The following is a 144179-nucleotide window of genomic DNA, read 5'->3' on the forward strand; positions in this document are numbered from 1 at the left end:
GTAGTAAGACCTGGATTTCCCGTAATTGGGTTGACCGGCCAATTCAGGTCTCATATTGGATAAGAGGACCCGGATTGGATTCTCGAAATTGGATCCAATTGGCTCTTCGAACCCGTCGTGTGAATTGGTCCTTCTCTTCCTGCTGACTCCCGTTATTGGAATCGAATGGAGCATTTCAGTATGCCCCGGCTGACTGTAACGGAGTGACTGAACTTGACCACTCAGTATTTGTACTGGAGTTGGTCGATGCTCTCAATATTCGAGGTAACTGGATATTAATAAAATTCTTCTTTCTTTTTATTTTCATTGTATACTTGTGTTACAACACGACATCACGAAGGACTAATTTGATCCAATTACGGGAACATCTGGGTCTTACTACTGGACTCTCAGCTGATATGAGACCTGAATTGGTCGGGCGAGTCAATGTGGTCCCGATTACGGGACTCTAATTCCGTTTCAGGTTGTTCCGTCCTTTGTGCCGTTCCGGGAACGTCCTTTCGGTAAAAAGATCTCTTAAAGGTAAAAACGGAGGAGAAAGCTCTGATGGCGAGAGCCAATTTTGGATCCAAGCTCTGACAACGGGAGCCAATTTCGGATCCAAGATAGAAGATTGAAGAAATTCAGAATTAAGTTTAAGAAATGAGAGGGGGGGAGGAGAGTTTTTTTTTGAGGGTTTGAGAAGGATCAGAGAGCTAGCTTCATGCTTCGGGAAAGGAAAAAAAGACAGAGAATTGGGTATTTTTTCTTCATAGGGTTTTAGAAAGACTGAAGCAATCGTTGCTGAAGTCAGTATTGTAATGATGAATCGGAATTTTTAATGAAGAGGGTGTGATTACTCTTGGCTGTTTTATAAAATTGAATTTACTTCTGTGATTGGAGAATTAAAAGGGTGCCTAAGAGTACTAGCCCTGATTACATTGCTTAAATTCGAAGTCACCAATATAAATCCTAAATTTGAATGATAATTTTAAAGTCAAATCAAATCCTACAAAAATAAAAAAAAATAAACTAAAAGGCTTTTATAAAAGCTATGTTTAAGTATCTTGAATTATTATTGAATAAAGATTATAGATATTAATTAGAAATTTATTTTTGATTATATTTTTTTTATATAGTAGTATTATAACATGACACTACTTAAATTGTGCTGACTCATAATCTATACTATAGCAATTAAACTAGTATCTGTACTAAGTATTACTTTTTTATTACATTTATGATCAATTTTTTAAAAAATTAAAGATATCAATAATAATATCTTTAGTTTTTGTATTGCTTCAATATGCTTTTTTTTCCATTTAAATTGATAATCTTTATGTTATAATTTATACAATAAATTTACTTTATAAGTATGATGAGGAATCCATATACAATAAAATATAAAAGCCTCTAAAAACCTATGTAATTTTGATAAAGAGTCAAATATATCTTTTATCCTTTCCATTCCATTAACTTGGCTTGGATCAATTTTCTTCTATAAAATCTATACAAATGTCCAACAATGATAACTTCTTGTATTTCAAATGTAGTTTTGCTTTAAAAAATATAAGATGAATTTCTTTAAGTTAAATTATAATATTTTCACAATCTTATATGTGATCAATAACATACTTATGATACCCCTTTTATCTAAAGTTTCATCTTTTTTTTCTTCTTTACATCCTTTGATAGAAACATCATTTTATAAAATATATATATTTTTTTTAGGAATGAAGTCTCTCAATACCTTGTTCATTCTATTGATCATGTATGTAATTGAATTAGTAGCACCTTATAAAAGAGTATATATTTTAAATAGTTCAAGTGGCATTCCCATTGTTATTAAATCTCTACTTCTATATGCAAGTTAAATTTGATTAGAGCTTAAATATAAATCATCTATTGAATAAATTATCTTGCATACAAATGCTTTTGCAAACTCATCTATTAAAGGTCTTATATCTGCATTTTTAATAGTTACTACATTCATTAGCTGCATATCTTGAATAAAATGTAATGATCAATTTATTTTAGGCACTATAAACCAACGACTATAATATAGAGCAAAAAAAGGCTCTAAAATCTTTATCCGTATTTTTTTTAATAACACTTCTAATTTAGATAAGTGTTCTTTTTACACAAAAATTAGTCTTAAGTTCCAAAGTACATGTGGTATTCTATAGATAACCATAGGAGCAACAATATTAGGATCTACACACCATATTTTATGAGGTTCAAAAGAAAAAGATTAACCTTGCTTTGCAAGCATTTCTCTAAAATATTTAATTTCTATTAGTAACAAAGAACCATGACATGCAACCTTCAATTCTTCAAAAGTCTCTTTTATAAATTAATGTCTAATATTCTTAGAATTCCTTAAATTCTCTTCTTTTGATGCTTCTTCTATATACTCTATAGAATCTTTTAGTAAAGGTCTCACAATTTGTGTTATGTAATAATATGATTATATAATAAAAAATAAAAATATGGATGTTATTATTGAAGAGCCTACTAGATATATGTAATAAAAAAATAAAGATAAATGATAGAAAGGTAGTAAAAGATTCAGTCTTTATGCTACTTTTTGTATAAAGAACTTCTATTTACTTTGTAGAAGCATATATAAGCCAAATCAAAACAAATGAAGTAAGAAATTAATATAAGCATGTTTAAGAGAGAGTTAAAAATAGAATAAAATAAAACTTATCTCAAATTACTTATAATTGATATCTAAAGAGGATTAGTTATCAATCTAAGTTGAAAAGAGATCCTAAGGCATAAAATCACGTCCATATGGCAAATTTAGTATTTTTTGGTAGACTGAAGAATAGAATTTGAAAAAAAAACTTAAGGAGATATTTTTGCACATTGGTTTTATGTCAATTGAATCAATATTGAATTTTTGAGAGATTTTCAAAGTTTATAATGTTCTTAGTTGGTTTGTATTTTGAAAATATATATATATATATACAAATTTGAGGATTTTTTGAGTTTTTTGGTGTATATACTAGTAAATTTTGGGTAATGTATTGATGTGCTAGTTGTAAATGTATGTGCAAATTGTGAAATCAATCAAATGGTTAAATCAAAGTATAAAGATTTTTAAGGATTAAAATCTTAGAAAATTAAATTTAAAGGTTAGTGAGTGTTTTTAAGTTCTTTGTTAATCTATTAATTAGATTGAAGTGAAAAATCTTTGTGTAGATACAAGATTCAATTTTTAGTATTTATGTGAAATTTGTAAGCAATTCAACAATTGAAGAAAGAGATGTTTATGCTAAAAGTTTAGCATTCAAGTTGGACTAGGAGGCTATCCAACACCTAATTGGATTATCTTACATTTCTCTTAATTGGTAAGTGCAATAAATTTCATCTTTCTTGTACTTGTTTCTAACGAAGATATTAAGAAGTTTGCAAATTTTGAGTTGATATCAATGGTTTGATCATAAGTTGTTGAGATTCTATTTTGCTATAGGATATGATTTAGGATTTGTTTATAATTTGGTTAGGACTTAAGATTTGATTTAAGATTTGATTAGGATTAGGATTTGCTTGAGATTCGGTTGAAAACTTGACTAAAATTTGATTAGGATTATTTTAGGATTTATTTAGGATTTAGGATTTTATTAAGATTTCATTGGGATTTGAGCGAGTCTTTGGTTAAGATTCAATTAGGATTTCAAATAGGATTTGATCTAAGATTTGGTTAAGATTTATTTAAATTTTTTATTTTTGGTATTTTTTAAATATTTTTTATTATATATTTAAATTTTTATTTAGCATTTTTTAAGATTATTATTATTTTTTAAATATTTAATTTTTATATTTCTTTAAAAATTCTTATTATTTTTCTTTAAGATTAGATTAAGATTTTTTTGTGTTTATTTTATAATTTATTTTAAATTTATTTTGGATTGATCAAAGTTTGATTAGGATTATTAAGGTCTACTTAAAGTTATTTAAGATTCTATTAGATTTGGTAGGATTGTTCTTGCATTTCTACTTATCTTCTATAGTTAGGTACTCGATGCATTTTCAAGTAAGATCACACGTAATATAACACTAATTTTACCTTCTTATCTACAATTTCAAATTTTTTTCTCTATAATAACTTTAGGTACTTGAAAAAATTCAAATATAGAAAAAACTTACATTGAATGAATTTTGACAATCTTATCATCATCTTCTTATCTAATAAATACAATTAAATCCAAAAATCTTCTAATCTATTTTTTTCATAAATATCTAAAGTACTCTCATCATCTTCTAATATCCTATATAATTTTTTTTTAATATATATATATTTTTTTCTTTTTAAATCTTCAACTTTCTTATATATGATACTTTCATATTAAAAAATGCCAATAAAACTTGCATCAAAGGTACCTATATCTTATAAAAGTACATTCTCTTTTGTACTTCTATAATCTTGCTTTATAGTAGCACTTCTCTAAAATCCTTAAATCCTTCAATAATTCTTAGCAACGGCTCTTCCCTCAATATATCTCAATTTTATTCATAATTAGAACATATAGTTAGAAATTATATTGCTTTGCTTCTATCTTCACTATATATCTTTGCATAAGCTGAACCATCATCAAACACTATTGTTTTCATCCTTATTGATATAATATATGATTTTTCTAAAATCATTAGATAAGATGTTGTATCTTTAATAAAAAAAATATTATTCTATTGTAACATCTCTAATCTAGATTTTAACATCTAACCAAGCTTCAAATATTTCACTTCATGTATTATTAATTGCTTATATTTTCTATCCATTCTCCATATCAATTTGTCACCTCTTCTTCTCATAAATATCTTCAGATATAAGATTTATCTCAAAATTGTACAAAATTAAAGCAATAATTAATTCTTTTATATCTTATACCTTCACCAATACTTCTATAGTTGCCATTGCCTAATTCTTTTGAGTATAATGGCTTGAAGCTTCTATTTCCTTGTTACTATAATCCTCAAAATGCACTCGTTGATTATAACTATTCTTTTCACTTGATGATTGCTTATAATAATTATTAGCCTCTTCTTCATCCTTGTATATTCTTGCATTAATAGTATGATTCATTCCAACTTCATTCATTAATTATTTCTTCTTTTAAATTTTTTTAATAATAATATCATGAAATTCTTTTTTTGCAATTCCTAAAATCTCTTTCAACATAAACTCTATCTTAGCATTTAGTATACATTCTTTTAACACCCCTTTTAAATTTTTTGTTGCTTCAATATAAGAGAGTAGTTTATAAAATATTGATTTATCTTTATCTTTTGTCTCCTTTGTTTTTTTTTTAATATTTTTGAAATATCTTTTATAAGCAATTTCTTTTATAGGTAATTCTTATGAGCTTTATTTTCTTGAATGTCTTTTGAAAGAATTTCCTTCTCTTATATTGTCAAAATTTCCTCTTCTCTTCTCTTTTCTTCTATCAACACTTCATGTTGGCTCTTAGCAATATATGGATGAACTAAAAGAGCCTCTATATGATCTTTCTAACTTGTTGCACCTTGTATTGTAGCTATAGTTTTCTATAATGCTTGCATATGCATCTCTTTTTTTGTATGGTAGAAATGGCCAAAGTCCAAAATCTAAGATTAGGTTGAGAATAAAGTTGGGCTAAAAAATCCTTAGGATAAATTAGATTGATATTCAAGGTTTGACCATTTGTAAAACATGGTTGAAATCAGATCTACAACCACTAAAACGATCACCTACGACAAAATAGAGTTTCATTTGAAGATCAGAGATTAAGATTTGAGAGGTAGGTTGGAGCTTGTTTCAAAGACATATATTAAGTGTATATAAAATTTTGTGATAATCCAACAGTGAAATTAGAAAATATTTGGATTTTGGTATAAGAACGTACCAAAAGTTGGCAGTTTGAGATTGAATAGGATTTCTCTGATATCTAAAGATCTACTAGTCAAATCAAGGTGAAATTTGGCATGGTTTTGGAAGACTTAAAGATCAAGCTATACACCAATTTTGAATTGAAGTTAACAGTTGGAGAAGGAAAAATCGTTGTTGGAACATTTGCATCAACTTTTAACTTGGCGGCCAAGTAATATTAATGTGGTTTTCGGATATTTTTTCAGAATCTATAAGTTGGATTGAAGTGTATTCTTATTAAGCACATAGAAGACTTATAATGGCATTTAAGTATAAAATTTTTCTCTAAGTGATCAGTTAGATCACTAGCTACAGTTTGCTAAAGCTTGTTGATTAAAATTAAAGTTGCAAAGAAAGTTTGAAATTTCCTAATTATTGAAGTAATAAGACAATTGAAAATTATATATGGTTGAGATTACTAAAAAGAGTATTTTTAATTATTTTGTATTGAATTTAAGTACTTTTAAATTAAAATACAAATTACATTCTTCTTATAAGAATGAAACATATTAAGATTTTTGGATATTTGTAAAATACAATGTGGCTTTCTATAGCCAAATACCTGGTGCATTTCCAAATAGGACAATACATAATACGACTCTATATCTTCATTATGATGGCAACTCAAAATAGCTTAATCATCTTCTTTTCAAAAACATGATTTGATTCTATTTCCTCTACATAACATCTTAGATACTATAAGATGTCTCTTCCATTAAATTCATCAACTTTATTAATTATTACTTACAATGTTTTGATTGCCAAAGCTTCCTTGCAAGTAATACTTTATTGTTGTTGCATAGATAATGTAAAAGATTGAAACATGCTTCTAATAGTTGAATCCATATATATTTCTTATTCTTTAATACAAACTCTAGTAGTAGCTTTGCTTAAAGCTCATCTGATAGCACCTTCAAAATTGTTATTGTTATTATCTATTAAATAAAAATAATAAAATAAATAAACTTCAATACCTCTCACTTCAAGCTTTTACATTGGATTCACTACTAATATTGTATTACATGTATTCTTACTTAAAAATGTACCAGATACCTTATTATGGAAGGTAAATAGAAATACAGCAACAATCATATCAATTCTAATAGAATCTCAAATAAAATTTAAGTAAAATTAATTAATCTTAATTAAACTTTGAAAAATTCAAAATAGATTTAAAAGAAGTTATAAAAAAACAATAAGAAGTCCTAAACTAATTGCAAAGAAAAATAACAAAAAAATCTTTAAAAAAATATAAAAATAAATCTTAAAAGAAATAATAATAATCTTTTTTAAATACTATAAATAGAAAATTTAAAATAAATAATAAAAAATTCTAAAGAAATAATAAAAATAATTTTTTTAATAAATCTTAAATAAATTTTAATTTAATTGTGATTAAAATCCTAATAAATTTTAACCAAATCCTAGGTAAAATCGTAATTAAAATTCTAATTAAATCTTAATCAAATCTTAGATCAATTACTAATAAAACCTTAATGAATTCTAAATCTTAGACAAATCTTAAATCAAATCTTCAGCAAATCCTAATCAAACCCTAAATCTTAAACAAACTCTTAACAAATCTTATAGTAAATTGAAACATCAATAGCTGATAATTGAAACATGGATATCAATTAAAAATTTTCACACTTTTTAACATCTTAGTTAGAAATATGCATAAAAAAGATTAAATCAATTTTACATATCAATTGAAAGAAATACAAGATAATCCAATTGGATATTTGGTAGCTTCATACTCCAACCTAAATGCTAAACTTCTAGTGCCAATATCTCCTTCTTGAACCATTGAATTGCTCTTCTATTGCATTCAAGTATTAGAAATTGAATCTAATATCTATAAAAAAAATCACTTTAATATAATTGACAAATTGCTAAAGATCTTAGAAACATTCATTGACCTTCAAACTCCAAATTTTGAAACCTCAATCCACAAAAAACCCTCATATACTTTAATTTAATCATTAGATTGACTTCAAAATTTACATGCATATTAACAATTAATACATCAATATATTTTCTAAATTTTACTTACATATACACCAAAAAACTCAAGAAATATTTAAATTTATAAACATATTTTTATTTCTCAAATCTTCATTCTATCAAGAATATCACTAATTTTAAAAATCCTTCAAATTTTCAATATTTATTTAAATGATATAAAACCAACACTTAAAAAAATTTCTTCTAATTTTCTGTCAAATTATATTCTTAAATATACAAAAGAACTTTATAGTTGCCATATGAATGTAGTTTTCTACCTTGGGATTTGATTTTGGCCTTGGTTGATAATTGGTCCTTTTTAGGTATTAATTTTTGATAATTTGAGGTAATTTTTGCTTTATTCTACTTTTAATTCTATCTTAAATGTGCTTGTATTAATTTCTTATTTTATTTACTTTGATTTGCCTCATTTATATCTCTACAAAGTAAATAGAAGTTTCTTCTTTAAAAAGTAACATTAAGATAAAAACTTTTACTATCTTTCTATTATTTATTTTTATTTTTTTATATTTTTTTATTAGGCTCTTTTATAATAATATTCATATTTTTATTTTTATTATATAATCATATTATCATATGATAATATTGAAGCATGTCCTTATCAAGATTCAAATTCAAGATCACTTATCAACTAAAAAAATAATAAGGTTAATTAGATGCACTCTCTAGATGATCTTATCTTACACCAAAAGGAGGAGATGTCACTTTTAATTAAAAATTTATAATTCTCTTAAAGCCAAAGCATATACATTTTTAAGCAATAAAATCAATATTAATAGTTGATTTAACTTTCATTAAGCAAATTTAGTCAAGTATGTCTTTCAATCTTTTTATTAATGATATTAAGGAAAATCCTTCAAAGTCTCATGATACTTCTAAGTTTGAATTCAAGAATAATCTACTATATTTTGAAGGGTGCTTAAATGTTTAGAAGATAAAGCTTGATTATATATTTTTCAAGCTCATCATGACTTCTAGTAGTAGGATATTTTAAATAAAATAAGACTTTGAAACTAATATCTAGAGATATTTTATGATTTCAAATGTGAAAGACAGTCAAAGATTTTGTACAATCTTGTGATGTTTGCTGAAGATCAAAAACTCCTTGCCATCAATCTTATAGACTTCTTCAGCTATTATCCATTTTAAAACAATCATGGTCTTTTATTTCTATAGATTTTATCATAAATCTTCTAATCTCAAGTTTTTATGAATCTATATTTATAATAGTAGATTATTTCTTTAAGATGGCATATTTTGTATCATATACAAAATCTATCATAAGTGAAGAAATAGCCAAGAATTTCCTTCACAACATCTATTTCTATTATGGATTGCTTAAAGATATCATATTAGATAAAAAAATTAAATTTATATCAAAATTTTGGAGAATTCTTTTTGAGTTTCTAAAAGCAAATATAAAACTATCTTTTTTGCTTTCTATTCTCAAAATAATAGAAAAATAGAGTATATAAATTAAGTTTTGAAGTAGTATTTGATGTGTACCATCAACTACTAACAAGATGATTGGACAATTCTTTTGTTATTAGCAAAAATTTCTTATAATAATATTTTATATTCTTCTATGTAATAAATATCTTTCTTTACTAATTATGGTTATCATCAATAATTTGATGCTATTGACTTTTTAAAATTTGATAATTTTATAGTGGAAGATTTGGCAAATCATTTATTTAAGCTATATACAACAATAAAGGTATAATTAAAAAAAATCCAAGAATAACAAAAGAATAATGTAGATACCTATTATAAGGAATAACCTCATTTCTTTGTTGGTGATAAGATATGGTTACTTTATTGTAATATTAAAATTATTTGTCTTTATAATATATTGGATTATCATAGACTTAGACCATTTCCTATTTGTAAACAAGACAATCTAATTGCTTAATGATTACATCTATTGGAGTCTATAAACATCCATCTTATATTTTACATGTATCTTTTGGAGCCATATAAGACAATGAATATCTATGGAAAAAGAAAAATATTACTGTCTCTTATGGAAGTAGATAATAATGAAGAATTCAAAGTAGAAGAAGTCTTAGATTTGAGGCAACACCGACCTAGATTGTAATATCTTATTTATTGGCATGGATATGATATTAGTAAATGTACATGGGAGCCAATTAAAAAATCTTATGAATATAATAGAGAAGATCAAAGTTTTTCATTAATGACATTGATCAAAATCAAAATAAAAGATAGCAAATCTTTGCTATAAAAGAAACATAATTAAAAAAAAGATTATATTTTATCTTCTATTTTTTTTTGTAATTTTTGTGTAATTGTGGCAATAAAGAAATGGAGAATCAATAGCTAGTAGATTCAACTTAAAAGCCATTATTTGCTGACTTATTAAAGAAGACATTATAATTATCATAATTTTTAAGATGACATAATAGAAATGAAGTCCTTCAAAAATAACATGTTCTTTCTCAAATCGATGGCAAGATATAATACATTTGATATCACAACTTGAGAAGGGAGTCTTAATATTTGGTGATTTTATTGGAGGTAGGAATGACTCTTGATGGCATAACAAATGTTTTATTTGAAAGAAGTTACGAAGGTCTCAATAGTGATCAAATAACATAGTAGTCTTTTTGCCTTGGAATGGGATAATATTAATGGTTGAAAGGACCTATTAACTATCTTCAAAAGAAACAAAGATTAGAATACGTGCCAAATATAATTTGTCACATCTTAGACTTTCTCAAAATATGATCATTCTTCCTCATAAAACTCGTCTTTAAAAGGGAAGTAATTTTATAGACCTGTATTTATTATAATTGTTATCTAAATAATATGAATACGTAGAAGTAGGTAAAAATAGATTAGTTTCATAATATTGTTTTAGACAATATTCATAGATTGAAATATGCATTGTTTTTCACTTTCTTCAAGAAAAGAAGAAGCAACAAATTTACAATTGAAAGACGATGATTTCAACCAAAACTTTGCAACTATAATTGAATATATATACTTTTCAAAGGAATTGTAAAAAGTGTTCTGATTGGAACTTGTTAATATACATGAGGTACCTCACAATTCAACAAAAAGAAAAAAGTCATAAGGGCACCTTTGTTCGTGCATACTAATACAAATCACCCTGAAGTCGATGAAAGTCTTTTGCAGCATAATGCGATAGTATTGCTGGAGAAAAACTTTGACTGGTAGTTTTCACAAGTGCATGGCATGCAGTGATCACCCATATTTCCCGCATACAGAATGGTAGGTTCTTCTGGAAAACATAAATTACTTCTTCCAAAAGGATTAGAATCAGCAATGGTATGAGTAAGATCTTGTCTGTTCCTGAAGGCAGAGTCGATAGGGCAAAAGACAAAAAGCGGATCACAAAGGAGCACAAAAAGGATCTGAGCATGCTTAGCAAAGCTCTGTAGCATATACCTCATGTTGTGAAAGAATTTTAGTGAAGAAGATAATGAATGAGTGCCCTCGGCCAGAGTCCTCCCCTGTACCCTGACGATTGAAGAGGAGCTGCATGATCAATATAACAAGTGGTAAGCACTAAATGATAATGTTGTGATAGAACGAAGCAACAATTAAACTCAAATGACCTTCTAATGAGTATAATGAAGGAATCTAGAATGTCTTCCAATAGAAGGAAATTCTGAGGATGACACGTACAGAATGGAATACAGAAATTTGCTTGCAATCATGAAATCGTACATAAAGACATGATTAATACAAAAGGGACCTCAGCATGCAAATTAAATACCATACCAAGCGATACGAGAATCCAAGACAAACATGAACCCGCTGCAGTAAAGAGTTCGCAAGGGATAGGAAGAGCAGTCCAAATTTCGGAACTCTGATTTTTTTTGTGTTGGTCAATAATTAAGTTTGATATTATCATGCTTACGCAGATTATTTTAATAATGACCAGCCCTTACCTAAAAGCCCTAAAAAAAGGAGGTTCATGAAAGTCCAAATTTGAAATTTGCTATACAACAAATACACTGACTCGACCAGCTTTGAAAAACTGAAGTACCACATGATTTGGCTCCAAATATCTGTAATGCAAACTAAGAAATGGACCAACACGTTCAAAAAACCATCAGACAAAAGATCATACCGTTGCTTGACGGGAAAACATATATTGGCGAAAGTCGAATTCGCAGACTCTGCCATCTGCTGCAAATTGATTCACAGGCTTACGAGTGCAGTCTGGCAGAGTTGCGCAGTCGTCACGAGTATCTAATGCTCCAAAATCTAATACACTGGCATGTGGTGCAATCACTGCAGCAAGTAGATTCAAAACTTTCAGAACCACTACAGCGTGTAATTTCTCTTTAATGAAATTAGATAGTATGGGAACAGTTAAGTGGCAGGAATATAAATAAATAATCAAACAAACAAACAAACAAAAAGAGAAAGAAAAGACCTGAATAATTGTGCGATGGTACAGGGTACAGAACAAAGGGGATAATGAAAGCGCATCCATAATAGAAATAGCTATATACTGAATGAAACCAACTATTCAAAAAAAAGTTTAATGTTCAAACTCGATAACATTTAAACGAAGTGCTGAGCTGTCACTAATGTGGACCGCCTATGTAAAAGAAAATTTAAGTTGACCACTGGACGTTCATAGAGGAAGCCCTACCAGTCTCGGTGTAAATTTGCTATAACTCATCATACTCAAGAAGTGCATCTTCTCGTAAGTTTGCCATTTCAAACATGAAGGCCAAGCTTTCCTGCAAGAAAGACATGCCACAAGGACAAAGAAACGTTCTTAACTGCAAAGTGAAAGTCTAGTCAAATTCATCGACTAAATCATTCTACACTAATGTTAAAACCCTAGACATTAGAGTAGCAAGTTGAAAATCAGGAAGAAAATAAAGCAGAGCTTAAATCGACATGGTTACAAACACGCAGCAATCGAGAGAAACATTGCTAACTGGAGCATATACACCCCAAAATACATTGCAGTGAGCAATTCTCACCTTAGCTGCAAAGAAGTCACAAAAACTCCAAGTTGGCATTGATCGATTTTCATTCAGCTTGCGGATGTCCTCCACATAATACTGTATCCGGCGGTCCATGCTATTCCGAATACACTCCACTATCTTCATTTCGACCTCCTCCCATACAGATGTGCTCGCTCCATGTAGGTCAACCCTGCAACATCTGCTCCACAAGATCAAAAAATCGATCACTTTCGGAGGACCACTAGAAATCAATCAAGTGACCATACATAAGGTAACTAAGACGAAAGATAGTTCAGTTGAGGGCTACTGTGTCTGTTGAACTAAAGAACAAAAGGGTTACGGTAGCAAATGCCCAGTTCAGCAAGCCCGATGTTAAGTACCTCTCCCTCTTCTTGGAGCTGAAGTCGCTTTCAATCCTGCTATACACCTTCTTGCTAAGTTTGAAAGCATTTTCAGTGGTAGCTTTAGAGTTGAACACAAGAAACCATTCATGATCTTCAGCCTGCACAATGGTTTTGAGGAGTGGTTTCAACAAGTTTTTGTAATCATCAAGGTCCTGCAAAATGATCGTCTAGATATTAATGTTCTCTTGACAACAAAGTTTACATCTCTTCATATACAATTGACCAACATTTCTTTATGAAGTCCATCACAAAGTCGTATCGAAGATGAATTTCCTCATTGTGATAGTACAACCATTGGAGTAGATTTACCTCACATGTCACTAGAATGACCCATACGTAGAGTCGGTGGAATTCCAAAGGCAATGGAATGTCCTCCCCGAGCAAACCTCTGTGCAGACGCAGATCAGTGCTTTGGATAAATTCCACGGATAACTTGTCAATCAGTACAAGATTTCGGGCTTTATTATTCAAGCTTGCTTTCTTGAATGGTACACGGGTCTCAAGATTTCCTTTGACAGTCTCCCATAAGTCACTAACATCCTCAACTGCACATAGAAATAACACTCGTCCACTTTAAAGAACAATTCATCTCAAAAACTTCACTCTGGTTGATTTAAAGTAATCGCTGATCTCACTAGTTACACAACAATTGAAACATGCAAAATCATGACTTGTAATCATAATAGCAAGAAATATACCATGATATAAAAAGACACTAAATAGAAGAGCTAAAGATTCAGTAACTATCACTAGTAGTACAAAAAAAAGATATTTCTTGCAACTATGGACATTAAAACTTTTCCTCATCATTAACATTAATTTATTCTTAAAACCAAGATGGAGGAAACGAAAAAATAGTATACATCAAGCAAAAAATTACATATTATTGATCTACTTGGCTACATTGAAAGATATTTAAGTAGCAAATGAAGTTGAATCCCATATGAGAGCAACAATGAAGATATAAAAATCCAATGCATCTATAGAATTACCAATTTTAACTCCAAAAATATGTCCCTCTTATGCAACAACTTATTTTATAAATATTTATTATGACTTTGTTCATTAAGGTGAAGAACAATACAATGATTGTTAAAATAAATAAATAAAAGTTAAAATAGATTAAATTACATTGTAGAAGATATTATCTTCAGTAAGTTGCTAATGGTCAAAGGATTAGCTCTTAGTATGTAAGAAGGCTAAGAAACAAGATAGATGAACAAGCAATCTTAAAGATATAGGAGATATATTAAAGGTATATTCTCACAGTAGATAAGATATATATATGGATAGTTTCAATAGAATGTTAGTTGGACATATTCATCAAAAGATGGAAGTTGTCCATTAGGGCTGCAACCACCATCTATAAGTAATGGATAATAGAAATAAGGGTTACCTTACTTTATACTCTCTTTGTGTGTAATCTTACTAATATTATATATTGTAACTTCAAAGCTTTTTTTTTCAATAGGTTATGGACCCACTCATCTTTAGTTGTAAGTTTTGAAGTTCTTTGAAGTCTTTCTTATTGTGAAGAGTAGATCTTATGGTTATTACTAATATTAAGATTTGATATCTTCTAAATCTTTTTTTGCATCTAGTTATTGATATAATTTTGCTCTTACTTATTAATAAGTACATTCATAGTCTTGGAAGTTATAAGACATCTCAGAATGATGTTTTAGAATATTAGTGTTGTGTTTCTTTATTAATTTATATTATTACTACACTAATATTATGCTTTTATGTACTAAATTTTTTAAGTGATTTTTTTATAGGAATAAGAGGTGTTTTGTGAAATTAAAAGTGTTTTGTGAGAGTTGAGCATGATTAAAGAGTGAAATTTTTAGTTTATTCATAAAAAAGTCAGTTTAGGTTTTTAAAGCAGTAATTTCTTTATCTTAATAAAATGACGAGTACAATTGCCAAAAAAGACAATATGTTAAAAAACAAATTTCTCTAGCTACAATAAGGACCATGTGGTTGGAATCATGTACAATACCTAATAAAGATCTTATTCTTTCCTCAAGTCTCTCACTTTGTTTTATAATAGATGTATATTTAGAACCTAAAAATCATAAAGTCTTTGCTTTATTAGATTTATAAGCCTTAACTTCTTTTATAGACAATGACTTTGTCAAAAAATAAGAGATATCATTAATCAAGAAAACTAAATTTGTACATCCAAACTCTTACTAGTAGATACAAGAGCTTTCATGCATGTAACAAAAGAAAGGTCATCTTTTGCTATATATACCACATCTATTTTTGATAGAAGAAAGACATCAAGTGATTTTTTTTAGCTAATATCAAGATTTCTAAGATGATTCTAAAAAAAACTATAAATATTCTTCTAAAGCATTGACCTTATGATTATTCAATTGATTTGGAAGAAGAGCTCAACTACCATTTGAAACAATCTACAACTTATCACAAAATAAATTGGCTATACTAAAAGAATACATTGACAAGAACTTGGCTAAGAACTTCATACGCCATTTAAAACCTCCAATAGGAGCTCCTATCTTATTTGTGAAGAAAAAAGATAGATCTGAAGAAGATCCAAACTATCATAGATTAGAAGATTTCAAGAATAATAATAAATATATGATGTTTTTGGACTTTGCCAATTACTATTAGATCCTCATTAAAAAAAATAAAAAAATAAAAAAATAAAAAAATCAAGTTGCAATTCCACTTATATGTTTGAGTTGTAAAGACAAACTTGAGTGGAATAAAGAAGCTAAAATATCATTTGATCTTTTGAAGAAGAAATTTACTTTTGCACCAATCTTCTATTGCATCAACTTTTTTAAGATCTTTTTTTATAGAAATATATGTATTATACTCTGTCTTGAGTGCAATATTGTTACAAATAGAAGCAAATAATAAACTCCATCTAGTAGCTTTCTAATCCAAGATAAGTAGCAGAGATCAACTACAAAATCTATGATAAAGAATTTCTTACAATTATGGATTCTTTTTAGAAATGGCATCATTATCTAAAACAAAATTCTAATTTAATCATTGTATATACAAATCACAAGAACCTCAAGTACTTCATATTAGCATGGCTATTGAATTATTTCCAAGCTTATTGAAGCATGTTCTTATCAAGATTTCATCTTTAACTAATATAAATCAACATTTATTGTTGATTCAATCTTTATCAATCAAATTCAATCAAGTATGTCCTGTGATCCTCTTCTCATAATATCAAGAATACTTTTTCTAAGTTTCATGATACTTTCAAGTTCAAATTCAAATTCAAAAACAACCTACTCTATTTTGAAGGTTGCTTATATAGTTTAAAAAGAGAAGCATATTTACGTATTCTTCAAGCATGTGATGACTTTTCAGTGATGGAACATTTTGGATACAATAAGACTTTCAAGCTCATATCTAAAGATTTTTAGTGGCCACAAATATAAAAGGCCATAAAAGACTTTGTATAATCATGTGATATTTTTACAAAATCAAGAATCCCTTCTTATTGATCCTATAGACTTTTCTAACTATTACCTATACATGAACAATTATAGTCTTCTATTTCTATGGATTTTATTATAGATCTTTTAAGTTCAAATTTATATAACTTTATATATATGATCATAGATTGCTTCATCAAAATAACATATTTTATACTATATACAAAATTTATTTCAAGTAAAGAAACAGCCAAGCTTTTTTTTGATAATATCTATCGCTATTATAAATTGCTAATAGATATTATATCAAATAGAGGGACACAATTTGTATCAAGATTTTGGAGAACCTTTTTTAAGATATTAAAGAAGGATATATAATTATATTAGGCTTTTCATCTTCAAACTAATAAGCAAATGAAACGGATGAATTAAGTTTTGAAGCAATATTTGAGTTATACCATCAACTATCATTAAGGTGATTGAACAAATCTTTTGCTATTGGTAGAATTTGTATACAATAATTTAGTACATTCTTCCACTCAATTAATACCTTTCTCTTTCAATGATCTATTATCTTTATTCTTCAGAAATCGCCCATAAATTCATCCATCCATCCCCTCCGTCCATCCGTCCGTCCGTTTGTCGGTCTATCAGTCGGTCGTCTCACTAATCTTATTATCGAGAGTGGATTTGCCAACGTGGCTATCCAATGCACGATACCACGTCATCTAACATTGTCCACGTCACCGGACGCAGTCCACGTCATAGGGCTGGCCGTGAAGTTGTCATGCCACACACACGCTCACGCTAGCTCCCCTTGTGCCGGACTACGGGGAGGTGATGAATGCTTGGATCTTGACACCAGATGATTGCTACATCTACGAATCCACCCTCGCTCCGATCATCCAATCTCTCACCCCACAGCCCCCCCTCTCTACATAATCAACGTGTCAAAATTCGTCCGAAATCAGTGTTGTGTGCAGCTCCAGGGCAACCCTCCATCTTGGATTGCGTGAGACCTGATCAACGGAGGCTAAGTCTCGGGGGGCGAGGCAGTGAGTTTCCGTTGTTTAGTTGGGTGGGTTTTTGGGTTTTGGTTTTATATTTTGGGGAGGTTGTAATTTGGAGGGTTGCTTGGTATCGTCTTTCATGAGATGGGTCGAGGGCAGCAGTATGTTACGAAACTGCGCCACTAGTGCTGAAGCAATACCTGTGCGCTAAGTGAGAGTGTTCCTCATGGGTGGTGAGAAGGCAGGGAGTCGCTAGTCGTTGCATCTTTGGCGTTTTAGAACGAGAGTTGGTGGTACGCACCAGTTTCGTCTCTTGGCTGCCAGGAGCTTTCTGCAACCATGACGACTTGTGTAAGCAATATGTTGTCCCTAGTTTCCTCCAGCTACCAATGTCGCAGGGCGAGAGCTGAGGCAGAGGAGAGGGTTTTAGTGCGTGCGGGTGGGCGTAGCAGCCGCAGCATTCTGTTCTTTGAGGGTAGGTTGAATCTTCGACCAACTTCTTTCGAAGTAGCTGCATTAAGGGGCAGTGTAGGGTTACCAATTCTCTCTATTCGAAGGAAGAGGACGGGCCCGAGGGTGTCGGCAGCTTTTGTTTGCAGTGCCGGCGCGAGTGGTGGGCCTCCGGATTCTCAATCCTCAGAGGATGCGCCGAAGCCTAAGCAAGGTGTCAATCTGTTGCCTAAGCTGGTACTATTCTACTTCTCCTGTGCTTTCTCCTGTACTTCTGAATCTGGGGTTTTCTTGAGAACATGCTATGTGGAACACATAATTGTGGACAATCGTAAAGGGCATCGCATAATCTCTGTTTATGTATAAAGGTATTAGGGGTTTGTGATTGGCAATGCTGGTGTGACAAAGTTCGTTTTAAAGAGGCTTTTGAATGAAATTATGATCATTCCAGACTTCCACTATATTGGCCTTGAGTTTCTATTTTCTGGTATTGGGTTCTAAAGAGAAAATATGTGCACGAATTTTAGTTAAGAGATATACTTCCCATCCACAAACCTTGCTTCAAAGATTATGGATCATTCGGTCCTTTATACAGAGCCTTATCTATTACCTGGAAGGCAATATTTGTTTGGTTGTTGATTGCTTGATTCTTTATCTTTACATTCTCGCATTCTTTTTACCTTCCTCCAAGAAAAATGTCAAATCTACGCTTTCAATCTGCAAGATGTATGATGCATGTTTCCAGATTTGAGATTATTGTTACCCTCTCATCCTTGTGACGCATCAATCGTTGAAGTGCGGATCTGCTGTTAAGATCCTCTATACCCTGATGCTGGTGCTAGTCAAGGCAGAACTGAACGTAGTCACCGCATCAAAAAGTCAGTGAGCCGCTTGGTACTCAATGAAAGTTGTGGCGGTTTGCTTCTGGTAAATCATGAATTCTTAATTGGCAGCCCTAAACGCTCACACTTGTGTTGAAGAGAGATAGGTAATATTCGTTGACAAAGTACTTGTGAGCAGCATTCTGGATGATGAGTACTTAAAATGTCTATGGAAGTGATGTGACTGAAATGGAATTAATGTTCTGTTTTGTCTTGCCTACACAGCTTCGGAGACTTCTTCCAGCTGTAGTGATCGGAGTTGCATCCTGGTTAATAAGGCATCCAAGCATCGCTGTTGCGAGTGTCGAGGCTCCAACTTTCGCGGTTGGAGGGGAGGCTGCTCATGGAGGGGCTTTATCCAGGGATATCGCCAAAGCCGGAGGAGGGTTAGTAGCAAGTGCCTGGACTGGACTGGTGGCAGGTACTCTACACACGTTAACAGGGCCTGACCATTTAGCCGCTCTTGCACCCCTTTGCATTGGTCGATCTAGACTGCAGAGTTTTTCGGTGGGTGCTCTATGGGGCTGCGGTCACGATGCAGGTCAAGTCATTTTCGGCATCATCTTCCTTCTACTAAAAGACAGGTACGTCTTTGTTAGATTGATTTAAGCTGGTGTACTCACCCTTGCATATTTTTACATGTACACATACACACATGAAAACAGTTGTAGTTTTCTGACGTAATCACCTTCCCTCTCTACCGTCTGCACATTCACCTTTATTGCATCTGTATTTATATTGCAGGTTGCACCTTGATATTATTCAAACATGGGCTGCCCGTGTAGTGGGTCTCATGCTGATTACTGTAGGAGCAACGGGTCTTAAAGAGGCATATGAGATTGACGCAGCCGCTCCAGTTTTGGCTGAAGGAGAAATGCCTGCCGTATCTGTAAAGAAGTCAGTCGGTCCAGCTACTTTCATCACTGGTATCGTACACGGATTACAACCTGATGCACTCCTGATGATATTGCCTGCGCTATCTCTCCCATCACGAGCTGCGGGGGCGGCATTTTTAGGTATGTTTTTGTTGGGTACAGTTTTGGCTATGGGCAGTTATACCGCTTTTGTTAGCTCATTGAGCAAAGCGCTGCAAAAGCGTGTACCGAAGATCAATCATCAGCTCTCTCTAGGCTCTTCCTTAGTTGCCATAGCACTCGGTATTGCAGTTTTGCTCGGAGAGATATTCGGTTTCAATATTTTTTGAGTTCGCTTACTTCTATTATAATGTAGAGATCTGTATTAGCTCAACTTTTTTTGCGAGGCGAACCAGCACCAGCCCGCTTATTGAAATCTACCGGAAGCAGACATGAAGGTCCCTCTCACGAGGCTGTTCCACGAATTTCAGTCTAATGATATTCTTTCACCTTACAAAATTCGGCGTATCCAATAATTGACAAAATACATCCCGACTTAGACCATTTGTTTGTGTCTATACATAATAGTTGTCCGAGATTATGATTTTTGAAGGTCTTTAGTTTGTATCTACTTCGATCACAATAAGATATTTGTGGTCCAGTTGCCATGATAGTTGGCAGTTTCCTCTCTCAACTATTATTAAATGTAACAAACGTTAATTTGTGTCAGTAATGTCAAATTGCGAATGTGGTGTAACGCTGTCCACAAACCTGCTTTTGATTCAACACCTAGTGAAAGTTACTGATAGGAAAGTTTTCATCGTGTAAATGTTTAGAATGATACTGTTTGAATGGTAAGTCACAACTTGCGTTGCGTAGATCGTAGGGATTCCACTGATTACGTCAGTTATCTAAGTAACTGTTTCAAGTGTAATTACAAGTAACAAAGCCTTGCCATGCACTCGCAGTAATTGAAACTACCAACTGTGAATTGTCACAACATGGCCAAATCAATCGATCAGTGCATCGGTTTACAATATCGATCTCTGATTTCTCTTGTCTTGACGCTGTTTCAAACTAGACTTCCAACTATACGACTAGACCTCCATCTCTCTTGGTAAGAAAGTGGATCAATTTTGAACCTACTAACCACTCCGAATCCACAGCCGTGGGTAAGGAACCTATTTCAGAAAATATTTCATTCAAACTCAAGTATGCACTTGAAAACGTTTGAACAATTCCAGAAAAACGCATGTAATTTCAAGATGAATGAATGCTTTTGAATGCACATCGGTCAAATGGAACTCGTCCTCTTCGACCTGTGGGTTATTCCACTTTTCATCTCAAGAGCTGGCGACCATAGGCTTCTCGAGAGCGTGGATCCCTTCCATTGGATTTCTGATTCGCCACCTTATCCAATCAATGGCTATGGCTACTTGTGATCTTAGACGTCGTTACATAAGATTGGCGTTTGCTCAAGAAGCTGTCAGCCGGCACTTCCTCTCATAGTTTTCTCTTACGCCTCTCCGTTCACGTTGTATATCCCTCTGTTATTGAGAAATCCGTAGCAGTTATGGCCGCCGCCACCGCGATGCACTCCACCGCCCTGGCTGGGCAGAGTCTGTTTCAGCCCGTCAATGAGCTCTCCCGCAAGGTCGGCAATGTCGACAGCCGCGTCACCATGCGTCGAACCGTCAACAAGTCGGCTGGCAGCGACAGCATCTGGTGCACTGAAAATCCATATGATATTTCCCATTCATTGTTTGGTAATATTGATAGTAATTGTGTACATTCTGCACCGTTCCGTCTATCAGAGCTATGTAACTTCAAGTTTCTTTTTCACTGTTAGAAATTCGCGTATTATATGTTCAGAGATCTATTACCGGACGTACGTAAATAACGAATTACTTTGGCACCTGTTGTGTTGTCGTCCAAACCCCATTAATTGTACAAATTCTCTTCCCAGTAGTCCAATCTGGGACTGTGTCGTCTTTCCATCGCTACAACTGTGATTCTCTCAGTACTCATCATCGATTGGAGAGTGTAGAGAATGCAGCGCATTGTTGAGAGTAGTTTCGATGTTGTCACAGGTATGGAGCTGACCGACCCAAGTTCCTGGGCCCCTTTTCCGGCGAGACCCCGTCGTACCTGAACGGCGAGTTCGCTGGAGACTACGGGTGGGACACCGCTGGACTGTCGTCCGACCCCGAGACGTTCGCCCGCAACAGGGAGCTGGAGGTGATCCACGCCCGGTGGGCCATGTTGGGGGCTTTGGGGTGCCTGACCCCGGAGCTGCTGGCCAAGAGCGGCGTGAAGTTCGGCGAGGCGGTGTGGTTCAAGGCCGGAGCTCAGATCTTCAGCGAGGGCGGGCTGGACTACCTGGGCAACCCCAGCCTGGTGCACGCTCAGAGCATTTTGGCGATCTGGGCATGCCAGGTGGTGCTGATGGGAGCCGTGGAGGGGTACCGTGTTGCGGGAGGACCTCTGGGCGAAGTGACGGACCCCATCTATCCCGGAGGGTCGTTCGACCCCTTGGGTTTGGCTGACGACCCCGACACCTTCGCGGAGTTGAAGGTGAAGGAGATCAAGAACGGGCGATTGGCGATGTTCTCGATGTTCGGATTCTTCGTGCAGGCGATTGTGACCGGAAAGGGGCCACTGGAGAACTTGAACGACCACTTGGCGGACCCCGTGGCCAACAACGCATGGGCCTACGCCACCAACTTCACCCCCGGGAACTAGATTTGTGAATGAAAACAAGATGAATGGCACCGTGCGAGTCAGAGCTTCTAGATTGTATATAGTGACAAGTTTTTTTCATGTCTCTTGTTCTTGAATGACGATCGGCCATCGATTTACAGCCGGATTGCGGTTCCTCTTACGTGTTGTCTGTGCCATGAGTTGTTTGAACGTTCCAGTTTTGTATGATGTGGTGTTTGAATTGGTCTTGTTAGCGAACACTCTATCATTGTCTACCCCGACATGGTCATAATTGGTTACATTTTCCGTGCTCCTTAGCACCATTTTCTGTGGGCGTTGTACAGTTATCATCTCAGTAGGGAACTTGGGTCGGTCAGCTCCATACCTGTAACAACATCGGAACTCCCAACTATGTGCTGCATGCGCTACAGTTTCCAATTGACGACGAATACTGAGAGAATTACAGACCTAGCGATAGAAGGACAACACAGTTCCAGTTTCAAATGCTGGGAGCAGAGTTTGTAGAATGAATGCGGATATTGAACACTGACACAACAAGTGCCAAACATTCGTTACAGTACGTGCATTCGGTTATGGAGCACTCGACAAGTAATAGTCAACAGTAGAGGAGAGTTTTGAAATGAAATAACTCTGATAGACGGAATGGGGCATCTACCAGAATAATAATAATAAGAATGCAACCTCATCCAGAATTATCTCTTTTAGAAGAATGTATCTTTCCCAGAAGAATCTGCCATTCTGTATGCGGGAAATCTGGGTGAGAACTACGTGTCATGCACAAGTGAAAACTACCAGTCAACGTTTTTCTCCAGCAATAGTATCGCAAAGTGCTTCAAAAGACTTTTATCGACTTCAGGGTGATTTGTATTCGTATGCACAAACAAAGGTGCCCTTATGACTTTTTCTTTTTGTTGAATTGTGAGGATACCTCCTGTGTATTAGCACGTTCCAATCGGAACACTTTTTACAAGCCAGGGTTGATGAATTCAAATAACCTTCGGCGTGACGGTACTGAAAGAAAAACCACTTCATCACTACTTTTCTGGCATGTGGTTCCACATGCGAATAGTTTGGGGTCGGTCGCAAATACAAAAGTGCAGTAGTTACTTTAAAAAGTATTGAGGCCCCGTCTATTTGACAGATGCCATTCGCATGAACTTTTGAATTGTTGCTGCAGCTCATGCGGCTGGCAGACTTGATTGGATTTGATCACAACATTGAGACAAGCCCTTGCAATAGGTACACAGTTCATTCACTTGAATCTGGGATGAATTTTGCATCTTACTGGCGGATCCGTTTTGGAGTGTCTGGTCGGATTATCTCATCTTATTTTGGAGATCACGATTCTTTATTCATTATAGAAATCCGCTTAAATGATTACAAATCATAAAAGTGCCAAGCACCGATTTTTGCAAATTTCTGTCATTGTAACCATGTTTTGTCACTAATCGTGGATTAAGAAGATTATGTTGTTTGTAGCTATGCTTCAATGCTCACACTTGGAACATGATCACTTGAGAAGTGCAGCGTTGAGCATGTTGTCATGGTCTAGGCTCGTATGGCGTCTCCACGTAAAACGCCAGATCTTGGCAGGCTTAGAAAACAACTCTCTTTCACCCAGGTGTCCTACTCCCTGAAGCTAAACTTTGTAGGACATCTCTTTCAGTTGGTAATCTAGCTGAGATGCTTGATTTGCGCCGACTTTCTCTCAAGGAAAGTTAAGAAGCATGGCCACAAAAATGCCCGTCCAACAAATCACGACACCCATTTTTTATGGATTAATTTTATTTTTATGGGAGATTTAATTTTATGGTGTCTTCAAGACTCATAAAATTGCATGAAAAAATTGCTATCTGAAAGAATCAGTTAGTATTGTTGTATTAGTACTATTACAGCAAATATTAGAATACATGGACAATTCATAAGGTACAAAAGATCAAGACCCTAATTGCCAAACAAAAGCCACAGCTAATATTTGCCTTGTTTTGCCACTATTTATCGCCTTTCACTCAATTTGAATTGATATTGCCATGACTATATATCCAGAGACACATTTGCATAATTGGCGGCACCTCATTCTATAATTCAAGTTGAGTGTGTTCAAATCTATTTGCTGACATTTCTAGCCTTAACATTGCTATAGTTGTTGCCTACATTATGTCTTTCTAATTGTATACCAAAAAATTCTTTCACAAGCATTCTAAATTGTTGTCATAACTTAAACCTTGCAAAATTGATACATATTTGTCCGAGCTCTTTTTTGTTTCTCTACCATATTATTAATTTGTTTTATTTTTTCACTACTCAATCCATTAATGACAAATTTGGTTCTAAGTCTTCCAGTTCTTTTTCTTCCATTGTTTGTTTTGTGGCAAGTAATTTGGCAAAGATGGCACAACTAACCACCAAGACATAGCCACCGTTCTATGTCTATAAGGCATTGATCCAATGAAAGTCAGTCTTTGGCACTACTTGGATAGAGACAATAAATCTAATAAAGTATTACAATCACCTCTAAAACAATGTGTACATCAATTAGTGTAATGAAATCATCTAAATATTCATCTTTGATGCAAAATATCCCACTAGTATTATCAAAAGAATCAAAGTAGAATATTTACCTCAATACTTATATTTTCTTATTTGGCTAGAAATTTGAAGGTGTAGCTACATGGAACAAGATTATTTGTAAGCATCTTTGCCTAGACATTGAACACTTTGTAGAAAGAGTGCATTAGGACAACTACAAGTACATCTTCTAGCTTGAACAACAATATTTGAAGCCCATATTTACATGACTTTGAAGCATATTGAATAAAAAAAATTTTGCGACAAAAATAATCACATTTAGGAAGATTACTTATAGGTATACTTAATGGTATATAATGGTAAAAATATTAACTATGGCATAATTGTTAAAAAACATCTTTGTATTAAATTTTTCCACTTCAATTATAATCCACACTAGTAACCCTATTGGTCCATTTTTAACCTTATATATCTATTGCAATCTAGTACATAATTGTAAACACAGTATACCACCTTGATTATGGCCTATAGTTGACATACATAAAAAATTATGCGAGAATTGTGATCAATGTAAGCGAGGTATAGAGACATTGGATCAATGCAAAGAATTGTGCTAGACATGCAAACTATTCAAGCAAGAGGCAAAAACATTAGATCAATGTGATGTAAAAAAATCTAAAGATAATCTAATTATTTGCAATCTACAATAAACCATTATTTAAAATATTTTATTCTTTTTAAGAACTAATGAAAAAATACGTAATAAAGCTATTTCAAACATTGATCAACTTGATATATTTTACTAAGGATAATGAAGATTATGCAATGTAGCTAGCAACTGTCAATGAAGGGCATGAAACAGTATATATTGGATATGATAGATTGTACTTTAAATTTTTTCACATTATATGGTTGGATCAAAAGACAACAATACACCATAAATTAATACAAATATACTATTTGTGACCTTTAATAATCTTTAGCACTTACCAAAGACAAGCTCAAAATGGCCTAAGGGACAATTTTTGCTCACAAAGCTATTCTCTATATTACATACCAATAAATTATGACATTGGAAATAACTAACAAAAAAATTAGACAATATTAAGTCAAACTTCTTGCCACAAATGCATAGTTGTGATAAAAGATATATGAGGCTAAAGAATAAAGAGGGATGAATGTTAAGGAATTAAAACAAAAGTCTCAATAAATGGAACAAAAATGCCTTCATACAAAGGTCGCTCAATAAAATTTTGAAGCCAATTGCATTGGTTGGATTTAAGAGGTAGTACTTATTATTGCTTTCAATGCAATTTGATTAATAAAACAAAGTCTTAATATTTAGCAAGACAAAGAAAAAACATTCATATAACTATATATGATAGATATGATGAATAGGTTGGAATTAGTATACAAAGATAAAAGATGGAAACCAAATAATATGATAATGGAGGAAAAAATTTGTAAATACACCAAGGGATTGATTGACATATCCATGCAATAAACCTTAAAATTCCTAAGACATAGTCTATAGTCTATGGTTCTATCATTCTTGATCATAATTTCAAATATCAAAAACTTATATGGATATGATTGATACAAAAATAGATGTTTTTTTTATAGTCTTACTTCTTAATTTTAGGATATGTGAGGTCAGCTACGATAAAAAGAAGTTGTTGATATTGAGAAAAAAAAAATTAAGATAACAATGATGATAAGAAAAGTAATACTACTAATTAAGAAGCAACGGTGTCGTGTTGTAACATGAGTATACTGTGAAAATATAAAGAAAGAGGACTTTTATTAATGTTGAGTTACCTCGAATATTGGGAGCAATGATCAATTCCAGTGCAAATACTGAGAGGCTAGGTTTAGTCACCTCATTACAGTCAGTTGGGGCTTACTAAAATGCTTCATTCGATTCCAATAATGGGAGTCAGCAGAAAGGAAAAGGACCAATTCAACGACGGGTGAGCCTGATTCGAAGAGCCAATTGGATCCAATTTCAAGACATCCAATCCGAGTCCTCTTACCCAATATGAGACCTGAATTGGTCGGGCAGCCCAATGCGGTCCAATTGCGGGAACATCCAGGTCTTACTATAGGCCTCTTATCCAATATGAGACCTGAATTGGTCGGGCGACTCAATATTGTCCCGATTACGGGGCTCCGATTTTGTTTCAGGCTGTTCTGTCCTTTGTGCTGTTCCGGGGACGTCCTTTCGGTAAAAGGATCTCTTAAAGGTAAAAATGGAGGAGAAAGCTCTGACGATGGAGCCAATTCTAGATCCAAGACGGAAGGAGCCAATTTCGGATCCAAGACGGAAGGAGCCAATTCCGGATCCAAGACGGAAGATTGAAGAAATTCAGAGGCTAGGGTTTGAAAGAGGGGAGAATTAGGATTAAAGGGGAGGAAGGTTAAGAAATGGAGGGGGGGGGGTTTTTTTCAGATCGGGTTTTTTCGATCGAAGAGCTAGCTTCAAGCTCTTTTCAAGGTCACTAGTTTGGTTTCATTAGGATTTGTGAGGGGAGAGTAATCGCTGCTCAAAGTCAGTGTTTATTTTGGTGTTTCGGATTTTATATAAAACATTGATGGTTTGCATTCTCAATCGGTTTGTGCAAGTCGTGTAGCATCTATGGATCAAAATTTGGTATTTTTTGGATAGTTGGGTGTGCTAAGTGTATACAAAAATTTGTGTTAATTTAACAATGCAATCAAGAGATATCTAGGTTTTAGTACAAAGGGTTGTCGGAAGTTGGCAGTCTAGGGTTGGATAGGATTTCTGTGATATCTGAAGATCTACTAGTTGGATCGATGTAATTTTTGGCTTGGTAATAGAAGATTTGGAGATCAAGCGGCTATTCAATTTTGAGCTGGAGTTAACGGTTGACAAAGGAGAAATCACTTGTGGAGTTTCTACATCAAATTTCAAGGTTGCGGCCGAGTGTCATCAGTGCGGTTTTTGGACGTTTTCTTGCAATCTGTAAGTTGGGTTGGCCTGAAATTTTTTGAGCATATAGAAGGCTTATACTGGTATTTGGATGCAAAATTTCACACTAAGTGGACGGTTGGATCAAAAGTTACAGCTTGTCAAAGCTCATTGGCTAGGATTAGGGCTTGTTAAGAAAAACAAAAACAACTTAATTATAAAAGAAATAAAGCAATTGGAATATTGTATGGTTAAAATGACTATGAGGAGTGTTTTTAAATACTTGGAAATTGATATTTCAATTATATTCTTCATACATGGATAAAATCTATTAGGATTTCTTTGTTATTTACAAAAACAACTATACCTTCCACAGCCAGATACCCAGTGTATTTCCAAACAAGACAACACGTAATACGACAACGGTGTTGTGTTACAAAATGGCCAATAGGTGAAAGGATGAAGAAAATATCATATCTTTGAAGAACTTATTTCAAATATATTATAAAAAAATATCTTCAAAAAATAAATAATAATCAAGAGATAAAAAAATTAAAGATGCTAATGATGCCATTTTACAAAATAGGCTTCTATTCACTTTGTAGGACCACAAATAGAGCAAAATAAGGTAGATTAGAAAAATAAACAATATAGTTACTTTTGGAAAGAAGTTAAGAGTAGTTTGTGATAAAAATTACCTTAGAAATCTAAGAGTTGTTATCCAAAGAAGACTAGTGTCGTATTACATGTTGTCTTGTTTAGGAATGCACCAAGTATCTACCTATGGAAGGTGAGGTTGTGTTTTACAAGTATCCAAGAAACCCTAATAAATTTCATCCATATGAAAAGAATATAATCTGAATTTCAATTCAAAAGTGCTAAAAAATACTCTTCTTAGTAGCCTTAACCATACATAAATTCCAATTACCTTCTTACTTTCATATTTAAGCAATTTAGATTTTTCTTATAAGCCCCAATCCTAATCAGTGAACTTTAATAAGCTATAACATCCAATCTGACCATCCACTTGATGTAAAATTTTGCATGCAATTGTCAATGTAAGTCTTCTATATGCTCAAGAATTTTTAGCCCAATCCAAAATGAAAATTGTGAGAAAACCTCCAAAAATTGCACTGATGTCACTCAACCAACAACTTGAAAAGTGAAGCAAAAACTCCAATGGTAATTCTCTTTTTCCAACAGTTAACTTTAATTCAAAATTAGTTTGCATCTTGATCTTTAAGTCCTACAACACCATGCCAAATTTCACCTTGATCCAACTACTAGATCTCTAGATATCATAGAAACCCTACCCAACCCCAAACTGCCAACTTCTGAAATCCTCTTGTATTAAAAACTAGATATCACTAAACCACGCCGTTAGATTATCAGAGAAAAATTTATACACTTAGAAAACTTAATAATCTAAATAGTATCAAATTTTGAACCGTAGATGCTATACCAATTGCACGAACTAGCCAAAATTTCTAGCCCTAATTATATTATATAAAACCCAAATCATCAATATAAACCCTGACTTTGAACAACAATTACTAAGTCCTCAAAAATCCTCTAAAAACAATCCTTACGCCTCTGAAAAGAACTTCAAGCTAGCTCTCAAATCTTATGCTTCGATCTTCAAATAAATTCCTATTTTGCCCTAGGCCATTGTTTTAGTGGTCAAAGGTCTGATTTCAACCCTGTCTCACAAATAGTCGACCCCTGGGTTTCAATCTAACCTAACCTAAGGATTTTTTAGCCCAACCCTACTCTCAACCTAACCCTAGTACAAACAATACTAATTATTTACCTCTTCTAACCTGATTTTATCAATTTATGGTCTTTCTAAGGTAGTAGAAGAGTCTCTACAACCTAAAAGGTAAAATTATTAACTAACCTTCAACCTACTAACTATTAAAATAAGAAAATAACCTAAGAGGCTTTTATAAAAGCCATGTTTAGATACCACAAATTATAATTGAACTAAGATAATTAGATATTAATTAGAACTTGAATTTTGATTATAATTTCACTATATAGTTGCATTACATCACAACACCAATTACCAACCAGGGTCAAATCAGATCCCAAGGCACAAAACTAAGCCTTGACAATGATTCTAGAGTATTTTTAGAGATAGAAGAATAGGATTTGGAAGGTGACTTGATGGAATTTCTTTGAGTATTCATTTGAAGTGATTTGATTGTATATTGACTTTGTAAGAACTTTACAAAATTAGGGTTTGTTTTGGGTGACTCTAGATTTGTGAAATAAAATAAGTGATACTTTTTGGAGAATTTCATAAGTTTGGAAATAGATCTAAATGTGAATTTTTTTGGATTTGTGGGTATACTAATGCTTGATAAGTGCTGTGAATTTGGATTTGATCAAATAGTCAGATTGAAAGGCATAAAGATTTTTGTGAGTTATGGTGTCAGAATTTAGAATTTTGAGGACAAGTAAGGTTTTCTTAAATATCTATTAATCCACTAGTTAAATTGAAGCAAATTTTTTCATAAGGATAGTTAACTTGATTTCTAACAAGTATATAAAGTTTGAAAGTGAAGTAAAGTTTCAATCAGGATAATTTGCTCTGAGAGATTGGCATCTAGGTCAAAGAAGAAGGTTAGCTAATATTTGAGTACATTTTTGAGGTTATCATCTATTTGATAATTTTGATCCTTTTCAAAAAAAAATTGTATTTGTTGTCAACTTAATTATAAAGGGTGTGAAAAATTTAAGTTAAAATCAACAGTTGTCACGGACAAAGAAATATAGACTCGAGATCTAACAAGAAGATCAAGAAGAACTACCAAGAACTAGATTAATCAGATGAATACAAGAACAATACCAGAGACGTGAGCTAGAACTTCAAGAGATGTATTGTCGAGACTGAAGAACTCTTCAGCCTCGATTCTAATATATACTCCTATTTAAGAAGCTTCTCCAACAACTTCTACCAACTAAGAAGCTTCTAGAAGGTTCTAGAAACTTGTCTCTAGACGGTTCTAAGGACTATGTCCCTAACATCTTCTACTAATTAAAGAGCTTCCAGAAGGTTCCAGAGACTTACTTCTAAAAGGTTCTAGAAACTTGTCTCTAGAAGGTTCTAAGGACTATGTCCCTAACATCACCCCCTCCTTTAGCTTCAAGGTCTCCGAGAAGCAATGTTGTTGTTAATCAGTACCAACGCAAGAAAATGAAGATCTGTTGCATAACGTCTGCTATGAACTTCAACTGTTGTTCACGAGGCAAGTGGTTTATTGGCCCTTGAAGCCAACGGTAGTGGCCCACTCCTTCAACTTCTGATCAAGCATGAACTTTCGTGTCCTCATTGTGAAATTGTCCTGCAAACACGCCTTCTGGCTGACCATCGTAAGCAGGCTCGGACTCAAATACAATCACCAGTGATCGGTTACTCGGTATCCTCTGTCGTCGTCATGATATAGGCGGTTCTTCATCTCAGGGTCGCCTTCGTGAGCTAGTCGGTTGAGATAATCTGATTAGCATAGTATCTATCTCTTGGCTATCCATATCAGAAGACCAAATTATGGATACTAAAAAAATTCTATTTTATCTTGGAGAAAATAACTACATCAACTATGAATTTTGGTGGTGCTCTCCCCCTTTCTTATACTCTTGGGTGAGCAAGCTTCAGAAGGAAGCTATCATTGAACCAGCTTAGGTTTATGAGGATGTTGTTGATGAAACTCCTGTACCTTTTGAGGCGCATTGGCGAGATTTTCAGATGGCTCCCACGTTCGCTCATTAATGTCGTAGCCGCACCAATGAACAAGATACTCCAACTTGTCCCACCTTCTCCGTAAATCCAACATCTTTTCAACCTCGTATTCCTCATGGTTCTTGATCTCAATACTAGGTGGCGGATATTGCACTCTTCTAGAAAAAGACGACTCTCGATAAGGCTCCAACAGAGAAACATGAAAGACTGGATGTACCTTCATAGAAGCCGATAATTCCAGACGATACACCATTGGATTGATTTTCTTCTGGATGATAAATGGTTCCAATCTTCGATAGTCCAACTTATCACATGCTTGCTTGGTCTTGATATTTCGTCGAAGAAACCATGCTTTATCTCTAATTTTGAAAATAGGTGCTTGATTCCGAAATCTATCTACAGACGCCTTGTAGGATTCTTGAGCGGATTGTAATTCAAGCTTCAACGTATTTTGAAGCTGTGATAGTTGTTTTGTAAATCCTTCAGCTGCTGGATTGTTATTTGTTGATGGACTCAATAAATCAAGCTTTGGATGATACCCATAGTTGGAAAAGAATGGTGTGTATTGAGTCGACGCATGGAGGGTGTTGTTATATGCAAACTCGGCTAGCGGTAGATATGTGGTCCAATTCTCTTGCTGATAGTTGATGCTGCATCGTAAATATTGTTCCAAGACTTGGTTCACCCGTTCCGTTTGGCCGTCAGTTTGAAGATGAAAAGCCGAAGAAAGCTTGATATCCACCTTTAGTATCTCAAAGAGAGATCTCCAAAACTTTGATACAAACTGGGTTCCTCGATCTGATACGATATCATCTGGTAGTCCATGATATCAATACATATTATCGAGAAAGAGCCTTGCTGTGACTTATTTAGACGATGTCATCTTGCAAGGGATAAAGTGCGCCATCTTTGTAAGCCGATCTATCACGACAAAGATGCTGTCAAATGAGTTCGATGATAGCAGGTCCGTGATGAAGTCCATAGAAACTGAAGACCATGGTCGACGTAGAATCGACAATGGCTGTAGGAGTCAATAAGGGCGATGTCGAGGATTCTTGGATCTTGAACAGATGTCGCAGGAGAGGAAAAAATCTTTCAAATCCTTCCACATTTGGAGCCACCAAAAATCTCGAGAAATAAGCTCCAAGGTCTTGTTGAATCCAAAATATCTTGCAGCTGGAAAATCGTGGCGAGATTGAAGAACTCGGAGTCATGTTGGTTCTTTTGGGATATATAACCACTTCTCAAAGTATAAAAGATCTCCCTCCCCCTTGAACTTGTCGTCATTGGCACGCTGCTTAATATCAATGGCTACTGAATCTTCAATGGTCACGGCATGTACCTGATTCAAGAAGTCAACATCAATTGGCACAATAGTAGCACAAAGCCGAAATTGCTCTGGCTTCAATAATGTCGTACATTGTTGATCAAACGCTGCTTCTCTAGCCTTTGATATAAGATACGATCTCCTCGATAAGGCATCAGATAGTCCTTGCTACTTTCCAGGTCAATAAGTGATAATAAAATCGAACCTAGATAGCAACATACTCCACCGAGCTTGATGTCGATTTAGAACTCGAGTTGACATGAAATACTCCAAATTCTTGTGATCTGTGTAGACAGTCATTGGGTCTCAGCTCCTTCAAGAAAGTGATGCCATTCTTGGAAAGAATCCACTATAGCAAGAAGTTCCTTATCGTAGATGTCATAATTGATTTCAGCAATAGAGAACTTTCGAGAATGGAATGCAACCAGATGGAGCTTCTTGTCTTCTCCCATTTATGAAATTACAGCTCCGAAGGCAAAATTCGAAGCATCAGTTTTTAAATAAAAGGCCTTTGTAAAGTCTGGATGTACCAAGATTGGAGCTATAGTAAACGCGGTCTTCAGGTCTTGAAACGCCTTCTCCGTTAGAGATCCCCATTCCAGCTTATCCTTACATGTCAATCGAGTGAGAGGACCAGCAACTTGAAAGTAATTCTTGATAAAGATCCGATAGAAGTTAGCAAAACCAAGACAGCATTGTACGTCTCTAACTGTCTTCAGAACCTCTTAGGACATGATTGCTTTCACCTTCTTGGGATCCATCTTCAAGCCTTCCGTAGTTGCAACGAACTCCAAAAACTCCATCTCTATTTGGTGAAATAAACACTTCTCCAACTTGGCATATAGTCCTCGCTTGTGTAGTTTCTCCATGACCAAACGAATGTGCTTTTCATACTCTTCCTCGTTTTTGGAGAATATCAGAATATCATCCAAATAGATGACAACAAAATCGTCAAGGTGCTCTCAAAAAATATCATTCATCATATATTGAAAGACCGCTGGAGCATTGGTAAGACCAAAGGGCATGACATTATACTCAAAATGGCCATACCTTGTACGAAACGCTGTCTTCCACTCATCTCCTTCCTTGATTCGTACGAGGTCGTAAGCTCCTCTTAGATCAATTTTTGTAAAGATCCTTGCACGTCCAAGTTGTTCTAAGAGACCAAAAATCAAGGGTAATGGATAATGATTCTTCTTTGTTACCTTGTTGAGGCCTCGATAGTCCATGCACATCCGCAACGAGCCATCTTTCTTCTTCACAAATAAGATGGGTGCTCCAGTTGACGATTTTGAACGACGGATGAAGTTCTTGGTTAGATTCTCGTCGATGTACTTTCGCAACTCCGCCAACTCCATCTGCGATAGATTGTAGATTGGGCCAAAAGACAGTTGTGCTCCTTCCTGCAAATCTATGGCACAATCATATGGTCGGTGTTCTAATAGCATGTCGGCATTCTTCTTTTGAAACACGTCTTTAAAATCCTTATATTGCTTAGGTATACTTGATGTTGAGATCTTCTCCCTGGTAATTGGAGCCACATAAATGATAAATGGTGTGCCTTCCTTGGACGATCTTATAAACGCTCTTGCTCCAATGAATAAGAATTTTTCTATTCACGATTTTTTACGAGGCTTGCTCTTGGGTGGTTTTGTGGGAAAGGTCATCTTCTGCAACTTCCAATCTATAGTTGGGTTATGCTTTTCCAACCAGGAAAGACCAAGAATAATAGGATTTGATGGAGTTCTAATAATATTGAAAATAATATGACTATTATGGCCCTTAAACGTCACTTCTATAGGTTCTGATTCATGGGTGACACTACCAGACAATAAATGTCATCCATCTATGACCTCAAGGTGAACATGTTTGGATTTTTATACTAAAGGGATCTTATGATGCTTTATAAATTCTTTATCTAAGAAACAAGCAGATGCTCCTGAATCTAATAATGCTAAGGTTCTCAGTTTTTGAGGGCCAATAAGCAAAGGGATTGTAAAACAAAGGGCAGGTTGAGCGAAAAGAAAGGAACCTGTTTGTTGTTGTGATATTTCACTGTCCAGCCACTGTCGTATTACGTGCTTTCCTGCTCAAGAATGCGTCGGGCGTCTGGCTGTAGAAGGTAGTATGGAGATTCGCCGATAGTCAAGCAGTCTATCAGTTTTTGACTGCTGGAATATAAACGACTACAACAATGTACCGTAAATCTATACGGATGCTCTTCGACTGCTTGTCGAAGTCTTTTTTTTTTCCCAGCCGGTAGGTCTCTTGACGTTACAGAGAACCCCGAACAACCCAAACTGTTAATCTTCAATACCCCTTTGTACTTACGATCTTGTATCCACTGACTGTCCTGTTAGATTAATCCAATAAATTTCATTCACTCCGCATATTCAATCCTATAGACACCCTTTTAATCCTTCAATCACAGACGTAACTCGATTTTACAAAACAGTCAAGAGTATTCAAACCCACTTCATTTAAAAATCTCGATTCACCATTACAACACTGACTTCAGCAGCGATTGCCTCGGTCTTCCCAAAACTCTACGAAGAAGAAAAATCCAAATTCTATGTCTTTCCTTCCCCGACCCGAAGCATGAAGCTCCTCTCTCTAATTCCCTTGATCTTTAAAAACCTCCAATGAAACCGAACTAATAACCTTACAAAAGCTTGAAAACTAGCTCCCCCCCCCCGATTCCCAGAGAAAAAAAAACCCCCCTCCCTAAAACTATATTCTCCCTTAACCTTATCCTCTGAATTTCTTCAATCTTCCATCTTAGATCCGGAATTGGCTCCCGCCGTCAGAGCTTAGATCCGAAATTGGCTCACATCATCAAGGCCTTCTCCTCCGTTTTTACCTTTAAGAGATCCATTTACCATAAACAACGTTCCCTGAAACGACACAGAGAACAAGACAGCCTAAAACAGAATCGAAACCCCGTAATCGGGACCACATTGAGTCGCCCGACCAATTCAGGTCCCATATTGGGTAAGATGCCCGTAGTAACCTGGATGCTCGCATAATTGGGTCAAATTGGTCTTCGCGTCAGACTGGCTGAGGCCCGTAGTAAGACCTGGATTTTCCCGTAACTAGACTGCATTAGGTTGCCCCACCAATACAGGTCTCATATTGGATAAGAGGACCCGGATTGGATTCTCGAAATTGGATCCAATTGGCTCTTCAAACCCATCGTGTGAATTGGTCCTTCTCATCCTGCTAACTCCCGTTATTAGAATCGAATGGAGCATTTCAGTATGCCCCGGCTGTTTGTAACGGAGTGACTGAACCTGACCACTCAGTATTTGCGCTGGAGTTGGTCGATGCTCCCAATATTCGAGGTAACTACATATTAATAAAATTCTCCTTCTTTTTTTTGTTTTCACTGTATACTCGTGTTACAACACGACATCCACCCCCTCTGAACCTGTGCATCCTCCGGTATGCACCAATTTACCCAATTGCTGTTTGATTCAGAATATATCCCCTACGTCTTTGTCCAGTTCGTCTTCGTCACCTTCATTATCCAAATCACTTTCATCTTCTTGCTGCGGAATCTCTGTACCTTCATTAAGGTCTTCCATATTCATCTCTGCATGTCTTCGTTTAAATATTTTTACTCGCTTCCCTGCAATTGGTATTTTCAATTTTGTACCATCTAACTCCCGTAATGAGTAAGTTGCAATATCATGAACAGTTGTTACAATATATGGTCCAAACCAACGTTTTGAAAATTTCCGCAAAGTACTATGTTGATTATCCAGACTATTGTCATAAACAAGTACCCAGTCACCTTCCTCGATTGCTTTTGGTCTCAATCGATGTAGCTTATCGAATCGCGCCTTGTTTTGTAACCTTGCTCTTTTTAACCTTTCCAATGCTATCTGGACATCTTCCGTTCTTTGCTCCAATTGTCGAATCCTAATAGCCAGAAGTTCTTCTCTTGTCAATCCATCTTCCCATGGTAGCATACTCCAAGTAAGTACCTTTTCTTCAATCGGCATAATTGGTTTTTGACCTGTCATAAGTTCTACTCGCATATATCCTGTCACCAAACTATGTGTTGTTCGATCAACCCATAATGCAAATGACAAAAGCCGTGGCCACTCTTTAACTTTCCCATTACAAGCTTTAACCAATGCTTTCACAATCGACGGGTGACCGCGTTCGCTTTTTGCATTCCCTTCCGGATTATAAGCAGTAGTCAGTGATAGTTTAACTCCACATTTTTCAAAGAACTTACGAGCTTCTTGTGCATTTAATTCTCCACGATCTGCAGTGATTTTTCCTACGCACCCGTAACGGCAAATGACATCTTCAAGCAAAAACCTACAAATCCCCTCTGTAGATTTTGTCCTCAATGCTCTTCCTTCTACTTGATTTGATAAATCTTCACGAGCTAAAACCAAATATCTCATCTGCCATAACCCAACCGGCATAATAACCAAATCAACAACCCATTTAAAATGAATAGCCAGAGGATACGTAGGATGAAGACCATCTCGATGTCGGATATTAGAATACGATTGACAGATTTCACATGACTCTACAAATGAGAGCACATCTCGATACATATTTTTCCACCAATATCGTTCCTTGAATTTAGCAAAAGTAGCCCAGATTCCTCTATGTCCTGCCCATAAACTATCATGAAACTCCTTTAATAATTTTAGTTTTTCTTCCCTTTTGCCTATCACTCGTTGTGGCATCCCAATTCCTTTCTTTGGTCTCTTCCATAAGAATCCATCTCGAAGTAAAAATCCATATGCTTTTTTTCTTATTTGTTTGAATTTTTCTGTAGACCAATTCCCTTGCTTAGACAAGGTATTCAAATAATGACCAATATCCAATAATTCTCCTTCATAAGATTCTTCAAGAAATAGCTTGTCTTCTCTGTTGAGATTTGATATTGAATAGAATTTCAATCCGACATCATCAATGTCTTCAACCATTTCGTCCTCCCTCTCGTATCTTGTTCGAGATAGCATGTCTGCTACTAAATTGTCCTTTCCAGTGATATGCTTAAATTCTGGATTTAGTGACTTAATATAAGCAATCCATCTGAACATTGCAATATCTGGCGTTGAACAGTTAATAATCATTCCAAGCAATGGCAAGCAATCTATTTCAATTACTACTACTGCCTCAATCAAATAGTCCTTTTCAGCTTTCATAGCCGAAACGACTCCCCAAAGTTCTCTTTTGACTTGCGAATATGCACGCTGACGAATACTTAAAACTTTAGCCCCAAATCGAACTGCAAATCTACTCCTATTCGAATCATCTTGACCCACAGCCCATCCAACGGCAATTGGACTAACATCTACAGTAAGAATCACTGGTCTATTGCACTTATAATCAACCTTCCTCAATATTGGAGGTGACATCAATAATTTCTTCAATCTTTGCATTGCCTGAAAATGCCTTTCTTCCCATTCAAATCGGTTACCCTTGCGTAACAGTTCATATAATGGATCTGCTATGTGAGCAAAATGAGGGATCCAGATTCGATAAAATACACATGCACCCAAAAACCTGCGAACCTCTGTTAAAGAACCACAATCCTCTTTCATCCTTCCAATTGCATCAACTTTAGTCGGATCTGGTTTTCTTCCATAAAATCCACATAAATATCCAACAATCACAACCTCTCGTACTCCAAATATGGACTTCATACCTGATAATGTAAGATGAACTTCTCCAAGCCGAGTTAAAATCTTTTCACAATCTTGTATATGATCAACAACATATCTGCGACACCCCCTCGTATCTAAAGTTTCATCCTTTTCTCCTTCTCTGCATCCTTTTATAGGAACATCATCCAGAAAAGGCATAGTCTTTTCTGGAATAAAATCTCTCAATACCTTATTCATCCCATTCATCATATGCGCAACTGAGTTGGTCGGGCGTTGAGGAAGAGTGCACATTCTAACCAATCCAAGCAGTGTCCTCATCGTTGTCATATCTCTACTTCCTTCGGCAAGTTGAAATTGATCATAACCTGAATAGAAATCACCCATTGAATAGATCGCCCTTCCAGCAGACGCCTCAGCAAATTCATCCACAATAGGTCCAATTCCTGCATTCCTGACAGTTACAACATTCACCGGCTGCATATCTCGAATAAACCGCAGGGACCCATTCTTCTTAGGTACCGTAAACCATCGACTAGAATATGGCGCAAATGAAGGTTCTAATATTTTCATCTTTATCTTTTCTTTCAATAGTTCCACCAATTTAGGTAAATGTGCCCTCGGTACTGGAATCGGTCTTAGATTCCAAGGTACATGCGGTTCAGTGAAGATAACCATAGGTGTTATAATATTTCGATCCACACACCCAATTTCATGAGATTCGAAGGCAAATGATCTACCTTGTTTAGCCAACATCTTTTTGAAGCAAGTAATTTCCTCCGACAATAAAGAACCATTAGAACCAATCTTCAATTCTTCAAAAGTCTCTTCAGTAAACTGATGTCCAATACTCATTGGATCTCTTGAACTTGCTTCTTTTGATGCTTCTCCCATTTGTTCTTAAGAATCTTCTGGTAATGGTCCGGCAACAGGCTTTACCTTCTTATCTGCCGTTTTATATCTCGTCTCTACTGTGACTTCTGGTGCTTGAAAAGATTCAAGCATGGTATAAACCTCTCTCGAATGAATCTCAACAATCTTATCATTATCCCCTAACTCAATAGATGTAATCAATTCCAATGAATCTTCCAGTCCATTTTCTTCATAAACACCCAAAATCCTCTCATCATCTTGCAATGTACCTATCTTGCGTAACTGTCCTTCAATATCATATAATCTTTTTCTTTCTTTTCTTCTAAAATCATCAACTTTCTTATACATAATATTTCCATTCTCCAATATATCAATAAAACTTGCATCAAAGGCACCTTCATCTCGCGAGAGTACCTCCTCTTTTGTACCTCCATAATCTCGCTTTACAGTGGTACCTCCCCAAAATCCTTAAATCCTTCAACAATCTTTGGCAATGGTTTCTCCCTCAACCTATCTCGATTCCGTTCATAGTTAGGAGGTACTGTTAGAAATTGTACAGCTTTCCTCCCATCTTCGCTCCGTACCCTTCCATAAGCAGAACCATCGTCAAGTACCTTTGTTTCCATCCGTATTGCCGTGATATAAGGTTGTCCTAAAATCAATGGATAAGACGTTGTATCTTGAACGAAGAAATGTTGCTCCGTCGCAACATCCCCAATCCGAATTTTGACATCTGGACAAGCTCCATATAATTCGCCTCGTGTGTTATTAGCTGCTCGTATTACCCATCCATGTTCCATATCAATTGGCCATTTTTACTTCTTATAAAGATCTTTAGACATGAGATTTATTTCAGAACCATGGTCCACCAAAGCAACTATTGGTTCTTCTATATCTCCTACCTTCACCAATACCTCAGTAGTTGCCCTTGCCCAATGCTTTCGAGTATAATGGCTCAAAGTTTCCATTTCCTTGTCACTAGAATCTTCGAAACGTACTCGTTGATTATACCCATTCTTTTCATTTGTTGGTTGCTTGTAACCAATATCAACTTCTTCTTCATCTCTACATATTCTTGCATCAATAACATGACTCATTCCAGTTTCGCTCATTAATTGCCTCTTTCGCTTAATGCTGTCAATGATAATATCATGAAACTCCTTCTTTGCAATTTCCAAGAGTTCTTTCAATGTGAATTCCACCTTAGCATTTAATATACGTTCTTCCAACACCCCTTTCAAATTTGTTGCCGCTTCAATGTCAGAAAGTAGCTTATAAGCAATTGATTTGCCCTTATCTTTTGTCTCCTTTGTTTTTTCTCCCAATGATGCTGAGGTATCCTTTACAGGCAATTCTTGTGAAGCTGCCTCTCGAGCCTTGTCTCTTTGAGTTTGCCTCTTAGATGAATTTCCTTCTCTAGTATCATCAAAATTTCCTCGTCTTTTTTCTTCCATCAAAGCTTCATGTTGACTCTTGGCAATATATGCATGAACTGAAAGAGACTCAACAGGATCCTTCCAACCTGTTCTACCTCATATTGTAGCTGCAGTTCTCAATAACGCTTCTCGAGGTAATTTCCGTTCTTGCATTGTACAAACGGTAGAAGCCCAAAACTCACTAGTTTCCGTACTTCCACCAAGGTCATCATCTACTCTAGCACCATAACTTGCACTTTCTCGTGCTGCTGTTTCATGCTCTTTTAAGTAATCTTGAACCAATGCTCTCATTCTTCCCTTGCCAAAATTGGTTCGAAGAAGATCCTCTCTATTTATCAATGCTATCTTTCCATCTTTCCAGCAAATAATTCCCTGCCGTATCATATTATTAAATTCATTGCAATCTTTTCTAGTGTGTGAAGCATCATCACACCAAATGCATCTTTGTACATATCCTTGTTTTGAAACATTCTTCGAATTGTTTATAGAAGTATTCTCTTCAAGTCTTGCCAATTTGATTTGAAGATCTCGCATTCCTCGTATAATTTCTTCCATACCCATATCTGCTTTCTTTGACAAGGATGTCGAAGGTTGAACTGTAGGCATTGTCGGTGGTGTTGTACGTACTAGAGCTTTGGGTGCTTGTACTGTTTTCGGAATATTGCTCCTATCCTTTCTCCTTTCTTTTTTTGTAAGCAACCCCACCGTATCTTCAACGTTCTTCCACTTCGTTGTCAATCCTTCATCTTCTTCTTTGTCTTCAAGAAGGGGTTCTAATTTCTCTTGCAATTCTCCATCAGCAGCTTGAAGAAATAGATCAACTTTGTTCGGCTCCAATGTGAATTTTTCTACCTTCGATAATTGAGAGTACTGCCTCTCAAATTCCTTTAGTAGCTCTGTTGCTTGCAAATTCTTATTGGGCCGTTCAATCCATCCCAGAAACAGCTTCTTAGTAACGCGATCAGCATCTTCCAAGAAATATTCGTCTTTCAATGCATGTGAAAAATCCTCTCATGAATTCCCACAACAATCCGTAATCGATGTAATGTGGTCCCTTATCTCTGGTATCGTGGCAAGTCCAAATAGTGCAACCATTTTCTTCTCAGAAACACGATTTAATTCCATTTCACGAACATAGCATCTTAAATACCTTGAAATATTCGTTCCATCAAATTGATCAATTTTATTGACCACTGCTTGCAATGCTTTGGTTGCCAAAGCTTCCTTTCGATCATTGCTTTGCTGTTGCTGCATTGACAATGAGAAGGCTTGAAACAAACTAGTATAGATGGATCCATGTGCATACCTTGTCCTTTAGAAGACTCCCCACCAGAAACTTCTGCCAAAAATCCTTCAAAATTTTTATTTTCGTTTTCCATAAAAATAAAGATAAAATCAACCGAAATCCAATACCTTCCACCTCAAGCTTTCACGTCGGGTTCACCACTTATGTCGTATTACGTGCTTTCCTGCTCGAGAACGCGTCGGGCGTCTGGCTGTAGAAGGTAGTATGGAGATTTGCCGATAGTCAAGTAGTCTATCAGTTTTTGACTGCTGGAATATAAACGACTACAACAATGTACCGTAAATCTATACGGATGCTCTTCGACTGCTTGTCGAAGTTTTTTTTTTTTCCCAGCCGGTAGGTCTCTTGACGTTACAGAGAACCCCGAACAATCCAAACTGTTAATCTTCAATACCCCTTTGTACTTACGATCTTGTATCTACTGACTGTCCTGTTAGATTAATCCAATAAATTTCATTCACTCCGCATACTCAATCCTATAGACACCCTTTTAATCCTTCAATCACAGACGTAACTCGATTTTACAAAACAGTCAAGAGTATTCAAACCCACTTCATTTAAAAATCTCGATTCACCATTATAATACTGACTTCAGCACCGATTGCATCAGTCTTCCCAAAACTCTACAAAGAAGAAAAATCCAAATTCTATGTCTTTCCTTCCCCGATCCGAAGCATGAAGCTCCTCTCTCTAATTCCCTTGATCTTTAAAAACCTCCAATGAAACCGAACTAATAACCTTACAAAAGCTTGAAAACTAGCTCCCCCCCCCCCGATTCCCAGAGAAAAAAAAACCCCCCTCCCTAAAACTATATTCTCCCTTAACCTTATCCTCTGAATTTCTTCAATCTTCCATCTTAGATCCGGAATTGGCTCCCGCCGTCAGAGCTTAGATCCGAAATTGGCTCACGTCATCAAGGCCTTCTCCTCCGTTTTTACCTTTAAGAGATCCATTTGCCATAAACAACGTTCCCTGAAACGGCACAGAGAACAGGACAGCCCGAAACAGAATCGAAACCCCGTAATCGGGACCACATTGAGTCGCCCGACCAATTCAGGTCCCATATTGGGTAAGATGCCCGTAGTATCCTGGATGCTCGCGTAATTGGATCAAATTGGTCTTCGCGTCAGACTGGCTGAGGCCCGTAGTAAGACCTGGATTTTCTCGTAATTAGACTGCATTGGGTTGCCCCACCAATACAAGTCTCATATTGGGTAAGAGGACCCGGATTGGATTCTCGAAATTGGATCCAATTGGCTCTTCAAACCCGTCGTGTGAATTGATCCTTTTCATCTTGTTAACTCCCGTTATTAGAATCGAACGGAGCATTTCAGTATGCTCCGGCTGACTGTAACGGAGTGACTGAACGTGACCACTCAGTATTTGCGCTAGAGTTGGTCGATGCTCCCAATATTCGAGGTAACTGAATATTAATAAAATTCCCCTTCTTTTTTTTGTTTTCACTGTATACTCGTGTTACAACACGACACCGCACGGTTCTTATTGTGGCTGGGTATCCTCGTTTTCTTGAACAAATGTACCCCTACTTCTGAAAATACGTCGATTTTGCTTCTTAAGGCAGTTTCTAACTTTATAGCCTTCTTCACCACAATACAAGCATAGACCTTCCTCCATACATCGCTTTTTTCCTTTTAGAATAAGGGATTTGACACATACCGCATCAATTTGCATGTCTTCTACCTCTGAATGTGAATTCACGCTGCTTGCCAACATAGTTGGGGCGTGGCGAACCGTATGTTGTCTTGAACGTTGGTCTTGGCGATGTTGGAATAGGTGGTTATCGCACTTCATAGCTTAGCTAATAGCTTCGTTGAGCGTTTGCGGATCAGTAAGAGTTAATAGTAAATCCTTCACATCGTCCCTTAAATCTCAATAGAATTGATTCATCAATTGACCCAATTGATGTTACATGCTAATTGCGTGAAGTCTGATGCATAGACTGATGTAGAGTGCATCCCTTGTCGTAGTAACCGGATCTTTGTTGTAGCCCATCGAACCTTGTCGTGTTTACCAAATGCTTTCGCAAACGCCTCCAAACAGGTTTCAAAGTTGTTTAGTATGGATGATCATTTCTCAAACAAAGGAGCAAACCATGATAGAGCTTGTCTTGTAAGTAAGGTTCTAGCAAGTCCAACACGTGACTCCTCCGTTGGATAGCGTTCGGGCTGTAAAACTGTTATCAACCTGATTTGATTGATGAATCCTCGAAACTTGGAACGCGTACCATCAAACTTGTCCGGAAGGCTAACTTGGGGCTCCTTATGTTGTAGAACCAATGGTGCTTGTCGAACCTGAGGCGAAATTGCTTCTCCAAGTGTAGAAGTTTGAGGCTGGTACAACCTAAATTGTGCCATCTCAGATGCTCCATCATTATAAAGCCTTGCGATGACTCCTTCAATCTCTGCAGTTCTTTGCGATAACGTAGCAAGGGCATTCATGATAGCATCCAACTTGGACTCCAAACTTTTTATCATACTAATGTCTTGGCCTCCGGCCATTCTAAGAGAAGGACAAAAATGACTCTACAAGAAGACAATATTGGTTTAGAGGAGGATACTCTGCAACCTCTAAAATTTCTTAAGAGCTTCAAGAAAAAGAGTAATCCACTCTCTCCAAGAAGAATAAGATTCCAATATTGTAACAAAAGAAGTATCTGTTTAGAGGAGGGTAATCCGCAACCTCTAAAATGCTAGTACACTTCCAAGCAGAGGGGTAATCCACACTCTAATGAGGAAGAAACTAGCTCTGATATCTGAGGTGAGTGGAGTCTCGACAAATTGTCACGGATAAAGAAATACTGACTTGAGATCTAACAAGAAGTTCAAGAAGAACTGGCAAGAACTAGATTAATCAGATGAACACAAGAACAACACTAGAGAGGTGAGCTAGAGCTCTAAGAGATGTGTTGTCGAGACTGAAGAACTCTTCAGCCTCAATTCTAATATATACTCCTATTTAGGAAGCTTTTCCAGCAACTTCTAGCAATTAGAAAGCTTCTAGAAGGTTCCAGAGACTTGCTTCTAGAAGGTTCTAGAAACTTGTCTCTAGACGGTTCTAAGGACTATGTCCCTAACATCTCTACTAACTAAGAAGCTTCTAGAAGGTTCCAGAGACTTGCTTCTAAAAGGTTCTAGAAACTTGACTCTAGAAGGTTCTAAGGACTATATTTCTAACAATAGTTCATCATTAATTATTGAAGTTTAAATCTATTGTAGGAATTAGTTAGGATTTATTAGAATTTGGTTTAAGATTAAGATTAGAGTTTTGGATTGTTTTAAGGTTTGGTTAGGTTTAAGATTTGGTTAGGGCTTATTTAGGATTTTTTTAGGATTTGACTAGGATTTATTTAGGATTTGGTTAAGATTTTTTTAGAATCTGGTTAAGATTTGATTAGGATTTGACTAGAATTTGACTAAGATTTATTTAGGATTTAATTAAGGTTTGACTAGAATTTGACTAATATTTATTTAGGATTCGATTAGGGCTTATTTAAGATTTATCTAAGATTTTATTAGGATTTTATTAGGATTTGATTAAGATTTGATTAGAGTTTGATTAGAATTTGTCTAAGATTTGGTTAATACTTATTTAATATTTATTTAGGATTTGATTAGGATTTGATTAGAATTTTATTAGGATTTAATTAGGATTTGACTAGGATTTGACTAGGATTTGATTAGGGCTTATTTAAGATTTATCTAAGATTTGACTAAGATTTGTTTAGGATTTGGTTACAGCTTATTTAGGAGTTGACTAGGATTTGATAAGGATTTGACTAAGGTTTGACTAAAGTTTGATTAAGATTTGACTAAATTTTGTCTTGGATTTAATCAAGGTTTTTATTTTAATATTTTTTAAGATTTTTATTTTAACTTATTTTTTTGAATTTCTATGTTATTTTTTTATGATTTCTTTAAAAAAATCTCTAGGAATTCTTTACATTTTTTATATAATTCTTTTGAAATTTTAATTGAATTGATTGTTGTTTGATTATATTTGCTAATATTTAATTATAATTTATTTAAGAATCTATTAGAGTTGTTAGGACTTGTTGTTGCAATTTTCTTTTTATCTTCCATAGCTAGGTGCCTGGTGCATTCTCAAGCCAAATGCCATGTAATATGACAACAAACTACATGATGTTAACATACTTTCAAAGTAATCCAAATTGTGCCTATTTATATGAAGATCAAAAGAAAAAGGCATAGTGCTTAATATGTAATTGAATGATGGATAAAATTGTTTTGATGTGTATAAACATGCATTAGAAATCAAAGACAAAAATTCCTACTTAAATTGTATTATAGCTAAAACTATCATTAAATTATACAAAAGACAACTACCTCCTTAACATTATTGTGTTGTGGTTTGACTACCATATGAAAAATAATGCTCATATTTATTTAATGTATAATTTACTATACAATGTAGTAATATTTACATTATTAGATTTTATTTGGTTATAAAATATGATTAAATTACTTCTTTGAAGTAATTAATTTAAAAATATAACTATTGAAGTTGATTTTATGTTGATAATAATTTTTATATATTTAGAGCTATCTTTATTAGGTATTGGTGACTCTTAAAATCTTATTTTGTTTCTTTATTTAATATTTAAAAGATATTATATAAAACTTATTAGAAAAAGTATTAAAAAAGAATTTTGGTATCAAAAGAGGTAGTTACACCATCTATATCAATGAATGGAGATGGATGATAAAAATCTTCATTCTTATTGGCCAAAAGTCATGTCCAATGGGCTTCAAGGAGGCCGCCCGAGACCTTATTAGGGATTAGGATTATTCTTTTAAAGACATTTGAGCATTAAAGATTAGAGCCGTCAAGTTTAGGATTTTGGATTTAGTTTTGATACAAATTTTGTGGAATTTGGAGTTTTTATGAAAGAGATAAAGGTGCTCAAAGTGAACATGTCAATTTTGTATCTATTGTCATACTTTACGACATAGCATATGAATATAAAAGGCTTTTAAGAATTGGATTGTATAATTAAAATTTTAATTTAAAGAACTAATTTTTTTACAAAAAAAAGAAAAAATATGTATATATATATATATATATATATATATATATATTTAATTTGGAAGAGAAATGATTGCTTACAGATAGTGCTTCCAAATTAAGGTTTGTCATTGAACCAATTTCATAAAGAATTTAGTTCTAACCATATCTTAGACATTTGGATGAATCTTTAGCTAAAAATTTTTACAAATATGTATTATTATGTTATAAAGATATATACTAAAATTTTTAGTATTTTAATTTTGGATTTTGAGATATGAAGAAATAATACTCAAATACTTATAAATTGGAATTTAGAGGATTTACTAGTATTTTCAAGATATTAGAGGATTAGGAATAGATCTACAACTAATTGTTTTTGGTGGTAAATTGTTAAGATATAAGCCACATTGTCAATAAATTTGAAGAAAATTAAATAGTTGGATTAAGAGATATCGAATCTTAAAATTTAGAAAAAAATAGAATCTTTGCAAACAAAGAAAATTTCGGAGGTTTTTGGCTATAATTTTGGATCTTTTGTATAAACCAAGGGATTTTTGAAAGCCAAGACTTTATATATTCATATATGTTAAGAATAGATATATAGAGCTATAATAAAATTTTGATATAAAGATGAATTTTCGAAAAGAGATTATAGATTTTTATTAAAATTACTAAAAATCTAACTTACCAACAAATAGCTAGTTATGATTTAGTATAGTATAGGATGTTAGAAGAGTTCTACATACTCTGGAAAGTCTTATGTACAAATCTTCTTAAATATATAAAGATTTTACTAATAGAATATCTTTTGATACTATTATATTTATTTATCTTTTATATTAAGAATTAATCACTTATTAGAGCTTGGCCAATATATTAAGGCTAAATTCTCTACAATTAGGTATCTACAATATTCTCAGATCATAAATCATGCCATAAAATATTATTCAATATATGTTTTAGCATGTTTCAAAAACTTTATTCTCTGATGAACAAACGCCCTCAAAAGTAAGAAGGAACAACACTGCAATTCATTTGAGGATAAAATACAAGCTTATATTGAAGGTTAAATATCAATGCCACAAATAGCATTAATAATCTTTAGCAAAAGTTGTAATATGGAAGGATGATAATACAATAAGAAGATAAGGTAAAGATGTAATTAATTGTAGCACTATTGTGAATTCAAAACACAAGTAGTAATTAAGAAACTTTTTAGGTATTATAAAAACTAATAAAGGAAGACATGTTGTATCTTTGTTTTTGAAATTTGGATATTTAGCAATTAATATTGTAAATAAAATGAGCTCATTTATTGCATTTCAAAATTATATTGGCTAGATAGAATGGTGTAATATTTTGTATACAAATCAATAAAAGAAAAAACATTATTTCATTGAGTTTGGAATACTTATAAATTCTATTTTATTATAAATAAGTATTATATCAAAGGAAGCATTTGCATCTTAGGTATATCTTAATATTGTAGTTATTGTTCTACAATGCATTACTTACCAACATAATCCACAAATTAACATGCATCTTATATTTTGGATATATTTTCATGTGAAAACTTATGCAAAGAGATTGTTCACTATCAGCTTTTGTATTGCTAAGATAAAAACAATTGTGCATTAGTGGCTCTAATAATCATAACTATCACAATTGTAGAATATTTTTTTTATCTTAAAGTTTCAATACTTTTGGTCTTTTTTTAATTTCTAATTTATTATAATTTAATATCTTTTATTTTTATTTATAAAATTATATTAATAATTGTGGTAGATTTTTTAATTTTAAATTAAATTATATTAATTTTTATTCTAAAAAAAATTAAAAATATTAAATAATAAAACTTAGATAAATATGCTGTCGGAGTAGAGAGAATTTGCCTCAAGAAAGCGCTAGGCTTCTGGCTGCCACTAAATGCTCAATTAAGTCTAAGATATAAAAGTACCAACTTATATATATATATATATATATATATATATATATTCCCTTTTAGGATAATTACATCAACACACAAGCCCAAGTACCAAGAAAACACCCAAATATATGATAAAGTATCTTAAAACCTTATATATTCTTTTGAGAAATATTTTATAAACTTCAATAGCTCATATCTCACGATTGGACCATCCAAACAACCTAAAATGTTACAAGAAGTACTAATATACTTTCAAAAACTACCACAAAAAAATTTAACTGTAAATTCGTAACGAATCTTGAGATATCACCAAAGCCTTAACAGTAGCTTTAAACCCTAGCTTACATACACCTGCGTGCTAATTTCTTCATATCTCAAAAAAGAAGTACTCAAATACCATGAAACTTTGATTTATTAATTTTTAACTTAATAACTCACACTTATGGAAATTTTGAGCCAAAAATTCGTCCAAAAACTCAAGATATGGCTTCAACCATTATTATCAACAAAATGACTCATTTATTGCCTTTGAACTACATGTGTTGTTTCAATGCCCTATAACTCCTTTAATTCCAGACTTGGAATTTGTCAAATAGTATATGTAAAGTGTAGCCAAGAAAGTGTTCTCTCCAATTCTAGTCTCCGATTATTCATTGCTCTCTGTACGCATATGTTATGCTTCAAAGAGTGATAGTAGGTATGAATTTGACACCTTAACTTTGAACACCTATATCTCCTTCACAAAAACTCGAAATCACACAAACTCTTCATCCAAATTATACCCAAAACCCTGAACTTACTGATCCTAGCCTCCAAAGCTCAAATGCCTTCGAAAGAGAAATCCTAATCCCTAAAAGGGCCTCGGGCAGCCTCCTTGAAGCCCATTGGACATGGCCTTCGACCAATAGGAAAGAAGATCTCCATTCCTTGCCTTCATTCAACCATGCCTTGCTTTCATCCCTCCCAATAAGCCTCTTACTAGTTAAAAAATTCTTCTTTAGGCTGTAATCTCCTCTCAAGGCTTCATACTAACATTCTATAATTTTTTTGAAATGTTATAATTAAAAAGATAAATCTCAAAATAAAGTTTCTTAAATCCACTCTCTTTAAATTAATCTATTAACCATTCTAACATACACCAAGACTTATGAACATATTATATGTTTTAACTAATTTTTACATACTATAAGCATTTACAGTATCACAATGCTTATTAGAAAGAATCCAAAATCAATAGTGAATAGATTACAAGATAGTACATTTAAATTTATTATTATAATTCAAAATATTTGTTAAAAATTAAACTTAACTTTATTTTTTCAATAATTGATATTGTGGTATTTAGCTTGGAAGTGGTAATATATATCATTTTTATACTTCTATTTTGATTACTTATTTTTTTTACTCCACATCCTTCAGTTTTGATGTCATCTTTATGTCTAATGTATTCTTTTGAATTTTATCTCTTGTTCTTTTTAAATAAAAATATATTTTTTAATTTTGATTTTAGGTTCTTAATTGTAGCTTCTTTAAAGCTAAGTTAGATTTCTTTTGATTTATTTAATTTGGTATCAAGTTGGTGCTCTAAAACCATGTTGGAATTTTTAGATCATAGTTTTTAATTTTATTTTCTTATTTATTAAATTCATATCTATATCATAAAAAAGAGTAGAACATAAAACTATTGCTTTTAAAGGTGGCATAAGAAATCTGGTTCTACAAATTATGAAAAAATTTAAATGAATAATCCTTGCTTATTAAAAGAATTATATTTTTTAGCTTCAATCATTTTACATAGGTTTTTTATTTGGATTCAAATCATGTAACCTTTATAATATGTACTTCAATATATAATATTAAGTATCCCTTTAATACTATGTACTTCAATATATAATATTAAGTATCTCTTTAATACTATGTACTTCAATATATAATATTAAGTATCTCTTTTATACTATGTACTTCAATATATAATATTAAGTATCTCTTTTATACTATGTACTTCAATATATAATATTAAGTATCTCTTTTATACTATATACTTCAATATATAATATTAAGTATCTCTTTTATGTATTTAGAGTTTAATATTTACAAATCAAAATTAGAAAGTCAAATTAGGCTCCATAAAATATAAATAATAATATCCAAAAACATGTAAGTATTGACCAAAGGTACTAATGTGAAATAACATTTATGTTTTTTGAAATTTATTTTACATTAAAAACTGAATTGCTTGAACTTTAAGTTCATACATTGAACTAAATTAAACATTCAAATTAAGAGTCGTTTTTGTAAAATAAAGTTTACAAGATTGATCTAAATCAATAATACCTTGCACTATAAAGTACAGTGAAATAATTTAGTCAGTTGCTTTTTCATGCTTTCTGAGAAAAATCTAACTAATTGTCGTAATTTTGTATATTATACATTAATAAAAATAATTAATAGAAATATCAAGTATATTTGGGGTATACATTCATCTTTATATAACTGATTACAAACTGGTTACAAAAGAGAAATCTCCTTTTTGCATTTGTGATTGTACTCTTCAAGATGATATTTGAAGAAGAAGAGAAAAAAAAAAAACAAAAAAACAAAACAAAAATGTCCTTGGAGAACACATAGTCATGAATAAACTATACCTATAATAATAAAATCCATTTTGTATCAAACCCTAAACAAACAAACAGTTCCTTTTCCGTTAATATTTGACCGAAAGTGTGCATAGACACATTAGCTATTTTCCACTTAATGATCGTCCAATTCATTCGTTATTTTGAATGAATATGTTTATCAATGATCATTGGCAACTTTATCAAAAAATGAAATTGCCAACGTCGAGGAAGACTGAAACTGATATTGAAAGATTAATTAAAGTTGAAGATTTTAAAAACATCAACATTAACTAATTTTTCCACATCAACACACGTTTCTCCCCACTGTCAATATTCCAACCGTGGTCACCAGTAGTCTCACCAGCGAGGTGTGAGAGGCGGGTCTTCAGGTATAGAGCTGCCGGCACTGCACCACACGAAAAAGTAGATAACGGAAACGAGATTGCCACGCAGCTGTTTGTTTGGATGCAAAATGCAGCGTGCATCGGAATCTGAGCGAAGTTCCACAGCGAGACATCCGCTGAAACTTTTGCGAGGTGGAAGGCTCGTCAGTGTGAACGATCACTATTCACCAAGAGATCACAAGACTATCGGTGGAACACCCAATTGCAAAGTCTCGTGATAGGTGTCGAAGCAGTCACGTGAGAATCGAGCCAGTAAGAAAAGAAAACTAGTAACTCATGCACACAAATCACACCTTCGCTGGGTTGAATCCATCGTTGATCCCGCAATGTGCTTCCAGATGCTGTCGCTGCCGTGCATTTCGCTAACGGCCATGCAAGTCGACATACGGGTCTCGTTAGTGGCCATGTAGAGGGGGAGCTTGTTCATGGATTGGGATAATTTCTCTTCAACCAAAAAGCTGGATTGCATGGCAGCATCGGAGGCAATGGCATTTGGATCTCACGAGAACGAACAATTTCTGGACAGCAGGATATTGCACGATACTGTTGACATCGAAAGTAGATATAAAGGTGGCATTTTGTAATAGGTTTTAAACTAATTTTAATTAGTTTCAAGGATTTAATTTATCTTGGTTTGGATTTCTTCTAAAGCTATAATGGTATAATCTTTTATACTATTATTATATATATATATATATATATATATATATAGAGAGAGATATATATATATATATATTTTAGACCATCTAATGGAGTTAAAGACTTGCTTGTTCTACTATTATCAAATCATCAAAATTGTAGTTATATGTATGATTTATCAAGTTTTTTTTTTTTTTTTTTTTTTTTTTTTGTTGGTTTAGTAATATCTTTATCAAACAAACAATGCTTCAAACTTATCTCATTCTATAGGGGATTCTTCAAACTTAACTATTTCTTGACAAGCTCTTGGAATTGCTGACAATGAAGATAGCAAAGAGTCAACCTAGTGTATAATAAGGCACTTGTGAATTCTCTTAGATAGGTTTTTTTTTATTATTAATTTATTTATATATTAGTCCTAAGCATGAAAAGAACACTTTATCTAAATTTATGCATTTCATAAAAATAGCTATGTCTCTAAACTAAATATTCCATTTCAAAGTTCTTTGTAAATCCCTATTTTTGATTGACTTTTGGAACAATCTGAATCTTGATACATAACCGATTTCTCTTGATACTACAAGCAAGGCATCTTCCAAATCGGTGGTGTATTACAGCAAGAGAATTCGCTGCAAGAAAAGGAAAAGACAGGTCATTATTGATTGATAAGCGTGTAACAAAAAATCAGTGTTATCTATCCATCCGTACATAATCGATCTCTAAGTTACTCTACTCCTGGGAAGTATCGAAGGTTCGAAATTGTTAAGGAAGCGAATGGCGAGGAATGCAACATTACCAAAGGGTGTTACGAGTTGATGATGTTAGCTATACACAACTGTAATTTAGCTTATTTAAAGAATTTGACAATACGGCAAGTTGAATATCAGAATTTCTCTGAGTAGTTTTAATTTGTTTAAATTTTCAAATAGTTAAGTGTTTTATTTCATTGAGAATTTCAGAATTGACGGGTGCTAGGATGCGCGTCAATCATACAGACACGAATACTATTCAAACATACAATTTCACCTGTGCATATTTCTGCGGTTGAAACGCAGCTGCAACGGTGCACACTGACAATGATGTGCATATTACAGCAGTTCAAGATAAAGTCCGTTCCTGAGCTGATAACTGTACAACGCCCACAGAAAATGGTGCTAGGGAGCACGGCAAATGTAAACAATTATGACCATGTCGGGGTAGACAATGATAGAGTGTTCGCTAACAAGACCAATTCAAACACCACATCATACAAAACTGGAACGTTCAAACAACTCATGGCACAGACAACACGTAAGAGGAACCGCAATCCGGCTGTAAATCGATGGCCGATCGTCATTCAAGAACAAGAGACATGAAAAAAACTTGTCACTATATACAATCTAGAAGCTCTGACTCGCACGGTGCCATTCATCTTGTTTTCATTCACAAATCTAGTTCCCGGGGGTGAAGTTGGTGGCGTAGGCCCATGCGTTGTTGGCCACGGGGTCCGCCAAGTGGTCGTTCAAGTTCTCCAGTGGCCCCTTTCCGGTCACAATCGCCTGCACGAAGAATCCGAACATCGAGAACATCGCCAATCGCCCGTTCTTGATCTCCTTCACCTTCAACTCCGCGAAGGTGTCGGGGTCGTCAGCCAAACCCAAGGGGTCGAACGACCCTCCGGGATAGATGGGGTCCGTCACTTCGCCCAGAGGTCCTCCCGCAACACGGTACCCCTCCACGGCTCCCATCAGCACCACCTGGCATGCCCAGATCGCCAAAATGCTCTGAGCGTGCACCAGGCTGGGGTTGCCCAGGTAGTCCAGCCCGCCCTCGCTGAAGATCTGAGCTCCGGCCTTGAACCACACCGCCTCGCCGAACTTCACGCCGCTCTTGGCCAGCAGCTCCGGGGTCAGGCACCCCAAAGCCCCCAACATGGCCCACCGGGCGTGGATCACCTCCAGCTCCCTGTTGCGGGCGAACGTCTCGAGGTCGGACGACAGTCCAGCGGTGTCCCACCCGTAGTCTCCAGCGAACTCGCCGTTCAGGTACGACGGGGTCTCGCCGGAAAAGGGGCCCAGGAACTTGGGTCGGTCAGCTCCGTACCTGCAAATCAGAACCATGATTCGGATCAGGCATCTGTTCGTTTCTAAATCAGATTTGGGCTTAGCAATGGACGTCCTCGGCAGTGGAGCTCCATTTCAGCTCCAACCCTTGATTCTGTGAGAGTTTCGATGGCATCCTCCATCTCCCAGTTTGGAGGTTGCTCAGCGAGTAAGGAACTAAATCAACTACAGTTCCTGAACGGGTGCAATCCCGAGTACAAAGTTGTGACCAATATTTGACAGCGGCCGGCGAGGGTCTCGAATCGCCAACCCGCCCGATTCAACCCCAGCACACCCTGTCCGATCCCAACACATGCATCAAGCACTCAAAATTGCGAAGTACAAGTTTCAGAAGTGGGGGTAATACCAGATGCTGTCGCTGCGAGCGGACTTGCTGACGGTCCGACGCATCGTGACGCGGGCGTCGACATTGCCCACCCTGCGGGACAGCTCATTGACGGGCTTGAGCAGACTCTGCCCAGCCAAGCCTGTCGAGTGCATCGCGATAGCTGCTGCCATGTCTACAAACACGTTTCCGAACGAAAGTTGACTTCCACAATCAAATGAAGCGATGAACTGGCGTTGCGGAAGACCACGCTCGGACGAGGGCGTTATAACGGGTTTGTCCAGCGGAAATCATGTTCGGAGCAATTCTAGTGTGAGCGGATCGGATAAGGCGAGCTCCAGTGGAATAGCGAGAGAATCTGGAAGAATTCCCCATCAAGTTGGTAGTGCTGGTTGCTGCTGGCAACCAGGGAAACGGATTCCGCAACCTCCAAAAACCCGATGAATGTGGCATTCCTTGTCCAGCATTGTGACCAACATGGCCCGTCTGTGGAGTTCGTTCCGCTGGTGAGCTGCCAGCGTCACATACCGCGAAATGTTTGATCTTTCGCGCCACGATCCCACAAAAAGCAATTATGATGGAGATCACCGTTGTAGCTCTCGGATAGGGAATGATGTGTTTGCTCAATCCTGCATGCCAAGACGCGATGGCTGCATTCAGATGCAAGGAAGTGGAGCACTATCGGGTGTGGTGGACAAGCCCGCGCGTGCCTTATTCACCTACACCATTAATTAACTTACGATCTCGGGTTTTTACACGTTGTGGATTTTTTTCACAGTTAAACCAGAATTAAGAGACCGGCGATGACAGAGCTTCGGTGAAGGGCCGGGAATGGTTCACTACAGAAAACTTGTTCTCCGAAGTTCCATTTCAAACCTGCTGTCCTAGTATCAGCCAAATAGTAAGTGGGGTGATGAGATTATCCTATGTTCATTAATGTCAAAAAAGTATTTATTACCATGCAAGGGAAACAAACTCCAAACAGGCAATTGGGGCAAGTCTATTAAAGCAAGGAAACAAAGTATCACCATGTGTTGAGAACACTTGAATGGAATGGATAAGAGAAAAGAGGAAACTGGTCCAGAAAGAAATAGATTTCATAACGTTTTGCTTGGGTGTATATGGAGTTGTGAGTTCATGCCAATTTCTTTGGTTTGCATAACAATGTTGGAATCTCCATTGCATTTGTTGCAATTGTCAATTTGGATTTTTCTTGATTTTTTTTTATTCACCTTGATTTATAATAGGACATTGAGGTTTTTAAAACAAGAAACTGATATGTTCTTCTTTTTGAGAAAAACAAATAAACTTGATATTGCTACAGGCATCTTTGAAAACTACAAAAAACTTGTTCTTGCTAAACAATAGCATTTGAATTAGACCACAAAGATTGGTGCAAAAGCAAGTTCTTGGCTAATTGACTTACTTGCAAATCAAAATTGAGGAAAATACAAATCTATGGCCTTTATCACTCATGTATCTTTTGTAAATGCTAATGTTTGGATTTGTTGAGAATTTAAGTCCTTTTCTTGCCTTATCACATATCAAATTCTTAATTGTAGGAATATTTGCATAGCCAAATTAGGCTTATCATAAATAGAGTTTTAACATATTGAGGCCCTTGTAATATCAAAGTCATAAATCAAATTCAAACAAATTATAATAATAGTGGTTATCTGTTTTTGCTACTATGGTTAATTGTAAATACTACAAGCTATTTTATTTAGTATTAAGTATTATGAAGCATCCATTTCTAAAATTGGAGATCTATTTATATATGATTCTTATATGAGCTGCAATAACATTGAAATTGGTTAGATTTTTTTTAATATTGGATAGATAAAAGATGTTCTAAAGGTCCTCCATATTTAGCCTTCCATTCACATCCAAAATTACAAATATATCTTGTATGCTCTACATCTATAGCTTTTGATCATTTGCAATAAAAATATTCTAGTAATACTTTGGATTTAATTCACAATACTTTAACCAAGCTTTTTCTTGGACATGTGTTCTATGGCTCTCAGATTGATTATTCAAGTTTTAATCAAAGAAATAGAAGAATTTCCTATTACAACAATACATATTTTATTTTTGGCTTTTGTGAATGATTCTAAGTTAGTTATATAGTCAAAATTAATATATGTTTGGCTCAGCATCTTGTATTTTGGACATATTTTCTTACAACAAAATATACAATGAGATTGTTTATCATCATCTTTTAGATTGTTAAAGTAAAGAATCTTGTGCATTAATGGTTCTTATGATTGCAATTGTTATCCTTATAGAACCTTATTTTTGTCTTAAAGCAACCAGATTTTTGGGCTTTTTTTCTTCTATTCTTTGCTAAGAAAATAATGTGATTAGAAAGACTATCCTACAATTTTTGCATTAAAAGCTTTCTCAATCTTTGTCTCAAAAAAATCTCCTTATTATTACATTTTTCTGTCATATTATTTCTAGCTAAGCTTAAGAAGACATAGAACTTGGTTTTGCAAGGAAGTATCTTGCATTTTATCTTATTCAAAACTTGATAATCATTCACATTTTTTCAAGGTTCATTAATTGCTTTGTTATTTTTTGTATCCAACTTGTGTAACTTGTTGTACTTTTAGATTTGTGAAGCTTGCATAAATAATATTTATCTTCAAGAATAATAAAGCATTCTTTAAAATGATGTTCTTTATCTGTGATATTATTTTTCTATATGTACTATATTTCTTGAAGAATTTTTGCTGTTATAAATTTTATCTAAGAATCGTATATATATATATATATATATATATATACATATATACATATATATATATACATATATACATATATATATATATATACATATATACATATATACATATATATATATATATACATATATATATATATATATATACATATATATATATGTATATACATATATGTATATATATATTTTTTATTCATTATACAATCAAAAGTAGTCCAAAATCAATTAATTAAAAATTACTATAATTATTATTAATATAGTTAATATTAGTTTGGTAGATGCTTAAATCAATTATTTATAGATAATAGAGCATATTAACCTTCTTTTATAAAGATGTCTAACAAACTTCTTATCTTAAAATATATAAAAATATTTATTAAAGCAATAAAAGAGTCCTCTTATAGTTTAAACTGCTAAGTAGAGATATGGATTATATATCCATTCATTTAAAAATTTGAAAGCTTTGTAGGATAAGATTACTTATATATATAAAAAAATTATTTATATTGCTCTAATGACATAAGATATTTTTTGTAAGTTCATAATTATTAATAATAAAATTTATAATAATTATAATCTATGTGCTCATGAAATCAAAGAAACATTCTTCATTTGGTTTTAGAAGTATACAAATTGCATAGAAGGCATAGGGATTGATTGCAAGTCTTTTATATAGCCTAATTCAACAAAGACCAAGCCACAAACCATAACATGCTTTGATATTTCAACATTGAGTTAGTCGGATTGATATTTCAATCATGAAGGATTTGTAGATATTATGCCTCATAATTGTAATTATAAGCTTTTAGATTATTTGAACCTAATGATATAATATGGTATTTAATCAAGAAATCAAATTAGATATAAAAGTAGAACTTGCTGCTTAGTTCCAATTTGTAGAATGCCACAAGGTATGATTGCACAAAATGCTGGAGATTGATCAAACATAAGTTACACAAATCATATAATCAAAGTTCAAAAAAAAGATCTAAAAGAAAATTCAATACTTTGAAGAAATATAGCTTAAAAACAACAACACTAACAAAATAAGTAGGACAACATATCTTGTTCTAAAGAAGGTATATATGTCTTATACAAACCTATAATCTCAAAAAATACTAGTAATTTTTATGCAATACTTTTTATCAATAAACCAAAGCACTACCAAAAACATCAATCAAATTTATTTGAAATATGAAATGAAAAGAACAAAAAAAAAATGAACTTAAAATAACAAAAAAAATTAAAAATAAAATACAAACATTCAAAGTTAATTATAGGTATATTCATATTTAAAATAAATAAGTAAATGAAAACAAAAAAATATGTAAAGATAATATAAAATAAAATGTTGAGTTGTTCAATTGCGCTCCAAGTATCTTCATATAGCTAGTCTTTGGAATGCATTTGAGGTCGTTATTAAAAGACATTGCATACAATGCAATGAGTTTGTTGTCCATTAAGCTCCATCATCAAGAACTTCAGTACTTCCAGCATAGAATAGAAGGACGACTGAGTTAGGCTCCATCATCAAGAACTTCAATACTTTGAGCATAGAATAGAAGGACGATTGTGTTAGATTGTCCTTTTTCAGTGCCTTCAATATAGTTTCTAGGTTGTTTTTTCAATATTTGTTAAAAATGATTAGGATATTTTTAGAATTTATTTAATATTATTATAGATTCTTTAGTATTATTTTGGAAATGATTAGAATGTGATTTGATTCTCAGAGGATTTTTTTATGAATAAATAAAAAAAAATAATATAATTGGATGATTATTTAAGTTGCTATAGATTGCCAAGATTAGATTCTTATATACTTTATGTTTAATTTTAGATAAAATATTAATTTTAAATTAAGATTTAAATTTTTCTTAAAGAGATCTTAGTTCTTTTACTAGTTGATATTTACAATACTAAAGATTTATAATAAAGATGATGTACACATTTAAAGTTAAAGATATTTTTTTCTTTTTTGTCAGTTTATTTAATTTATAGAGAAGGAAGAGAAGATTTCAAGGTAGAGCTATGGATAGAGCTTCAATTAGAGTTGTGTTTAGAGTTACAAGTGGAACTTTAAATAGAAGTATTATTTAAAATCAAAGTATGTATTTTAATCTTAATTCAATAAGAATGTTTTAAAAAATTGAAATATTTATACATTAGCAATAGAGTAAGGCTTGCAAAAGAGATTTGGCAAATAAGTCTTATAAAGAGTGGCTAACGAGATTGATTAATTTGAATAAAAAAATATTATAAAATACTTATGGTATTATGTTATAAAAATAGAGTTAAAGTATATTTTTTAAAATGATATATTTTATTTATTTAAACTTACTAATAATCTATAAATAAGGAAGTATGTCAAGTCTATTATAAGATATTTTTGAGGTTTATAGAGAAATTTGTGCTTAGCATTAAAGTTTGAGTATATTTTAGAAGATATTGATCAAGTCACAAATAAGTTATTATTTGAATGGATTGAAATGCCTAAAAAAGATCTCCTAGCTACAAAATTAGTAAAAAAAGTTTAAAAGATAATATTCTAATTTATCAAAGAAGGAAAAGAAAATATTAGAATCAAGTAGAGTGGAGGTTTTTTTATTAAGCAATTCATAGAGAGTTGCAAGAGAAGTTAGAAATTTTACTAAAGAATAAAGAAGAAGATGAAGGATTGATAATGAAATAATAGTAATTAGAAGATGTAATAGGATTACTTACTAAAAGATAAAGAAGAAAAGATATAATTGGTATTCAAAGACCAATACAACGCATTTAGTGTTACAACCTTAGAAGCCACTTTCAATGTTTTATAATATTATTAGAGATAAGAACCACTCAAATGGTATTCCAAATGTTTTATTTGAAAGAAATTACAAAAATTTCAACAAATACCAAATAATTAAGTGGTCTTCTTGTTCTAATATGAGGCACTATTAAAAATTCAAAGGACCTATCAATTACCTTCAAAGGGAACAAAGATCAAAGTATGTGACAAATACAATGTGTTGTATCTTTTATTTTTTTTAATATGTGATTACCATTTCTTATAGAACTTATTTCTAAAAAAAAGGATAATATTATAAACATACATGTTTATATTATTAATTATGTATGTTAGATGAGTTTATTAAAAATAAGTAATTGTATATTACATATTATATATTTTTCATATCTAATTCTATTTATTTGAATTTATTATATATATATATATATATATATATATATCATAAGAATCTATTATCAATTCATATTTTAATCTTTTTTTTTCTAAAAAATATATGTGTTTATAAATTATTTATGTTTTTGGTTTTCTTCAAATAAAATTATGCAAAGAATAATAGTAACATACCAAATTAAAATTAGATATTAAAAATTTCTCTTACAAAGTACTAAAAGTCAAAAATAATGAGACTATTTTTATTTTATTGATATATAGAATGCCAAAATTTAACAAATAAATGCTTATTTTATGCATTTGACAAGATAAATAATATTAAAAAGTAAAATAATAAACTTTTAGTTTAGTTGTAATAATATGGCAAAAATTGTAAAATAAAGAAATACATTATCATATCAAAACCTTATGCAGCATTCACAGCACTTGATGATTAAATTTAAATATGTTTGTAGAATAATTAAGCATCCAATATGAATTTGTAAGCTACCATGCATTTCTTATAATTGATCATACATATTCAAATGGTTAGAATTACAGGAATTTGCAATATTCGTCTTTATATAGATATGGAATATTCTCATCACAAAAATACATGTATTTTGTTATTAGATATACAACTCCAGTAATTAAATAATTATTTTTTTTGGAAATATAAATAACAAGCATTCGTAAGAGTACTGGAAGAGAATTCATTTTGTAGCCTCGTAATGAACTGCACAAAAAAAATTAAAATATTTTTATTTAATAAACTTAAAATCCATCCAGTTGGCTGCATGCACGAGAGCTTAGTAGACGTTTACTAAAACTGTTTTTTGAATGCACACAAAGCATGCATGGCTTGTTTCCAGTGCTTGCAGTAAATGCCATCCAATTTACAACACATACCACACCAAGGACCAGCTTCACCTACATGCTTAGTATTCTCAGCTTGTTTGAGAATTGATGGTCCATAACATTCTTACAGAATTCCAGTAGGTCAAATGTGATGAGAATTGAAAAAACTGTGAGTTCTTAGCTTAATGCGACAAGGGGCCCCCGAGTTTCTGTTTCTAATGCAAAGAATATCTGCATCTCATCAGTATTTTCAAAGAACAGCTCTCCATCTCAACACGAACCCAAAGCATGCTACAAGGAGCTGACGGGAGGGTATGGCAGGTCTTCAGCGTTAGATCGTAGGTGAAGCCCCGTGTACAATTTCAAACGACTGTGCCAATCGGTGGGAAGGCAGCTACTCCAACATTGAAGGGTAGTTACGACGGCACACAATCCTCAGAAGCGGGGAGACATCTGAGTTGCATATACACGACATTCTAGCACTTAGTGCCAGTCAACTGCTATACCCAGGGTTCAAAGAAACTTCGCTTAGAAAAACGTTTTCTCGTGAAGTACAGAAAAGTTGCGTCTTCATCTAATTAGATTGACATAAGCAAAAGGAAATAATCCTGACATCAACGAATTCGAATTATTTTGCGACTGTCAACAGTGAAACTTGCTACAAGATTTCAGTAGACAAATAGTAAAATGCCCTACAATCAAGCCTGGGAAAATAACCTTGGGATGCACCGTGAAACATGAAATACATGACGGCGGAAGCATACCGAACTCAACATGCTATTCCATTCTATTTCACGATGGGAGGCCAGAAAATAAAAGTGGCTTTATTGACCAATTTCAGAATTTATACAGAGTAAGTACAGGATGCAATGAACGATGCCAGCTTCAGGCACCACAATTTTGAGCAAGATTGTTGACAGTAAGAAGCTATGATGGTCTACTTTACACCACCTTGAAACGTGTCTTCACGACAGACCGTTTGTCTACCCTACGTCATGACGCGGCAACAGGAGCGATTGAGACTCCTTACAATTAAGGACAAGGCCTTATACGAACAGATCCGAAAAAGGAGAAACTGTACATTAAGCCATTGAACAAATTTTTATCAGGAGAAAGCTGGAAGAGACTTCACAATGGACCTGCACCAAAAACCAAGCCGCATCGTTAGTCAAATTATAAAGCCCACAAAACACTACAAAGTCAGAGAGGAAGCCAAAGCCAAGTCGGGACCATGACCATTGAAACACAAATCTCCCATATTCCTGAACATTGAAACGGATATTTCGAAAAACATTAAGTGAGATTAGGTCGAAGTTCAGTATGCATGATGTAATGATATATGGAAGGACAACCATCGTCATAAGGATTTAAAGCTAGTACAGACATAATGCAAAAGAACATTAGCGATAAGAATCTAATAAGTTGAGCCAACAATCTGCCGTTCGCCACATGAGGCCTAGTAAGAGATAAGGCAGTAGAACAGCAAGTATTTTTCAATTTGTAAAGAACAAGTCCACAGCAAATGATTCAAAAACATTAACAACCAGAAGAGATAACAATACAAAACCAAACCTCAAAAATCGGAAGCATAAATTACCCAATATGTAACCGGAAACTCGTAATATTGGTCACAAATAGGAAAACCTAACGCGCAGAAGAAGCACATTACATCCCCATTAACGAAATCACAACAAAAGTAAACCAGAAGCAGTGCAGTAGGAGTCTCACCTCCAACAGGGGCCGGAGCAGGGTACCCACTGGGCATAATCATGGAGAAAAGCTCTCCCTCAGTGGCAGGCTCGAGAATAGCAGAAGGAGGGGCTTCTTCATGCACGGGCACCTCCGGAGGCATCCAGAACGACCGCTCAGGCATGAACGGAAGCCAATCTGGCGTAGCCTTCTGAATTCGAAACTCATGCAAAACCTGCTCCAGCCTGTTAACAGTGCTACTCCCAACCTGCTCTCCCGCAGCGTCTGAGGAAGAATCCGTGACGCTCCCGTCGAACCACGGTTTGACGGAGTGCGAGCACTGCCTGATCACGCTCAGACTGGCCGGCGTGAGCGAGCGCCGGTGCGCGACCCAGCAAGAGACCCACCCTCTCACACTCCCCGCCATCTTCATCCCTCCGCTTTGGAACCCTAATTCTGACCTTCACCCACAGAAACAAACAACCCACACAACGTATCACACTGCTAATGATCTCCTCTTCATGGTTTCGGCACTTGGCGACTTCGCAATGCGTCAGATCGTGCCCCGCAAGCAACATCGCGTGCACAACAGATCGCGGCACACGGTGCGCGACGGACCAGGTGTCGCGAGGAATGAATGGGAAGATGAATGAATGTGGTGTGCGTCCGGACTCTGTTCGGTTCTCGTGGATGAAGTGTATTATCCATTTGCTCCATTAAAATTTAAAACTTGGAGTACAAATGTTAACTTCTTTACACAAAAATTGAATATCATTCTAATATATATATATATATATATATATATATATATAATGTGTATATATATGTATATATGTGTATATATATATATATAAGGGAATGATAAAGTGACTCAAATTTTTACTAAAGCAACCTACTCTATCTTTACTAAAGCAACCTACTCTATCTTTACTAAAGCAACCACTATAATATACCATCCATCACATGTTATTATAGTTTTTGCTAATGCCACCACAATTTGTCCTAAAATTTTATTATAAATCACAATACATTTTATGGAATACTATAATATGCATCTATATGAATATGCACTTCATCTATTATGATGTATATTAGCAATATTTCCAAAAACTGTGTTGTAGTGTGCAAACATAAGTTTAGAATAGCTTGTAATGGTATTAAAAAAACTTGTGATAATATGTAGTAGATGGCAAGTTGTAGTAAGTGGCATATTATGGCAATAATAGCTAGATATATGTATATATATATAAATATTTTGGTCATGCATATAATAAATAGAATATTCAAAATTAGATCTATAATATCATTCTTTAAATTTTATTAAGTAATAAATTTTTCAAAATATTACAAATAAAAATAAAAATGATATGATACTTTAATTAAATTTTTGTTATTCTAAAAATAAAAATATCATTATTGATAAAAAAATCAAAAAAATCAAAAAAATCAAAATCAAACAAACAAACAAACAAAAAAATTAAAAATATTAATATGTTAATAATATTGATATAGTTTTTTAAAAATTATATATTAAACATTAAATTATAAAATATTATATTTATTAATATCAAATTTTTATTATTTTATCATAATGAAATTATAAATAAAGATATGGCTAAATTTTATATTTATATTTCTAATTCTTTTTAATATACATATTAAATTTTGTATAAAAAGTTTATGAAAAATTATAATCAATGGAATATATCTATATATATATATATATATATATATATATATATATATATAAATATTAAGGACATGAATCATAAAAAAATCTTAGAAAGTAATACACTCTTATGACATTTAAAAAAAAGTAGACAAATCAAAGATGGATATAAATTAGAAATTAAAATGGCTATTGTAAAATACAAAGAGATTAAAGATTCTCAAGAAAAGACAAGAATAAAAAAAAAAGACATTGAGTAAAATGAGGAAGATTTATTCTTATTTCATATATACTATTTAATTAAAGAACTATATAGCAATATTATATATATCATCTAACATGCATAATCATAATTATACATACTTATCTAAAATATAAGAATTATATAGAAGTAAATAGAATTAAATAGATTTATTAATATCTTATAGAGAAGATTTTTAAAAAAATTATAGATATATATTTGACTTCATATGTGTTTGTTGAAAACTTAATCAACAAATTGACTACATGTTGCATATGTTGGTGACTTCTAATATAAGTTAGCCATGTGACACAGATGTAAGAAACTTATCTTGCAAATTAGAAAAATATCCAACAAATTGGACATGTATTAAAGGTCTTATAGAACATTACTATGTAGCTTCTAATTAGATAGAATATATGAAAGTAAGAGTGAAGCCTTCATCACTCTTATTAATATCAATCTTTATCTTAGTTTTATTCCAAGACTCTTTAGTCTTCTTGAAGCAAGTTCAATTATCATAGGCATATACATTTATTTCAATAATTATTTATATGATTAGATAGAAGTAGATAAATATAGATTAATTTCATAAAGTCTTCTAAAATACTTTCCAGAAGCTTCATAGATACGGTTTTGACTTTAGATATGTTTGTAGGTTAGAAACTCTGCCAATAAGCTAATCATATGTTGGTAGCTTGTGGAACAAATTATTTCACTGTAGTAGCTTATGGAACAAGTTAACTATGTGGCACATATATAGATAACTTGCCTTGTAAGTTAAGACATGTCGTTAGTAAAGTCAACATATTTTAGAGGTCCTATAGGACATCGCCATGTAGCTTTTAGTTATAAGTATATAAGGAGGCAAGAATGAAGTCTTCTTCACTTTTGTCAATGCCATTCTAGTCTTTAGTCTTGTTTTAAAACTTTATAGTTTTCTTGTTTTTGGCAATAGCCATTCTAGTTAATATTATATTACCTTTTGAGTGACTTTCTAGTTTTCTTTAGTGACACAAGAATGTATCGAGGATTCTCTTTTTTTGAGATTCATGTCCTTAAGACCAGTCTATCTTGGCAATCTAAGACTCTTCTAATCTACAACAACATAAAACCTTATCACAACGTAGGAAAAAATGGACGGAAATAAAATAAGATACAAAAGACAAAATTGAGCAAATAAAAACAGAACAAAATAAAACTAAATAAAAAGATGCAAAATCAAACTTTATTAAGAGAGAAGGGCAAAAGCCATACTTGATCTATTACCCAAAAGGCTCTAGTCAGTCCTATTTATACTTTATTCTACCACCTTAGAATTTTTAGAATATTCCTAAATAATGGACTCTATTTAAATAAGTACCATAAACTCCTGTTAGAAGGTTCCATCACAGACTCCACCTAAATAATTATCTTAAAGCCTTTTTTAGAAGGTTCCATGGTAGTCTCTACCTAGATAACCACCCTAAGATTTTTCTAAAATGTTCCATGATAGGTTTATATGGTCCACTAACCTAGCCCTAATTCTAAAAACTTTCATAACTTCTCAATCATGGTTCCAACTACCTATCTCTATGTATCAACAATACAAATTATAGGATATCCTCGTTTTGCTCTTGATGGTATTTCCAAATTGTTTTTTGGCAATGGATGAGATTTTGTGCAAGTTCTCACATTGCATCATAGATGGGATAACCTTTCCAAAGAACTTTCTACTGAAGTTGTGGACGTCCATTGCCATGGTAAAAGTAGCAATACTCTAAAATATTGTCTACTTCATATTCTTGTTAGTCATCAACTACAATTGGCAGTGGTGGTGGTTGGTGTCAATCTGGAAAGCGATTTGGCTTAGTATAAAATTCTTTCAGTTACAAAATATAGAAGATTGGATAGACTTAAATATATAGTGAAAGCTTGAGGTAGTATGTTATATCAAAAATCATTGCAAAAATATAAAAAGATACAAGCTACTAAGGTGTCAGTTTATGGTTTTAAATTGATGTAGCAAGTGGCAAGTTGACATTGGAGAGTAATACTTGTTTATCCTCTCAAAAGATCTTGTATTATTGATGGCTATTTATATACTACTTCTGTAAATTTTGTGCGATAAAAAGATGGTGTCATGTCTCTTATAAGGACATTGTAAGCTATTATATAAACTCCTTTATTGTTAGATTGTTAGTGACAATGAGACAATAGAAAATTATTGGTATAATTGGATGTTGATGAATATTAAAAAAAAATGGTGAATGATCGGTACTTATTTAAATACTATCATTGTAAGCAAACTCCAAGGGCATAAAGTATTCATCCTAGTTATTATGATAAACTATCACAAATACCCGCAACATATTTTCTAAGGTCCAATTTTTACACTATGTTTGTCTATCTATTTAAAAATAAAAGATTATAGATATAATAAGGTATATGCCTAATAGCTTAAATAAAGCTTGCCAAAAACTTTTTGTAAAGCATAGATCTCCATCTAAAACAATGATACAAGATAATCCATGGTAACAAAAGATAGTATCAAAGAAGACCAATGCAAATGTTGAGGCATTAGTATCTAAGCATACCACAATCAAGTAAAATTGCTTCGAGAATCAATCTACAAAGATGACAATTGTGGTATGATTATGAGATATCTAGAATAAATCATAATGAGTTTTATAATCACCTACTTCTAACGTAGCATACATATTGGAATTAGCTACAATAATCTAAGAGACACTAGATTGAGTGCTTTATTATATTGATATGACTCATAAAAGCGCACGAAAATTTAAACATCATGATTCAAATATGTCCAAATCTATATCCTTGAGATTTGTTCTAAAGTCTTTTCTTGCCGTAGATGTCCAGATATTAGAATGTCATGTCTCTCTTGAAGTATGCGCTGTTGTAATGTGTGAAGTCTTGCTTGAGAATGCTCCGCGCACCTAGCTATAGAAAGAAGAATAGAAATTGCGATAACAAAATCCTAATTCTAATAGAATACTAACAATGCTCTAATTAGACTATAATAATGGTAAACAAACGTAATCAAATTCAAAACAATTCAAAGAAATTTCAAACAAACAATAAAATTCTTAAAGAAATATTAGAATGATCACAAATATTACTCAAATATATGTTGATTCAACCTTAATTTAATTCTAGTTAAAACCCTATTGAATTTCACTCAAACTTTAGACCAAACCTAATTAAATCTTAAACTCTAATAAATCCTAAACCTTAAGTCAAATCCTAAATAAACCTTAAATTAAATCCTAAATCAAACCCTATTTCAAATCCTAAATCCTAAACCAAACCTTAAATCAAATCCTAATCTAAACCCTAAATCAAATCCTAAACCCTAATCCAAACCCTAATCCAAATCCTAAATCAAACCCTAACCAAACCCTAAATCTTAATCTAAATCCTAATCCAACCCTAAATCCTAACCAAACCCTAAATCCTAATCCAACCCTAAATCCTAACCAAATCCTAAATCCTAATCCAAATCCTAAACCCTAATCAAACCCTAAATCCTAATCTAAATCTTAATCCAAATCTTAAATCAAATCCTAACCAAATTCTAATCCAAATCCTTAATCAAATCCTAACCAAACTCCAAACCCTAAATCAAACCCTAACCAAATCCTAATCCAAATCCTAAACTCTAAATCAAACTCTAAATCGAATCCTAGCCAAACCCTAATCCAAATCCTAGTAATTCCTATGACAGATTCAAACCTCAATATCTAATGAATAAACCATTGATCTCAATTCAAAATTTGCGCACTTCTTAAAAATCAAGTTTAAAACAAGTATAAAAAATTTTGAAAAGGATCGGAGTTACCAAATTGACGAAAACCTCAAAAATGTGTTCGGGTGTTAGCCGGCCTCCTTCTCCAATCTTGATGCCAACCTTCCAGAGCCAATTTCTCTTCTTTGCACTATTCGATTGGTTTCAAATTTCTCATGGACATAGAAAAACAAGTCTAATACCCTCTCACATAAGTTTTACTCCAATCCAACTAGTAGATTGTATGAAATCTTAAAAACTCTCATTGAACCTAAAATTCTACTTTCTGAGACCTTGACTTGCTTAAACCTCAATATCTCTCACTTCAACCATTAGATCGAGCTCAAATTCACAACATGTATTTAATAAAATTATAATCAAAAAAAAAATTCACCCATAGATCTATAACAAAACTCTCAAAATCACTCAAAACATAAACCCTATTTTATTTCATAAAACCCAAGTCATCCGAAACAAACCTTCACTTTGCAAAGTTCTTACAAAGTCATATCAACTCCAAATCATCCAAAATCAACGCCCATAGAAACCCTATCCAATCTTCTATCAAACCCCACTCTCCGATCTACCAAAGAGTCCCGGAGTCATCGTCGAGACTCGGTTTTGTGTCTCAGGGTCTGATTTCGACCCTGGTTCTTAACCGGTCCTCTCCGGGTATCAACTTTCGTCTTCTTGAGGTATTTTTTACTAATTTGCACTCCTAACTCCTTCCTACATATGTCTATATCCTTTATTTTTCTAACCTACCTTGTTTTGCCTTATTTATGGCCTTACAAAGTAAATAGAAGCATAATTTGTAAAAAGGCAGCATTAGCACCTTTAATTTTTCTATCCTTTTACTAATATCTATTTTTCCAAGATAATTTTCTACAATATTTTTGAAGTGAGATCCTCAAAATATGATATATTTCTTCACCCTTTTACCTACTAGTCATATTATATCACGACAACACATCCAAAATATAGCATTATCAAGTTCATAAATTTGCTTCTTGAAATAGAAGAAACCATTACTAAGACTGTACTCTTGATATTGTGTATAGTCCATCTTCAACCGATCACTAATTATCTTAAAATAAGCTTCTTAATGCATAGTTTCCTTCCATTTTTTCTCTTTGATTAGGTTTGAAATGATACTACTAATGATAATGACTTGTGCCTTGTCTCTTGATTCGACCTTCAAGTCTGGTCTCAAAAATAAGCTATTTGACACAATACATTGTCATCTTTTCTTATACTCAAGCTAGATATCAAAAAGATGCAATTATTGTTGTCAATGATGTCATAGTTTCATGTTTTCCAGATGCAAATCATATAGCAAAGATAAATGGTCAGTCCAAACAACCACTAGTTTCTTCGATAGATAGTATTGCCACACCTTTGTAGCATGTATAATTGCTAATTGCTCTCAATCATCTATAGAATAATTGCGCTCTACTCTTTTGAGCTTGCATGATTCATACACAATAAATTAAAGGCTCCTATCAAAGTCTTATTGAAGGACCATTCCAATAGCAAAGTGGAAATCATCAATGTTAAGTATATAAGAAAGGTTGCAATTATACGATTGTAATATCGGAGTAGTAATGAGTGCTTCCTTCAACCTATCAAAGGCGCTTTGCTACTCTAGTTTCTATTCAAATGAGACACCATTTTCCAATAGGTTTGATAATGAGGCAGCAATATGCACAAATTGTCAACCAAAATGGCAATAATATCTAGTAAGGCCTAAAAATGAATAGACTTCAAAAGGTTGGCTAATCCTCTACTACTTTCATCTTATTTTTCTCCATATGCATAACTTCAAAAGACACCATATATTCCAAAAAATTGACTTCTGACTTCTAAAATTCACATTTTAATTGCTTGTAATAGAAACAACTAACTTATAGCTAGTACACTACTTCTTGTAGGTGTTTCTCATGCTCTTCAAGGATTTTATTATATATAAGGATATCATCAATAAAAACAACTATGTACTTATCTAAAAGGTCCCTTAACAATCTATTCATATAATCCATGAAAGAAGTTAGATCATTGGTGAAGCAAAAAGATACAATAAGCCATTCATAATATCCATTGCCTATACAAAATGTCATCTTTTTAATATCCTCCTTTTTAATATGTGTCTACCAATATCTACTCTAAAGATCCAATTTACTAAAGATAGTTGTACCTCAAAATTGATTGAGAAAATTATCCACTCATGAAAGTAGATAGGCATTTTTAACAATCTACTTATTGAGGCCTCGATAGTCACTACAAAGGCAAAGTCCACCATCTTTTTTGGGTGCAAAGAATACATGTGCTTCCTATAGTGATGTGCTTTCTTAAATGAGGCCCTTCTTCAAAAATTCGTCTAATATTTTTTGCAGCTCTTCAAGTTCTTTTGGTGCTAGGCAATAAATCACTTGACTTACTAGTTTGGCTCCAGACAATAGTTCTATTTGAAAAAAAGCACCTCGATCAAAAAACATGCTACTAAGAATATTGATTGAAAAGACATCTCAATATTCTTGTATGAATTTCTCTCCTTATTCTATTCTTTTAGCTATCTTTTCCACCACTAATGCAAGATTTAAAACCATCATATACTTTTGTTGCTTATGCTATATTTTTTTCTTCATGAAGGTTATTCATATGAGTAAGTCTTTAGTTGTAAATTATTTTTTCTCTTCACTTGATGTGGAAGTGTAAAGAGTCACTTTGTATCCACCATCTTTGAAGAAAATTATTCTTACTACCTAATCAACTTTTTTATTTTCCACCTCCAGCTATGGCATACCAAGGATAACATCATATCTTAGATTGAACCTTTTCTTTAGGATGTAGGTATTAGTCAACCTCAAAATTTTAGTTGAGATGTAAATTTTCATAGAGCCATAATCCACAAGCACTCGACATGGTTGTCCATTTAGTACTCTTGTTAGATACACCAATTGACTCTTCTTATAATTGTCCAAGGCCATACCATTTGTCTTTGAGAGATAATAGCTATCTCTAATATTGGCCCTCAACACCTTTATTAGAAGGCCTCATTTCCGTACTCTATCTCATTATTTACTTAGTGAGTCTTGAGACTATGAACTTGCCTTATTTATTGGTGATTAAATTTTGACATTTTGGATAATCTCTGATTTGATGGCCCAGCTCTCGAGAATAGAAACACAATTCTTTTTGCACCAATATTTATTGTCTTTGTGATGTCAATGATCTTTGTAAGGCATTAATTTTCATTGACATTAGTTATTATATTATAGTATTAGATAGTCGCATAGGACTTCATGCTATAGGTTGTGTTCCACAATTTTTGAGATCTATAGCATCAACCCTCTCTACAATCTTAATTGCTTCTTCAAACATTTGTGGATTCTTTAGTTCCACCTCTTGTTAGATTCCACATTTCAAACCTCGTAGAAATCAATCCGTTATCTTTGCCTTTGAAACATTGTTAATTTGGAGATATAGGAACTTGAATTGGGAGACATAATCTTGCACCAACCTAGATTGTATAAGATTTATCAATTGATCGCGTGTAATTTTTTTTGCATTGATGGACCAAAATTGATTCCTAAACCTAATCTCAAACTCCTCGAATTCACAAAATCTACCTTAAATTCTATAGCCTTGAATTCAATATTGCTACCAAATAGCTACGGCATTTCTCAAATAACTAATTATATACATAATTCTTTCAGTGGTATTTGTCCCAAATAATTGAAGGTATTGTCACATGTTGAAAAGCCATTGACATACATCTTCTTGTTTTGAAGTCTCACAGTATGTACTTGGTTTATTCAATTTTAGCCTAACAAATGTCGACTCTTTTGTCCTAGAGGATTCTATTTGCCTTTATAAAATAGCTATCTGGCCTTAGAGGTGCTATATTTGAGTATCCATCTCGGATTGCTTTACCATATCTCCTATATAATAATTTCATTGCTAGATTCTACTATTGTAATGTCTTCTCGTATTTTAATTGATTTTTTAAGAATAGCTTGTGGTAGCTTTAACATAATATCGACAATAACCACAATAATTGACTTCAAACTAAATGATTACTATCGATACACTACCAAAGAATAGTCTAACACTTATTTTGATACCAATGAAAGAGGATCAGTCTATCTAAAGAATCTAAGACTCTTATAATTCAAAACTACATAAAACCTCATTATAATATAAAAAAAAATGAACCAAAACAAAATTGAATAAAATTAAACAAAATAGGATACAAAAGACAAAATTGAGCAAATGAAAATAAAACAAAATAAAACTAAACAAAAAGATGGAAAACCAAACTTTACTAAGAGAAAAGGTCTGAAGCCATACTTAACCAGCTGCCTGGAATGCCTTGGCTAATCCTATTTATATTTTGTTCTACCACCTTCAACTTTCTAGAATGTTCTTAGATGATGGACCCTATTTAGGTAGTTGTCCTAAATTCCTTTTAGAAGGTTTTATGGTGGACTCCACTTAGATAACCATCTTAAGTCTTTTTTAAAAGATTCTATAGTAGGCTTTATTTAGATAATTGTCCTAAATTCTTTCTAGAATATTCCATGGTAGATCCTACATGGTCAACTAATCTAGCCCTAATTCTAAAAACTTCCATAACTTCTCAAGCATGGTTCCAACTATCTATCTCTATGTGTCAATAATACAAATATCTTATGTATATCTTATTATACTTCTTATTTATGGCAATAGTCATTCTAATTTTAATATTATACTATCTTTGAGTGATTTTTTATTCTTTTCTTATAACATAAGAGTATATTGATTTTTTGATTTTTTATCATTTATATCTTTGAAAATTTCATAAGAGTCTTAATTTAATATTATTGTTTTATTTTATAAGTGAGTGAATTACTTTACTTCTTTTGTTGTATTTTAAAAGCTATAAATTATCTAATTTTAAATTAATTTTTTTTATTTTTAAAATTTGATTTTTTTTTATAAATTTTATTATTCAATATTAGAGGTTTTAGATTATCTTCTTCTAAATTAAATTTTAGATTTTTCAAAGTGGCTTATTATAGAGATAGAAGAAAAAATTTAAGGTGCTATATTTGATCAAAATGAGAATAAATTTGTAACTATTATGAATCTTTATAAATTTTTCAACACTCTTGGAATAGAAATTTTAAATATTATCAATGACATCTTTAAATATATTATTCCTATGCCTATGAAAGAAGTCAACAATGATATTCAATATCTATACAAAGAAGTTATGCAACTGAAAGAAGCAAGTAAATTAATCTCATAATTGAATTTGAGAAGTCTTACTATTACAAATATGAGGGATGTAAGGATTAATATGCCAAAGAAATAAATAGATCAACTTCATAATTGAATCTGAGAAACTTGCTATAAGTTGGACTATTATAGGCATGGACTTTTTTCTAGTAGTAAATGATTCAATCTTCTTGTTTATTAATTATATCTATTGGAATCTATGAATATCTACCTTATATTTCATGTGTCTCTTCTTGAGCCATATAAGATAGTGAATATCTTGGAAAGAAGATAAATACCACTTTTTCCTACAAAAATAGATAATAACCAAGAATTCAAGGTAGAAGAAGTTTTAGATTTAAGGCAATATCAAAATAGATTGGAATATCTTATTTATTGGCATAGATATGTTATTAGTGAACGTACATAGGAGTTAGCAAAGAATCTTACAAATGCAGCAAAGAAAGTTGAAGCTTTTCATCAATGACATCTATCAAAATCAAGATGAAGAATGACAAATCTTTGCTATAAAAGAAATAAGATCAAAGGAAGATAACACTCCACCTTCTATTCATCTTTGTAGCTTTTATGTATTTGTGATATTAAGGAGATAGAGAACCAACAACGAACAGATTCAACTCAAAAGCTTTTATTTGAAAACTATATGGATGAGACATTGTAATTGTCACAACCTTTAAGATGACAAAATTGAAATGAAGTTCCTCAAGAACGACATGTCTTTTTGTAAAGAGATGGCAAGATATAATGTGTTTGGTATCACAACCTTGGAAGAGACTCGTAATGTTTGGTGATTTTATTAGAAGTAGGAATAACTCTTGATGGTGTTTTAAATATTTTATTTGAAGTAAGTTATGAAGGCCTCAACAATGATCAAATAATAGGATGGTCTTATTGCCTTGGTATAGGATACCATCAATAGTTGAGAGGATCTATCAACCATCTTCGAAGAGAACAAAGATCAGAGTATGTGGCAAATATAATTCATCACATCTTAGATTTTCTCAACATATGAAGACCACTTTTTGTGGATCTTATTCTTAGAAGGGGAGATAATCTCACGGATATACATAGATATTCCAATAAATACCTATATGATTAGGTAGAAGAAAGTAAAAGTACATAAAAGTATATTAATTTTATAATACCTTCTAAAAAAGCTTCCTAAAAACTTCATAGACATTGCTTTGACTTTACATGTGTTTGTAGTTGATTGATAGGTTAAAAACTCGGTTAACAAGTTAACCACATATATAAAGCTTGTACAATAAGCTAACTATGTGGCACACATATAGAAAACTTGCCTTGCAAGTTAAGATATATGTGTTTCAAAGTCAACATGTTTTGGAGGTCCTATAGGACATTGTCATAGAACTCTTAGTTTAGAGTATATATGGAGACAAGAGTGAAGCCTTCTTCACTCTTGTCAATGCCTTTCTAGTCTTTAGTCTTGTTTTAAGACTTTCTAGTCTTCTTGTTTTGGGCAATAACCATTCTAGTTCAATATCATATCATCTTTGAGTGACTTTCTAGTTCTTTTCAATGATATAAGAATGTTTTGAGGATTTTTTTTTTTTGTGATTCATATCCTTGATAATTGCACATGTTGATGACTTATGGTATAAGTTAGCCATGTGATAAACATGTAGAAAACCAAATTAAAAATTAAACAAGTATTCTGTAAATTAAATATGTGTTTGAAGTCTTATATAATATTGCTATATAACTTTTATTTAGGTAGAATATATAGAGGCAAGAACAAAGTCTTCATCTTTCTTATTAATATCTTTTTTTGTTCTTAGTTATTTTTTTTTTTAGTAATAGCCATTATAATTTTATTATTATACTATCTTTGACTGAATATCTATTCTACTTAAGTAACAAAAGAATGTATTGACATTATGTTTATTTGTAATTTATATCCTTGCAAAAAAAGTGGTTAGATTCTATTATTTTTTGTCTTATATGTTGTAGGAACTAAGTAAGCTCTCATTTATATGTTTGTAAAAAAAAATATATCTATCTTGATATGATATCTTTGCACTCACTTGCATTTCTAAGAATATATTTAAGAGTCAATATCAATTAAATTTATTTGACATTTGAGAGGTTTTGAGCCAATTAATTAAATTCATAAGTTTTTAGACTAAGAATTGGTAGGAATTGGATGTCATTGGTTTATCTTTAGGCTCTTTAGAGTAGAAGAATCATTTATAAATATATTATATCACAATTGCCTAATTTTGGCACCAAGATTGGCTCTTGTATGCTTGATTGCATTGCCATGCTCTAAACCACTATTATAATAAACTACCAACTAGTATGATTCATATTCCTACTCTATCTTCCATTTCTATAATAGATTTTGTAGCTTCAAATTTAAACCATTAATGTTATCAATACCATTTGAGATATTTAAAAATTTGCATGTGAACATTAATGGTATTGATATCAATGTTATCATTAATGATATTTAATGTTATCATTAATGATGTTAACATTAATGATATTTAATGTTATCAATACCATTTAAGATATCAATACCATTTAAGATATCAAAGTATATTGTGGTGTCCAAGTTTAAGACAAGTTGTGGTGGTATGTAATAAATGGCAAGTTGTGATGACATCTATCTATCTATCTTTTCAAAAATTAGTATCAAATGAATTGATATGTTTAATTTATCTTCAACCCTGGTATTGATATCTTAAATGAATGATATATTTACAAAACTACAGAAAGTTATGTGGTTCATACTTGAAATACATTCACTTTATATATCTATGAAACCAAGAGCAGATTTGATTAGTGATAAGCATATGAACATGAAGAAGTATACTCAACAGTGCATTTTTATGTCTATTTATTCTGTTGAGGTCAATCATGTTTTCATATTTGTGGAGAACTCAAAACCAGTTTATTTTTATATACAATTTTGATAATGTCAGATCATTTTCCTTTATAACTGTAATTTGAAACATTGTTATCTGTATATCCGTATTTATTTGATTTTAGCATCATGTACTAAAAAAGAAACTAGCTTCTATTGATATTATTTAAAATTTCAATAATACATCAAAGTGATAATAAAAAACATCCCATACCAAAGATTTAAAAATGAAGAGAATAAAACAAAAAAAATCTTTGAAGTATGATAAACATGTTGCACATCAAACCACATTCAATAAAATTCGTCATAAAAGTTGAAGTACAAGGATTGTGTTTGTCAACACATTTAATTTTGTCAACAAACATTTTACACACAATATGCACTTCAACTAGGCATTCCTCAAAATTCATAAGCATTGTTCTTCAAAAAGTTTGAGTTATATTTCAATTACACTCAAAAAGAGGAGTTCTGAATGGTGCCATTTTATGCACATTTCATGATTCAATTTTATGATAATTCAAAATTATATCATCACAGATAATCAACCAAATGAAGCACCCATCAAACAAGTCGGTACCACCATAGTTGCCTGCAACGCAAATAGGTCCCACACGGTCGTAGGAGCCATCCACGGTCACGGGGTGGGAGTGAGGCAGACGCCTAACATTCAAAGGTGGGGCTCCAGGACCATCAGCTTTCGATCATCTCGGTGGCCAGCCACGCAATTGCTGAAGAAACGCAGGAATTTTGTTGCCGCATTGATACGAATTCCTGAAATTGGTGGCGCTATGGCGATCAGGATCGCAGTGCCGCTCTCGACTTGTCCGCGCGTGGCTGCTTCCGCAACGGTGGCGACGACGTGGCGAGGCTTTTCGCAAGGAGCTCAGGCTTCTGTTGCAGCGAGCGGGAGGGAATTGCGCCATGGCTGTCTTTTACGGGATTGCTCTTCTCGGAGTCTGAGCAGGTGGGTTCGCCACACAGGAGATTCAACGTTGGGCGATGGGGCCTTGCGGGTGCGGTCCTCGCGCCCATTTTCAATGGTGGCTTCCTCCGCGACGGGCCCTGCTTCACAGGTTCGTTCAATTCCGAGCGTTTGTAGTTTAAAGTTTGAGATTTCCCCTTTCGTGGGTTTGGGATTTCTCGTCTCGCGGATTCCTGCTCCGTTAATGCGCGTTTCTGTTGGGGCAAATTATACTATTCTTGTCGCTCGCGAGGTGGGGTGGTGGGCATTCTAGATTTCTTTCCCGGCCTATTCCTTGGGAATACCGCCACATATATTGCAGAGACTGCTACGTCTTCCGACAGTCATAGTGCCCAACAGAGATGGGATTATGAAGTTCTATGAATTGGCAGGATATGAGTGCGAATTTTGGTCGATATTGTGCTAAACGTTTAGTAACGTTGAATGTATTGAGGTTTGTAATTTAAAACTGCTCCTGCCTCGAAGTTTCGATGGTCCAGTTGGCGGTCGGCTTGGTATACTGGGGTCTCGTGCCTTAGTTCTTTGCCTGAATTACGTGCCATTACGTTGATTGCTGAGGAATGTGCAGAATTAGGTGTAGGATACGCAAATTAGAGTCATGAAGAATTTGCAAAGGAATAGTGTCTGAGATGCGAACTTAACTAGCAATTCATCTGTGGTGCTGCTCCTCGAAGTGGAACTGATGGCAAGAATACGTGCATAAAAAATTCTGCATTTCTGCAATCATCAAATTTGTCCGTGTTTTAAGTTTAAGTCGGCCACTTAGAATGGTTTTGTGGATGTATGATTTATTCTTATTTCAAGTACGTCAGAATTGTTGAATCTATAATGGATTGTATTTACATTCTGCAGGCAATACCTGATGAAAAACTGGATGAAGAGACGAAGTTTTGGGAGCAAATTCGGACTCACCAAGTAAATTCCCTATCCACCTTCGTCTTGATCAAAGGGACATTATCTGTAATGAGCTTTTTGCCATGTGAGCTATTTTCACTTATCAGTGACCTTGTTGCAGAAAGCGGCTGCAAGATTGTCGAAAGTAGATGACGCACGCACCCTTGTAGCAACTAGTTCGACTGCTACACTCTCTACTATCTCGCAGGTGCGCCCATTTTCATGAATAGAGAATGAGTTATCCGACTTTCAGAGCGTGTTCTTGATGAAGGTTGGAAGGACATGCTTTTACGTTCCTCCAATTATCTCTTTGGAGATCGTGGCACATAGTGACGATCTTAATTTTTCTCTTTGTTATCATAGAGCATGGCATTGATTGATTGGAGTTAATATAAGAACTGCCGATTCAACCGTGTTTCAGCGAAGCTCCTCGTTTGTAATTTTCATCGGCTGATGTTCAACCTTGATGGATGTGTGCAGAAGTATGATGGATTTCCTTTAGGATCATTGGTATTGTATGCCACTGATGACAGTGGCCGTCCTATCTTGGTGATCAGTTCTTTATCGCCTCATACCAAGGTGAATTGCAATTTATATGCTCTATGAATGGTGAGAGTAGAGCAGTGGTTGTGTCTGCCTCTTTTTGCAGCCAAGTTTCTATGGAGGAAGAGTGTTCACTACTTTCAATCTGAATTCATGAATGGATTTTCTTATTTCAGCACACGAATAGGTTCAATGTTAACTCGGCCTTCTTGATTACCTTTAAGATACAACACCTTATCCAACTGCGTGATTTTGCAGGATCTGGAGACAAATCCAAAATGCTCACTGCTTGTTGCTAGGGATGCAGGCGATATAAGTGACACTGTTGTTACCATTATTGGCGACGCTGAAATGGTGAGTCAGATCGTATAGTGTGTGCCTAATTTCGTTATCCTGAGATTTTCGTAATTTTAAAGCACCATAGGTAATAAGAAGTTCACAGACAGCAACTTATTATGTAAGCAGCTTTTGGGAGAATGATTGAATCTGCAACCTGCATAGATCTGAACGTCGCAGCAATAATAGCATTCTAACCATTGTTGGGGTTGCTGATATCATACTTAATGAATAGGTATTTGAATAGTAACCGGATTTTTAAAGTATGAGGGATTCTTAGGGCTTTTGTAAAACGTGTTTGAAGAAGTTGATCGAATTTGGTGTGTGACAAACTTGAACGGTTGTGCAGGTGTCTGATGCTGAGTGGGCGAATGTGCGAGCATCGTATTTGAAGAAACATCCACAGGCCTTTTGGGTAAAGACCTCATTGGCCCGCTGCATTCTCTAATTTGACTCCAATTATCTTAACTAATTCGCTGTCTGTGAGAATTGCTTTTTGATGTCTCCTTGTTAGCACTTTTCTTGTTTCGTTTATGCTAGGCTGCTTGTTTACAGGTGGACTTTGGAGATTTTAGGCTGGTACGAATAATGCCTAAGAAGATAAGATATCTTGCTGGATCAGCCACAGCTTTTGTTACATTTGGTGGTGAGGATTCTGCCCAGTTTTTTTTTTGGACCTGGAACCTTTCAAGCAGAGATGCAATTTGAAATTTTTACAAGCTCCTAAGAATGAATAAAATTGCTTTGAAGAACAAACCATACGGTAATTATAAATTTTGTACCTGCAACAGTACTGAAACATTGTTTAGAAAAAAGAAAAAAAGAAAGAGAACGAAAAAGACGAAAATCACGAATGTGTTTGGGTTCAAATCCTACAGAGCTCGATGGCGAAGAGTACCTAGCTGGAGCTGTTGACCCTATTGCACAATTCACTGCACCCATTGCCGTACGTTGGATTATGCCCAAATTTGTCTCGAATTAAGATTACTTACATTGGTGTTCTCTATTCTTCGCTTTGCTTTTCTCTCCTACTCCTAGTTTTAGTATCTAAACCACGAGCTACGAAGTCTCTTACTGCACAGAATATCAATGATATTTTAGGTTTTGAATAGTTTATTACGAATGATTTGAGTGCAGGGACATATGAACCGGGACCATGCAGATCAAACCAAGTCAATTGCGGAGAAGTCGCTGGGAGTGAAGGTAGTAACTTACCATCTGTATTCATGAAGACAGTCACTTTTTTGATTTCCATCAGTGGTATAGACTGTTACTAAGTGCCACTTTTCTATATCTCCTATTGTTAGTCTTGATATGACATGGTTCTCTTACTGATTTTGGCTGATAACCAAGTGCAGATCGAATATGCCAAAATGTTGCAAGTGGATCGCCTAGGCTTCAATATAGAGGTTAGTTCTCTTGTGTTGGCATTCTCTGTTTAAGGGGTGAAACTAATGTCAAGGTTTTTAAAGGAAATTATTTATTTATTTATGTAATTAAAAAATGAAAGAAGAGACTGTTACATAATTTTACCTTACATTTACCTTTTCTGAATTTGTTTATTATTCGGTTATGTGATCATTTTTTACTGTACTTTGGATATTGTAGGCTGGCCATGATGGAAAACCAGTAAAGCTTCGAATTCCATTTCCAAGACCTGCACAAGATCGCAAGTAAGTACCATGCTCAAGTTTGCAAGCGCCGCGACTGTTTGTAGCCAGTTCTACGCTTGATTCAGGAGTTAAACCTTCACATGAATATATGGTTATACTAGTGATACATTTGGATCATCTTTGTGCAGATTGGGTGAAACTATCTGTTAACTTGTTACAATACAACATAATCCTTTATCTGATAATGTAGTGCTGAAATCCTGCAGGGATGTCAAGAACTTGATAGTGGAATTGCTGCAGGGAGCCGCATCATAGATTACTTTAAAAAAGCAAAAGTGATTTCATACTTTTGTCAAGCAATTCACGAACTTATGTGACTGAAGTACAACTGCAAGTCCTCTAGGGTATGCTTTGAGAGGCTTTTTAAAATCAGTGTATGAATTGTAAATTAGATAGCGAGGATGTTCCCTGCACTCACGCCATATTACAATTTGACTTTGTGCGAAACAAGCAGTGGTCCAAAATATTGAGTGGCGTAGGCATTACTATGACCTGTGAATAAGATTCTTCTGTTTGCGCTTTTCATCTACCTTTCTGGTTATTCTTATGTGAAGTATGTGTCCAATGGAGGTCCTGTAGACGTAGAATCTAAATCCTGGGCTTGAATCATATAACTTCTGGCGTGTATATAAAATTTTCAAGCTTGCCCAGTATGTCTACCTTGTAGAATTTCGTTGTTGCTATAAGAAAGGCAAGCAGCTGACTCCAGGGTACAAGTCACAATAGACGCATAGCCATGGCAGGTCACCCACCATCTGCAGCAGTTGGAGCCATATGTGAAGCTTGGGAAGTCCAGGGTAAAAACAAGGAAATTGGCTCAGAAGGCAGAAGAGTCCTTTTTTTCTCTCACATGAGTCGACCTTAGGTGACCCAACCCAACCATAATTCCAGGAAGTTGCAATTCCCTTTTGTACTTTTAAAGGGAGCTTCAGTTTCAGAGCAGAGCTAACTTCGCTCAACGGCTACGGAGGTGTGGCTCGTTTCTGGAAAATTGTCATGTGCAGTTTCACACGAGTACAACCTGAGGCCTTGCATTCACGTTATTGTTTCCCACATGAGTACTGCTTGCTTGTAGCTGGTCTGTTATTTACTACAGAAAAGTTTTCAAGTAGTCATACCGTTGTGTCAATTCCCCACTTTTCAGTTGGGTCCCTTCAGTCTTGACTTCCACATTAACTTTGAATACTTCTTACTCCAGCGACCTACTAGGATTTTGAATGACGTGCAAATAGTAACTTTCAGGTCCACCCAGAGGAATTGGGTGCAGTCCAACTAGTGTCACCTGGAGAAATAACGAGAGGGATCCAGTGCAGGAACAAAGCTGTTGAACTGGACTGGATGCCTTGGTGGAAAGAGCTTCGGTGTACTGCAGTAAATGCTAATGATTCAATAGGAATGTATCATAGTGTTGAGGTTGGTTTGTTTACTTTTTCAGTTCTGAAGATTTTAAATTTTTTCCCCCCCTTCTTTTTCTTTTTGAAACATAAGGGGGTGTACCCCTTTGCTGATTAAAGAAGTCTAGTTTCATTGAGGTACTACCTCTTTAATTACAGCTGACACTTGCATGAATCTAGTGTGCACTTTTTATCTTACTTCATTTTACATTTGAAGTATGAGTCCTTAGCCCAACAATTTTCAGTAGACTTGAGAATTATTTGTATGCAAATCGAAATGTACGATCTTTAACTTGTGTGAGGCATGGTATGTAAATTCCTCAGATTTTAAATTTTAAGTTTGAAAAGTCTAAATTCAACCACGTATGTTGGATGAAGAATTATGTAGTTTTTTCACTGATTAGGTGCCAAAGTTGGATTTTAAAGTAAGCAAGAAGGGTAGAAGGGGTTTGCACAACCAAGTTATGTGTCTGTGCATACATAAAAATGTATATATATATATATATATATATATATATACAGAAAAAGAAAAAAAAGGGTAGAAGGGGTTAGCATAACCAAGTTGTGTGTCTGTGTGTATATATATATATATATATATGAAGCAAAAAGGGTAGAAGGGGGTTGCATAACAAAATCGTCTGTGTGTGTGAATTTAAATGAATGTTTAAATATATATATATATACATATATATGTTACTTTGTCATTCAAAATTAGAAATAAATTACATAAATAAATAAACCAATATTCAAAAAGTTTAACGAGAATTTCTGAAACTCACGGGCAATCAAACCAGAACTTCAAACAAACAAACAAAACATATGAAGATATCGAAAATGGTCTCTTTTCACACAGGAAGACTGCATTCAGGAGCAGAATGACTCATATGGACCTCCTCGGGATCGGGACTGAGGCTGGGGGCAATTAGGTCTGGGCCCAAGCGTGCTGGAGGTCTGAGCCAGACTTAAAAAGGCTCACCAGACAATTGATGGCTAGGACAAGTATCAAATCAGGTCATCACAAGGACAGGAGTTGGCGTTTTCCGTACCCGCAGGCACCGTTATTGAGACCCGGAGCACATCATGGTACCCGCCAAGCAGGTTGTTGGATGTGGATGCACGACCAAGAGACAACCTCGCCAGCTGGATTTTTTCATTCATCCTCTCCTCTCTCCACTTTTCATTCATTAGAACCCTTGTTGTGGAGCGCCGGATCGGTCCCTAGAGGAAAGACAAACTTGTGGTCTCCGGAACGAATGTCGTTCCGAGTGTCATTCGTAATATGATTATTCATCCATTGTCAAGCGTTGCTTTCAGTCCCTTCTGTCCGAAGCTGTCCAGGCTCTGACATTCCCATCTGCCATGTGCTCAGTGCTGCCACTTCACAGAGTTAATGTCTACCCCCCCCCCCTCCCCAATAATAATAAAAGAAAGAGCATTGAATGAATGATAAAATGATATGATATCTTTTATGCCTTCAGATGGATAATATTCCCATTCTTTTCACAATTATTTTTTAATACTTCCTTTTCGTTTTATTCTGATATCTTTTTTCATTTAAGCCTATGTAAGTTGACCTGACAGTTCCTTGATATGATCATCAAATTCCGATGATAGTTAAATCAATCATGTGATAAAGGTAATGCATCTGAATTCTTTGCTTCGTTTTAAGAGTTTTCCTGAACATGATTCCTTTAAATTCATTGCAAATGTATCCGAAATCACTTTACTTTCTCAAACAAGGGCACTAGGCTTTATAAAGAAGTTGAAGAATTTAAATTGGACATATGTTTTCCATAATATTCCAAGGTAGAACTTTTAGGGTTAATGTGCATTTCACAAACCCCGCAAAGAGGTGCATCTGAAATCCCAAACCCTAATCCTGAAGTCCAATCACAAGCCCTAAATTCCCCACCCTAAACTCTGCTAGGCCTGAATGGTATTTTCTGAATTGACGCATCATGTCACCTTGCAAAGCTTATCTACACTGGATGGCCTCCATGTTGAGGAATCCAACTTAAGTGCTCATGAGTTAAGTGATCTTCTACCAGTACTTAATTACTGTCTGCCTGGCTTTAATCCTGCAACTCTGCAACTGTTTTTGTGGGTGAGTTTTGAGCTTCGACTTGACTCCAGGAGTTCGCTTCAAAATGGAGTTGGATGAAGAAGATGGTGGCTCTCTTCTGGGATGCTGTGCGCAGAGCACGTGTTTTGCTTCGCAGATTACGGGGATTGGAGCTGTCTGATTGCGACTGTGCTCGACCAGGCTTGTGACTCATGCAACTCTTCCCCCACACACGGTCTTTGTATTACAGGAAAATAAAAACGCTGATGCCCATGCAAAAGAGCCACGAGTGTGACAAGCTTAAACTACAGGAGTCGCTGGAAAGCACCGAGAGGTGGTCGTCGATGGATTCGAGGTTCTTGAAACCGCTTCGTTAGGGTTGAATCAGAAAGCTGCAACTGATTTTTGGTGATGACGAAGCCGTGTTGAAGAGGTGGGTGTCGACCAGTTTCGGGTGGTTCCTCTTAGAAAAGGTTGAAGCGGCACTTGTGTATGGATTTGGTGGCTCTGTCGGACCGCCAAGTACATTGGTACGTGACTGCCACTTTGACAGCGTGGAAAAAATGAATCAGTATCATGAGTCATCAGGCTCATGAGTGAGCAGCATGAAATTTCGACTTGCTTTTCTGTTGGTTGCGTAGATCAAGTGGAGAAAGCAGATAAAGACAGAGGAGTACATTTACAATCTGCTGTCGTGGGTGCAGGGTTTATGATGAGCATAATGATCAGACGCTGCAGCCACAAGTTTCCTGCACAGGAAAACGAATAAATAAGAAAAGAAGAAAAAAACAGTAGAAAACAAGATAGCAGAAACAAACCACGGGATATGGAACCATGATCACCAGGAGCAAAATTACGACGCCAGATAGGAAGTGGCAGCGCGAGCATGAGAGAGAAGTGGGGCCAGTGGCCGCGGCCGAGCTCGCACGCGCGACCACTGACGGGTGCTGTGCGATCTGCAGTCTGACCCTGGAGGCAGACTCAACGGTACACAGCGTCGCGGCAGAGCACCAGACCACTACCCAACTCATTCTAAAGCAGAGCATCATCAGCACCATCATCGTCATCATCACGAGCTGCACCTGGGATGGCGCCGCAGCTGATCGTCTAACGCATTATCAGAACTTAGAGTTGGAGAGTTAAAGGAGGGTGAAGGTGAGAGAGAAAGGTAGAGCAATTGAGGTCGGGGAGGGACATGGCAGTGGTGTCCCGCCCGCCTGCATGGCAGCAGTTGCAGCCTCGGAAAGCATACCAGCACCAGCAAGCACGCGGGAGACCCACAAGCGGAGTGCTGTATGGGAGCAGCGGAAATGTAGACGGAGCAGGGGGAAGTGCCGATATTTTGCAGCAGGAGTGGAGCTCGCGGGCGCAGGGGAGCGGGCGCAGTGGCAAGGGCGACATGTCGAAGTCTGGTAGAAGTGTTGAGCAGAGCAATGTGGTGTACCAGGGGGATGATTTTGATGGGGGATTTGGGAGCTGGTGCGGCTGCATGAACCGGTCAGGGGCTGTGACTCCACCACCTAGGGGTGGGGGTGTGAGAGGGGGGAAAGGGCGTAAGGGAGGCAAGAAAGGAAGTGGCGAGGTGAAGAGCGGGGACGTTGGATCCATGGTGAAGAACTTTAGTGGCAGCTTTGAGCGGAGTGTGTCTACGTCCGGTAGCTCACCTGTGTTTCGGCCACGGCTGTCTCCAGGAAAGGTGTCGCCGGTGGTGGAAGTGGTGCCTCCGCCGGCTTCTATATCTGCCGTACCTGCCGCGCAACATCAACAAACAGTGACGAGTGCTGTGTTCTCGATGTCGAATTACAACTTGACGTCGGCAGCGAAGATGCAGAACTCATCCTCGGGGGTGTCAAGTTCGCCCCCAGTGGACAAGATCAAAGCCTCCCCTACTCTGTTTGAGATGATGACCCACGAGCAGGAATTGGGACCGAAAGCTGTTCACACCATATCTCTAAGCCAGCAGCTTACATTTCAAGAGAAGATGAAGTCCATCCTCTCAGGTACTGTAGGGACCTGAAATTCCACACAAATCCACTGTAGGTACTCATGCCATCGCCAATGAAACTCCAGCTGCTCTAAATGAATTTTCTAACGCCAATGCGGAGGTCTACGGAGATAGAACTCAGATGTAGACTTTGCACGACAGCATAGCCAACCTCTTTCAGGTGTGGGACACTGCTGTTGTCCACGTTTTATTCTGGAATTTCTAATTAGGATTGATTAATAGTTGAGCTAGGGGGGAGGTCAAAAAAATTCACTTACGTGTTTCTCCGAGTGCTTTGGTGAAATTTATTCTGTCCTAACTTACGTAATGTGTGGCTTTCTCGTGACGACCAGGAACGAGCCCCGGAAACCAGTTCAACGCCACAAATACAAGCGACTTGAAATTGATTTTGAACAACCGAGAAGGCTACAGCGTCACTGTGAACGTTCATCGACACATTTTAGTAACTCACAGCCGGTTCTTCGCAGCCAAGCTGTCGGATAGATGGTCGAAACAGCAACGAACGAATTCCAACCTTATTGAGATCACCGACATTGACGACGTTGAAATATACCTTGAAACACTGCGACTCATGTATTGTGAAGATGTCAAGAAGAGCCTCATGAAGGAAAATGTGAGTCGGGTCCTTGGCATTCTCAAGGTACGTCACGCTCCGGCTCACATCTTATGATCTCTGTTCCAAAATGATCGATTTAAACAGTTCATCGCCATATCCAGTGCCCCGTAGCAACGGGAACCAGAGTATTAAAGTTGTCAATGTTGCTCGTGTGTGGTCTCAGCTCTCGGCTCACATTATGTTCGAGGGAGGTGTCTTTGCTTGCCTTGAGTACCTAGAGGCTGTCCCATGGGCTGATGAGGAGGAGGAGAAGGTGACTGCGCTGATGGGGCAGCTGCAGCTAGAGAGTGTGGGCGTTGCTGCAGACGTGATGAAGCGGTGCTCTGCCCTTGAGAGCACCAACTCTGAAGATGTTCTAGTTCGGCTCTTGCAGGCCGTCACTAAAGGTCTGCCATGCTATGTGCCACGGATTCATTCTTGCAGCATCATGCGAATTATTCTTGCACTTACATGACGCAGTGCCTGATTGATTTCTAAATATTAGTTGTCTTGTAACTCTCAGGAACTGACGACAAGGCTCGAAGAGAAATGAAATCCCTCGTTTCAAGAATGCTTCGAGAGAACATGTCGCAGAACAAGAACACTGTCGATGTCAGTAAGGAGAGCTTATATCGAGCTTGCCATGCATGTCTCGACTCTCTACTTCATCTGTTCATGCAGGTATGTCTACGAACCTGATTGTGTCCACGTTGATGTGATCTATTCTTGAAGCGACCAAACCCATTGTAACCCAATTCCTTACGACTCACTGTCTCATCCCGTGAGTACACAATTCATTAATATTGTTCCAACATGTGGAACGCAGTCCAAGAGTGGCGACGATAGAGGAATGCTGATCGAGATTTCCCGACAAGCAGACAACTTGCATTGGTTGGTGGACATTTTGATAGACCGAAGAATTGCTGATGACTTTGTGCGCATGTGGGCTCATCAAGCTGAGCTTGCGAACTTACACGCGAAGGTGCCAGTGATGTTTCGTTACGAAGTCAGCCGTCTCACCGCCCGTTTGTGCATTGCAATCGGCAAAGGCCAGGCAAGACAATCAAATCTCGTTTTTAGTTTAGTCCTCTACATATGGTCTTTCAATAATATATCTTTCGAAAAATATAGGCACAGAACTGATAGTTGAATTAAGGTGTAACTGACGTTAACCACAACATCTCACCAGGTCAAAGCTACGTGTTGATGGACAGGTTCTGTCTCCTAAGGACGTGAGGTTCCTTCTGCTGCAAACCTGGCTCCAGCCTCTGGTGGACGATTTTGCGTGGATGCAAAGATGCTGCCGCAGTTTGGACAAGAAGGTGGTTGAGGAAGGAATCAGCCAAACAATCCTTACTCTCCCATTGAAGCAACAGCAGAGTATCTTGCTCTCGTGGTTCGACCGATTCTCTAGCTCCGGCGATGACTGCCCCAATCTACAGAAAGCATTCGAAGTGTGGTGGCGAAGAACCTTCTCCCGCCCTTGTATTGAAGAGGACGCCTGTGCCGAGCGACGAGAGTTCTGTGAAAGGTGAACAGTCAATTATGCACACCAAGTCCTGGAGTGAGCGTCGGTGCAAATCTGTATCGGCACTGTCGAATGGACTACCAAATGCCGAAGTAAAATAGAATTCAGAGCAGAAGAGTCAATTGTTGCCTTTCGTGACGTGGCTATGGATGTCTGAGAGCTCGTGGTCTCTGCAGACATAGTGAAGAGGGGCATCTTGGATTCTTGAGGTCATGCAATGGGAAAGGTTTTTCGTGGCTTCTAAATGTGGCAAGATTAGGGGAGTGGGGTTGTGGTCCGTTGGCGAGCTTGGGGTTGAGTTCTCTAGAACATCAATATAAGAGCTGAAAGTAGTAAACGCAGATGGGGTCATCTGGTCAATCCGTCTTCGGGTGTCGACCAGACTGGATCCAAGTGATTCCACCCGAGACAGCAAATCATCTGCACGCTTAGCAATCTAGATTTGGCTGTTTGTTCAATAAAAGCGTAGTTTAGCGCAGTAGGGCACGCATGGCACAAGCGTGGCACTTCAGACTAGGGAATTAAAGGTATCTGAGTTAAGAGTAAATATTCCAAGAACTTGGACTGTGGGAGTCTCCATGATCAGCCTTTGTATTTCTAGTGAGGCTAGATCTGGTGAACGCGCAAGGTCAGTTGCTGGGTTCTCCGGGTCAGGGGCTGCAATGTAAAAATATCGACGAACTCTTAAAAAGAGAACCGGGCTTTCAGAAAAATGCTAAGATCCAGATTCGCCTCAAGTGTGCACATTCTCCAGTGCTACTGACATCTTTACATTCTCAGCTCGCACATCAAACCTACTTAGTTGACAGGGTAGCCTTAGAGCTCGCAGCTCCGATTCGTATTCGTTCACAGATCCATGCAGCCTCAATCAATACTTATGCCGTACTCGTACACTAGAAAAATTCGGTTCACACGAATCTATTCATTACCGAAGCATCATTCAAACACGCAGCTCACTGAACTCCCTGAAATCCCGAAGAACAATGAACTGTACCGCAGGCACCGTTAAGGACCATCTGAAAATCTGCAAATTTCTTGGTGAAGTTACAGCAATTCGAAACAGGCCTATGGAATCCCGTTACTGTTAACAAAAAAAGAAAAGAAAAAAAAAAAAAAAAAAAAGTTGAAAAAGAAGGAGAACAAAAGGAACAGGCAATTGTAATTACAGGGTAAGATGAGGGTCGGTAACCAACTCATGGGCCTTGTCGGTAAACAGTTGAGACCACGATATAATGCTTGATTTCCGATCCAAATGATGAACAAATCTGCAGATTTGACTTATTGCAGTGATCAGCATCGTCGAAATGACTGCAGTAGTGATGAGCTTTGTTGATCCTCAGTGTTGCAGTTCAGGGATGAAGAACATTTTTGTTGAATATCTGTGCTTCAGTTAGCTTACTTTTGGCTGTCATTTGTATAAGAATCGCTCTGGTGATTTTGATTTGAGATTATGCATTTCAAAGCTGTCGAGTGTAATTTTTTTTTTTTTTTTTTTTTTTTTTTAATTTTTTTTTAAAGTTGTTAATTGTGATGGGTTTAAATGCAGGGCTTTAGAAGCTTTAGGAGAGAGTGTCAATTAATATTGTTACAGGGATGATTTGCAGTGTAACTTTGTATTGATATTGATGTTAGATATATATAAATAAAAAAACACAAGATATATTATGCATATACAGCATAAAAATTTGGCCTTTGATTTTAATTTACACATGGATCGTAATTATATTGATGAAAACCATGGGTTACTCACTACTGGAACTAAAATTGCAATTATACCACAGTAAAGTTTTACAATATAAATCAAGAAATTAAACATCAAAACATAGTGTATTGGAAGTTTATTTAAATCATAAGAAAATATAATACTTGATATATAATAATCATTACAAGTAATAATGTAAGTAGGATATGGCTGAAAATTATTAATATGTATGGCACCTGTATTTTAAACAGAAGATTTTTATCAAAATCTTCTAAATATCAAAATTTCACAACTTTATAATAAATTGTCCAATAGTATTGTTCAGAAAATATATATATATATATATATATATATATATATTGAATTAATCTTAATAAATCTTAGATCAATCCATTTTTTCTCTTATTGTTCCATATCATATATTCCGTGTCAATTTGAAGAAAGTCATCCTTAGACTGTAATAAATTTGTCTTCAATGTCTACCAAATAGATTTTGAAGCTAGTCTTATATTAGAGAATTGGGATTATTCTACCCCACAATCAACCAGAATACCTTCACATTTCTTATTTACTAATCAACATTCATGATAGAAGAAAGTAACTCCAAAAATACAAATTTAAGAAATTGATGAATAGAGATGATCTTCTTGTTGAAGTAAGTAAGTAAAAATGAAAATAGAATAAGATACCTTGAAGATGATATTATCTTAAGTAAGTTATTAATGGTCAAACGATTGATTCTTGGCATGTAGAAAGGCATCCCATAAATAAAGGCCAAGAGTCAAGATTAAGAAGATAAAGGAACAACTAGAAAATATTCAATAACTAAAGAAGGATATAAAATATATGATGTAGGATATCTTTGACATAGATGAATTTGCAAAGGATCCTACAAACATAAAAGATATGCTAAAGACAATTCTTTATATTTGATAAGATGCTAAAAGATATACTTGGTATATTTTCAAATAGATGTAAAAGCCAAAGGATGGAAGTTGTTATTAAGAATAATAACTACCATCTATAAGTAATGGATGTTAGAAGTGAGAGTTATCTTACTCTTTACTCTCTTTGTGTACAACCTTCATGATGCTATGTGTTGTAACTTCAAAGTTGTCTTTCTTCAATAGATTATAGGCCCACTTATATTTGCTTGTGAGATTTGAAGTTCTTTGAAATCTTTCTTATTAAAAAGAGTAAATCTTATGGTTATTGTTGATATTAGTATTTGATATCTTTTAATCTTGCTTTTGTATCTAGTTGTTGATGTAGTTTTTCTCTCACTTATTATTAAGAGCATACATGATCTTGGAGGTTGTTAAATACCTTAGAGTAATATTTTGGAATATTAGTGTTGTATTTTTTTGTTGAGTTATATCATTGGTGCACTTACATTATGCATTTATGTATTGAAGTTCTTAAAAGACCTCTTACAAAGATAAGAAGTGTTTTATGAAATTAATTTTTTTTTGTGAGATTAGAGGTAATTGAAGAAGGACAAAGCTTATAGATGAAGTTAAGATAGAATATAAGTCTCGTGAGAAGTCTTATAAGTAAAGTTGAAAGTGATTTAAGAGTAAAATTACTAGTTTGTTTATAAAGAGGGCATTTTGGATTTATTAGGCAATAACATCTTTATCTTGATTTTGAAAGCTCTATTACTTCTTTTTTTAATCTTTTTTATACATTTCATTCTTAGATATGGCTTCAAATCATAGTGAAGACTTGAGAGTGATTGAGAAGTTTAGAAGTGACAACTTCTACCATTGGAAGAAAAAAATGAAGCTTTTGTTGGTTTTATTGAATTTTTGAGATATTATAGATGAAAGTGAGGATGGTCTAAGTAACAAAGCTAATGTCAAGAAAAAAAAAAGAATATAAATATTGTGAAAAGAAGGCTTTTAGACTGATTACAACTAATCTTGATGATGCTAACTTTTTACACATAATTGCTTGTTAAAGAATAGGAGAAACATAGAAGATTCTTTGGAACATGTATGAGAGTAGAAACCTTGCCAATGTTCTATGGAAAAAGAATAAGTTCTTAACCATAAAGATGGAAGAAAGAAATGACCTCATGGCTCATGTCAACAAAGTAAAAGCATTTACAAACCAACAAGTAATTATTGATAAGTTTGTTGAAGATTATGACATTATGATAACATTGTTTATGAGCCTTTTACAATTCTACAACTACATCATTATAGCATTGAAATCCATCAAAATCAAAGAGCTTGCATTGGACTATGGCATGTCAAGACTTACCCATAAAGTGACTAAGAAGAAAGAAAATGGTCTTTAAATTGAAGATTTGATTTTTTTTTTAAATAAGGTAAAGATAGCTATTTTAACCAAGATGATAATATAAGAAGTAATATGATTTTTTTTATATTTGTAAAAAACCATGTTAGTTTATAAGAAATTGCTACAATTTTTTTAAAAAAAAAAAACAAAATAAAATAAAAATAAATAGAAAAAATATAAATAATACTTGTAATAACTTTGATGGAGATGATAATGCTTTTATGGCAAATGAAGGAGCCTTTATGGCCACCATATATAAATAGATTATAGATTTAGGTACTACTGAACACATGATATAATGAAAGTATTTATTTAACACTTATGAAGAAATTTGAGCAATAAAAGTTTAGTTGGAAGACAATGGCATAGTACAAGCCATTGAAATTAGCTCTATTATAGTGGAGATTGTTTTGAAGGACCAAATCAAAAAGATCATATTGACAAAAGTCTTATATGTACCAAAGATGAAAAGAAAAACCTTCATTCAATAAACAAACTTATATTACATGGTTGTAAGGTTCAATTTAACATGAATATGTATTATATAAAGACATTGGATAGATAAGATGTTGTCAAAGGCTTTAGAGATGGAAATATTTACTTTATTATTTGTAAAAAGATCAATAAAATTGAAGACATAGCATTTGTTGAGTTTCCAAAAGATCAAAACAAATTTAAGATTTAGCATCAATGATTTGATTATTTAAATGTCAAAAGTATGAAGGAATTCCAATCTATAGTAAGTGGCTTGGAACTTAGTCAATTTAGATACAATACCATGACACTTACTTATTAAGGTTGTATACAAGTCAAATAATAAAAAACTTTATTTTTAAATAGAAATACAATATGTACAATCAAGTTATTAGAGATTGTATATTTTAATATCTATAGACCGATGAAGATGCCATCAATTGAAAAAGTAAGGTACTTGATAACATTTATTGATGATTTTTCAGAGAAGGTGTAGATTTATATCTTTAAAATCAAGAATGAATATTTTTCAAGATTTAAGAAATTTAAGGCATTTGTGGAGAAACAATGTGAATGAAAGATTAAAGTACTGTGCACAAAAAATAGAAGAGAATACATATATATATATATATATATATATATATATCAAAGTATTTTGATAAATTCTTGAAGATTTAAGGTATCTCAAGTTAAACCTCTATTTCTTACATTTCATAATAAAATGGAATTGTTAAAAGAAAAAGTTACACTATTGTAGAGATGATAAAGAATATAATTTATGCCTAAAATCTTAGGCATTAATTTTAGACAAAAGCCATGGTAAATGTAGTATATACAAAGAATTGGTGCCCCAAAAGTGTATTCACATCAATGACTCCACAAGAAGCTTAAAGTAGTAAAAAACCTTATATTTCATACATGAGGACTTTTGGATGAATTATCTATGCAATAGTACTAGATTATATGAAGTCCAAATTTGATGCAAAAAATATAAAATATATGTTTGTTGGATATTATAAAGGTATTAAGGCATATAGGCTAATATATTTAGATACCACGAAAAATATTAAAATTTGTGATGAAGAGTTTTTGAAATATAAGAATACTTATAAATACTTAGAGATGTATTCAAATAGAAGTAATGGCATATTTATGGATACATCTTTAATTTTAAGAAAGAAAGAAGAAGAAGATAATGACAATGAAGATAGTGGAAATGCAAATCAAGATGAAGAGCCAAAGAAGATAGATCAAAGTATGTCTATAATTCCTAAAACAAATAATAAAAAAAATCAATATGTTGAAGATAATAATGATGAGAAATACCAATCTTTGAATATAAAGAAAAAAAATTTAAAAGAAAAGAAGCTTAGAGTGAATAAAGGACAATCTTTATCAAATGAAATGAGTTATCTATTGAGACAAAGAAAACAACTTGGTGAATGGTAGAAGAACGACATCTTTTCTCAAGTAAGAGAAGACGATACCAATGTTATAGCCCTTGCTAATCTGTTAAGTTTGTATGATGCAATGAAATCCATAGATACTTTGAAGTAAGAAAAGTCCATGGAAGAAGAGTAGAAATTATTCATAGATGATGGAACATGGAAATTGACTTGATTTCTATTAAATCAATCTTTAATTAGTTGTAAATAGGTGTTTAAAACAAAAAAGAATGTAATGAACAATGTTATGAGATATAAGTCTAGACTAGTTGTCAAAGGATATTCATAAGTTGTTGGTATTGATTTCAATGAAATATTTTCTTTAGTAACAAAATTCACCACAATTAGAATTATTGTGACAATTGGGACAATAATGGACTTAGAGATATATCAAATGGATGTGAAGATGCGTTTTTTAAATGAAAAGTTGAAAAAAGACATCTATATGGATCAATATTAAGGATTTATTGAAGAATACAAATAACACCTTGTTTGTAAGTTGAAAAAAACTTTGTATTGGCTTAAGCAATTACCAAGGCCACAATACCAATGTATTGACACATTCTTTGTGAATAAAGAATTTTTAAGGAATGAGGCTCATTAATCCATATATATGATGTAATCAAATAAATTTTTATTGCTTCTCATTTTCTATGTTGATAATTTGATCATCTTAACCAATATCTTGAAGATGATGGATTGATTGAAGATAAAATTATTAAAAGAATATGAGATAAGTGATTTGAAAGAGTTTTATTATTATTATTTAAAAATAGAATTTATGAAAGATTATAGTAAGAAAACCATAATAATAAATCAAAGTAAGTATATTGAAGAAGCATTGAAATAATTCAATATGAAGGAGTATAAGTCCATTGAAACACCTTTGGAGGCAAATATGAAGTTAATAAAGCTCACAAATAAAAAGTTTGCTAAAGTTGAAGATCAAATACAAAGTATTTCATACAATGCAATGATAGGCTCACATATATATGCAATAGTTGGCATAAACATGGATTTTATATACGTGGTGAATATTATGAGCTAATACACATCAAAGACTAGACCAATCCATTAGACAACCATGAAAAGAATCATGAGGTACTTAAAAGACACTTTACACTTCAAATTGTATCTTCGAGGTCATAACATAGCATCGTATGGTTATTGTGATGCGAATTGGGTTGGAGATGTAAATGATAGAGCATCAATAATTAGATATGTGTTCTTTGTTGGAATGGGAATTATTTCATGGAATTACAAGAGACAACTAATAATTATAAAATTCACAATGGAGATGGAGTACATAACAACAAATCATGGTGCAATAGAAGTAATATAATTAAAATAACTTATGGAGGACATTAGACTAGTGCAATTAGAAGAAATTCTAATGAAGTATAATAATTAAGAATTTCTTACTTTTGCAAAGAATTCAAAACATCATTCAAGGACCAAAGACATTCACATTCAACATCATTTCATAAAAAATAAGATTGAAATGAAAATGATTGATATGAAATATAGAGCTATGAAAGACATGCTTACTCATATATTAATAAAGACATGAATGAAGGATAGACATTACATGTTCAAAAAGGCATTAGGATTAAAAGCCTTTAATTAATAATAAAGTAGATGTAATTAAGTAAGTAAGTAAAAATAAAAGTAAAATAAGTTACTTTGAAGAAGATATTATCTTAAATAAGTTGCTAATAGTCAAAAAATTGACTCTTGGCATGTGAAAAGACATCCCATGAATAAGAGCCTAGAGTTAGGATTGAGAAGGTAAAAGATCAAGTAAAAAATATTCAATAACTAGAAAAGAATATAAAATATATGTTATAGGATATCCTTAAGATAGCTAAGTTGGCAAAGGATCCTAAGAGTATAAAAGATATACTAAAGGCAATTCTTTGTAATTGATAAGATGTCAAAGGATATACTTGGTATATCCTTAGATGGATGTAAACATCAAAAAATGAAAATTGTCATTAAAGATAGCAACCACCACTTATAAGTAATAAATGTTGGAAGTGATAATTATCTTGCTCCACATTCTCTTTGTGTGCAACCTTGCTGATGTTATGTGTTGTGACTTCAAAGTTATATTTCTTCAATACTTATTTAGATCAATAAAGAATATATGAAATAGTATAGGACATCTTTAATACTTCTTTAGATCAATAATGAATATATGAAATAGTATAGGACAATAAGAATAAAAAAGAATTGATTTAAGATTAACTTGGGTTGATTTAATATTCTCCTATAAAAAATCAATCAAATTCTATTGAAAATTTTAAAATTATAGTAAAGAATTTAGAATTGTGGTTAAAAATACTTTTTATTTTAAATTTTCATAGACATAACTTAAACTAAAGATTTTAATTATTGAGCATAAAATGTAAATATAAATTTATTAAAATTTAAATCTATTTTATTGATATTAAAAATACATAAAAAAGAATCTAAAAAAACAAAAAAAAAAGATTTATTATAACAATTAATAAACTTTATCAAATTTTAAACTTTAATCATTCTTAGTTTTCAGCTTTAAAAATATATTTGTGTGTGTGTGTATATATATATATATATATATATATATATATTACAACGAATTGAACATAGTGTTTCTTCCGGGCATCCAAGGCCGAGGAGAGCTGAGGGGCGAGCTCGCCGTCGCTGCGACGGACCCCCATCTGGCAAGCACGACCGACGCTGATCGATGGCTTCGCCTCTCCCTCTACTCGTCATCGTAACGCTTACTAGATATGAGATTCTGCCTGCCGCATGCCTCATCACTCACCCCTTGCAGCTCTACCCCCCACCGAACTTATGTCTCAGTCTCAATCTGGAGTTGCGGTGTAGCTTGAGTGAGTAGCTCTAGCGCTTTTCGCTCCCTCGCACTGTTCTTCCTGATCTCGCTTTTGTAGTTGCGGATAGTAGAAGTGCTTGAGTCAGCGGCTTGTGTGGCACAGGTAAAACGTATTCCCCTAGCTTTTGAGAACATCAGCTCGGCATTTTAAGTTTTTGACAGTTGCTGCAGTGACCGGTGGTGGGCAGCCGCCTCTTCACCTCTTGGATCTGTTTACTGCTTTCAGGAGAATGCTGTTTTGTAAAAAATAGTAATAATAATAATTTAATTCCATGGTTAAGAAATGGGAGCAATTTCCGATTTTTATGAAACTTTGCAATTCCATATAGAGTCTGGAAAACCGCAGAACTTGGATGCTGCCGTCGTGATGTAGCAACGTGTAAGGACAATTGAAGAGCCCTGTTTCATCTGCATCGGACCGGACGGCGCTGTGACGGAGTTCGGACGTTTGTGGGCAATGCAGTCGCGGAGTACATTGCGATTGTGATGAAACAATAGAGCGCGCTTTAGCCCACTCATGCCGATTTCCATGGATATTGCCACGTGAGACGAAATTTTCATTACTGAGGTGGCTGCATCGCCGTGCTACTTGTTCCGTTCGAACGTGCGCATTGATGCAACTATTCAGCTATCTCTGATCAGGGTGGGATGCTTTGGTATCATAAAAATGATTTTAGTCGTCTTTGTACAAAGTCAAAGCCAACTGTACTCGAAGCTGTTCCACTGGGGTGGGGACCCCTCGGTACACCAGCCGAAGACCCACAAGAATCTCACCCAAGTGATCACTTCGCTGAACAATCCTTGTGGCAGGTTGCGTGAAAGATATGTCCCGGGGAGAAATGGTGACTTTGTCCACGACTTGGCTCAACACTGGCGCACCTTCATTACGATTACGCAAGACCATAGACCATGACGCCATGCTATTAACCTTTCTCCAACGCACGAGACATGATGGTCCTCGCTTCAGGTTTGTGCATTTTGGATTCTGATATGCTGGTGACATCAAATCCAATTATGAAACTTATTGCTAAATTCTGATTTATGGCGTGCAGATTAAAATCAATGTCAACTGAGTTTAGTTCTTGATTGTTCACGGCAGCCGCGAGTGTGCAGGACGCTGAAGTTGTGGCGAAGATAGCTTGCGACACAGGTGTTAACACCACGAGCTTGTCGCAAGGCGCACAAATTCGTGCAGCCGGACTGATTTGCTCTATTCTTGGGGGCTATGAAGGCTGTGCACGAAGCTTGAGCCCATGAAGTGGAGAGAGTGCGAACAAACTTTATTGCTTAGAAGCAATTCCTCCATGAGGGAAAAAGCCTTTATGGAGAACTAGTGGGAGAAGAGCAAGATATTCGTCGGATGAGAGCAAAACAAATTCAGCGACCTGGATCCACATGTGCTGGCTACTTGTATGTTGGTAGGCACGGGATATTCAACATATCCAGGTTCGTTCAACTTCTGAATAATAATTTGTTCAATTGCATTGCTTTTGGCAGTTTTCTTGATGCAGTTGGCATTTTTTTTTGCATGGCCAGTTGTAAGCAGGATTCGTTTCGCTGAAATATTAGGAGCGCAAGTTTGAGATGATGTTTAGAGGGCAGCGAAATCTTGCCTCGCGAAGGCACATTGTTTGGTGTCTCATCTTAGTACGCTGATTTGAGCTTGGTAGACCCCAAGTTAGTTGTGGGTCTTCCACTTTACCACGTCGAAGGAATGAAGTAAGTTCTGCACTTTTGGCCACATTTGAGCTCCAAAATTGTTGCTTTCCCCACCATTCGGAACTTGCTTGACTCCACCGACTAGTTGAATACCTACAGTCGAGTATAAACGTTGACAAAGTCTCAGGCTGCTTGGACTTGTAGTGGGTTGAGATGCAACTTTTGAGGCACGACGTGGTCACAGGTAATGAGGATAGTCCCGCTTCGAAAGAGCTTCGTTAATTGGGCACTAGCTCCCCCGGCTTTCTGGGACATTGTGCTTTACACGCAAAATCCCAATATCAATGGATCAAAAGTATTAATGGATCAAATGTATTAATGGATCAAATTCATCCCAATATCAATGGATCAATTTCATTAATGGATTTATGGTTTAGTCCTGCAGTTTTCTTTCCACGATCAGGAGGTGTTTGTTTCTTTCACGATTCGACATTGCATTGCAGATGTATCTCTAGTGGGTGCAGCTTTTGCATGTCCTTCCTGACATGATTTGATTGCTAAGAAAGGAGGCACTGATATGTGTAGGTGATTTGCTTGAGGTCAACAACCAACGAATTCGTTTCCGAAACAGCCCTTGGTACACAGAATCCGGATTCAATTAACTCATTCTAAAGATCCAATTCTCAGTCCAGCATTTCTTCACCTCAACCCTCACACAGCCAGAAATAATTCACATTTCAAACTCCTGCTGTCAAAATGATCACATGATGTAAAACAGACTGAATCAGTCACAACTCACTGAAGCTTGCTATCATGAAGAGCCCCTCTGGCATGTACAAAGGTTGAGTTTTAGATTCAGTTACCGGCGTTAGTGAAATCCGGAATAAACCAGCTCCGTGCACACAGATACACGGCATGTAGTCCACCCGAGATTGTCACAACATTTTCCAGGTGCCGGGGAGGTGCCAGCCATAACACCGTACAATCAATGGCCGTATCACACATGGATAACGCTGCAAGATTAAAAGCGTGACGAGTGCTTCAGATGGAGTGCCAACTCCTCTGTTTTGTCAACTTCCTGGGGAGGAGTTCCTCACATCTTCCGCCGCGGCAGGTCACCATTACCGAAGCCGTTACCCAGTTTGACACCCGCAGCTCAGATTCTGACACCGAAACGGACCTGTTCGCGGTCCGTTTCGGAGACATCGCTGTCGAGGTAATGCATTCACAGCCACGACCTTCACCTCCCCTGATCCCTTTCCTGTCAATCTCACACACTAGTTCCTTTTCCCCGCACCCGATACAGCGTTGCTGAAGTGGATACAGTAAGTCTAAACCGTGCAGACCAAGTTACCGTAGTAGCTCAAGGATAAGCTGGAATCTGTTGTGACAGCACCCACAGCACCCACAGCACCATGTCAACGGAGCAAGAGGCGGTTTCTCCCAGCACCCACAATGCTACGGTGCTGCTTACGACAGTTGTTTTTAAACTCCTTCTCTAGATCTTCCCTCACATTTTACAGTTCATTGCGTTTGAGCTCATCGACAACGCCACAGGTCCGTTTGTGCCAGGTCTTCAAATGGTAGCTCTCTCGGTGCATGGCGAAGCGTGTGATGAGCAGCCATGGCTGTGTGTGCATTACGTTTCCTGCTCACCTAGAATTGCTGCAGGCATTATGGCCCCCCTCTGGCTCTTCTTGTCTGATAGTTTTCATGGCTCTCTCTATCTGTCTGTCTGTAAAAGCTTTGGCTGAGAGAGTACATGGAGGCCACTAGACATGGCTCCCCCCTCCACTTCGTTTGGCTTGCTCCAGCTGTTGCCTACAGCATTCGGTACACGAGGCCTTCATTCTTGGGCTTCGTTTTTGTTCATTATTGTGATGGGGGTGGTGCTTACTGGGATGTAAAACCAACACTTGCAGCGTACTTGACTTAGAATGATAACAATAATACTTTCAAAATATATATATATATATATATATATATATCTATATGAAAGAAAGAAAAGTAGTGACGGAGTTAACTAGAAATGTATCTATTATTTCTACATAGTTTAATGCGATACATTTACGTATGTAAGAGGAAAATGTAAGAGGAAAAAATGTAGGTGAGCAGATGGAGAGTTGAGTGGACATTCCATTTTTGGAGATTTGTTTTTTTTGTTTTTGCTTGTGTAAGGCAAGATAAAACATCTTCATGATTAGAAGTGCTATGTCATGTTATTTTTTCTCTTCTTAAAAGTTTATTTTTTAAAATTTTAGAGTAAGAAATTCTGATGAAAGATTTTTAAAATTTTAAATTTTATATCTTGATTTTTTTGGTGAACATTTATTTATTGGTATTCAGATATTGTGTTATTTATTTACATAGTAGGAATAAATCCTATGCAAGGTTCAGTTAGGCATACTTGTAATTTGCACCCACAATTAAAGTTGCCAACCTCTTTAATACAATTTTGGCATACTCAAGTACAACAAGCCGTCCCCTTAGAGTTTAGTGTTATTGCAGATTGATTCAAATACTCTTTAGATTGCCACAAAACATAAAGAACTAGGGGATTTGAAACCAAAAACAATTACACACATTATTAATAAGAAAATTGATAACTAAGAGTTCATGACAAAGCTTAAATCATGGACTACTTTAAAATATACATTCATCAACTGCTATCTACAAACTAGTAATTACTCTTTTATATTTCCTTTGTGATGAATCCCAAACTGTATGAAATTAAAGTAATTCCTTTTCACATAGCCTTAATGTTGAAAATAGAGCTGAACAACTTTTCCAGTAAATATTTAAAATATGTAATTTATTTGAATTAGGTAGGTTAGTTGCAATTGAAAACACTATAAGCTAGTGAGATTTAAACAAAGATAAAAAAAATTAATAAAACATATTAAAAAATTCAAAGCAAAGAACAATATTTATCTAAAGTCTTATGTTCTGGTTTATAGAGCTTGTGTCACGGACCAAAAATACAAACAAGAAATCTAAACAAGAAGTTCAAGAAGAAATGACAAGAACTAGATTATCAGATGAGTACAAGAGCAATGCCAAGAGAATTGAGCTAGAGCTTCAAGAGATGTGTTGTCGAGACTGAAGAACTCTTCAGCCTCGACTCTTATATATACTACTGGCCTATGGTTCTAAGGAAGCGCATCAAGAAGCTTCCCAAGAACTATGAAGCTTCTCGAGCAACTATCCAAGAGCTAGGAAGCTTCTCAAGTAACTTCGTAGAATCTACTAGAATATTCTAAGAATCTTCTAAAGCCTTCTAAGAGAATCTTTAGGGAATCTTCAAAGAATCTTTAGGGAATCTTTAAAGAATATTCTAAGAGAATATTCAAAGAATCTTTTGGAAGTTTTTAGAGACTTCTTTCTAGAAGGTTCTAGAAACTTGTCTCTAGAAAGGTCTAAGGACTATGTTCCTAACATCACCTCCTCCTTTAGCTTTGAGGTCTCCGAGAAGCAATGTTATCGTCAGTCAATACCAACGCAAGAAAATGAAGATCTGTCGCATAACCTCTGCTATGAACTCCAATTGTTGTTCACGAGGCAAGTGATTCAATGGTCCTTGAAGCCACCGGTAGTGGCCCACGCCTTCAACTTCCGACCAAGCATGAACCTCCGTGTCTTCATTGTGAAATTGTCCTGCAAACACTCCTTCTCGCTGACCATTGTAGGCAGGCTCGACCTCAAATACAATCACCAGCGATCTGTTGCTCGAAATCCTTCGACGTCGTCGTGGTGCAAGCGGTTCTTCATCTCGCGGTCGTCTTCGTGAGCTAGTTGCTTGAGATGACATGACAAGTGTAGTATCTTGGCTATCCATATTCAAAGGCTAAAACAATAAGAACAAACTTGGGCTACTAACAAAGTTCTATGCTATCTTGGAGAGAATGACTACATCAACTATGGATTTTGGTGGTGCTCTCTCCTCTTTTCTGTTTTCTGGATGAGCAAGCTTCAGTAAGAAGCTATCGTCGAACCGGCTTGGGTTTCTCAGGATATCGTCGATGAAACTCCTGTACCTTTTGCGGCGCATTCGCGAGATTTTCGGCCGGCTCCCATGTTCGTTCATTAATATCGTAACCGCTCCAATGCACAAAGTATTCTAATTTACCCCGTCTTTGCAGTGAATCCAGGACCTTTTCTACCTCGTATTCTTCGTGGTTCTCTATTTCTATGCTAGGTGGTGGACATTGTACTCTTTTAGGAAAAGACGATTCTCGATAAGGCTCCAACAAAGAAACATGAAAGACAGGATGTACCTTCATAGTAGCTGGTAACTCCAAACGATACGCTACAAGATTGATCTGCTTCTGGATAACAAATGGTCCCAATCTCCGATAGTCCAATTTGTCACATGGCCGCTTGGTCTTAATATTTCGTCGAAGCAGCCAAACTTTGTCTCCAATCGTGAATTTAGGTGCCTGATTCCGAAATTTGTCCACGGACGCCTTGTAAGATTCTTGGGCAGTTTGCAATTGAAGCTTCAATGTAGTTTGAAGCTGCGAAAGCTCCTTCACCAATCCTTCAGCTGCCGGATTGTTAATTGTTGACAAACTCCATAAGTCAAGCTTCGGATGGTATCCATAATTGGAAAAGAATGGCGTTTGTTGAGTTGACGCATGAAGGGTGTTGTTATATGCGAACTCGGCTAGCGATAGATATGCGACCCAATCATCTTGTTAATAGTTGATGGTGCAACGTAAATATTGCTCTAAAACTTGATTCACTCGTTTTGTTTGGCCGTCCGTCTGAGGATGAAATGCCGAAGAAAGCTTGATATCCACCTTCAATATTTCAAAAAGAGATTTCCAAAACTTTGACACAAACTGGGTTCCTCAATCCGATACGATATCATCTGGTAGACCATGATATCGATACACATTATCAAGAAAGAGTCTTGCTGTGTCTTCGCTTGACGATGTCTTCTTGCAAGGGACAAAATGTGCCATCTTTGTAAGCCGGTCTATGACAACAAAAATGCTGTCAAATGAATTCGATAGTGGTAGATCCGTAATAAAGTCCATGGAAACCGAAGACCATGGTCGACGCGGAATAGGCAATGGCTGTAGAAGTCCATAAGGCCGATGTCGAGGGTTTTTGGATCTTGAACAAATGTCACAAGATACAACAAAATCTTTCACATCCTTCCACATTTGAGGCCACCAGAAATCGCGGGAAATAAGTTCCAAGGTCTTATTGAATCCAAAATGTCCCGCAGTTGGAAAGTCATGACGAGATTGAAGAACTCGGAGTCGTGTTGGCCCTTTTGGGATATACAACCGCTCTTCAAAATATATTAGATCTCCTTCCATCTTGAATTTATCATCACTAGCATGTTGCTTGATATCAAGGGCTAGAGAATCTTCAATGGTTGCGGCCTGTACCTAGTCGAGGAAGTCAGCATCAATTGGTACAATAGCTGCGTTGAGCCGAAATTTCTCTGGCTTCAACAATGTCGTGCACTGTTGATCAAATGCTGCATCTCCAGCCTTAGGCGCGAGATATGATCTCCTTGATAATGCATCGGACAACCCTTGTTGCTTCCCAGGCCGATAAGTAATAACAAAGTCAAACCTGGATAGCGACATACTCCATTGAGCTTGACGCCAATTCAAAATCCGAGCCGACATAAAATACTCCAAATTCTTGTGATCCGTATATACGGTCATTGGATGTGCAGTTCCTTCGAGAAAGTGGCGCCACTCTTGGAAAGAATCTACTATAGCAAGGAGTTCCTTATCGTGGATCTCATAGTTGATCTCAGCAGCAGAGAATTTTCGAGAATAGAACGCAACTGGATGGAGCTTCTCATCTACGCCCATCTGTGAAAGTACAGCTCCCAAAGCAAAATCCGAAGCATCTGTCTCCAAATAAAAGGCCTTTGTAAAGTCCGGATGTACCAAGATTGGAGCTGTAGTAAATACCATCTTCAAATCTTGAAATGCTTTTTCTGCGATAGGTCTCCATTCGAGCTTGTCCTTACATGTTAACCGAGTGAGGGGGGCAGCAACTTGAGAATAATTCTTGATGAAGATCCGATAGTAGTTAGCAAATCCAAGAAAACATTGTACGTCCCTAACCGTCTTTGGAACTTCCCAAGACATGATTGGTTCTACCTTCTTTGGATCCATCTTCAAGCCTTCCGTAGTCGCGATGAATCCCAAAAACTCCATCTCAGTTTGGTGAAATAAGCACTTCTCCAATTTGGCATAGAGTCCTCGCTCCCGTAGTTTTTTGAGTACCAGACGAACATGCTTCTCATGTTCTTCCTCGTTCTTAGAAAATATCAAAATATCATCTAGATAGATGACAACAAAATCGTCTAGATGCTCTCGAAAGATGTCATTCATCATGTGTTGAAAGACCGCTGGAGCATTAGTAAGACCAAATGGCATGACATTGTATTCAAAATGGCCATACCTTGTTCGGAACGGTGTCTTCCATTCATCTCCTTCCTTAATTCGCACAAGGTTGTAAGCTCCCCTTAGGTCAATCTTTGTAAAGATCCTTGCACGCCCAAGTTGTTCTAGAAGACCAGAGATCAAAGGCAGTGGGTAGCGATTCTTTTTTGTCACCTTGTTGAGACCTCGATAGTCCACGCACATCCGTAGTGAGCCATCCTTCTTCTTCACAAATAAGATTGGTGCCCCAACTGGCGATTTCGAATGATGGATGAAGTTCTTGGCTAGATTCTCGTCAATATACTTCCGCAACTCAGTCAACTCCGTCTGCGACAAATTGTAGATTGGTCCAAAAGGTGGTTGTGCTCCTTCTTGCAATTCAATGGCACAGTCATAGGGTCGATGCTTTGGCAGCATATCAACATTTTTCTTTTCAAAGACATCTTTGAATTCTTCATACTGCTTTGGAATAACCAAAGTCGGAGTTGCATCTTCTCGAGTCGGAGTTGCGAAGATGACAAGAGGTGTATTTTGCTTGGCTTCCTTCATGAAAGCCCTTGCACCTATAAACAAGGATTTGTTTCTAGACATTGTCTTGGCAGATTCCACCTTCAAGGAGTTTGTTGGAAATGTCACTTTCCGCAACTTCCAATCTATCAATGGATTATATCTATCAAGCCAAGATAGTCCCAAAATGATAGGACATGAAGGGGTCTTGATAACATTAAACACAATATTGCTCTCATGGTATTCAAGACGTACCTTCAATGGTTTAGTTTCATGGATAACATTGCCCGAAGACAATGGTCGTCCGTCTATGACTTCTATATGGACAGGCTTAAGTTTCTTTACAAGAGAAATATTGTGAAGCTTGGCAAACTCTTCATCTATAAAGCAAGCGGATGCACCCGAGTCTAATAAAGCATCGACTTGTAGTTCTTGAATACCCAGATGTAAAGGTACCATAAAACAATCTGAAGGTTGAGCTGAGAGAAAGGGACCTTGATTAATTTTGGATGTTGAGATGTCTAGCCGCACGGTCCCTATTGTGGCTGAGCGTCCTTGTTTTCCTGCATGTTTGTACTCCTGAGTCTTGTTGTTTGAGGCTTCTGTTTCTTCCGACAATCTACAGCTTTATGGCCCGCTTCTCCGCAATATAAACACAAGTTTTGTTCAAACCGTCGCTTCCTTTCCTCAGCTGTGAGGGGTTTGAAACGTACCGCATCAATTTGCATGGGTTCAGGATCTGTGGAGTGATTCTCTGGACCTTTTGAAAATGTAGCAAATGCTCCATCATTTCTCCAGCTTGATCGTCTTTCTTGTCGTAATTCAAAGAGGCGGTTGTCACAAATAATTGCCTGAGATATAAGTTCTTCTAAAGTATCCGCCTTAGGCATGGTGATCAATAAGTTCTTGACATCATCTCTCAGTCCATATCGAAATCGTGTCATGAACGCCTTATCATTCCAATCAAGATCACATGTAAGCTGTTGAAATTCTGCAGCATAGATTGCAGCAGAACATGATCCTTGTCGCAGATTTTGTATCTTTCTTTCAGCCACTCTTTCTCGATCACTATCTCCAAATGCAGCAGTAAGTCTCTCTATGAAAGCCTCTAGGTCGTACAATATTGGAGAATCCTTCTCCAATAGTGGAGCAAACCAAGAGCGAGCATTTCCTGATAGAAGAGTACCTATGAAAGCAACCTGGGTAAATCCATTCGGATAACGAGAAGGGTATAGGCGTAGATAAAGCCGTACTTGTTGCACAAAACCTCGGAAGTTGGCTCTTGTTCCGTCAAACTTGTCTGGCTTACTCGCTTTTGGTTCTTTCGTACTAATCCTTGAAGTATCCATAGGGGTCGTATGTGACACATGTCTTGCTTCTCTCAGTCGAATAATCTCTTGTTGTAGGCTATGAATTTCGCTTCTAGCTTCTTCGGTCACTAGATCAATTTGAGGTTCTTTACTTGGATTGCGAAGAAATGCAATCTCCTTTCGTACACTATTCATAAGAGCTTGAAGATCTGCAAGAGTTGCCACTCTATTGTCTACTTGTGGAGATGCACTGTCTATGACCTGGTCTACTTCCATATTTAGAGAATAGATGGATTAAAATTTTGAGAGAAGAAGAAATTCCTAAGTCTCTTAGAGAAAATTGTAGCACTACCTGTCACTAAAACCTACTCGGAGAAAAGGAAAAAAAACACTAAACGATTTCAGTTTTAGAGGAGGGTAATCCGCAACCTCTAAAAATGCCTCAATGCTTTCAAGAAGAGGGGTAATCAGCACTCTATCAAGAAGGCAAAGCTCTGAAATCGATGTTAACAGTCTTTTTTACTAGCTATGCTAAACAAAAAGAAGGAATTAATATCAGTCCAAGAGAGGGTAATCCGCAACCCTTAGAACGCTCAAGTATCTCCAAGGAAAGGGGTAGTCCACTCTCTGCCTCAAAGAACTAAGCTCTGATATTGTGATTGAGAAAATATCAGTTTAGAGGAAGGTAATCCGCAACCCCTAAAGCGCTAGAATACCTTCAAGAAGAGGGGTAATCCGCTCTCAAACAAGAAGGATTCAGCTCTGATATTAAGATAAAGGTAGTCTCGACAAACTGTCACGGACCAAAAATACAAACAAGAAATCTAAACAAGAAGTTCAAGAAGAAATGACAAGAACTAGATTATCAGATGAGTACAAGAGCAACGCCAAGAGAATTGAGCTAGAGCTTCAAGAGATGTGTTGTCGAGACTGAAGAACTCTTCAGCCTCGACTCTTATATATACTACTGGCCTATGGTTCTAAGGAAGCGCATCAAGAAGCTTCCCAAGAACTATGAAGCTTCTCGAGCAACTATCCAAGAGCTAGGAAGCTTCTCAAGTAACTTCGTAGAATCTACTAAAATATTCTAAGAATCTTCTAGAGCCTTCTAAGGGAATCTTTAGGGAATCTTCAAAGAATCTTTAGAGAATCTTTAAAGAATATTCTAAAAGAATATTCAAGGAATCTTCTAGAAGTTTCTAGAGACTTTTTTCTAGAAGGTTCTAGAAACTTGTCTCTAAAAAGGTCTAAGGACTATATTCCTAACAGCTTGATATTGTAAAGGAAGTCACATGAAAAATCTTATCAGTATTTTATTTCCAATAATATTCAAAAAAATTCAAAATAATAAACCATTTTTTTAATAACCAAAATTACGACCAAAAACACACATATATATACATATATATCTATATCTATATATCAAAAAAATTGATAAAATTTCCTTATATTTCATGCTCCAAAACTTTTGAAGATATGATTTAATCTAAATTCAAAAGCATGTGGCATAAAATGTTTTTAACATGAAGTAGGTATGGATGAATAGTTAAGAAGGGCATAAAGAAAATTATATGTTTAAAATATGAAATATTCTACAAAAATAAGGAAGTATAATTGAAGGAATATAAAGGAATTGATTGTAGGTATCATATTATTGATTAAAAAGTCATAAGGTGACATGACAATGGATAGAAAGTCAACAAAGGTAAAGTCAACAAAGGTTAACAACCAATAATGGTAGAATCCAATGAAAGTGTTAAATTTAAAGCTTTGATGTAAACATAGAGAAGTTTTAACATTACAATACTAAAATGTATGCTATTTTTAAAGCCATTATATGAGCAAGAAGTGAAGGCATCAGCATTTAGACATCATATCACTCTATCACTTGAATAAAATTTAGATGTTTGAACTAATATTTTAGTAAAGCTTGACCATATTTCAGTACAAAGAATATGTTAGATGAATTTGTGTGTGCTATGTTTAAAATTTGGTGGCATGAAAGTTTTTTTAATTAAAAAAAAAAATCAAGTAATTTTCATAAATATTATTTGATGTTTTTTAAATATTTTAAATAATAAAATATTGATTTTTAATTATTTCATGAAAAAGAAATTTATTAAAAATTTAAGTATATTTTTAAATCAAATAATATTTTTTTCAAAATTTATTACAAAATATATATGTAATATATGTGTATATATATATATTCATATACAAAAACAAACATAAAAACTTACTATCAAAAAAATTATTATTAGTTTTATATGCATTGTATATATATGTATATATATGCATGTATCTAACAAATATACATGTCATATATTTTTTTATGTAATTTTTACTTTAATATTTCAAGAATTATATTTTTTTTTTTAACTTTTTGGCACAATTGCAATTAGGAGTTATCTACTGTAAATATTATTGTATAATCAAAAACCTTGAACCATGTTAAACTTTATCATAGAACTATGCAATGGCATTCTTATGGTTTATGTTTTTTTTTTTTCTTTTGGCATATAAACCACAGGATACTAGTGAATGTTACTGAGACTTGTGGCAAAATCACAAAACTTTTTCACACCTTTTCCAATTGCCCTATCATTAAAAAAAAGGGTACGAGGAACTTAAACTGAAATACTCATCAAAATCTCACTTATTAGTTGATTTGTCTTTACATCTTTACATGGAAATAATTCCAATCTTCTTCAACTTACAAGTCAGAGATTCCATTGTGAGCTTAGATTAGCATGACCCTTGATTCATCCACATTCATCTTCCATTATGAGCTTGTGCAATTCACTTATCCATGCACCCAATTCTACTATTCTTATATTAGTTGTTGATGACCTAGAAGGCCATGTTCCACCTTGGATCTTTGTTTCTACATTCTAGGATTGGTAGTTGAATCCATAAGTCCCAATTTGTCATTCTTTCTTCTATCTCTATTGTCGTCTTGTCAAGACTTGGAAGAATAAATTAGAGATTATTTTTGGGAATTGTTACATAGGTACCATTTTTTAAAGCATGGACACCATCTTTTTATGATATGGATATCTCATGTGTCACACACCTCTGCATACACACACTAATATCCATCCTACTTGAATATTTTGTGATGATCAAATTATTACTATTGAAAAAGATTATGAAAAAAAATAAAAAAGTTATAAATAATAATAATAATGTCTTATTTTTTTGTTTGAATGATTGATATCACATATTAATATTAAAATGTATGTTCCATGTTAGAGAAAATAAACTTTATACAATAAAATTGCATAAATATCTAAAGATGTAACATTTATTTTAAAATAAATAAATCTCAATAAATTAAGAGAGCCACAAAAGAGGTGTCCAACTAGCATTTCTCTTTTTTTTTTTTTTTTTTTTTCATGTGTTTGCACTTTTTTCAAGTGGTTTTTGTTGGATGAAGAGTTTGTTGTTGATATTTAAACCATACAAAAGTTGACTATACTATTTTGTTAGACATATGATATATATATATATATATATATATACAAGCATACTGCAATCTTTAAGTAATTTCGTTTTAAAGGCTATGAATAATGAACTGTTTGTTAACTCTGATAATCACATGCTTCTAAACATGATCTCTTAAATTAGAAGTAGTACAATTCTTTTCATTTTCCATCAGTCAAATACTGAGTTTACAAGTAGTGTGAATTAAGTGATAAAAATTTAAGTAAACATGTGCTTTATCAAATAGACACTAATATCAGATTATAAAATTAATTTCTTGCTCAAGACTCTATGTTTTGTTGAATATATCAATGATTTCATAAAAGTGTATTGTGTAGCATTTTATTCATTGCAAAAGGATCATATACTCAATGTTTCTTCAAGATTACAATAAATATTTTCAGAAGCTCTTCAATTACATACTCTATTTTGCTTTATCATCTTTTTTGTTGTTGATGCATTGTAGTGTATCCATTACATTTACATTTCTTAAATCTCATATACAAAAATAAATGTGAGTGCAATCTCATATAACAAAAATTTATTTTTCCACATATAAATAAGAAGGTGTGTTTACATATATATATATATATATATATATATATTCATACTCAAATACAACATTAATCAATTGTCTTCAATTGCCTCAGAATACAAACCACCAACATCATGGGCATAGTGTCCTTCACAATCAAAGTTTTGTTATATTTTTTTTAAAGTGCAATAAGCCCTTGTAAGGCACATAGAGGATTTTCATGTAGACAAGACTTTCTATACCATAAATGTTCATTATAATAATAATTAAATGATACAAAAAATATAAAAGTAGTAATGAGTTTTAAAGGTAGATTACTGTTTATTGCTCTTCTATTTGCAATAGTATATGATAATAATGATATCATAGTTTAAGTTCAAAATATTAAACAGAAAAAAGAAAAAGAAAATAAAAATTTACTTAAAAGAAGAATGATACTCAGTATCAAGTAACTACTTTACATTGGTTACATTATATAATTTTTGTGTAAAATTACATAAGTTATTTCAGGATGGATTAGTTCCTGCAGTTAGATCACCTCAGAATGAAGTATGTGTGTATGTATGTATATATACATGTACAAGAAACTTATTTCTCCAACAAATGTGAAGATACAAACTATTCTTCATACCATCTTCTTCAACCACATTCATACATATATTTGAAGAAATACATTTATTCATTTTTAATATATTGAACACAATGTGGCACTCATGCATAAAATAAACCCTAAATTCATGGCCGATTCTCAAAGTGGGCTCCAACCATCTCTTGCCCTCTTGCAAGAGCCAATACAAAGTTGATGACCCTTTGGACTCCATTGGACTACAAAGTGTAGTAAGTAGCAGAGAAGAAGAATCATACCTCCACGTGGGATTCATTCATTGGGTCCACCCAACCCCACTTTTTTATGAATGAAGTTGCCAACGTGGCATGATTCCAAAAGAAAGGCTCTCTCATGTGGAGAAGAGGACGGATCTGGTGTGAACGATGGGGAATCAAAAGACCCCCCCCATCCCAAGACTTGCGGCAGATGCCTGGCTTGCGTGTCATCACCACCTGCTTCCACGTAAGGTGACATATTGATGCCACGTCACTGTTCCACGTCATCCGTGTCGGCTCCACCAATTCCCTGTATGTATGTATGTATGTATATAATCATAGTCTACATGGAAATATAACAATGGGACTTCTAATTTATTTTATTCTCTTGGAATGAGTGAAGTTTACGAATGTTTTTGAAGAGTATGTGAATACACTGGTTTGAACTGTAAGGTATAGTGAAATGCATCATCATTATAAAAAAAAAAATAATTAATCAATTAAATAAATGTGAATTGCAGCTCAAGAAACAAGTGGAAGATCAAGGAAGCTAACGATGCTTATAAGAGATATCTAGCACTAAACCAATGGAATAAATTTTGTACATAAATAAATAAATAAATTTGAATCAATTAATGTTACATTTGGATTGAAAATAAAATGACTGCTAAGTATTGGTTAGGTACATATTTGAAGCGGTTGCAATTAAACACCTTATATGATTACCCATAGCCCAATTTGTCAAAAGAACTGCTACAATGCATGCAGCAGTTAAGTTCATCACATGATACACAATTTGTTTTTTCAAAAACATTCATTATGATTTGCTGACAACATTCACTGACAGTATCCGTAGTATCATATATATATATATATATATATTAATACAATACTATGGATTTTTCAGGTTTATATATTTTACCATAGATCTTGATGCATTCTCATTTAGACTAACCTTTGTATGTATGTTTGAACTTGTACAATAATGTTACAAAATACACAAAAAAAGGTATGAATCATCTAAAAAACGTGAATTCCAGACTTCCTATCTCTCTACACACAAATGTACCATAGAAATGTTTTTGGCATATACCTGCGGAAGGGCTTCTACGCAGACATGGACGAACGCCCGAGAGTCGCCGAAGCCCTTCGCCGCGCGGAGCCAGTGAGATCTGTGCTGTCGTGACGGGGATGGCGATCCCCCACGAACCCAGCCCTGATTGCGTCGAACACTGGGTTCAATTGGTGCAGTCAGTCAGTGCTAGTGTAGTTTCACCAAACTGGGGACTGTGCTTTCCGATTCCTCTGCAACGGAAGCTTTCGTAGATGCAGGGGGTAGAACACGTGCCAGGCGCCGGGGAGTTCGGCAAACACACGCAGCGCGAGGATCCGATGCGGTTTGGTTGCGAGGAGTTGCCGGCGACGGAACGTGAACAAGAGGGGAGAATGCGAACAGTTTCCTGGAATCGAGAGGCCGAAACAGGCTGTACGACTTCCAGTCGGCCCCGTGTGGTGCCATCTGCGCGCTCTGGGTCTCTTCTGGTGTCGTCTCGACTTGTTCCTGGGCGGGTGCATCGGATTAGTTCCGAACCTGCTTTGCGTGCATCCAATCCATCGCGCACACTGCCGCTGGCAGAAGTATCCCACAGATGCCCGTGAGACTGACTGTGTCTGTGTGTGAGTGCAGGAGCTGAACATGCGGTGCGAACCAGCAGTCAGCGCAGATTCTGCAGAGCTCAGTCTCCAGATGGTCGATTTCAAATCTTCAGGAAGACCCATCCATTGCCCAACTAAAAATGTAGAAGATTACATGCAGCAGATTCTGCGGTGCTAATCGACATATCGTAAACATAGCATGTTTCTGGTGGATTAAGGAAGAAACCATACGGGAGCTTCGCTTTTGTCTAGTACCGCGAAGATTTCTTTCAGTTCCTGGGAGGAGACCAGATGGGTTGCCGAATTCCCACTTCGCTACGAATAATTCTAGTAATGTATGTATGTATGTATATAAATATATATACATACATACATATATGTATTATGGGTATGTCTATCTAACTATCCAAGTTATTCCTAGTTCATTGTCGATGTACATTTCGTGAATACATGCAAACCGTTCTGTTTTTCACAATCGATGTAACTTCGCTGTAACAATCAGAAGATGACGACTGAGACTTTTGAGATTTTAAAGCGGTTGAAATTCAAAAATTTGTGGCAGAATTCTGTTTTGGTATTTTTGTTCAATCCTAATTTTCGTATAGTATGTCTGCATGTGTGTGTGTGTGTGTGTATTGTGTCTCTCTCTACCTGTGTTTATATTTGTACATTTCAGCAAGTCCGGGATAGCCATCTGTTTTGTCCATTTTGCATCAAATAATTGCAAAGAATACAGAAAATTTGATGGCCTGGTTAGAAATGGAACAATTATGTTGATAATGTACACATACATACATACATACATACCAGAGCATCCTGATAATTGAGTATTCGTGTTTAATCCTTATTATTCTTATATATACATAAGCGATATATATATATATATATATATATATATATATATATGCAAATGTCTTTGAACACATAATCAGTGTGTGTTTAGGATTTTGACTCAAACATCGGTCACAACATGAGGAGGATATGTAATTATCATATCCACTTTCCAAGAGTATAAAAACATTGTCAAAATTGTGTATTTATAGTTTAAATTTTGGTGGGTACAAGTATGTTTCACTCATCGGAATCAAATTGTAGTGCACGCCTTATGAAGACTATTCACTTCACAACGTGCACAGGTCATAATGCATTTAGGAACCAGTTCATTACGAAAAGTAATTCTCTAAGGTCTGTCCGCTTCAAAAGTGGCTTCGGGGACTGTCGGTACGAAGCTTCGCTATCAGCTGGCTGCACTGACACGGCTTTCAATACGGGCAATCTCTCCGAAACAAGAATTTCACCGCATCGCTATTCTCTCTCTTCGCTCTGCTTGTGACGTTACTGGCCATCGCAACTGCAGAAGTTGGGGAACCGACGTATTCGACTCGGACACAAAAATCAGTTCATCAAGCTCCAAGTCTTGCGAACGAAGAGGGTGAGGTCAAGGAAGTGGCTGCACCCCAAGATCGTGTTTTACCTCCGACATAGTAATTGCCGGGAGCAGCTCGTGAAATTCTGCGAGGAAATTGGCATTTCAGAACTTGTGGTTTGTGGGAAGGGTTTGGGCAGGCAGGTCGGTAGGACAGTACAAGCGCCGGGCATGTCGTGGACAGAATGGGGATGCTAAAAATATAGGCTGGTGTTCGTGACTGCTTCGCGAGTATTCGAATTCCGGACCCGGAAGATACGAGTGGAGATGTTTCGCGGGCCATTGACAAGCCGGGTTGTGACTGGCCCAACTCCTGGGATCCGGTATTGACTTGGGTCCAGCTTATGCACCTCAGCCGAGCTGGGAGTGGTGTCTATATATTTGCTATTTATAATTTTGCTCAGAAGCCTAGTGAGTTTCGGGAGTGCGGTAAGGCTGTAGTGGGTCAATGCAGAGTTTCGCATGGAGTAATACTTTGCGCTTCAGTCGACCAGATCGTGAGCTTGGTTAGCCTTGATCGCGCTTGCTCAAGTTCCTTTCGTACTGGTGCGGAACTTGCCTCACATCCTTTCTGTGCAGTAGAGCGTCGGATATTTCTATGAATGCTGAGGCTTGTGGTCTTCCGAGGTGAAAGTGACCTTCTGGTGATGCACCTTTCGGTTCTTCTGTTTTTCTGAAGAGAATTGAATTCTCATAGGCGCTGCCGATGCCATTAATTCTCCTGATGCTAACGAATCATTTGGGCAAGTCTGTTTTGGAAAAGAGAACGCTACTTCAGCGAGAACTAGCCTGAATACACAGGCTCGTTTTAGAGCATATATCTGATTCAGGATCTCACGCGTATCGTCGCTGAATGGGTGCATTCGGGTTTCCGACGTGTTGCTTGGGATTTACTCGTGATTATTTCTGTTGATCTGACAGGACTGACACCTTTCCGCATTGCAAAGTCGTTTGTTACGTGCTAGGAGCCGGTAAGGATAACTCGGAGCCGAACTTGAGCACCGATGCTGCCGCTACTTCATAGTCCATCTTCGTCATTCTGCTATTCAAAAAGTCTCCTCATTAGAAGTCAGCACTGCTGTGTACCTTCCTTCGTGCACAATCCCGCTCACATAGTTGTATGGCCTTTCCGAAATGATCAGCTGGGAGTAGTTGAAGCAGTATTTCTCAGGTAGTTCGGCATTTTCATCGGTTGTATTTCGGAAAGATGTAGTTGGTGGCGGTAAAGGCACACTTTGCGGGTGTTACAGTTCATTACACGTAAGAAGTGATTTCCGAAGTGTCGCCAATTCCGAAAAGCCCCGTAAGAGTAGTTTGTCCCTTCCGAAAGGCAGCAGTCTTCTGCTCTCAACAACTGATGGGGTATGTGTTAGCTTGGGATATTGCGAGTTTTCTCTGGTTTCGGAGACGAGTAGAGAGTTTTTGTCCGCCCCACACGTTAGTTTTTGTGCACGACAATTTTTGCTTCTGTTGTGCCCCATCGGCTCGGGCATTTCTCTCGCTTGGAATGCGGCGCATACTGGACTTGTAATATTACTAAGGCGCTTGTTGTCGAAGTTCTTGCGAACGCAACATTACAGGGCTTTTATGGCTAGAGATGAATGACGCAAGCGATGGAATATTCACGTATGAGCGAGGCCCTTCTTCTTCTGAACGGCTCACCATCTTAGACGTAGCCTAGCACTGTAGCTAACAAACTGTTCTGATGAGCCGGCATTGTGTCCCGGGAATGGATATCAGTGTGAAGCTGGGAATTGATGCCTTTCCATCGCAGTGAATACTCAGTGTTTCGAATTGGAGTGTGTCGAGAAACTTGGTGAATTGATTAAATTCTTGTATCGTTTGCAGGTCGTTTTAATGTGTAATCACCTAGGCCTACAATTCTCTGACAACCATGGCAGTGGACACGTCTATGAGGACTCCCTCAGCAGCTACTCCACAGACCAAGGTGCTTGCTCTTGCAATGAATCTTTATCCTGCCAGATAAACCTTAGTTCTTGTAAAATATTAGTCGCCAGCTTCCAGAATGCAACTGGCCTTGTTCCAGTAAGTTATCTTTTGTCAGTGTTCGGATTCGATGGGCTGTGCAAAAGTGGAAGTTTAGGAGCTTAGACGCACATTTATGTTGTAGTTCATGGGATGGTTAAGTGTCATATCTTGATTCTGGATTCCTTAGCCGGGTCTATCAAACATTCTTTTGAGTGCTCTGGCTTTAATAAGATGTACCTTGGAATTGAATATTTGCTTGGATTGTTTTTTCCAGCAGGAAAGTGAAAACCCCACGGTACCTATAAAGGCCTGGTACTATAATGATAACGACGATCTTCCGAGCAAGCCGCACCAGTACTCTCCCAACCGAGAAGTGTCGATCGATCATCTGCAGAGTGAGTCCAGCATCACTCTGACCACTGTTCATAAGCATTCACTACAAACATTGGTATTAGAAATACGTCATAATGTCCGTCCGTCTGAATTTGGACGACGTGCATGTGAATTTCAGAAAAGTTGCAAGATTAGTTCGCAAATACAAACGACACCACCAATCAGACTTATTTTCAAACCTGCAAAGCTAATATGAGATGTGGTTCAAAATTAATTAGTGTATCGACGTGCTGGAAATTTCAATCTGTTGAAATCCACGCATTTCGCAGCTGCTTAGGTGAGAAAACGGGCTGCTAGCTTTTAATTCTCATGGTGCTCATTTTCATTCGAAGTATGTGACCACAGAGCTCGGAGTCCTTACATGGACCCAAATTGAAGCGGACGGCTACGAGAACAATAGATTCTTGAACAAGATTAAGGCTGTTCGGGGTTACAATTACGAGGTGAAGCTCGAAGTCATTTAATTATTTGTTTTCTTACCCACACCTACATCAATGGATAGAAGCAGCGCTCTTTCTGTATTGTGCAGAAGTCAACTCACACTTAAAACAAAGAAAGAAACGATTGGTGTCCTTTCAGTGTTATTTGACGTTATGTCCAATGCGTGATGTGGCCTTACAGGAGGTATTGACTGTTGCGCCTGGGAAGTTGCCAAATTTCGAGGCTAACACGAAGAAGTTTTTTATGGAGCACTTGCACGACCACGAAGAGATTCGTTTCATCCTTGATGGCATAGGTTGGTTCTACACACTCTTGGTGTTTTCTGCATTTTTTAGCATGATGGACAGCTTGGTGCTTTGGTGTTAGTTAGGAAATCGAATTTTGGTGATGCCTTGAAGCTAAAAGCCGCCTTGCTTTGATTTGAGTGCAGGTTACGAGGATGTGAGGGATTTTGACGGACAATGGATCCGAATCGAGATAAAGAAAGGCGATCTTATTGTATTGCCACCAGGCATGTACCACCGCTTCACCCTCGACGAGAAGCAGTATCTTAAGGTAGTTACTATCACTGGCTCTGTGAGCACCAAACGTTCATCTTTATTGACCTCATGACATCAGAAAAATGATGGAAAATTAATCAATCAACTGGGGACTGCAGGGAACCGAACATCCTGATGACTGTTAGCGTGGAAAAGTACTCCATGCAAATAGACTTCGTCTTTAACCCCCCTTTTCTAAGTCTACAAACTTGTAATCGCTGATCCGTAGATCCATGTGAAATTTGGCTGGCAGGCACTTCTGTTATACCAAGGGACCCCGAAGCGCATCCAGTTCGAGAAGTACCCCGAAACCGACAGCATGGAAGTCCGGTGTGTGACTGCACTAATTTTATGTCTTTTCAGGAACTAATTACCTGGCACTCAGAACTCAGCTTAGAATAATACTATCCCTGGCTATTAGACACTGATGTGTGATGCGCGTGGGTAATTCTTAGGCTGGACTATGTCCAATCAGTGCTGGAGCGGGAGCTGCAGTCGCCGTCGGAGAGGCAGCTCATCTCGGAATCGATGAACCAAGTCCTCGCGGCGACCACTAAAGCCATGGAAGTCATCACAGTGTGAACCAGCTCCCTGTACCAATTCCCTTACCTATTTCCCGTTAGCTCCCATGACGAACGTGCATTATATTCCCGAGCTAAAGCGTCGACATCTCCCGGAACGCCTCCATGGGTGCCACCTTAGCTTCAATCATCCACAACAGAGGGGCAATGTAAGCGACGTGGATCAATTCTCATATCTTGTGGGCTTCCATACCTCCTTCGGCTGCCAGTTGTTTGTATAATCGAAAAAATGGAGCACTGTAATAATCGTTTAGTTCCCGGGATTCGGTGTTTTCTAGCTCTTCTTTTCTTACTGTTCAGAAACAAGGATTTCCATCTGTAAGATGAGGTTCGATCAAGTTTAACACATGATGTTTTCCATGCCTGTTTTCTTTTTATAGGAATCCCATGTCTTTGTTAGTTAGGACAGGGAGAGAGAGAATACGCGAATCTCGGCCTGGATTCGAGATGGTCTCTAAAAATCTTAGTGGGCACACCACTCAGATCCAGTGCCGAAATAGCTTGCCATCCCTCTCGTGCTTTGCTTGAAACAGGAGCTCCGATTCTGTGCACTTTTTATTCTTTTTCCTTGTTAGGTGCCTAGTTTGCATGAGAGGAGGAGAGTAGATCTGACAACACATGTTTAGAGTATGATACAAACAAGCTGACGCACGATACGTGTAAAATAATTTGAAGATGTAACTTTTCTTTTCTATTTCTCATTTTTTGAAAACTAGAGTGGAATCTTTTTAGAGAAAACTAGTGTCAAAGCTATGTATTGGTTGCTTTTGGTTAACTTTCGTGAATTTCAAAATGTCATAAAGGAACATTTGTAAAGGACCACACTAAGGAAAGGAGATTGGACATATTTTGTGGAGAATCTTACTTTATCCAATATCCTTTCTTTGGTGCCACTTCTTATACCACAAGCACAAATTAATTATTGTGGTTTGTCAAATAGCACAACTATGGATTAAGTTTTTATTTTATAATAAATTATAATATGATATTTAAAAAAATATAATCTGATATCTATATATATATATATATATGAATATATGTTATTATATTAAATACATTATCTAAAGTAATATTTTAGATTTTTTTAGAGTAATAAATATTTTACTAAATAAATTTATATCTATAAAATTATAATTATTAATTATAATTATTAAAACTTAAAATTCTATCAATATTAATGAATTCCACTAGTAGAAAATACTATTAAATTCTGCAATAAGTAGCAATTTTAATACTCCAATTATTAACTAAGTCAATTGTAAATTTTATCTTAACAAAAATTGGAATTTTATGGATATCATATAGATATAGAGTGTTACTCTATTTTGAAATAGATTTTAAGGCTAAAACAAAAATATAGTCACAGCCTTATATTTTTCAAAGGCATTAGATAAGGATATTATTACTTTCCAAAATTTGTTTTATTTTGACTTTTTCAATTGATTATGTTATCTTTTGAAAAAATCCAAAAAAGATCATGGCCATTCTTTGCTCTATTTGATATTATTAAAAATTAATTCATTTTATTTTCATTTAAATTATTTATAGAATTTTATTACATATTTTTTTGATATACTTGTCAAAGACATGAATCTCGAAAAAAGATATCCTTAATATACTCTTGTGTCATTCAAAAGAACTAAAAAATAACTCAAAGATGATATGATATTAAATTAAAATGGCTATTTCCAAAGACTAAAAAATTAGAAAGACTTGAAACAAGACTAAAGACTAGAAAGGTATTGACAAGAGTGAAGAAGGCTTTTTTCTTGCCTCCATATATACTCTTAACTAGAAGCTATGTGGCGATGTCATATAGGACCTCCAAAACGTGTTGACTTTCCAAGTCACATATCTTAACTTGTAAGGTAAGTTTTTTGTATGTATGCTTTATAATTACCTTGTTCCGCAAGCTACCAATACATGGTTAACTTGTTGACCAAGTTTCTAATCTATCAATCAACTACAAACACATGTAAAGTCAAAGCAACATCTATGAAGCTTTTAGGAAGTTTTTTTAAAAAATATTATGAAATAAATCTACTTTTACCTACTTCTACTTAATCATACAAGTAAATATTAGAATAAATATTCATGTCAGTGAAATTATCTCTCCTTTTAGGGATGAATTTCATGAGGAGCAATCTTCATATATTGAAGAAATCTAAGATATAAAAAATTCTATTTATCACATAATTTGATTTTTGTTCTTTTTGAAGATAGTTGATAGGTCCTCTCAACTATCAATAATATCTCATACAAGACCACCTTGTTATTTGATTATTATTGAGGCCTCCATAACTTTCCTTAAATGAAATATTTGGAATACTATTAAGAGTTGTTCCTACTTCTAATAAAATCACCAAATATTGGAAGTCACTTTTAAAGTTGTGATACCAAATACATTATATTTTGCCATCTATTTGAGGTAGGTCATATCATTCTTGAGGATCTTCATCTCAATTACATCATCTTGAAGGTTGTAACAATTACAATGTTATATCCAATAAATCAATAAGTAAAAGTTCTTGAGTTGAATCTATTGATTGTTGATTTTCTATCTCCTTTGTATCACAAATACATAAGCTACAAAGAAGGATAGAAAATAGAATGTTATCTTCTTTGAATCTTGTTTCTTTTATAGGAAAGATTTTTTATTCTTTATCTTAATTTTAATAGATGTTGTCAATGAAAATCCTCAACTTTTTTTACTGTATTTATAAGATTCTTTACTTGCTCTCATGTGCATTTACTAATATCATATTTGTGCCAATAAACAAGATATTTCAACCTATTTCAATATCACCTTGAATCTAAGACTTCTTCTATATCAAACTCTTGATTATTATCTACTTTTATAGGAGGAGGTGGTATTTCTCTTCTTCTTGAGATATTTATTATCTTATATGTCTCAAAAAGAGATATGTGAAATATAAGGTCGATCTTCATAGACTCCAATAATTGTAATTGATAAAGAACATAATTGACTTGTTCACAAATAAGAAAAGGTCCAAGCCTATAATAGTCTAATTTGTCACAAGGACAAGTACTCTTAATATTATGATCGAATAATTATATCTTATCACATATATTGAATTGTGGATTTTGCTTGTGATAAGCATCCATATTGATCTTTTGTCATTCTTTAGCTCTCTTTAATAATGCCTTTATTATTGAATGTAACTATAATAAAGAATTTGTCAAATCTTCTACTGCATGATTGTTAATTTTTGAAAAGTCAAAAGTATCAAGTCATAGATGATAACCATAATTGGAAAAAAAAAAAATATTTCGTAGAAGAATGTATTACATTATTATATGTAAATTCTACTAATAGAAAAAGAGTTGTCAAATTATCTTGATGATAATTGATGGTACACCTCAAATACTATTTAAGAATTTGATTCATCTGTTTTGTTTGCTTATCAATTTGAAGAAAAAAAGTCAAAAAGAGCTTTATATCTACTTTTAGAATCTTAAAAAAGATTCTTTAAAATCTTGATATAAATTAAATTTTTTTATTTGATATAATATTCTTAGACAATCCATGATAGGAATAGATGTTATCAAGAAAAAGCTTAGCTATTTCTTCACTTGTGATAGATTTTGTATATGATACAAAATATGCCATTTTGGTAAAATAATCTATTATCATAAATATAAAATCATATGAATCTAAGATTGAAAGATTTATGATAAAATCTATAAAAACGGAAGATCATCATTGTTTGAGATAGGTAATGGTTGAAGAAGTCCATAAGGTCAATGATGAGGAATTTAGATCTTGAATAAATATCACATGATTATACAAAGTGTTTAACTACCTTCGACATTTGAGATGATCAAAAAACTCTCAATGTTAGCTCCAAAGTCTTGTTGTATCTAAAATATTTGACTACCAAAAAATCATGATAAGCTTGAAGAACACGTAATTGTGTCTTATCTTTTAGAATGTATAATTATTCCTTGAAATAGAATGGATTATTATTAAACTTGAACTTAGAAGTATCATGATATTTAAAAGAATTATTCTTGATATCATAGATAAGAGGATCAGAGGACATACTTGATTGAATTTGCTTCACAATGATTGAATCAACAATCAATGTTAATTTTGTTACTTAAAGGTAAAAATGCTCTAGGTTCAAAAAAATTATTCTTTGTTGATTAAAAGATGCATCTCCTTCTTTTAATGCAAGATAAGAATATGTAGAAAGAATGTCCAACAAACCTTATTTTTTTTTGAGTTAATAAGTGATCTTGAAATCAATTCTCAATAAAGACATACTCCAACGAGCTGTCACGGACATGTGCATGTAAGCCAATAATTACATGTATAAATAGGTAGAAGTAAGTAAAATTATGTAAAAGTAAGTTAATTCTATAGTATTTGATATTGAAGCTTTTTAGAAGCTTCATAGACACTGTTTTGATTTTATAGGTATCTTTAATTGACTTTTTGGAATTAGAAACGTGGTCAACAAGTTGGCCATGTGCCACACATGTTGTTAGCTTGAAGACCAAGCTAACTATGTAGCCCACACATAGAAAAACTTGCCTTGTAAATTAAAGCATGTATCCTATAAAGTCAACACATATTGGAGGTCCTATAAAATGTCACCACGTAGCCTTTAGTTAGATAGTATATATAAAAACAAGAGTGAAGCCTTCTTGACTCTTGTCAACTCCTTTCTTGCTTCCAATATAGTTTCAAGGGTCTCTAATTTTCTTAGCTTTTGGCAATAGCCATTTCAGTTTCTTTCTTTATATATATATATATATATATATATATATATATATATCAAGTTATTTCTATTTTTTCATCTTTCTATGAAAGAAGTCTCACTTGTTTATTTGTCTTTATCATGTTCTTATCCTTGATAGATTGACAAGAGTACACTTACAATATTAGAGCTTTATCTAATCTTCATTAAGAGTAGATTATCCCCTTTTTTTTTTTATAAGAACCAAGCATATTAGAAGTTGCGGATTACCTTCTTCTAAATTAATATTGTCCTTAGTATTTTCTTTGTTCTCAATTCCTCTCTTCTATTTTTCTTAAGCAATATTAGACATCTTCTCTTTTCTAAGTGAACTTCATATGCCATTTTAAATCTCCAGCAGGAACTCCAATTTTATTTGTGGAGAAAAAAGATAGATCATTACGGATGTGTGTTGATTATTGAGGACTCAACAAAATCACTATAAAAAATAGGTACTGCTACCTTTGATAACTGGACTTCTTAATCAGTTGAATCAAGTTAAGATCTATACAAAAATAGATCTACGGAGAACATACAATTTGGTACGCATCAAAGAAGGAGATGGATGGAAGATTACGTTTCGAATAAGGTATGGACATTTCGAATACAACGTCATGCCTTTTGGACTTACAAATCCACTAGCAGCATTTCAACATCTAATGAATGATGTCTTTCAAGAGTTTTTAGATGATTTTATTGTCTGTTACCTAGACGACATCTTAATCTATTCTAAAAACTCAGAAGAACATGAACTTCATGTTCGCCAAGTATTACAAAAATTAAGAGATGCATGACTCTATGCCAAAATAGAAAAGTGTGTATTTCACACTACTCAAGTTGACTTCTTATGATACATCATTTCAAATAATGGACTTATGAAGGATCCTAAGAAAGTTCAAACTATTATGGATTGGAAGATCCCAAAAATGGTAAGAGATGTCCAATGCTTTTTGGGATTTGTCAACTACTATTGGATCTTCATCAAAGACTTCTCTCAAGTTGCAGCTCTACTTATACATTTGACTTGCAAAGACAAACTTCAATAGAATCAAGAAGCAAAAGTAACATTTGAAGCTTTGAAGATAGCCTTTGTTTCTATACTAATCTTATATTGCATCAATTTTTCTAAGCCATTTTTTATGGAAATAGATGCATTAGACTTTGCTTTGGGTGCCGTATTGTCACAAATGGAAACAGATGATAAACTTCACCCAATAGCTTTTCATTCCAGAAAATTTTCAGCAATCGAGATCAACTACGAGATCCACGACAAAGAACTTCTTGCAATCGTGGATTTATTTTAAGAATGGTACCATTATCCAGAAGGTGCTTCTAGTCCACTCACAATATATATAGATCATAAGAATCTTGAATATTTTATGTCAGTACGTATTTTGAATCATCGCCAAGCCCGTTGGAGTATGTCTTTGTCAAGATTCAAATTCAAGATCACTTTTTGACCAGAAAAACAACAAGGTTTGTCAGATGCACTCTCTAGATGATCTTAACTTTCACCAAAGGAAGGAGATGTTGCGTTTGATCAACAATGAATAATTTTCTTGAAGCTAGAGCATCGTCATCTTTGAGCAATGAAATCAATACTAACTGTTGATTCAACTTTTATTAAGCAAGTTCAGATAAGTATGTCTTTTGATCCTCTTATTCGTGATATGAAGAGAAATCCTTCAAAGTCTCATAATACTTTTAAGTTTGAATTCAAGAAGAATCTACTATATTTTGAGGGATGCCTATATGTTCCAAAAGGTAAAGCTCGATTACGTGTTCTTCAAGCTTGTCATGACTTTTCAGCAATAGGACATTTTAGATACATTAAAACTTTAGAACTAATATCCAAAGAATTTTGGTGGCCACAAATGTAGAAAACAGTCAAAGATTTTGTACAATCTTATGATATTTGCTCAAGATCAAAAACTCCTCATCATCAATCTTACGGACTTTTTCAGCCATTACCTATTTTAGAACAACTATGGTCTTCTGTTTCTATGGACTTCATCATGGATCTTTCAATCTCAGGTTCTTATGACTCTATATTCGTGATAATAGATCATTTTACCAAGAAGGCACATTTTCTACTATGTACAAAATCTATCACAGGTGAAGAAACAACCAAGCTCTTTCTTGATAATATCTATCGTTGTCGTGTTGTAACACGAGTATACCATGAAAATATAAAGAAAGGGGACTTTTATTAATGTTCAGTTACCTCGAATATTGGGAGCAACGACCAACTCCAGTGCAAATATTGAGTGGCCAGGTTCAGTCACCCCGTTACAGCCAGCCAAGGCATACTGAAATGCTCCGTTCGATTCTAATAATGGGAGTCAGCAGGAAGGGAAAGGACCAATTCACGCGACGGGTGAGCCTGGTTCGAAGAGCCAATTGGATCCAATTTTGAGAATCCAATCCGGGTCCTCTTACCCAATATGAGACGTGAATTGGTCGGGCAACCCAATGCGATCCAATTTTGAGAATCCAATCCGAGTCCTCTTACCCAATATGAGACCTAAATTGTTCGGGCAACCCAATGCGATCCAATTTCGAGAATCCAATCCGGGTCCTCTTATCCAATATGAGACCTGAGTTGGTCGGGCAACCCAATGCAGTCTGATTACGGGAACATCCAGGTTACTATGGGTCCTCTTACCCAATATGAGACCTGAATTGGTCGGGCGACTCAATGTGGATCCAAGTACGGGGTTTCGATTCTATTTCAGGCTGTCCTATTCTCTGTGCCATTTCGAAAGCTTTGACGGCGGGAGCCAATTTCGGATCTAAGCTCTGACGATGGGAGCCAATTCCGGATCCAAGACAGAAGATTGAAGAAATTCAGAGGATAAGGTTAGGGGAAGAAGAGATCAAGGAGAGGTTTTTTTTTTGAGAGCAGAGAGGGGGGGGGGGTTTTTTTTTTTTTTTTTTTTTGGATCAAGGAGCTAGCTTCAAGCTTTTTTCAAGGTTACTAGTTCGGTTTTCATTGGAGGTTTTTGGAGATTAAGGGGATTGGAGAGGAGCTTCATGCTTCGGGTCGGGGAAGAAAAGACAGAGAATTAGATTTTTCTTCTTCATAGAGTTTTAGGAAGACTGAGGCAATCGTTGCTGAAGTCAGTGTTGTAATGGTGAATCGGGATTTTTAATGAAGTGGGTGTGATCACTCCTGACTGTTTTGTGAAATCGAGTTACGTCTGTGATTGAAGGATTAAAAGGGTGTCTATAGGATTGAGTATGTGGAGTGAATGAAATTTATTGGGTTAATCTAACAAGACAGTCAGTGGATACAAGATTGTAAGTACAAAGCGGTGTCATATGGCGTGATTTTCTATCTGGGAATACACCGGGTATCTAGCTGTAGAGAGTTTAGGTTTCTTTTTTATATAATGCCTTAGCTCCCAAAAACAAACTCCTTGCTTTGTATAAAAATTCAAAATATCTTAAAATTCTTCAAAATATATTTCTTCCCGCCAAGGACCTTTTTACATCAGACTTTGAAAATTCATAAAAGCTAATCCAACCGTTCACTTTGTTACAAATTTCTACATAAGCTAGATGCTAAACTTAAATTTTACCACAAAAAAATTGAACCGTACATCTATCACCGATCGTTCGGCATCTAAGAAACCCTAGCAGGTGCACAAAACCCTAACTTACAAGCACCCGAAAACTATTTTCCTTATATCTCTTAAACCCAAGCTCCAAATCACACGAAACTTGTATAGAAAGCTTTATAACAAGATAACACTCAATTTTGAAAATTTTGAGCTAAAACCTCATCAAATCGTCTAAGATATAGCTCAAATCACAAGCACAAGTAATTCGGGCTACTTACTACCCTTAGATATCAAGCGCTGACTTCAACTGCCAATATCTCCTTCATAAAAGCTTGGAATTCGATAAACAGTATGCACAAACTGTAGCCGAAAAAGTGTTCTCTTTAAATCCGGTCGCCGATCCTCGTTTTCTGTCCGTACGCGTGCGGTATGCTCAAAAGAGTGACAGTACGTCGAAAACTTACACCTTAACTTTGAGCGCCTATAACTTCTTCATATAAACCCCAAATGACACAAATTTTGCACCAAAACCATATCCAAAAACCTAAACCTTCTGACCCTAGCCTCAAAAACTCGAATGGCCTCGAGAAACTAACCCTAATCCCTAATATGGCCTCGGGCAGCCTCCTCAAAGCCCATTGGTCATGATTTTTGACCAATAGGAATGGAGATTTTTATTTTTCATCTCCATTCATCCATATTGGTGCCCTAATTAATCCTTTTGCTACCAAAACCCCCTTCTTCATCCCTTTTCTTATTAGATTTTTACAATGAGTCTTTTTGACACCAAATAAAAAATCCAAAAGAAGTTTTCAAAGGTCACCAATGTCTAACAAAGGTGATTCTAATTATTTAGAAGTCACTATGAACTAAACCAATCTTAAAAGCCACTATGAAAAAGAAATCAAAGTTATAGAAATTCTATAGTAACCTTTTTAAACAACCTCTTCTCAAAGTAATAATCAAATTATATCCTACAACCAACTAAAATCTACTAACATGGCTCTTACCATGTTACTTAATAAATTATATATTAAGTACATAATTACATTATTTTCATATAGTAGCCGAACCACAACACGACAGCGGTATCGGAGATTAGCAGATTGGGTTGTTCGGGGTTCTTTGTAACGTGTAGAGATCTACCGGTTGGGGCAAAAGGGACTTCGACAAGCAGTCGAAGGGCATCCGTATAGATTTACGGTGTATTCTTGCAGTCGTTTATATTCCAGCAGTCAAAAACTGATAGACTGCTTGACTATTGGCGAATCTCCATACTACCTTCTACAACTAGACGCCCGGCACGTTCTCGAGCAAGAAAGCACGTAATACGAAAAAAGTGGTGAATCCGACGTGAAAGCTTGAGGTGGAAGGTATTGGATTTCGGTTGATTTTATCTTTATTTTATGGAAAACGAAAATAAATATTTTGAAGGATTTTTGGGAGGAGTTTTTGGTGGAGAGTCTTCTAAAGGACAAGGTATGCACATGGATCCGTCTATTGCTAGTATGTTTCAAGTCTTCTCATTGTCAATGCAGCAACAGCAAAGCAATGATCGAAAGGAAGCTTTGGCAACCAAAGCATTGCAAGCAGTGGTCAATAAAATTGATCAATTTGATAGGAGGAATATTTCAAGGTATTTAAGATGTTATGTTCGTGAAATGGAATTAAATCGGGTTTCTGAGAAAAAAATGGTTGCACTATTTGGACTTGCCACGATACCGGAGATAAGAGACCACATTACATCGATTACGGATCGTTATGGGAATTCATGGGAGGATTTTTCACATGCATTGAAAGACGAATATTTCTTGGAAGATGTTGATCGCGTTACTAAGAAGCTGTTTCTGGAATGGATTGAAAGGCCCAATAAGAATTTGCAAGCAACAAAGCTACTAAAGGAATTTGAGAGGCAGTACTCTCAATTATCGAAGGTAGAAAAATTGACATTGGAGCCGAACGAAGTTGATCTATTTCTTCAAGCTGCTGATGGAGAATTGCAAGGGAAATTAGAACTTCTTCTTGAAGACAAAGAAGAAGATAAAGGATTGACAACAAAGTAGAAGAACGTTGAAGATGCAGTGGGGTTGCTTACAAAAAGAGAAAGGAGGAAGGATAGAAGCAATATTCCAAAAACAGTACAAGCACCCAAAGCTCCAATACGTACAACACTACCAACAATGCCTACAGTTCAACCTTCGACATCCTTATCAAAGAAAGCAGATATGGGGATGGAAGAAATTATACGAGGAATGTAAGATCTTCAAATCAAATTGGCAAGACTTGAAGAGAATACTTCTATAAACAATTCGAAGAATGTTTCAAAACAAGGATACATACAAAGATGCATTTGGTGTGATGATGCTTCACACACTAGAAAAGATTGCAATGAATTTAATAATATGATACGGCAGAGAATTATTTGCTAGAAAGATGGGAAGATAGCATTGAAAAATAGAGAGGATCTTCTTCAAACCAATTTTGGCAAGGGAGGAATGAGAGCATTGGTTCAAGATTACCTAAAAGAGCATGAAACAGCAGCACGAGAAAGTACAAGTTATGGTGCTAAAGTAGATGATGAAATTGGTGGAAGTACGAAAACTAGTGAGTTTTGGGCTTCTGCCGTTTCTACAATGCAAGAAGGGAAATTACCTCGAGAAGCGTTATTGAGAACTGCAGCTACAATACGAGGTAGAATAGGTTGGGAGGATCCTGTTGAGTCTCTTTCAGTTCATGCATATATTGCTAAGAGTCAACATGAAGCTTTGATGGAAGAAAAGAGACGAGGAAATTTTGATGATACTAGAGAAGGAAATTCATCTAAGAGGCAAATTCAAAGAGACAAGGCTCGAGAGGCAGCTTCAGAAGAATTGCCTGTAAAGGATACCTCAGCATCATTGGGAGAAAAAACAAAGGAGACAAAAGATAAGGGCAAATCAATTGCTTATAAGCTACTTTCTGACATTGAAGTGGCAACAAATTTGAAAGGGGTGTTGGAAGAACGTATATTAAACGCTAAGGTGGAATTCACATTGAAAGAAGTCTTGAGAATTGCAAAGAAGGAGTTTCATGATGTCATCATTGACAGCATTAAGCAAAAGAGGCAATTAATGGGCGAAACTGGAATGAGTCATGCTATTGATGCAAGAATATATAAAGATGAAGAAGAGGTTGATATGGGTTACAAGCAACCAACAAATGAAGGTAAAGCCTGTTGAATCTCATGAAATTGTAAATCGTTTGCCTTCGAATCTCATGAAATTGGGTGTGTGGATCCAAATATTATAACACCTATGGTTATCTTCACTATACTGCATGTACCTTGGAATCTAAGACCGATTCCAGTATCGAGGACATATTTACCTAAATTGGTTGAACTATTAAAAGAAAAGATAAAGATGAAAATATTAGAACCTTCATTTGCGTCGTATTCTAGTCGATGGTTTACGGTACCTAAGAAGAATGGGTCACTACGGTTTATTCAAGATATGCAATCGGTGAATGCAGTAACTGTTAGGAATGCAGGAATTGGACCTATTGTGGATGAATTTACTGAGGCGTTTGCTGGAAGGGCGATCTATTCAATGGGTGATTTGTATTCAGGTTATGATCAATTTCAACTTGCCGAAGGAAGTAGAGATATGACAACGATGAGGACACCGCTTGGATTGGTTAGAATGTGCACTCTTCCTCAAGGCGCGACCAACTCAATTGCACATATGATGAATGGGATGAATAAGGTATTGAGAGATTTTATTCCGGAGAAGACTATGCCTTTTCTGAATGATGTTCCTATAAAAGGGTGCAGAGAAGGAGACAAGGATGAAACTTTAGATACGAAGGGGTGTCACAAATATGTTGTTGATCATATACAAGATTGTGAAAAGATTTTAACTCGGCTTGGAGAAGTTCATCTTACATTATCGGGTATGAAGTCCGTATTTGGAGTACGAGAGGTTGTGATTGTTGGACATTTATGTGGATTTTATGGAAGAAAACCAGATCCGACTAAAGTTGATGCAATTGGAAGGATGAAAGAGGAGTGTGATTCTTTAACAGAGGTTCGCAGGTTTTTGGGTACATGTGTATTTTATAGAATCTAGATCCCTCATTTTGCTCACATAACGGATCCATTATATGAACTGTTACGCAAGGGTTACCGATTTAAATGGGAAGAAAGGCATATTCAGGTAATGCAAAGATTGAAGAAATTATTGATGTCACCTCCAATATTGAGGAAGGTTGATTATAAGTGCAATAGACCAGTGATTCTTACTGTGGACGCTAGTCCAATTGCCATTGGATGGGCTGTGGGTCAAGATGATTCCAGTGGGGATAGATTTGCAGTTCGGTTTGGGGCTAAAGTTTTAAGTATTCGTCAGCATGCATATTCGCAAGTCAAAAGAGAACTTTGGAGAGTCGTTTCGGCTATGAAAGCTGAAAAGGATTATTTGATTGAGGTAGTAGTAGTAATTGAAATAGATTGCTTGCCATTGCTTGGAATGATTATTAACTATTCAACGCCAAATATTACAATGTTGAGATGGATTGCTTATATTAAGTCACTAAATCCATAATTTAAGCATATTACTGGGAAAGACAATTTAGTAACAGACATGCTATCTCGAGCAAGATATGAGAAGGAGTACAAAATGGTTGAAGACATTGATGACGTCGGATCAAAATTCTATTCAATATCAAATCTCAACAGAGAAGACAAGCTATTTCTTGAAGAATCTTATGAAGGAGAATTATTGGATATTGGTCATTACTTGAATACCTTGACTAAGCAGGAGAATTGATCTACAGAAAAATTCAAACAAATAAGGAAAAAAGCATATGGATTTTTACTTCGAGATGGATTCTTTTGGAAGAGACCGAAGAAAGGAATTGAGATGCCACAACGAGTGATAGGCAAAAAGGAAGAAAAACTAAAATTATTAAAGGAGTTTCATGATAGTTTATGGGCAGGGCATAGAGGAATCTGGGCTACTTTTGCTAAACTCAAGGAATGATATTGGTGGAAAAATATGTATCGAGATGTGCCCTCATTTGTAGAGTCATGTGAAATCTGTCAATTGTATTCTAATATCCGACATCGAGATGGTCTTCATCCTATGTATCCTCTGGCTATTCATTTTAAATGGGTTGTTGATTTGGTTATTATTCCGGTTGGGTTATGGCAGATGAGATATTTGGTTTTAGCTCGAGAAGATTTATCAAATCAAGTAGAAGGAAGAGCATTGAGGACAAAATCTACAGAGGGGATTTGTAGGTTTTTGCTTAAAGATGTCATTTGCCGCTACGGATGCGTGGGAAAAATCACTGCAGATCGTGGAGAATTAAATGGGCAAGAAGCTCGTAAGTTCTTTGAAAGATGTGGAGTTAAACTATCACTGACTACTGCTTATAATCCAGAAGGGAATGCAAAAAGCGAACGCGGTCACCCACCTATTGTGAAAGCATTAGTTAAAGCTTGTAATGGGAAAGTTAAAGAGTGGCCACGGCTTTTGTCATTTGCATTATGGGCTGATCGAACAACACATAGTTCGGTGACAAGATATATGCCAGTAGAACTTATGACAGGTCAAAAACTAATTATGCCGATTGAAGAAAAGGTACTTACTTGGAGTATGCTACCATGGGAAGATGGATTGACAAGAAAAGAACTTCTGGCTATTAGGATTCGACAATTGGAGCAAAGAACGGAAGATGTCTAGATAGCATTGGGAAGGTTAAAAAGAGCAAGGTTACAAAACAAGGCGCGATTCGATAAGCAACATCGATTGAGACTAAAAGCAATCGAGGAAGGTGACTGGGTACTTGTTTATGACAATAGTCTGGATAATCAACATAGTACTTTGCAGAAATTTTTAAAACGTTGGTTAGGACCATATGTGGTAACAACTGTTCATGGTAATGCGACTTACTCGTTACGGGAGTTAGATGGTACAAAATTGAAAATATCAATTGCAGAGAAGCGAGTAAAAATATTTAAACGAAGACACGTAGAGATGAATATGGAAGATCTTAATGAAGGTATAGAAATTCAGCAGCAAGAAGATGAAAGTGATTTGGATAATGAAGGTGACGAAGACGAATAGGACAAAGACGTAGAGGATATATTCTGAATCAAACATCAATTGGGTAAATTGGTGCATATCGGAGGATGCACAGGTTCAGAGGGGGTGGATGTCATGTTGTAACATGAGTATACCATGAAAATATAAAGAAAGGGGACTTTTATTAATGTTCAGTTACCTCGAATATTGGGAGCAAGGACCAACTCCAGTGCAAATACTGAGTGGCCAGGTTCAGTCACCCCGTTACAGTCAGTCGAGGCATACTGAAATGCTCCATTCGATTCCAATAACGGGAGTCAGCAGGAAGGGAAAGGACCAATTCACGCGACGGGTGAGCCTGGTTCGAAGAGCCAAATGGATCCAATTTTGAGAATCCAATCTGGGTCCTCTTACCCAATATGAGACCTGAATTGGTCGGGCAACCTAATGCGATCCAATTTTGAGAATCCAATCCAGGTCCTCTTACCCAATATGAGACATGAATTGGTCGGGCAACCCAATGCGATCCAATTTTGAGAATCCAATCCGGGTCTTTTTATCCAATATGAGACCTGAATTGGTCGGATAACCCAATGCAGTCTGATTACGGGAACATCCAAGTTACTACGGGTCCTCTTACCCAATATGAGACCTGAATTGGTCGTGCGACTCAATGTGGACCCAAGTACGGGGTTTCGATTCTGTTTCAGGTTGTCCTATTCTTTGTGCCGTTTCGAAAGCTTTGACGGCGGGAGCCAATTTCGGATCTAAGCTTTGACGATGGGAGCCAATTTCAGATCCAAGACGAAAGATTGAAGAAATTCAGAGGATAAGGTTAGGGGAAGAAGAGATCAAGGAGAGGTTTTTTTTTTCAGAGCAGAGAGGGGGTTTTTTTTTTTTTTTTTTTTGGATCAAGGAGCTAGCTTCAAGCTTTTTTCAAGGTTACTAGTTCGGTTTTCATTGGAGGTTTTTGGAGATTAAGGGGATTGGAGAGGAGCTTCATGCTTCGGGTCGGGGAAGAAAAGACAGAGAATTAGATTTTTCTTCTTCATAGAGTTTTGGGAAGACTGAGACAATCGTTGCTGAAGTCAGTGTTGTAATGGTGAATCGGGATTTTTAATGAAGTAGGTGTGATCACTCCTGACTGTTTTGTGAAATCGAGTTACGTCTGTGATTAAAGGATTAAAAGGGTGTCTATAGGATTGAGTATGTGGAGTGAATGAAATTTATTGGGTTAATCTAACAAGACAGTCAGTGGATACAAGATTGTAAGTACAAAGCGGTATCGGAGATTAGCAGATTGGGTTGTTCGGGGTTCTCTGTAACGTCTAGAGACCTATCAGCTGGGGCAAAAGGGACTTCGACAAGCAGTCGAAGGGCATCCGTATAGATTTACGGTATATTCTTGCAGTCGTTTATATTCTAGCAGTCAAAAATTGATAGACTGCTTGACTATTGGCGAATCTCCATACTACCTTCTACAGCTAGACGCCCGGCGCGTTCTTGAGCAGGAAAGCACATAATACGACATCGCTATCATGGATTATCCAAGGATATTATATCAGATAGGGGAACTCAATTTGTATCAAGATTTTGACGAACTCTTTTCAAGATTCTAAAAATGAATATAAAACTATCTTTGACATTCCATCCTCAAACTGATGGACAAACGGAGCATATTAATCAAGTTTTGGAGCAGTATTTAAGATGCACTATTAACTACCAACAAGATGATTGGATAACTCTTTTGTCATTGGCAGAGTTTGCTTACAATAACACGGTACATTTTTCTACAAAACAAACACCTTTCTTTACTAATTATGATTATCATCCACGACTTGATACTTTTGACTTTTCAAAAATTGTTAATCTTGCTGCGAAAGATTTGGCAATTCATTTGTCAGAGCTACATTCAACGATAAAGGCTCAGTTAAAAGAAGCTCTAGAACAACAAAAGGTCAATGCGGATGTCTATCGAAATGAACAACCACCGTTCTACATGGGTGATAAGGTATGGTTATTTCATCACAATATCAAGACCACTCATCCTTGTGACAAGCTGGACTATCGAAGGCTTGGACCATTTTCTATTTCTGCACAAATCAATCCAGTTGCATATCATTTACATCTATCGGAATCAATGAAAATCCATCTAATATTCTATGTGTCTCTTCTTCAACTATACAAGATAGTGGATATACCAAGAAGAAGACAAGCTTCACCTCCTCCTATAGAAGTGGAAAATAATAAAGAGTTTGAAGTAGAAGAAGTCTTAGATTCAAGGCGGCACCAAAATAAATTGGAATATCTTATCCATTAGCGCAGATAGGATATTAGAGAATGTACATGGGAGGCAGTAAAGAATCTTGTAAATGCAACAAAGGTGGTGGAGGCTTTTTATCGACGACATCCATCAAAATCAAGATGAAAACCTTCCTTATAAAAGAAATAAGATCTAAGCAAGATAACATTCTACTTTCAATCCTTGTTTGTAGCTTCTTTGTAGTTGTGACACTCAGAAAATGGAGAACCAACAATTAGTGGATTTGACTTAAGAGCCTTCATTTGCTGATCTATCGGACGAGATATTATGATTGTCACAACCTTCAAGACGATGCAATCAAGATGAATATCTTCAAGAACGACATTTTTTTCTTTGAATAGATGGCGAGATACAAGGTATTTGGTATCATGACCTTGGAAGGAACTTCCAATGTTTGGTGATTGTGCTAGAGGTAGAAACAATTCTTGATGGTGTTCCAAATGTTCTATTTGAAGGAAGTTATGAAGGCCTCAACAATGATCAAATAATTGGGTGGTCTTCCCGCCTTGGTATGGGACACTACCGATGGTTGAGAGGCCCTATCAATCATCTTTGAAGAGTACAAAGATTAGAATATGTGGCGAATACAATTTGTCGCATCATAGATTTTTTCTACATATGATTACCGCTCCTCGTGGAACTCGTTCCTAGAAGGAGGGGTAATGTCACATACATATGCATATAAGTCAATAATTACATGTATAAATAGGTAGAAGTAAGTAAAAGTATATAAAAATAAATTAATTCTATAGTATTTGGTATAAAAGCTTCTTAGAAGCTTTATAGACGCTGCTTTGACTTTATAGGTGTCTTTAATTGACTTTTTGGGATTAGAAACGTGGTCAACAAGTTGGCCATGTGCCACAAATGTTGTTAGCTTGAAAACCAAACTAACTATGTGGCCCATACATAGAAAAACTTACCTTGTAAGTCAAGGCATGTGTCCTACAAAGTCAATACATATTGGAGGTCCTATAGAATATGGCCACATAGCCTTTAGTAAGATAGTATATATAGAGACAAGAGTGAAGCTTTCTTCACTTTTATCAATTCTTTTCTTGCTTCTAGTGTAGTTTCAAGGATCTCTAGTTTTCTTAGCTTTTGGCAATAGCCATTTCAGTTTCTTTCTTAATATATATATATATATATATATATATATATATATATATATTAAGATATTTCTATTTTATTATCTTTCTTTGAGAGAAGTCTCACTTGTTTATTTGTCTTTATCATGTTCTTGTCATTGACACGAGCTTAGTAATAATTTAAAACACATGCCAACATGAAGTACTTGAGGTTCTTATGATCTCTATATATATTGACTGGATTTGAAGTGGCTTCTAAATAACAATACCATTCTTAAAATAAATCCATGATTGTAAAGAGATTTTTGTTATAGATCTCATAATTAATCTTGGCTGTTAAAAAAAAATTCGAATAGAAAGTTAATAGATGGAGTTTGCCATTTGCTCACATTTGTGACAATACTACATATAAGGTAAAGTTTGATGGATTTGTTTCGATGAAAAATATCTTTAAGAAGTCAAGACAATATAAGAATGATGTAGAAATAGACTCTTTTTTTAAAACATTGGACGATGCTTCAGCTTCTTTATTCCACTCAAATTTATCTTTATAAATTAAATGTATAAGTGGAGCTACTACTTGATAAAAATTCTTGATGAAGATTTGATATAATTGACAAAGTCCAAAAATCATTGAACATTCCTTATTGTTCTTGAAATTTTCTAATCTATAATAGTATAGACCATTTTTGGATCCATCATTAGTCATTCATTGAAAATACATGAAATTTCTACTCTTAGAGTATTAACAAGCTCATGAAGTTCTATAATAATCGCAAGTCTATTCTTATTTTTGCAAAGAGTGGCATCCATAATCTTTTCTTCTTTAGACATCTCAAAGAAATTCAAAAAGTTAAATTAGAAGAAGATAATCTGTAATTAATAATATCAAATGAAATTTTTTACAAAGAAGGATAATCCACTCTCTTTTAGAAAAAAATCAATGTTAGAAAATAATATTGTTTGTTTAAAGATGGATAGTCTACAATCTTCAAAATACAATAATAAAAGTAGGATAATCCACTCACTTCTAAAACAAGATAAAAACAATAAGTTAGCACTCTTATCAAATTTTTAAGAATATGAATCTTAAAAAAAGAAATCCTTAATACACTCTTGTGTCACTTAAAAGAACTAGAAAGTCACTCAAAGATGATATGGTATTAAACTAAAATATCTATTTTCAAAGACAAAAAAACTAAAAAGTCTTGAAACAAGCCTAAAGATTAAAAAGACATTGATAAGAGTGAAGAAGGCTTCACTCTTATCTCCATATATACTCTTAATTAGAAGCTATGTGACAATATCCTATAAGACCTCTAAAACGTGTTGACTTTGCAAGACATGTAACTTAATTTGTGAGGTAAGTTTTTTATATGTATGCCACATACTTAACTTATTTTGTAAGCTACTAATATGTGGTTAATTTGTTGACCAAGTTTCTAACCTATTAATTAATTACAAATACATGTAAAGTCAAAGCAAAATCTATGAAGCTTTTAAGAAGCTTTTTTAGAAAATATTATGAAATAAATTTATTTTTATCTACTTCTATTTAATTAGATAAGTAAATATTAAAATAAATATGTATGTCTATGACAATATTCAAGTATTTTATAAGTTTTAAGAAAAAAAAATCATATCAAATAATATTTTTTAGTGTCATTTGTCTTACAAGGTGTTTTGAATTTATTTATTTATTTTGAAATATATTGATTATGAATTGTATAAAGTCCTATGTTTATTAAATTAGGATATAATTTTATGTTTTCAATATATTAGCTTATATTTTATAATAGCTAAAATATAAATTTTTATTTATATAAAATAATATATAAATATAAACATATTATATATATAATAATATATTTTATAATAACTATATAATTATATTATGTCTTATATCTATGTACAAACTAATTTTATTTAATTTGTAGGTAGTAATGGATCATATATGTAATAAGTTATAGATAAGATATTTGTATGGTTGACACATAAGAATAGATAGTGGGGACTATGTTTGAAAAGTTATTGAAGTTTTTAGAATTGGGACTAGGTTAGTGGACTATATAGGATCCACCATGAAACATTCTAAAAAGAGCTTAGGGTGGTTATTTAGGTAGGATCCACCATAGAACCTTATAGAAAGAATTTAAGGTTGTTATTTAAGTGGAGTTTATCATCTAAGAATATTTTAGAAAGTTCAGGGTAGTAAAACAAAGTATAAATAAAACTAGTTAGGGCCTTTTGGGACATCTGATTAGGTACGGCTTCAGACCTTTTTTCTTAGTAAAATTTGGTCTTGCATCTTCTTATTCAATTTTATTCTATTTTATTTCCATTTGTTTAATTTTTTGTTTTGTATTCTATCCTATTTAGTTTTGTTTACTTTTATTCTGGTTCATTTTGTCCTATTTTGTAATAAAGTTTTATAGTACTATGGATTAGAAGGATCTTAAGATAGATCGATCTTGTTTCAACATGACTTGCAAGATTCAATTTATTTTAAACATGATTTGATAAGTTTTGGTAAGCTTTTGTATTAAGATCTAATGATTTATTATAGAAGAATATTTGATAAATATATATTTTACCATTATTATTTTAAAAATTAATATAAAAGTTTTTTCTACCATCTTTATTTATAATTTAAAAAACTAAATATGTCATAAAATCATTATCATTCTTAAAACGCGTTTTAAGACAAATAAATAATTGAAAAAATGAATGGTGAATTTGTACTATTTTTTTGTAATTCGATATTATTTTTTTAAAAATAAATAATTTTTTAATATAGATTAATTATATTCTAAATAAAATAATAAGACTAAACATATCAATACCATTATAAGAATTGATAATCTAATAATAAATATTATATTACATATTAGATATTTTATTCTTAAATACTTATTATAAGATGATTTATTTTTTAATAATACATTTGTAGCTACTTTTGATTAAAAAATATTAAATGCAAGATTTAATTTTTTTTTATTCATATATCATATAAGTCATAATACTAGTATGCACTTGTAAATCTTGTATAATTAAACATGTTTTTAGAAGACCTTTATACTTTCTATGTAAGCCATAATTTTTTTTAAACCAAAATTAAAAAGTAGATAAATAAAAAAAATATATGGTTGATAATAATATGATTTCTATAAATAAAATTATTCTCAAAAAATACCATCATTAGACCCGTTTTTAATATTATCTTATAAGAATTTTTTTTTTTTTTTTTTTTTTTTTTAAGTACCAAAATAAAGAAACCAATTTGAAGATCAAAAAGTTTAAAGGACATCTTTATAAACATGTCTAATCATGAGATATAAACCATTTTAATCTACAGACTATACTTATCTAATTTAATTCTAGAGACTATATCTATCTAATATATTTCAAATATTATTGATTGATTGATTGATTGATTGATTGATTTTTCATTTTTTTTAAAATTTTTTTCAACAATATCTTTTAAGAAAACAAATAAATATAAAAATTTCTAAAAACTTTTTTATCAATATCAAGATAAAAATTGATAAAATTATTAAAAATTGATATTATAAAGATTAAAAAATAACTAAATTTTTTATTTATATACTAAAAATAGTATTTATTTCAATAAAACAAATAATTTTTTGTTAATTTTTTTAAAAATATATATATTTTTTTATAAATTTAACTAAATATTTCTTTAAATTATAAAATATTATAAATCAATGTTTTCTTGCATTATTGAAAAAAAATGGATATTACAAAGTAATCTTAATACATTCTTTGTTTGATTCTATAAGATTTAATTGGTCTATTTTTATAATAGATTGAGGTTTTTTAAAGATTAAATATATTACTTATATGAATAAAGAACTAAAATTGAAATATTGTATATTTTGAAATAAAAAAGATTAATTATTTAATTATATAAAATAGCAAAGTTAAGCTTAACATTTATTTTTTAATTTGATCTCTTTATCAATATTAAGATCTCTAGTATTAAAAAAATATTATCAAGAATTTACATTCTTAAGAGAAAGATTTTTTTTTATATTTTTTTATTATAGAAATATGATGATTATGTGGTTTTAAGATAATTATTTTGTAGCTTGAAATAGATAAATAAATTATTTTTAATTACCAAGGCCGTATTATTATATTAACTTTGATTTTAAAAACTATTAAACTCTGGGTTATTTTAGACATAGTATGATTTATTTTTTTAGTACTAATAATAATTTTATAATAACTATATTTTATATTAAAAAATAATATAATTTGATATTTTATTTTAATTATAAGAATTTTAAATCAATTTTTTTTATAACTTAAATTTTTATTTGATAAATAAGTGTTTTGATGAATATTTAAGTCTTATTGGATATCATGTATAAGTCTTATTAGATATCATATAATTGACTAATATTTAGATAGTTGATATTGGATTGCTATTGGTTGACAAGTTGTAGCTGCCATAAATTAGTGGCACTACTACATAGTCATAAATATCCTAACAAGATAATCATCTCTAAGTCAAATAGACCTTAATCATAAGCTAATTGTTAATATATTTGCATTAAAAATTCCTTGTCATTAAATTATAGACTTGTGCTATAAGAGTCCAAAGTAGAGATTCACTTTTTATGGTTAGTTTTCTTGATTCTTATTTAGTAATGTAATAAGATCATTTTTATTTATATTATTAAGCTTTTATCTTAACAATGTAATCACTCATATCTTCTCACAAGGTATTAGAGCTTGGAACTCTTAGTAGCCTTTGAATAACAAGAAATTTATAATTATAATATTTTGAAACTTTATTGCTATATTTGTTCAAACTGTTATAGAATCCATAGAGTATTAGAACCAGCAAATACATTTTTTAGGTAATAAGTGAAGTTTTTTAGTAGGAATGGTAAAAGTGAATTTTGAGAATGCATGAGAGCTTGTATGCCTATAGCAAACAATTCTGATAGCTAATGAGATCATCTATTAATAAGCAAAATTTGGCATTAAGAATAATAGAATTTTGATGGTGAGCAACAACTATTAAAAATTCATTTGGGAGAAATTGGAGAATTAAGTATATTTGAAAAATTCCAAATTTTTCATGAATAGAAGAAATCAAGCCCAAAGACTCTAAAAAAATTTTAAAAGTGAACTTTATTTTTATTTTTATTGTTATTTTTTTTGATATTATTTTTTTAGAATTGTTATAAAATTCTTGATTTTGAGAGTTTAAGCTTAAATATTTTTGCCAGTGCTATTGATATAATACTTCATGTATTTAATATTTTTTTAGATTTTAGAAAAAATCAAGAATTTCTATAAATATCAAAAAATATTATAAATATGTATTTAGACTTATAAATATTTTATTTCTAATATATTTTTATATTTTTATTTTTTAATATTTTGGATAATTAAATAAAATTACAAAAAAATACTAAATCAAACAAAAATTTGATGGTATTAATTGGCATCTTTGGAAGAAAAAGATAAAATTTATTTTTATTGATAAGGATTTATAGAAGGTGGTTTATAGAAAGTACAAAGAAGCTATTTAATTACTTATTTCAATATTGTAACTTGAGATGAACAATATATATGTATATATATATATATATATATATATATATATATATATATTATAGTAGATATTAATTAAAATTATAATAAAAAATTAATTAAAAAAATATAAATAAACTTTAAGAGATAGAAAAAAAACTAATTTAGTTTTATTGTTTTCTTTTTATATGAAAAAAGGCTTTTATTTACTTTATAGTATTATAAAAAAGATAAAATAAATTAAATTAGGAAAAATAATATTATAAGTATTTTAAATAAAAATATAAAATAGTCTTTAATAAAATTTATTTTAAAAAATTTAGATTAATATCTATCAAAAAGTGGTTGTGAATTAAGATTAAAACCATATCCAAAGGCACAAAATTGAAGATCTATATGTGATGGATATACATATTTATTCTAACATTTTTCTATATGTTTAAGTAGA

General features: G+C 34.5%; 8 protein-coding genes and 2 long non-coding RNA genes across 15 annotated transcripts; 7 read left to right on the top strand and 3 right to left on the bottom strand.

Moving 5' to 3' along the window:
* Positions 1 to 10394: 10394 nt before the first annotated feature.
* On the bottom strand, positions 10395 to 15936 carry LOC149989471 (uncharacterized). Its single transcript, XR_016502378.1, has 3 exons — positions 12570 to 15936; positions 12039 to 12202; positions 10395 to 11440 (listed from the first exon to the last, which is right to left on the bottom strand). It is a non-coding gene; the product is annotated as an uncharacterized LOC149989471 (long non-coding RNA).
* Positions 15937 to 17839: 1903 nt separating this feature from the next.
* On the top strand, positions 17840 to 20707 carry LOC112279713 (chloroplast protein FOR GROWTH AND FERTILITY 2). The gene is made up of 3 exons (XM_024514389.3): positions 17840 to 18423; positions 19293 to 19651; positions 19812 to 20707. The coding sequence occupies exons 1-3, from the start codon at positions 18076 to 18078 to the stop codon at positions 20269 to 20271; spliced, it is 1167 nt and encodes a 388-aa protein (XP_024370157.1). The 5' UTR covers positions 17840 to 18075; the 3' UTR covers positions 20272 to 20707.
* A 712-nt stretch (positions 20708 to 21419) lies between these two features.
* Positions 21420 to 22802, top strand: LOC112279714 (chlorophyll a-b binding protein, chloroplastic). The gene is made up of 2 exons (XM_024514390.2): positions 21420 to 21646; positions 22012 to 22802. The coding sequence occupies exons 1-2, from the start codon at positions 21495 to 21497 to the stop codon at positions 22661 to 22663; spliced, it is 804 nt and encodes a 267-aa protein (XP_024370158.1). The 5' UTR covers positions 21420 to 21494; the 3' UTR covers positions 22664 to 22802.
* Positions 22803 to 54342: 31540 nt separating this feature from the next.
* LOC112280697 (chlorophyll a-b binding protein, chloroplastic) lies at positions 54343 to 55706 on the bottom strand. Its single transcript, XM_024516506.2, has 2 exons — positions 55500 to 55706; positions 54343 to 55133 (listed from the first exon to the last, which is right to left on the bottom strand). Exons 1-2 carry the CDS (start codon positions 55649 to 55651, stop codon positions 54482 to 54484), a joined length of 804 nt encoding a protein of 267 aa, XP_024372274.1. The 5' UTR covers positions 55652 to 55706; the 3' UTR covers positions 54343 to 54481.
* Positions 55707 to 63042: 7336 nt separating this feature from the next.
* Positions 63043 to 64426, bottom strand: LOC112279476 (uncharacterized). The gene is made up of 2 exons (XM_024513950.3): positions 63968 to 64426; positions 63043 to 63378 (listed from the first exon to the last, which is right to left on the bottom strand). The coding sequence occupies exons 1-2, from the start codon at positions 64359 to 64361 to the stop codon at positions 63368 to 63370; spliced, it is 405 nt and encodes a 134-aa protein (XP_024369718.1). The 5' UTR covers positions 64362 to 64426; the 3' UTR covers positions 63043 to 63367.
* A 14077-nt stretch (positions 64427 to 78503) lies between these two features.
* LOC112279386 (non-canonical heme oxygenase HOZ, chloroplastic) lies at positions 78504 to 82749 on the top strand. The gene is made up of 12 exons (XM_024513776.3): positions 78504 to 78865; positions 79627 to 79689; positions 79790 to 79876; positions 80149 to 80247; positions 80470 to 80565; positions 80897 to 80962; positions 81103 to 81193; positions 81426 to 81493; positions 81685 to 81750; positions 81906 to 81956; positions 82156 to 82220; positions 82427 to 82749. Exons 1-12 carry the CDS (start codon positions 78581 to 78583, stop codon positions 82473 to 82475), a joined length of 1086 nt encoding a protein of 361 aa, XP_024369544.1. The 5' UTR covers positions 78504 to 78580; the 3' UTR covers positions 82476 to 82749.
* A 2837-nt stretch (positions 82750 to 85586) lies between these two features.
* On the top strand, positions 85587 to 90517 carry LOC112279340 (BTB/POZ domain-containing protein At1g63850). Of its 2 annotated transcripts, none has more exons than XM_024513691.3 (7): positions 85587 to 86206; positions 86381 to 87676; positions 88014 to 88321; positions 88461 to 88683; positions 88800 to 88957; positions 89103 to 89330; positions 89466 to 90517. In XM_024513691.3, exons 2-7 carry the CDS (start codon positions 86872 to 86874, stop codon positions 89481 to 89483), a joined length of 1740 nt encoding a protein of 579 aa, XP_024369459.1. In that variant the 5' UTR covers positions 85587 to 86206; positions 86381 to 86871; the 3' UTR covers positions 89484 to 90517. The 2 variants fall into 2 exon arrangements, with proteins under 2 accessions (XP_024369459.1, XP_024369458.1); XM_024513690.3 differs by having other exon boundaries at positions 85611 to 86206; positions 89491 to 90517.
* Positions 90518 to 98521: 8004 nt separating this feature from the next.
* Positions 98522 to 100682, top strand: LOC149989472 (uncharacterized). The gene is made up of 2 exons (XR_016502379.1): positions 98522 to 99574; positions 99707 to 100682. It is a non-coding gene; the product is annotated as an uncharacterized LOC149989472 (long non-coding RNA).
* A 13763-nt stretch (positions 100683 to 114445) lies between these two features.
* LOC112279733 (uncharacterized) lies at positions 114446 to 115559 on the top strand. The gene is made up of 2 exons (XM_024514409.3): positions 114446 to 114881; positions 115027 to 115559. Exons 1-2 carry the CDS (start codon positions 114666 to 114668, stop codon positions 115171 to 115173), a joined length of 363 nt encoding a protein of 120 aa, XP_024370177.1. The 5' UTR covers positions 114446 to 114665; the 3' UTR covers positions 115174 to 115559.
* A 764-nt stretch (positions 115560 to 116323) lies between these two features.
* Positions 116324 to 121058, top strand: LOC112279561 (uncharacterized). 5 transcript variants are annotated; one of them, XM_024514137.3, is made up of 9 exons: positions 116838 to 116967; positions 117343 to 117392; positions 118270 to 118369; positions 118685 to 118805; positions 119149 to 119246; positions 119425 to 119539; positions 119675 to 119799; positions 120037 to 120113; positions 120239 to 121058. In XM_024514137.3, the coding sequence occupies exons 3-9, from the start codon at positions 118316 to 118318 to the stop codon at positions 120363 to 120365; spliced, it is 717 nt and encodes a 238-aa protein (XP_024369905.1). In that variant the 5' UTR covers positions 116838 to 116967; positions 117343 to 117392; positions 118270 to 118315; the 3' UTR covers positions 120366 to 121058. The 5 variants fall into 5 exon arrangements, with proteins under 5 accessions (XP_024369908.1, XP_024369904.1, XP_024369907.1 ...); XM_024514140.3 differs by lacking the exons at positions 116838 to 116967; positions 117343 to 117392 and adding an exon at positions 116324 to 116744 and having other exon boundaries at positions 118688 to 118805; XM_024514136.3 differs by lacking the exons at positions 116838 to 116967; positions 117343 to 117392 and adding an exon at positions 116430 to 116744.
* Positions 121059 to 144179: the final 23121 nt, after the last annotated feature.

The sequence above is a fragment of the Physcomitrium patens genome, chromosome 3 (assembly GCF_059467195.1).
Source record: "Physcomitrium patens ecotype Gransden chromosome 3, ASM5946719v1, whole genome shotgun sequence".
Taxonomy (NCBI): Eukaryota; Viridiplantae; Streptophyta; class Bryopsida; order Funariales; family Funariaceae; genus Physcomitrium; species Physcomitrium patens.

Bases quoted from the DNA above. Each gene is read 5' to 3' on its own strand.
- LOC112279340 (XM_024513690.3), top strand. From the start codon at position 86,872: ATGGCAGTGGTGTCCCGCCCGCCTGCATGGCAGCAGTTGCAGCCTCGG. The intron at 87,677-88,013 runs GTACTGTAGGGA...CGTGACGACCAG, and splicing joins GATGAAGTCCATCCTCTCAG to GAACGAGCCCCGGAAACCAG. The intron at 88,322-88,460 runs GTACGTCACGCT...GTGTGGTCTCAG, and splicing joins GGGTCCTTGGCATTCTCAAG to CTCTCGGCTCACATTATGTT.
- LOC112280697 (XM_024516506.2), bottom strand. From the start codon at position 55,651: ATGGCAGCAGCTATCGCGATGCACTCGACAGGCTTGGCTGGGCAGAGT. The intron at 55,134-55,499 runs GTATTACCCCCA...TCTGATTTGCAG, and splicing joins GCTCGCAGCGACAGCATCTG to GTACGGAGCTGACCGACCCA.
- LOC112279561 (XM_024514136.3), top strand. From the start codon at position 118,316: ATGGCAGTGGACACGTCTATGAGGACTCCCTCAGCAGCTACTCCACAG. The intron at 118,370-118,684 runs GTGCTTGCTCTT...TGTTTTTTCCAG, and splicing joins CAGCTACTCCACAGACCAAG to CAGGAAAGTGAAAACCCCAC. The intron at 119,540-119,674 runs GTTGGTTCTACA...ATTTGAGTGCAG, and splicing joins TTTCATCCTTGATGGCATAG to GTTACGAGGATGTGAGGGAT.
- LOC112279713 (XM_024514389.3), top strand. From the start codon at position 18,076: ATGACGACTTGTGTAAGCAATATGTTGTCCCTAGTTTCCTCCAGCTAC. The intron at 18,424-19,292 runs GTACTATTCTAC...TTGCCTACACAG, and splicing joins TCAATCTGTTGCCTAAGCTG to CTTCGGAGACTTCTTCCAGC. The intron at 19,652-19,811 runs GTACGTCTTTGT...TTTATATTGCAG, and splicing joins TTCCTTCTACTAAAAGACAG to GTTGCACCTTGATATTATTC.
- LOC112279476 (XM_024513950.3), bottom strand. From the start codon at position 64,361: ATGAAGATGGCGGGGAGTGTGAGAGGGTGGGTCTCTTGCTGGGTCGCG.
- LOC112279386 (XM_024513776.3), top strand. From the start codon at position 78,581: ATGGCGATCAGGATCGCAGTGCCGCTCTCGACTTGTCCGCGCGTGGCT. The intron at 78,866-79,626 runs GTTCGTTCAATT...TACATTCTGCAG, and splicing joins CGACGGGCCCTGCTTCACAG to GCAATACCTGATGAAAAACT. The intron at 82,221-82,426 runs GTAAGTACCATG...GAAATCCTGCAG, and splicing joins AGACCTGCACAAGATCGCAA to GGATGTCAAGAACTTGATAG.
- LOC112279733 (XM_024514409.3), top strand. From the start codon at position 114,666: ATGCAGGGGGTAGAACACGTGCCAGGCGCCGGGGAGTTCGGCAAACAC. The intron at 114,882-115,026 runs GTGTCGTCTCGA...GTGTGAGTGCAG, and splicing joins CGCGCTCTGGGTCTCTTCTG to GAGCTGAACATGCGGTGCGA.
- LOC112279714 (XM_024514390.2), top strand. From the start codon at position 21,495: ATGGCCGCCGCCACCGCGATGCACTCCACCGCCCTGGCTGGGCAGAGT. The intron at 21,647-22,011 runs GTGCACTGAAAA...ATGTTGTCACAG, and splicing joins GCTGGCAGCGACAGCATCTG to GTATGGAGCTGACCGACCCA.